Source organism: Thalia democratica, chromosome 9, assembly GCF_965202585.1.
Source record: "Thalia democratica chromosome 9, ktThaDemo2.hap1.1, whole genome shotgun sequence".
In the NCBI taxonomy this organism is placed as follows: domain Eukaryota; kingdom Metazoa; phylum Chordata; class Thaliacea; order Salpida; family Salpidae; genus Thalia; species Thalia democratica.
This window is the reverse complement of record NC_139173.1, coordinates 7,591,970-7,714,613: the sequence shown is the minus strand read 5'-3', so window position 1 is coordinate 7,714,613 and position 122,644 is coordinate 7,591,970. Positions and strand designations below refer to the sequence as shown.

The following is a 122,644-nucleotide window of genomic DNA, read 5'->3' as shown; positions in this document are numbered from 1 at the left end:
CTCTAGGTAAATTGATTATTTTATTAAAAGTTTTTTCATTTAAACTTGGCTAGTTAAAATTATTGTCTAACTCGAAGCTTTTTTTTTTAATTAGGATATGCAACTGTTGCTGCAGTTGCATTTATATAAATTTTTAAAGTTTAGTAGTCATCAACTAAGTTGTTTCGGATGCTGTTGTTGCTTCGTGCAGTGAAGTTCATTGTTTACTATGAGTTCTTAGTTATAAATAACAAACCTGTTTAAAATATCGGAAGGTGTCTGATATGCACGAAGGGTCACTTTTTCAATAATGACATTTTTGCACGAAAACACTTTTGCACGGCGTTAATTTCGCATGAGGGATCATTTTAGCACTAAGACACACTTTGCACGAGTTAAAAGATATTTAATTAATTTATTTTATAAACTTATATATATATTTTTTTATTATCATTATTACCCCTTACCCTTGGTCGTTTTTTTTTTTTTCTTATTTTTTAATTTTCTAATCTATTTTTTAATTAATCATTTTTTTCTATCACTGTTACCCCTTATCCTCGGTCGAAAATTTTTGTTTTTTATTTTTTGGTTTTTTTTATTATTTTATGTTTCTAATTTTTTTTTATGTTATATTTTATTTTCACCTCACTGTTACCCTTTACCATCGACCTGAAACTTTTTTTCTATTAGTTTTTATAATAATCTTTCTTTTTTTTCTTGTTTTTTAAATTTCTTTTTTACTCTCGTGCCAAAATCATCATTCTGCAAAAGTGTCTTCGTGTTTATTTGACCCGTTCCCTTTAATTAAAGTACCCTTTGAACTCAAGAAAGATAAATTAGGGGTCGTGGGCCGGCTCTCAAACAAAAAAATTAGTCTGTTAGGTAAATGTTGCTTTGAAACAGTCCAAAAAAAAATTGAAGTTTCCAGCAGCAAATGTTTTGCTTGCAACTTTAGATTCAGTTCAAGGTAATACTTATAAAACCAGCATTTAAGTGCATATTTAGTTCGTATAAGTTTGCATTTTTTACAACATGAGTATTTAAAACTAATTTTCTCGCGAAAGAATTTTAGGTTAATCTAATTTGCTGACTTGAAAAGTTGCCTAATTATAATTAAAAAGAACATAGTGCTTTTTTTTCAGGCAACTTCTTAACTAGCTTGATACTTCACCAATGTTTCGTCTCAAGTAATATAAAGTTTAAAAATTAATTGTTAACTTTTATTCTTCCTTAAAACTTTATATCAATACTTGTAGATAAACTTGAAAACAAATACCTGTTTTTTTTTGTTCTACATTTATAGTCGGTTTTTTTTTATGTCTCGATATTTTCGATCAGTTTTAACCGCCTTTTACTCTAGCCAAGTTACCAAAATAAAATAACATTTAATTGAACTAATTATCATCTGATACTTAATTTTTAATAAATTTTTTATCAGTTTGTGAACAAAGGTGTTTTTAGAAGTATCTTAGCAATAAAATGAAAAACCAACAAAAAACTTTTATGGAGATGATATATATAAGTTCGATATTATCAAAACAGCCATCAAGTCAAGTTTTTTCTGATATTTTTTCTTTAAAAATGCCAAATGTTTATTTTTACCTAGTCAAGCTAGTAGTATCAATGATTAAAGATAATTCAAAGAAATAGTCAGAAAAAACTTTTTAAAAAAACTAACATTAAAACTAAGCGTGCATTGCACAGTCGTTCATTTTTTTTTACTTCGGCTGAGTAGTCAAGAGACAATCTTTTTTTAAAACTATTTCAGATTTAATATTATGATTTATAACTCAGTTTTTTTAGCTAACATTTTGAGAACTTTTAAATACTTTCAACTAGTTTTTTAACTTTGTATATGTGTTAAAATTCAAAAACTAAACGCTACTTTGTGTAATTGAAAAACTAATATTCAATTTTAGAGGTCAAATAAAATCTAATTACTCTATAGATACATTCATAAATAGCTTATTAAAGTCTGTTTCCAAAACTTTACGTTTCTGTATCTACTTTCAGTTTGGTTTGTATAATTTTATACAAAAATTTCTAATAAATACTAAGTTATATTAGTTAAGCTGGGTAAATAAAATAAGTGATAAAATACTTCTGAAACATTTTTTAACTTCTTTATTATAGTTTATTAAAGAACAAAAAATAAAACGCTAAAAGTATTGTGCACAAAGACCCTTTCGGTTATTAAGACGCTCATCACATAATCTAAAACGTCTTGTCAGTACTTAACTAAACTTTACTAAAAAATGATTAAACTACACTATTACGTATTTAGTTTCAAAATATTGAACTTAAAATGTTTGAAACCTAAAAGTTTGTTTAAGTTTTCTTGAAAACAATTTTTTTTCTGTATGAATTATTTTTTAATACTAATAAAGTTAAAGAAAATGCACACCCTTTTATGTTAGTGTTATATTAAGAAAATAAAAAATCAATACTTGTTGTAATAACCAAGTATATTGTTTCTAAATTTAATGTACAAAAACTTATTGAGTTTATTAACAATAAAGTTTTTATTCAATATTAAGTAAAATGTTTTTAATTATTTAACAAAAATAGTATATATTAGGAATTTTAACAAAAATTATCTCGAAGTTAAAATATTTAATTTGTTTTACATGCAGTATAAATTGAAACTCAAACATTTATATCAGTTTTCATTTTAAACAAAATTCTGAATAGAAAAATTGTACATGTTATGATTTTTTTTTAATTCTCAAAAATGTTGTGGTGTGTTTTTGAAATGTTTTATAAAAGGTATAATAAAAGTCAGGAAATCAAAACTTAAAGCTTAGAACTTTGCGTATGTATAGAAAGTTAAGTTTATGAAAAATAAATAGAGTACGCTTAGTAAAGATGAATAAAAACTGTTTTATATTGATAGGTATCAGTTAAAGTTTAAATTAATAGACATTTAGTTTTCTGTTTTTTACGAAAAAATTAAAACTTAATATTTTTTAGTTTCGACCTCCATTCGGTTCGCTGTGTTATTGTATTTTGTTTTTGGATAGTTTGGTTTTGGTACTAGTTTTAACTTAAAAATTTAAACATAAGTCACTCATTTTGAAAAGGTTAATTAATTAATTTCGTTTAGCGCATCCTCAGAATAATCTTGCTAAAAACTGAAAATATTATAGAGTAAATTCAGTAATAAACAATAGTTTTAAAATATATAGAAAAAAAACATTTACGTCAGAAAGTATAAAAATCTGTTTAAAAGGTTTAAATAACAATTGAATTATATTTACCTGGTTTAAAGTAAATTATACGACAAAACTGCTAAAACTAAAATATTTATGATAGTAAAATTTTTTTCCCTGAAACTAAATTAAATAAAAAGCACAGTACAAAATACGACAAAAAATGACAAAACGTATTACTAAAAACACGCTATTTATAAAGTTTTAAATTGTAAAAAGTTTTTTTTGCCAATTCTTTGCTCGTGAGTTCTAATAAATTAGTATTTTGTTTTACAAATTAGTTTATCAAGTTCTTATTTGAAATAATTTTTATTGCGATTGTTTTCTTGTTTAATAATAAAAGTTTATAATATTCATAGTTAATTTCAAAACTATAATCAATTTTACGTAATTTTGTGAGCTATAAATAATTGAACAATATAAAAAACAAAGCTTAAAAACTATTTTAACTTTAGTAAGCTTAAGTATAAGGTGTTTTGTTTATAGTAATTTTTTTTCTTAAAACATAAAACTGACGTGACGAGGCTTGGTCGAAAATGTTTGAAAAATAATTTGATTTGTTATGCAACGAGTTGACTGTTGACTCGATATTTTACCAATTACATACGGAAAGTCGTTATGATTCATCAAAACTCATTTCTAATGACCGTTTTAAGTTTTTGTATTAAAAGTAGATAAATAATAAAAATTCATTTCTAAATAAATTAACACAGTTATAACCTTTTAACTTGAACCGAAACTAATTATAAACAAGAAAAACATTGGCGAAAGTCTACAGAACTGAAGCATGGACTGGACTTTCATATGCCGTGCGACAAGCTCAAGTTTAACAAGGTTTGATCATACCAATTATTATCAGACCACAAGCTTTCGGTAGACTGAGACCGATTTCGTCCTTATTAGGACTCATCAGTCAGTCAAAACCTAAAAACCGACGGCAAGGCAAAAGACGATGCTGACGTCACTGATCAATGCCATTAAATGGTTGCTTCATGCTTGCATGTAAATATAAACCGTTTGTAGATTGAAGACCCAAGTTTTTCAGTTGTGAGTTGTGACTGATGAGTCCTAACCAGTACGAAACCGGTCTCAGTCTACCGAAAGCTTGTGGTCTGATGATCGAATTGGTATGATCAAACCTTGTAAACTGAACCTAATTATAATGTCACTAAGTTATGTGAAGTTAATACTAACCAGAGAAAAATACGCCAAATTTCACTGATGAACGTAGGGTCTGATTAAAACGTTAAGGTGTTTTCCCTAGTATTTGCTGAGTTAGCAAATTTTTTAAAGCTTTTCATTTATTTAATTTGATCTATAGTTTATCCCTTACCCATTTTACCCAAACGTTTTAAAAATTAATCAAAAAATGAATAAAACTGTCATGAAAAAAAGCTTTTTATTTTGCTGACGACTCAGCAAGTAGTAGGGGAAACACCTCGACGTTTTAACATGATTCATTAATGTATCAATCAGAAAAAGATCTGATTTTTTGCTAAAGTTTATGATAATGAACTAGAACTTAAAAATTATTTATTTTAGCAATATGAAAAATCATTCTAAAAATGTCATACTACAACTGAATGAAATAACATTAAGTTGAACATAAAATTAAAAAATGAAATATTGCCCTTCAACAAAAATATTCATATTTATGGAAGTAGTTAAAAACAAAGGAAAATATGTTTTGATCTAAAAATGTTAACACCTATATTAATAATTTTTATTATTCACTTTAACAGCACAATAGCTCATTCTTTCTGCTGCCATCATAAATTATTTACATATGAATAAAATCTTTAACCAATTTTCTAAACTTAAATAATGAAATATATAACATACTAGTAATGGAGTTATTATTATTTTTTTTAAATTTAAATTCTATTTGTAAATGCTTATTAACATATACTACAAAACCTTTTTTGGTTTTAATAAACTAAATAATGCTAAAAAGCGTGTGCCCCGATTTGTGTGTAAAACCCCTTTTTTATCCAATATTTTTCAAATAGATAGATAAATATTTAAGAAATATAAGTTATTACAATTATTAGTACAATTAATTAATTATAGTACAATTAAACCAGGGCTGCCACACACTCAGGATAACTCAAAATATGAAATGAAATAATTACTCAGACTAACTAAGACCAATCAGAAGTTTAAAAAAAGCTCAGGCTAATTTAAAAACTTTTGAAAAACTCTGGCTTTTTTTTTTGTAAACTTGAGCTAGCTTGATGTAACTCAGACTAATATTCGATCACTCTGTCTTGCTTTTTTCCTCAAAGAGTGGCGACCTATAAAAGTATAATTATTCTTATGGTAGCCACTGTTACAAATTATTGTTGCTTTCCTAACTTGTTTTGAAATATTTATTTTGTTTTTTATAATATTTGTCTTGTTAAAATTCTGGTGGTTATTGTTTTTAAAAATGTGTAAAAAAAAGTTTTTCATGTTCTCTTTTGAAATATATGTTTTTGAATAAACACAAGAAGTGTGTATATAATTCATTAAAACTTACTTTTAAGTAATAACCTTGTTAATAAAATAATTAACTATCATATAACTTATTACAGAACTTTAATATTACAAATGTCCACATAAAATTAACTACTTAATAATTATTATTTCTGAATTTTGCAAACTAAAAAAAATCATCATTTTAGGTCATTTTATTTGATAGAGTTAATCAAAAATAGAAAATCAAAATTATTCTTTTTTTAATTAAAGGCATAAAGGGGATGAAACACTTTTTCACAATTAAATCTTGTTTTATATAGTTTTTACTAAGCTACAAGATGCTTTTTACAGATTTAAAAAATTCAAAATAGTTTTTGAGATATAGCCGGTCAAAGTTGGAGGCAACAATAGTTTCCTTCTGGGAGGCGCAAACTAAAATGGCAAAAATAGATTATTTATCTAAATAATAAGTTTATTGTTTCACACATACAAGATATGAATTTTAAAACAAAGAAAATTATGATTTGAATATAAACTATTTTCACTGTTGATTGTTTTTGAATTTATTTGTTGATATAAATATGATTATACTATCATATTTAGACTATGTGAATACAGAGTTAACCACTTGGTATAAGTTTTAGACTGTAGTTGGTAATTTTAGTTTTTTCATCCTTGCGGTAATAGTTACATGATAAGTTATAAAATGTTTTTTTCTAAATAATCTTACTTAATTACCTAAAACTACAATAACTATGGTATAAGTCTGAAAATTTTTAGGTAAATTATTTGCTCATAAAGCTTTTAACACATTTTTTTTGTTTATTTCTTGTAACAAAAAACACTATGTAATCAAACAATTTCCTATAAAGATTAATATATTTTTGTTGATTTTAAAACCTGCAGTAAATATTTAGTTAGTGAAATTTTTTTTAATGGATTGAAAGTTGTAATTTATTTCAGATAATAATTTTATTTACATAAACTCATTTCATCTTATGGCTGCAATCAATTTCTCAGTGGTTGATCACAACTGATGACAACTAATAGTGATTGATACTTAACAACAAAAACATTAAAAGTATTAACAAAATTAAAACATTATGGTTATTGTATTAACAACTGGTATAAAAAAGGTTTTTGTTTGCTTTCTTTTTTAATATTTGTGTGGCCTAATGGTGTAGAGGTCCTAATGATAGCTTTGAAAACTCTTTTAGTTGAATGTTGCAAGATCAAAGCCTAGTGATTGACTTATATACTTAAAAAAGAACTGTATCTACAGTTTATTTTATTTTTCTCTCAAGTTAAATCTTTTAACTAAAACATATCAGTATCACAAATCATTTAATATGTTTCTTATTAAAAATAAATTGATATAATTAGTCATACTATGTTAAACTATTTCTAAATACAGCAATAATATTATGATAGAAGGTTGCTACACACTACTTCTACTAAATTTTCTTTTAATTTTTTATTTAAGTCTGGATTATTTGTTTTTTTGCAAAACTTAGGTTAATTTTGATATTTTTGTAATCTCAGACAATTTTTTGTAGCTTTCTAACTGTTATATCTTAATTTTTTTTTCTTGTCAAGTAATTTTGTTATAACTTGAGTATTTTGAAGAATTTAAAGCTGATTGGCCGTGTTTTTTACTATTGACTCAACATTTTTTCTTAAAATTCAGGCCAGCTCAAACTAGTTTTGTGTGTGTCAGGCAATTTTTGCCACTCAGACTGGCTTAATTGTCCCAAGCAGTGAAAACTGTCTTAAAGTAGATCATGTTATTTGTTGTAATTAATACAATACCACAATACAGCGGGCCATTTAACCTGAAATACTGAAATCACATTTACTTTTTAAATTTAGACAAAGTTAACTTGGACAAACCTGGAATATTGAACAGTTTTCACAAGAAAATTTATAAAGTTTAGATTAGATAAGGAATAACTATAATACAAAAAAATATTTAGATCAATTTATTATGGTAAAAATTAGAAAAAGCATTGCAGTATATATTCACTAATTTTATACTAATAAATATAAGTTATGCGTTGAACCATTTTCAATTAAAAAAGACAAGAAAGCTTGTACATTCAAAACTAGGTAAAAAATTGAAAATCTTGAAAGAAATTAAAAAAAAAAGTTGCCACCTTGACAAAACAACATTTTACTATTTTTTTTATCAATCTTATACAGATAATTTGCTTGAATTACTTGATTTTTCTTTTTGGTAGGTTAACTTTTTAGAATTAAATTTAAATAAAAAAATTAAAAGAGTTAACATATTTAAACAAAGTACTCATCAGCATCAGTAACTGTATTTATTATAAAAAAGCTCATTTGTTGTACTACATATTCTTGTCAGTACATTTGTTTTGTTTTTCTTTTCATTTGTTGAAAATTTATGTTTTTAAGCCAAGTACAGCTAGATGTGATACAGACAGTTAAAGTACTATTTAAAAAAAAAAATTTAGTTATATAAAGTGTTTGATTTGTGCAGAAAAAGCAAACTTAATATACAAATTTATATCTTAAGTTCTAATGACTGTTTCTATTAAGTTGTTCAGTGTTTTATAGATGGCTAATTTTTGTAGGTCCTTGGCTTTAGCTTGTACTATGTCACTTGAAATAGACTCTTTGATTAAGCGTTCTAAGAGTGTTCCTTACAAGGACCTTTTTCCTGTGGGCAACAATCGCATAGAAAACTTGAGTAAACAAGGCTTTTCGTCCGTCATTGAAGACCATGCGTCCAGAACTTATCCTCTTGTGCATAATTGCTTTGACAAACTAGTCAATAAATTCATAAACCTAATAAAGGAATACAGTTGTTATCAAGAGGTGTACAAAAGCATGAACATCCAGGACTTTGTTGACCGCTGTTTGAAGAAAAGACCCTTAGTTTTTGTGGGAAAAATTGATTTCTCAGTTTTAAAAAGTGGACTAAAATTTAGTGGACTAAAACCTAGTGGGAGTTTTGTAACAATTGGAACCAACGAAGAAATAGATCCACTTGTGCTTAAAAATCTCATTAGCTATGATGAAATGTTGTTCTCTGCTCTAGTTATGGTTTCAAGCCCAACTCTGTTTATTAACAATGGAAATAGAAACAATAGAGGTAAACTGAGTGAAAGCAATGATATTGAACAGGAAGGTGTTTATATTGGTTGTGTTGGTCCAAGACTTGAAAAACCAGACTACATGGAATGGAAACATATGGTGATTACAGAACAGCAAAACAAAAGTGAAAATGGTTATGGAAGAAATGCTGATCAAGAAAAATTACAAACCAAAGTTTTAAACATCTGGGCAGAGTTTTATGATTTACCAAACAAATGTTTTTTCACTTGGAATGAAGTAAAAGATAACTTTAACTGCAATCAAGATCAATTTGTTGCTTTTGATGGCAAATACTTTGATAAAGTTGTTTACAAAAAACGGATGCAGATGGTATTGGAACCATTCATTTTAGATGCTAATTTCAGAGGAGAAGAAAAAAATAAAGATGTGTTTTGCCATTTTGTTGGATTGGGTATGGGTGTTTGGTCACCTGATGGTCTACCAAAACATGTCCAACATAATTTGTTTGTTGATTTAGTTGTAGAGCTTATTGCAATGCACAATTTACCCAGAGTTGCAAATGTTGACTTTTCTTGGATGTCTGAATACTCAGGTAAGGTTAGAAATAATGATGTTGTGTTGTCAAGAAATGGTACTAGGTGCAAGGTTACTTTTTCAAGAAGAAACCCAGCTGATAGATTAGAAGGTGAGAACGCAGGAAAACTTGTAGTGGCAATGTATGCATGGGATGGTAATGCTTACCCAGGAAATGAATATTGGAATGGTTTTTTGGATGAATCTGGAGATCCAGCTGCTGCTTGTTGCAGTACAATTTCAGAACTTCAAAATCCAGATATTAACCTGAATGTATGTGGAAAAAAAGTTAAGTTTTATCTATGAACATTGTTGCCAAAAAACTCTATTCATAAAGCAGCAATAACAGTTAACATTATTAACTTTTTTTTATGTTTTCTTTAACTAAAAGAAAATAGCTACATTCAAAAGTTTTCTTAAAGAATGATTACTATTTTTTTATACTAATCAAATCAAAAAGTAAAAAATAAAACAGGGTTGTACATCTCCAGGCTAGATCAAAATATTTAAAAAACTTTTGTAAGCTAAGAATAGATTTATTTTTTCATTGTTAGTTTTTATGTTTTAATTCAAGCTAGTTATAGTTTTTGTTAAAAATTTTAGAATTAAAAATAAAGGTTAGTTTTTACTTTGTGGCAACTCTGATACAGTAATTAAGTTTGCAATTATAATTTAAATAATGTTTTTGTCTTAATTAGCATGTATACAACATGAATTAAAACACTACTTAATAAAGTTTCGTTTCTGTTGTAAATACTTGCTATGTAGTTTTTGTTTTCATTTGTGTCAAACACAAATACTTAGTTCTAGTTTGCGTGCTAACAATTATACTTGATTTAGACACAATGTTTTTTTACTGTGTTATGTGCTGTTGAAAATTGTTAAGTTATTTAATTACAATTTTTTAAAAGTTATTCAAAGCTATACAAACAACAGAGCTTATGTAGTGTATTTAAAAAGTGTATTTGATTTGATTAATTTCATTTAAAAAGGTTTGGTTTCATAAATAATTGCTCAGACAAACAAACTTAATCTTAGAACACTGTTTTTTAACAAATTTTTTTGTAAGTTTTCTTGTAATTTATAATTTTTGTGAAGAAAAAATAGCTTGCATTATCATGTTAATTTCTTTTAATTTGATTATTACTTTTTCAAACATATAAGCTTTCAAACAATTATGAAATTTTATACAATGAATATTATGACTTGGTTTTTTATTTATTTTTTATCTATAAAGTAAGACTTCTAAAAAGATTAATAAAATGTTTATTATTATTCTAATATCAATTTAATCCTTGAAATTACAATAACTATTGTACAGATCTGTAAAAGTGTTTATGTTTTCATTTAGTCTAAAAATTTCTCCAAATGTTAAATCTATTTTGTCTTGTTTTGAAACAGTTTAAATCGAAGTAACCATTCAGTTAGTAATTAAGTTTATTTAGAAAATTAGAAATTTGCTATTTGTTTTAGATAATTTTGTTGATATAAATTAATCTCATTATGGCTTCCAGCAGCTCCTCAATGGTCATGACTGATGAAAAAGTGAGTTAATTTTTAATACTATGATATTCTGTAAAGTTTGGTAAATTTCTAAATTGTTTCAGTGTAATACAGTAACACAAATTAAAATAAATGACAACAATAGTGTCATTTAAATTCAAGTAAAACTATTAATTAAAAAAGTAAATTTCTGAAAGTTCATAATTAAGCTTTCTCATACTTAATTTTTTTTGTGAAAATTTGAGCTAAATAAGTAGAATGTAATAAAGTTCTATTGTTAAAAATTAAAACAAACTTAATTTTTTAAACATATACATATAAATATACACTACCTACCACAAAATAATAATCTATCCTAACAAATTTAGGGAATAAAAACTCTCTAATAAATCTATAATATTTAGAAGCTTTCATTACTAGACTTTAAAATTTTTATAGCCTGCTAGTTTGGTTGTTTGTAAAACTTAGCTGTTAATTTTCTAATACTTTTCCTATTTTAGACCTTACCTTTTTATGTTGTATAAGTAAATAAAATCAAGTAAAAGACTTTCTTCCATAGTAAACCAAAAAAAGGTTAATTGTCACTAAGAAACTTAATTAAAAACTTGGTCATATAGAGTCTGAGTGTATGTAACCAATTGTTTTCTTTTACCATTGATAGATTAAAAAAGGCATTTAATTAAGCGTAGGTTGAAAAAATAAACAAATTTTAGGTTATATTGCTACCAAGTTTTAAATTTGTTTTTAATTTTTCTTCATTCTATGGTTAGAAGTTATGTTTCAACACTAAGCAGTTTACTTTGAAAAAGAGGTTTACATTATTTTTTTTACTTTAAAGTGTTTTTAAACGAACTTATTAAAAATAAAAAAAAAATATGCAAAACTCAACAGCAGCTAAATTTTGATTTAGTCTTGAAAAAGTAAGTTTAACTTTTTATTGTGATCAAAAGTCCACTTATTTTTTATTTATTTCGTAGCTACTCTGATTAATCTTTATATTGATAGTATGTACGTTATTTTTTATTAGTTGTGTTTATCACTGTTGGCTTATACACTGTTTTTAAAAGCATTAGGAACTGATTTTATCACATTAGAAAATATTTTTAAAGTTTTTTTATAACTTAATGCTTTATTATAAAATTATGAACTGGTTTAATTTATTTATAATGCTAAGTAAGCTTCAGCTAACTTGTTAAAAGTTTTTATCCCCTTTAGTTTTTATTTTTTAATAAAACTTATTGAAAACAGTCACACTTAAAAAATTACTTCCTTTACGAACAAATAGTAGCTAAGTAATAAGAAAAGTTTTTTTTACAGCTGTATTCTATTCAGCTATTTACAATCGATTAAAAATATAAAGCTTCTTTTATTTATAAACATTATTCTGCTATCAACAATAATGTGTTTATCACTGAATATTAGTTTAACTGAAAATATTTTAAATCATGTTTCTGGTAAGCTGCTTAAACAATCAAATCAAAACAATCTCTTTTATCAAACATCGTTTTGAAACGTTAAAAAAAATTATTTGAAAACAAAGATGTTTATTTACTTCCGACCATTCCTGCGTTTTTTTGATTTCAATAAAAAGAAATTGTGTAAATTAAAAATAAATTTACAGTAATGCAGTGTAACAAGCTTAATGACATTTCACTGCCTCGCCAAAAGAAGTCCTTCCAGTTTTATTTGCTTTTCGCCTTTTTTCCATCGCAAAGCCACGTTATAACGCTCTTCTATAAGAAAGGCTGTAAATCATTAAGCTACAGCAGAGTAGTATAAGCGGTCGGTTGTATTGCTTTTATTGTTGAGCAACGCCACACGAGTAAACAGGATAAACTGGTTTTGCACATTCAACTTTTTTTTTATAATTGTAGGGATAATACGTTTTAAGTCAGTTTAGTCTTGTGTTAAGTGTGTGGCTTTTCGATACTATGTTTAAGTTTTTTTTTGTTTGTTTTAGTAGACCATTGAAGTGCTTTGTAAGCAACTTTATACAATAGTTTTATGTTATAAGTTTAGTTGACTTGTAAGTATACTTTTTCAGAATCTTTTATAAACCTCAATTTTATTCTTTCTGTTATTGTTTTCCGTACTATCTTAAAAAAGTAAGTTTTGTTAAATTTATTTAATATTATTTTATTTTAGCTAAAGTGTTTTATACTTGTATATTTTAACACAAAGTTTTGCTTTTGATAATAACAAAATAAAAATTTATAAGTAAAGAACAATTTTTTTTACTAGTAAAATTGTTGTTGTAGTTTAAACACAATAAAACAAATCCTACCGAACTATGTTGAATATAAACAGCTTACAAAGTAAAATTAGTTTAATTTTTGAACTTGAAAAGTTGTGATAAAATATTTTTTTTCAATAAACACAAAAAAAAAAATCAACTAAAACAAAACGAGCAAAGTCACACAAATTTTTAACAAATGTGTGAGCAAGCCATTCAAAGGCGTGCCTCCAAAATTTGATCAAAGTTTGAAAAGAAACTGCTTGTTTGTCGCCCCTTGTGCAAACACACTTTGTAATGTGACTTGTGCAACTTTTTGTATGCAACTTATATTGTGACGTTTATGTAATATTTCATGCAACAGCCACCAATGTCGTCCAACATCACCTACCAGCAGTCCCACGTGTCCAGGGACAAACGTGGACAGGTCATGGGCAAGAAAGGGGGGTTCAGGGGATGCACCGTGTGGTTCACCGGTAAATTGTTTTATATAATATTTGCTCCGACTGCAAAATTTGAGCTAGCAGTTTTTGATGAACTAAATTTTGATCAATTTTTTTTCTACTTTCAAAAAATCAACTTGTAACCGATATAACCTGCAACTTATTGAAATTGCTAACTTGAGTACTCACAAATGATTTTAACTTGAATTTTCAAGGTTTGTCCGGCGCTGGTAAAAGTACCTTGTCAATGAAGATGGAGGAATACTTATGCTCGAAAGGAATTCCTTCGTACAGTTTGGATGGTGACAACATTCGACACGGTTTGAATAAGGTATGTTTTATATTTACGATAAGTTGCTTGGCAGTGATAGTTCTAAATAGTTTTAATTCAAATTATCTTTGATTTCAGATTAACTCAATTTTTCAAATAGCTCATCGCAAAAGTTTTGAAGTTTATAGGTTTTTTATTTGTAGATATTTTTTATTAAAAAGATAACTTAAGTTTAAATAATGTTGAAAAATGTTAATTTGATCAAAAATGATAAAAATCATATTTTTTTTCGATGAAATATAAAATTGTTTCATGCCTTTACAATAAAGTTTTATATGTACTTATTTATATCTATGAACAAAGAAAAGATATTTTTAGTTAAGTTGCCTTTACTTAAAAAAGTAGTAAAACCAATGAAGCATGAAATTGTGCGTTCACAAAGCAGCGTGTTCACTGAAGCGCGTTATTTTTTGCAGGATTTGGGATTTTCTCCCAACGACAGGGAGGAAAACATCAGGAGGATCGGAGAAGTTGCCAAACTGTTCGCCGACGCCGGAGTCGTCTGCCTCGTGTCATTCATTTCTCCATACAGAAAGGTTGGTTTTCTGCATTAGAAAAATGTTTGTGCTAATTGAAAAAAACTTTTTCAGCTTTGAAACACTTTTTTATTGTTAAACAAAACAGTACTTAATCTTTTAATAGTTTTTTAAGCTCAAATTAAGTGTTCTTACCAAATGTTAAGAAATTTTTGTCAGCTTAAATTTTTAATTGAAACAAAATAACAATTGTTTTTTTAATGTTTTTTCAACTACAGCTTTTCATGCGTACCATGCAGATAACACATTTTTTTACACAATTAATTCCGTTTGGCATAATTTTTGCGTGTGATTTTAATTTTTCAATAATTTAACTTTCTCGCAATTGTGACGTAATTATGCCTCACTTGAAAGGACCGGCTGAGCGCGAGGAGGGTGCACAAGAAGTCCAACCTGCCCTTCATCGAGGTCTTCGTCGACACGCCGCTGGGGGTGTGCGAGGGGCGTGACGTCAAGGGTTTGTACCGGAAGGCGAGAAAGGGGGAAATCAAGGGTAAGTCCCGTCACTGAATGTAATTTTTAATGAGCACGATCAGGGAGAACACCTACTGCGAGAAATAATTTAAATTTGAACAAGCTTGAAATTGTTTGTTTTTAAATGAAGTTTGAGTTGATGGTTTAAGTTTGTTTTAATGTACAAGATCAAGGCTGCGATTTGGTTGTTGGCTAAGTTTTGTGCGTTTTGGCAAATCAGTAGTTTTTTTGGTGGCCTTTTTTAGTTTCAGATTTGAATGTTGAGGTTAATCAGCAGTTTTGGTCGAAAAAAAAAAAAAAAAAATTTCTAAAAGCGTTTGTGTTGCAATTTCTATTTTGTTGTTTAATTAACAAAAACTGTTGTTTTGTTTTACTGTTCGTTTTTATTTGTATCATGTGTACACATTTAAAGTATTATTATTTGAATTATAAGTGTTAGAATAATAATAAATACGTAAGTATAAATGTATTTTATTTTGAAAACAACAGCTAGGTTTATCTTTACTCTATTTAAGGTCTTTAGTTGGATTAATTGCAGTTTTTTAAAGATAATTTTCAAATTGTTCAAAGACAAACAAGACGTTCGAGTTATAATAAATAAGTTTAAAAGCACTTAGATAGTAAGAAGTTATTAGAAAAAAGATTCACACTGTTGTGTTTTGTTTACTTTATAATTATATTATTTTGTTTAAAAATCTAAATATTTAGATGTTTGTTTGTCAAACTAAAACATTTGAATTAAATAAAATTAAAATTGATACTATAAATGATGCTAAAAGAGAACATACTAAAACTAATTTAGTAAAAGCACGTACAATCACTGCAATTTCGTTATTTTAATAAGTGATACGTGTTCAAATATTTTTACAAGTTTCTAGAACGTTTACTACAACCTCTTGTGGTGTTGTTAATTTAAACATAGCATATTAATTTTTTTTTTAGTTACAAGTATTTCAAAACACTTAAGTTCTTTTTTACACAGTTTACTTCAACTCAAGTTTATGGCAAGTATTTTCTATTAAAAAAAAACTAAGTGAGTCGAGTTAAATTTTACAATGGGTTTGAAATATGTTACATTTTTGTCAAAAAAAACTTAGTAATTGATAATTTTCGCACAATTTAGCAGTTTTTTCAGCTAATTTCCTTAAATAGCTTGAAGAGTGTCTGCGTGTTTTGTTAATTATATAATTACGTTTTGAGTTCTAACCTTTTCTAACAAAAAGAGTTAATAAAATTTGCTGTTTCATCTTAAATGTTTATCTATATTTGGTATCAATAAACCTATCTAAAAGTTTCTATTATTTTTTATACATATACTCAGTTTGTTTCTTTTTTTGTTTTGGTTTATATTACGATGCCACGCTTTAATTACCACTCTTGCCTAATTGAACCAATCAACAACTTGCAATTCGAGCAATCAGCCAATCAAACGGAAGCACCAACGAACCACCCAATCAAAGCGCGTTATTTCACACAGGACAGGGCCGGAGCTCGGCAGTGCCACGAAGCGGCCAACCTGCCGTTTTACGAGGTCTTCGTCGACACCCCAATCAAAGAGTGCGAACGTCGCGACGTCAAGGGTCTTTACAAGAAGGCCAGGGCGGGAACCATCAAAGGTTTTGAAACAATTAAAATTTTTGAAAATTGTTGAAAAAATAAAACAAGTTGAAAGAAATGTTCACGTGCGAAATTGAGCGAAGTCTGTTTATGCTGTTTGTAGGAACTGAGTAGTTTTGCTGCATACAGTGTTTTGTCATAAGTTTTAAAGTTTTTTTTGAATTCATTGATGCTAAGTTTACGTGGATTAAATTTGTTTGTGTGATCATTTATTTCTACCTGTTGAATATTGTTTTTTAAATGGATTTATTTTTTTTAAACTGGATTGTTTAAACGTTTATTTAACGATCAGTTCATGGAGACTTTTTCGAAAAGTATGCTTTTGTATCTTGTGATTGTTAGCTTTGATAAGTAGTTATTTTGTTGCAGCAAAACTTCTTACAGCTTTTAGTTTATTTAGATTTGCATCAAATTGAAAACTCGTAGCAAGTTATGACAGTTATAAAATAGGTTTGGCTGGAATGATTTTTGAAAACTTCTTCTTTTAGTTTGTGATTGATGATTAAACAAATTAAAAAATTGTATCAGTATTTTTCATAACTTCCTTTGTAAAACTTCCTTTATAACTTGCCATGTACTAATTATTATTTTTTGAATAAAATATATTTTATCTCATTTCACACGAACTAACTATGATGCAGTTTAAATACGTGCATAATAGTATATTTTAGTTCTTAATATAGCCATAATAAATCATAATTTCAAACGAAATTGTCAATCACTAATCATTAGGCAAGTAAAATAAATGTAAGTTTTTTAAAGCATTTAAAAGACAGTGACCTGTTAGTACAAACAAAAGTTGCATTGTTTGGTAATTCTCAAGTGCGTTTTTGAACCACTATAAAGTTTGTTTTCATAAATTAAGTATGCACTCGGTATATCGCTTTCTTTTGTGAGTGAGTTTTGTGACACTTGCTTTTTAGAGTGTTATTCTCCTGTAGTTGTTAACATTTTGTTTGGTTTTTGTTGTATAATTAAATTTTACTATTTAATATTTGTATTTTCTTTAATGTCCACATAAAATATTAAAAGTTTCTTTAATGTCGAAAGCAGCGATTTTAACCTGGTGTAAATTTACCCTTGGGAATAATAAATTTAAAAGGTGTAAATTTTCTTTATTACATGTCATAAAAATTTATGTTTATTTTAAAAGTAAGTTTTTAAATTTAATTTTTTTTAAGTTGAATAAAGTCTTAAAATTATGATTTTTCGTATAAATTAGCTTAAAGTTCAAAAAATCGGTTTTTTCCTTTGTATTAAAAACTATTTTGTATATTTGAGGTAAATTTGGTTATAATCTTTCAAAAAGGAGTAAAGTATGAAAAAAAGACTAAGAACTGCTGGTCTAAAGTGTGAAAACTAAAATATAAAAGAGTTTGCGACCCAATTGTTTTCTGTTTTTCAAAATGTAAAATGCTATAATTGATTAAAATGTCTTGTAATCAATATGAACTAATAAAATTGCCTGCAGCCAAAACTGAACGTCAAGTAAAATAACTGTAAAAATTTATTCAAATATCTAAGCAAACAACGACTGCTTTTTGTGAGCTGTTTTAAGTTATACTACCGTTTGTTTTTGAACAACCAAGGAGATTTGTTATTACGCAACTTGTTTATTTGCAAAATGGGGCGAGTAGTGATATAATTATTTATTAACTAGGTAGGTTATTTTTATCACCTGTAAACATTTAAAGTCATCTCATTGATTTGCTGATAAAAATAATTCAGGTTTCATGATAAATTTTACTACAAGCAGACTTAAAATGCTCGTTGGTCATTTAATTTTTAACTGTATTTGTAGGTTTTGTTAGCTGGTTTGTTTCTTTACTAGATTTTTACATATTGTTACTGATAAAAAGCATAAAAAAACATTGTGTTTAATAACAAATAATGAATAGATAAAAGTCACTAAAAACTATTTTTGCTAAAATATTAAAGCTATTGTATTAAGAGTTTTAAATAGATAAATGTATACTTATTTTAAGTTATAAATATCAATTCTGTAAATAACTGATATTAAAATAAAACTTACTATAATTTTTAGCCTTTTGAAAACATAGAAATGAAAAATATTTATTAAATTTGTATTTCTAAATTTTAAAATGGGTATACGTTTTGAAAATAAATCTGATTGCCATTTGCTGTTAGTATTTTACACATGTCTGTATTTTTATATACATATTTCAAAATCTATTTTATCAAACAATTTTAAATAATTCCAAAGGGTTCACCGGCATCGATTCGCCTTACGAGCCGCCAGAGAACCCAGAAGTTGTTGTGAAAACAGCAGAGTACGAAGTGAGCGAGTGCATGATGCAAGTTGTCAAGGAGCTCATGGAGAGGGTATGTGTTTTGTTATATATTTATATATTGTTTTTATATTATGAAATTAAACTCAACTTTGATTGTCATTAAGACATCGGTTTTGGGCGTTTAAGTATAAATTTGGATTTAAAAATAACACAATCACTCAATAGAGTAGTCTTTAGGTTTTGATAACTGTTTTGATATTTATTGCTTGCAGTCAAAGTTCTACATGAAAAAATTCTAAAACATTAGTTTTATGAAAAATGAATTATAAAAGTTATATGTCGCGTTGGACTTTTGTCAAAGTTAAGAATATTTTGAAAAAATATTTTTCATTTTTTGGTAATTAGGTTTCCATTTAAAAAATGATTACTTATTAGAAAATAAGTTCCAATTTACATCACATTATTTTCTCTTATTTTAATTGTTTACTTTTAACTTCAATATTAAGCTGTTTTTATTTTGCTAACTTAATTAAGCTAAAAATAAATGTTTATTGCAAACTTAATAAATAGTAATTACTAAAACTTTTTATACAAAAAACATGTTATTGTTACCGTACCCAAATTTAAAATAAACTATTTAAGTAGACTTATTTATATTTAAATATTTATCTAACAATAAATGTTTCTAACTGGACAAAAAGTTATAGTGCTCAAACACAGACAGTGAACGGAAATATTAACACTTTTAACATTTAAATTGTGTTGTGTTTAATATGCCTTCTAATTAGTTTTTGAAGTTTTTGTATTAGTTTGATTTTGTTGTAAATGCATTAGTTTAATTGAATTTTATCCTGATACTTAAAAATACTTATTATTATTTGTCATTACTAGTTACTACTAATTATAGATCTGTATATGTAGTGTGACCGTGGTTTGTTTAATTTTACCTGAAGATATTCCAGGGTTGCCACTCGGTCAGGAAAAGTCAGGAGAAATTTAAAAGAATGACAAAAGTCAGGAAAAGTCAGGAAAAATGGGGGGTTTTGAAGAAAAGTCAGGAATGTCAGGAAATTTGATTAAAAAAAAAAAAATTGTCAATTTAAATATACAAAATTCCTTGTTTTCCAAAGCCTTCAAATGGTAAAAATTAATTAAAAGTCCTTTAAAGTCAGAAAAAAATTCCAAAATTTCCCTAGAAATTTACAAAAATATTTAATTTTGTTTCCAATGCCTTCACCTGGTTTAAATTAGTAGAATATATTTTATAAAACTTTTTAAAAGTTCCTTATATGTCGTTTGTTTATCTAGATACATTTATGCTAGGAAATGCTAAAAATTTGTGTCTTTTTTCAGACAAGCTGTGTTTATAAGGTAATACAAGTATTTTGCTGATAGAGCTGTTTATTACAAACATCAATCATACACAGATGGTTTAAGTGATGTACTGGAAGTTTGATGATAGAATTCAGCAAAAAACTGTTGTTTAAACCTGTATTAAAATTAGATTGAAAGCTTTATATAGTTTCAAGTGTTAGATTATGTATATTAGAATAAGTTTAATTTAAGAGCTTGATTTAGAAAAGTCAGGAAAATTTTGGTAAAAAGTCAGGAAAAGTCAGGAAACTTTTCTCAGCTTGATCAGTGGCAACCATGATATTCACTTAAGCAGTGAAAATTAGTTGTACTAAATAATCACAACTGAACAGTTGAATACCTGTGTTGTTAATACTTAGTAATAATTTTAGTAGAATTTAACCATTTAACTATAATATATAATTTTAACTAAAGTTATTTTTAAACCAGGACGTGTTTATCAAAAACTATTTTTGACAGAAACATGTTTATTTTTGTAAAATAATAAACATTTTTATTGCGAAATGAATAGACCCACTGTCAATTTAGCATACAGCCAAATACCCAAGCTCTTATAAGAAATAACCACTTAATTTTTCCTAGTACTTAATACACACATAATACGCAGGATATTCTCCCGTACGAGAGCACCATGCCAGTCAGGGAACTTTTCGTTCAACTTGATGAAACTGAAAAACTTCGTCAGAAAGCAAACTCTCTTGAGTCTCTCGACATTACAAAGGTTAACTTACAAAAAATAAATTTGTTGGTTTTCCTCACTAATATGATTACCGTAAATGTTTATTTTAAACTTATGAAATTAGTATTCTATATAAATTTTAAACTTTTCCACCTTGCTTTTGACATTTTAAAGGTGTTTTTCGTGATTAACTTCTGCTAATTGCGTTTCAACGTTTTGATAAAACATGATTTACATCTGGTATATATCAGAACTAAAGTTTTTTGTATAAGACGTTATTATAAACTTAACATGTCAAATTTCACCAACAAAAAACTTCCCGGTTAATTAAGAAAATAAAGCTTAAAAAAGTTTAAATGAAGTATTAAGTTCAACTTTTTATTTCCTCTATTTTATCTAATATCAAAATAAATGACAAAAAAAAACTTAGTAACTTTAGTGTAGTATTTTGTGTTTAAAAAAATAAAAACATATATGATAATTTATCCTTGAAATTAAGGTTTTTATTACATTTATTTAAAATAGTTTTAGTTAAGTTTTAATTATAAAACTTCCTTTAATTTTTTATTAACCCACAAAAAAATTAAATTCATTTTTCAAATAAAAATTTTGCTGTTGTAAAGTAACAAATATTATGTAATATATAATAATGTAAAAAAAAAATTAAATAGGTATGATTTTTTTAAAAATTATTTTTTAAAAGCAATTTTTTAAATTTCTTCTTTATATTAGCCAGTTGGACGCCGAGAAAGTTTAGATTTGTAAAAATAAACAAATAAAATTCTTCCAGTTGGACGCTCAGTGGTTGCAGACGCTTTCCGAGGGATGGGCCACCCCACTGAGGGGGTTCATGAGGGAGCGTGAGTTCCTGCAGTGCCAGCATTTCGGATGTCTCCTTGACAACGGGGACGTCGTCAACCAGTCAGTACCCATAGTGCTGCCCGTGCACACCGAGATGAAGGAAAAACTTGAAGTTTGTTTTATTATTTAAATTGCATATTTTATTATTTTATGGAAGTATATTGACTTCAAAATGGCTTAATTAGGCAATTTTTTGGGCTTATTGTTTAAGTAGTTGTATAAAAATATTTTTATTAGCTGAAGTTTAATTATGTAATTTTCGATTTTATAAAAAAAAGCTATTATGTATTTCAAATTATAAGAAAGAGGTAGTAAAACAGTGTTTTATTGTTTATGAAAACTTTGGTTTTCAATATATCTTCATTAAATTTAATGACAATCAGCTTAAATTAAATTGGTGTTGCACTAAGTACGTGATTAGTCAAATTCAAGGGTATAATATTAAAATAAATTTAATGACAAAGTTTTTATTAATTAAAATAAAAGCAACTTGTTTGTTTGTTCTGTGTAAATATTTGTTATTAAATAAATTTACAAGAGTGAACTACCTCATGTTTATTATCTAATTTTATAATATAAAACTAATTTAGTTTGTTAATATTTGTTAATTATTATGTAATTGCAAATTTACCAGAGTTGAACTACCTTATGTTTACTATAACATTTTTGATTTACAATTAATTTAAATATAAATTATTCAACAAAAATATCAGATAAAACAATTACATGTTGTACTTAATATAAAAACTTTTAGTATAATAAGCATCTAATTAAAATGTATGTTTTAACTTGATAAATAATATAGATAATAATTTTAAAGTTAAACAATTATGAACTTTTATTTTTTGTTTTATAAGTAAACTCCACTTATTATTGAAAAGTACCAGACAACTTCTGTATAATGTATTCTAAATTCATTTACAAATTATCTTTTTGAAAAGCTCGAAAAAAGTCTACTAAATTAATATTACCTTCATCAATTTAAACGATACAAACACGTACAGGGTCAAATGGCGATCTCATTGAAGTACGAAGGAAAGATCTTGGCAATTCTGAACAACCCGGAGTTTTACAAGCACCACAAGGAAGAGAGGTGTAGCAGACAGTGGGGCACTGCTGAGAAGGGGCACCCTTACATCAAGGTAACTTGTTATGACGTCATAATTAGTTGTAAAATCTAAAAAAATGCTGTAGCTAGAGCAAATAACCAACTAGTTATCTGATTATTTAGTGACCTTTTGAAACATTTATGTCAAGTTTTCAAAATAGTATTTAAGTTAACGTTAGTCGTACTGTAAAAGCTGTTTGTATATAACAATAAACATTTGTTTAATGAAATATTTTGTAATCTTTTTGACATTTTCGTGTATTTCTCAAAAAATATGACTTTTGATTAAATAATCAAAGTAAAACTATAAAAACCATTTGCAGAATGTAATTTTTACCATTTATTATATAAATGGTTATATACAATAATAACCATATTATGTTGTTATAGATGGTTTGGGAAGGCGGTGATTGGCTGTGTGGTGGTGAAATCGAAGTTTTGGAAAGAATCAAGTGGAATGACGGTCTTGATGATTTCAGGTAACTTTAATATGATGTTAATAATTATTATTTAGGACTTCATTGTGTACCAACAAAGAACCAAATAAAAAAGGATCCAAAAATTTCTCTCAAATCAAATTTATTCAAAATGCTTAAATAGTTTTTTATAAGAAGGTGCAAATTTAATTGTAACTTCGACTAAACATATATGAGTTGATTCCTAACTTTTGTCTGCACCTAATCTAATTTCAATTAAACTTTCATGACAAAACTGACTCATAACAAAGTAAGATCTTTCAAACTTGATTAAATCCATGTACAAGTATTTACATACAATCAGAATGACGCCACTCGAGTTGAGATCGAAGTTCAAGGAGATGGGAGCCGACGCGGTATTCGCCTTCCAGCTGAGGAACCCGGTGCACAACGGTCACGCTCTGCTGATGCAGGACACAAGAAGGAAGCTGATCGAGCAAGGAATGAAGAACCCCGTCCTCCTGCTGCACCCGCTCGGTTCGTTTGAACAGTTTGCAGTTTTTGTTTTAAAAAATTAGTTTATATCTGCTAAAAGATATTGAAACAACACAGCTAGGTGGATATTTTTGTTTAATATTTCTTTGTTTGAAATAAAGAGTCTTTTAGAATGATGCAGTTAAGTTGATCATCCTCATATAAATATCATATGGTAGAATGAATTTTTTTTAAAGCACATAAATTTTTATTTATCTGTTATTTTAACGCTTCAACGAGTAGAGTATTTGACAGATGAAATTTATGTAATCAGGTAAAGTTTTAGCCGTTCAAATAGAATTTAGATTAGAATTAGCGTCGTTTATGGTCTATAAAATATGTTAATTGATTCTAAATTATTTGTTTATGAAAATATAAATTGTTATTTAGCTTGTAAATAAATTAAATTTCAAAAAATGAACATTTGCTGTGTTTGAATACTAAGGTTTTACTTGGATAAATATTTAACAGTAGAGTTAATAACCTGCTTATTATTATTAGTAAATTCTTGATTTGAGAAAATTGTTTGAACTTTGTTTGAGTTAGCTTCGAGCTTTATTTGCATTAGTTTTGTCCTTGAAAAACTTTAGTACACTTATTTTTGAAAAACAAACAAAACCATTAAAGTTAATTGTGTTCTCATAAAGTTTTTTAGTGCAGTAAAACAAAAATAAACTAGTTTATTATAATGTTTTAAGTTTCATTATTTTGAACTATGAAACATACTGGAATGTATATTAGTAGAAATGTTCAACAAAAACTAGTGCAATTTTGAGTCGAGTTCTTTTGCCTGTTAAGCTACTTAGTTGTTGCATCTACGCTTTTACCCAGTAGCTATTTACAGTTTTGTTTGTATTCAAAAATTCCCTTAAATAACTTCTGTTTGCATTGATTGCAACATATGTACTAGTTTAACAAGATACTATTTGTTAAAAACAAAGTTAGAGATTAAGATTCTTTGAAATTTTAGCTCTACTTTTACTCTACATTTATTTTTTTATTAAAAACAAAAAACATGGTGCTCTATTGCATCAATATTTTTATGCACTAATTTCAGTAAAGTTAAACATTTTTAAAAATGTATCATTTATTTTATTACAAATACTTAATGTGATTAACAAATCAACTTAATAAACGTATTTTCACTGCGTAAAGTTTAATCCGCAGTGATTGATCCAAAATAATGGCATCTCTATTTATCACAACATGTTAATATTTCTGTACAACTTTCTTACTTCACACTGGCCTTTTCAAACTAGTTTTCTTCTCATTTAGGACTTTTATTTGATTGGAGAGTAATGTTTGTCTTAGAATATTTGTTATCACTAAACGAAACAAGAAATATATAAGGATGTAATAAGTCGTGGACGTTTAAATTTAAAATTTTAACAGTTTACTTAACTTTTTTTCAATTATTTTCTGTAATTCTTATCAGTTATAATTTAAGACACTTAAAGTTTTTAACAATTGTATAAATAATATTTTAACGTAAAAAAGTGAAGTTTGAAGCAACTGCTTTAACTTGAGGCTGACTAAAAATGAGTTTCTTATACTAAAGCTACCATATGTAATGTATTATTTTAGCTTATTGCTATTAAATGATTCATTTGATGTGTCAATGCTCTGTAGGAACAGTTTCCTGTAAACTACGCTTTTTATAAGTGCTGCTGATAAGGCATTATACAATGTAAACAAAACAAAATTGAATTAATAAACAATAATAAGATTAAAACTACAGTTGGTGAAATTAATTTAAGCATTAAAGTAAAGATCAAAAGTAACTTTCTTTTTAACTAAATTTACCATACATTAATTTAAAAATATTAGTTACTAAGTATAAAAAATGCTGTTGTTCTTGTTACAAAACATTAGTTTACGCACTTTTTTATTTGAAATATGGAAAATGTGTAAATTTTAAAGTATACTGATCAAAATACAAATTACTTACCATTTTAAAACAACAAATTTTAAATTTTTAATCATGCGGTCAAAAAGTTTAAATTGATTTCCATCAAACCAAAAAGCCAATCAAGTTTATGAAGTTGATATGTTTATACGAGGAATTTTCACTGTTACATTTCCAGTAGATCAGCTTCTCTACATGCTTGAATGCAGACACGTTTTTCTATAGCGAATTTTTCACCGCACCTTTACATAAGTCGATTGAAAAGTTTCTTTTACGTGCAAACATTTAACTCAATAGAAGTGCGTATTAAGTTTTTTATAAAAGAATTTTTGAGAAAAAATTATTTAAAAAGAATGTAACGTTAATAAGCGGCTACGTTTAAACACTGCGTGAAGAAAATTATACATGTTTCTTATCAGAAAAGAAATCTATGTAAAATCAAACACGTATTTACTGATAATGATGTGATGTTTTATACGCTTTAATTATCAAAATTTTTAAACGAAAACGTGTCTGTAAGTTGATAACTAACAATTAAACAATAAAATTTTTTTTTTAAACAATAAAACTTTCAAAATTTAAACGTTTTAGAATTTAAATGCTACATTATGTTATAAATGTTATCATTATAAAAATATTATGTATTAAGAAATGAGTTCTATTAAAAACAGAGTTGCCAAAATCCTGGAATTCTGGCAAAATCTGGAGTTTGAAAATTTAGGCTAAAAATTCTTGAAAACCCGGAATTTGAGAAAAAAAAATACGTGGAATTTTGAACAAAAATCACTAGAAAACCTGGAAAAATCTTAAATTTCACACAATATTTACATGTTAAGTAGTAAATTTTCAATTTGACACAAAAAATCTATCATGTAGATATTTTTTTTGTAATCATCAAAATTTATTATTATAAAAAACTCATTTAAAGTAGCTTAACAGTATCATTTCAATCTAGTTATACTACTTAACACAGTATATGACCTTAAACTTAAATTTAAACTAAAAATAGACCCAAAAACGTGTACTTTTGAAAACCTGGAATAAATTTCTCAAAAAAATTGGCTACCCTCTAAAAAGGTGATGTAGAAAAAATATATTGTTTTTTACTATTATTGTATAAATAAATTTAATGATAAAGCTGGTTCAAATTAAATATCACATTTCTGTAGTACATTAATAAATGCCATGCGTTTTTTAACGAACTAAATGTCTTGTTAAATAAGTTTATTCTATATTTTTACTTAAATTCACGTTGAAAACCCTATATAATTTCTTCAGGCGGATGGACAAAGGCTGACGATGTCCCATTAGCCACCAGGATCAAGCAGCACGAAGCAGTTTTGGACGAGGGGGTTTTGGACAGAAAATCCACCGTGGTCGCAATTTTCCCCAGCCCCATGATGTACGCAGGACCAACTGAGGTTTGAGAAATTATTCAAACTTTTTATGTTCTATTTTTAATTATAACTTTATAACTCATAACAAAAACTTTATACATAACATTAAATATGAAATATCTAAAATCTTTTTTTCAGTATTTTTTAAAATTCATATTTTTGTTTTATTTTGCTTGAAATAACAGTTTAACAAAAAACTGCAACAGGTACAATGGCACGCCAAGGCTCGCCTGTCAACCGGGGCCAACTACTACATCGTGGGCCGCGACCCCGCCGGAATGGGCCACCCCACTGAGAAGCGCGACTTGTACGACCACACCCACGGACGTAAGGTGCTGACCATGGCGCCCGGACTGGGCCAGTTTTCCATCGTCCCCTTCAGAGTGGCCGCTTACGACAAGAAGCAGAAGAAAATGGACTTTTACGATCCATCCAGGCACGAGGAATTCGACTTCATATCGGGAACCAGGTATGAACCTGTTGATCCTATATAGTGTTTGCTGAATTTAGTTAATGATTTGTTTAGCTTTACTAAAAATTTTTTTTTCTCTAAACTTACTAACTTAATCTAATATCAAATCTTTATTGTAATCTCAGCTATAATTTTTAAATCTGTATTTTTAATAAAAGTTTAAATACCTTTTCCAACTAATTTAACTTCATACTTTTAAAGTAGTTAAAATACTCAGCATTTTATCACTCTCTGTGTTGACTTTTTTATTAATTGATACTAAACAAGTTATTAAATACAGGATGCGCAAACACGCGAGGGAAGGAGAACCGTTACCTGAGGGTTTCATGGCACCCAAGGCATGGAACGTGCTGGTCGACTACTACCAGTCCGTTAACAAGTCCGCATAAAAAATTCGTCAGATTTTGCTTGGTTCCGCAGTTTAAAAGCATAAGTAAAATGTGTAACTGCAAAATATTCGAGAAGAAAGTTGAAATTTATTTAGGTTTATTTACGTATTTAATATAAGTTAATGCTTTTAGTTTTAAAATAACTTTCCAATCACCTTATTAGTATATATTTATTCGCCTTATCTGGCTCTTACTAAATAATTTAGAGCTTTTCTTATTTTTCACTTTTCTTTTAAACTGTTCAGTTTCTGTACATAAGTTTCAAGTTCAAGTTTTTCATATTCAATTTTTTTTCTAATGAAGCAGTTGATTTCCGAACCATTTTATATTTTAAAATCTTAAACATTTAATTCAATTTTATTTTAAACGTTTTTTTATATTTTAAAACCAACTATTTTAAACGTTTTTCCAGTATTTTAAAGTTTTGTTCAAGTTTATCGTTTTAAGATTAAAACATTTATAACGAAAGTGTGGTTGTTATTTACTAAATTAAATATTTTTCAATATATTTCACAATTTAATTGTGGTAAACACCATACATTTAACATCAAAACAAATAAGTTCTTGATTATATATAATTTTAAAGATAAATTTAAAGTTGTGTAAGACTGACAACGTCTCATAAAATTTCAAATGTGATATTATCTATGTGGATCTGTACGCTTTAAAATGCGGCTATACCAGTTTTACTTCAATTTCCTTATATATGCCCGAGGGTTGAAAATTGTGAAATGAAAATTATAAAAATCACCACAAAAGTCACGTTTACGATAGTGGTTTGATTGGTAAACCCACAAGTCATTGTTACTAGTATTTATTTAAAACTGACTTGGTAAAAATGCAAATTCATTGTAAGTGTTAGCACACGAGCCTTGCTGTTTGTCAAGTATGACATTTGTATGTTTGTTAAAAGATAATAAACGATGGTTTAAAAATCTACCAGTTTATTGCAACATTTTGCTCATTTCGGACAACCGTCCTTCATCAGTGAACTTTAAAACTAGTAGAACTAAACACATTCATGCAACAAAAATAGATAAAAGTTATAAATTAATTTGAGCAAAATATTGCAATAAACTGGTAGATTTTTAAACCATCGTTTATTTATTTTTTGTAACTACTGACGCAGGGAAAAAAATCACTAGTAAAAACAATTGACTTGAGTCCTGGACCGATTTGCGAATTATTTATAAATCTATGTTTATTAAAAAAATAATGTGGTTGTGGATTAAAAAATGTAGTTTGATTATTATAAAATTATAAGTTTTTTGCCACACTAACAGGTAAGATGACTTGCAAAAATAAAGCCAATCAAATTATAAGATCTGTTAGTATATTCTTTTGTTAAAACTGGTTGTGATTGAGTTGTAATAAGTAACTGTAGTTTAAAGAAGTAGGTTAAGGCGGTCCAACATTTATGAAAGCTATAATAATGTATTATAAGTTAACTAAATTTTCAAAAAAATAAATGAAAGAAAAATTTAGAAAAAAATAAGCATACTTTTATGCATTTTAAGAATAGCTGGTTTGTTTTTTAAAGCTACAAGGAAAATTAGATCAGGGGTCGGCAGTAATCCCCGACCAAATTTCGAAAACAAAAACCTTAACGGCCCCAAGTTTAATTGCCAAGTGATTTTTTTTTTGCTTAATCTTTTCAAGGCTCAGAATATCTGGTGTAAGATTCAAAAATTTTCAGCGGGACAAATATATAATAATCGGGATAAATTGTAAAATAATAGTATAATAAAAAGGATTATATTGTACAATACATAGATTGCTTAGTTTGTTTTCAAAGTACAGAATATAATGTACCACCTTCTAACATATCAACATATATAAAATTAATAAGTGCATTTATATATAAAAGCTACTAAAATTTAAGCCTCACGACTTAAGACAGCTCACAAAAAACATGAAATTAAAATTCTTCTCAAATATTAAAATTGTTTTTATTTAATTGTTCCAAAAAAGCTTTTTGTACTGTATGAAGTAATTGAGCGTAAATATACAATTTATACCACTTAAAATATTTTTGACTAAAAGTCTTCATATGTTTTTAAACTAAAAAGTTAGAAGCAAGTTATGACAAAGAACTTCAAAATATATATTAGCATAGATGAAGCCTTTTTAAAGTTTCAACAAATTAGGAAAGCTATGAGAGTATAAATTATAATAATGGTCACAAAAGCATTTTAACTTAATTTAATGAATTTTAATTTGTGCTTTTAGTTCTAATTTTTATTTTACATAATTTAAAACTATGTTTAGAACTTACGTACTTGATTTCTATAATAGGTTATTAATTTTTAAAATAGTTATTATTTTATATACTAGCTTTAGTCTTTTTATAGGGTTAATTTTTTTAAACTAATTTGATTATAACTTTATTGCCAAATTTTTTGTTACATAACAACTATAATTTTAGCTTTATAAAACTAAAAAAAACAAACATTATTTAAACCAGTCCGATGCTCTAAAGAACAAAATAAAGCATCCATTATCTAACTTCAGAACTATAATTTAAGATAATATAAAGTTAAACTTCTTTTTTTTTTACCATCCTATGTTTTATATCGTGAAAATGTTTTAGAAAATTACAACTAATATTCGTGTTTCTATTTGAGAAAGAAAATTTGAGATCAGTATAAATGTTTTAAACTTCCTCTACTAAAACGTAGTTTTAAGAATTTAAGTTACATAGATGTGTTACATAACATTATTCTTAGCATACCTATTTGAATGCCTAGATAAAAAATTTCAAATTAGTTAATTTAATACTTTGTGACATGTTAATTAATGGTTAAAAAAAAAACTTCAAAGATGTTATAGAAATTGCAAGCTTAATGTAAGTTTTATGTTATTAAATAGATGCGTTTTAAAAATTTTAAAGTATAAATACTCTAACTAAAGTAACTAGGTGTTATAGATACAAATAAATTACAATACCCAGAAGTAATATATTTTGGTGTATTTAATTCAATTTACGCTACAAGTAAACTGAAACGAATAAAAGTAATACATAGAAAAAATACAACATGAAATAAAATGTAATTTATCCGAAATAAAATGATTTTTTTTGGAACGAAGAACTTTTAAAATAATAACAAAGTAAACAAACTAAGGAAATTTACAAGGACTAACAACTATGTTTTTAGAACGTGTTACTTTCCAGTTATTCTATACAGAAACGCATGTATTTTTCATGCTCCTTGCTATTTCTTTTATACAAAGAGTCCAGGTATAGGTTTACTCATTCTGGTTCAGATCACACCAGGAGCTATTGATCTACTTGTCGTTGGTGACATTCCAATTGCAGGACTGAATGTGTTACCATTTCTACACGAAGGATCAGTTTCAAACGTGGAATAATTGTTTTCATTTACAGTTTTCATTGATTTCACTTCAGATGAAGCTGCTTCTTTTGATTTGAAAGTTTGATTATGTGGTACATAAAATTTTCTGTTATCATTATTTAACAGGCACTCAAAAGAAGGTTTTGTACTTTCAAAAGCTTGAAAATAGTTTTGTTTTGTTTGAGGTTGAGAGCAGAATGGAAACAGATCTTTTACTTGATTGTTAATCGATGATGGTGACAACTTAGGAGTTCGTAATTTTCTGTTTAAACGAGGAAACACTTGTGAACTGTTAATTTTAGGAGCTGGATTTCTAAACATTACATCATCAAACTTTGAACTTTCATTTCTTAAATTGATTCCTCTGTGATGTTTTTGATGAATTGTATCTCTTCTTTCTCGTTTCTGATAATTTTTACTCGTACTTTTCTTGTGGTATCTCACGTTGTGAGCTTGCAGATCCAAATTTGTTTCAAAAGCATTTTTTGACTTATCATCCTTGCAGCTTTCATTTTCACATACAAAATGGTTTTCTTTAAAGTGTCTGCGCATCTTTTCATAATCTTGGAAACAAAATTCAACTGTTTCAACGTCATTTATTTGGTCGCAAATGTGACAAAAGAAGTGATCTTTACGCATGTGCTGGTGTAAACGGTCTTTGTTGTAAAATCGTTGCTTACAAAGCTGGCACTGAGGGTGTCCCTTATAGGTGTATTTTTACCTTCACTTTCACATTTGTGCGTACTTAGCTCCTATTAGTGTAATAAATGAACTCACTAAAAAACTGATGATCATGAGTTAGACACAAGCCACAGTAATAAAGTTTGTGTTGTCCTACCATGTGTTGTTTGGTTTGCCACACCGTTTCGTCAGGTGGCCTGTCAATGCAAATTGGACAGCTTGGAGCTAACACTTCATAAAATATTTCTTTTAACTTTTTAGAAGTAAAATAGTAAGCAGCTTCTTTATAATTGAACTCTTTAAATAGCGCTGTGTTTGTTAATCTAGAAAATGGTTCAAGCTGTTCGGATATTATCACATTACCAAGCTTAACTGTGCAGGTAGGACATTTATAATCTTTAGAAAGTACACGCATCTTTATTGAACATTTCATACAAACTGTGTGATTGCATTTAGAAATGGCATAATGCTGTATTTCATCTCTGCATATAATACAAAATTTTATCAGAATCATCTAATACAAGCTGATCTTGTTTTAAGCTTTTATCTTTACTTTTGACACTACCACACTTTTCTTCAAACGCTAGTTCACTTTCTTGGTTGTTGCGTGGGTGATTAGCAACACTTCCACAGTTATCAGTTGTTTCAGATTTATTTTGATTAGTGGTTTCTCTGTAACCAGCTGTTTTGTCTGATGCTCTGCTTGAGGCTTTACTGCTAGTCAAGTTTGATTCCAAACTGTAAATCTTGTACAGTATCCAAAGTAGCAAAATAAAGTGAACAGCAAAACAAAGATAAATAGTCATTTTATAACTTTTGTAACTAAAAGTTTTAAGTTTTATTAGTACAAAAGTAGTTATTATTTTAGTATGTAAAATAAAAAACTTTCTTTAGTTTAGAAATATACCAATATAACAAATTATCAACTATTTTACTACAAAAATTGTGTACTTTTAGATATGTATTATTTTTTTTAATCAAAAATTCAGTTTTAAAGCGTTAGTGAATTTAAGTTTAAATAGTCATACAAAACTTAAACAGTTTTCGTGAAGATTAATTTAAATACTCTTTAAATAGTATAGTTAAAATTTTACTAGTTTGTCACTATATTTTGCTATCCAGAGTTCTTATAAAGGAGATTTATTAATTTTAGTAATAAAATAACATTAAGATCGTACTTATATTAATGTAATTTTGCATAATGAAAATTGAGACTACCTTTTTTTATAAAAAAAATGGTAAGGTATATAATGTTGTATATTGACTGTAAAAAAGTTTTATTTTACTTCTATACAATAGAATGTTTATTGACTAATCTATTTGATTTTGCAAAAAAAAATTTCTTGTAAGACAATTTATTTATGACTTCAAATACTTTAAAGACTTGTTTTCAAAACAATTTTCAGTCAAAAAGAGATCATAAGTTAGTAGTGAACTTACGTAAGGTCTTATTTAATTAGAAGAATTTTAATTTGTTGTTTACCAGCTTATAGCAGCTCATTTAATCAGTTATTTATCTTAAGTTGGATAATTTTGTTAAAATTTAAATGAAAAATTAATTTCAAAAAACATTTTTTAAATCATTAATAACAAAATTTTAAGACTAAACCTGTCTTATAAAAATTAGTCTTAATATAACTCAAGACTAACTTTGTTTATTATTTTGGCACACGGTTAAATTTTTTAAGAGAAATAATTGAAATATTTTATAAGCAAGTATTACTTACAATTGCAACCACTTTTTGAAATGGCTTATTTGATGGAACTTATTTAAGTTAATTACTTTTATGTAGATGTGCTTAGATGCTTAGACAAAAGAGCTATCCATCTATAAATAATGTATTGCTGCAAAATAAAAGCTGGTTTAATTGGTTTTGCATACAAAAACACATTGTCATGATTGCATATAACACAATATGACTTTATATTAATGTTTTATGTCATGATGAAGGTAAATATAAACTTTTAAGTACCAACATTTTAAGAATTTAAGTAAGAACTGTAATTTTTTTACAAAAAATTATACAAAACTCTGCTAGGTAAGTTATATTTTGAATTAGAGCTTAATTATTTATGGTACAGTTAGTAAATAACTGTACGAAAAATGTTTTGAGTATTTTAAAATTTACTAACAGTTTAAACCACATACACTAACGCTTTTTTAGTATTTTCTCTTAAAACATACAAGGAAAAGTATAACTGTTGTCAAACTATTTAAAAAGCAACTAGTTTTATATAAACTTTATCTAAGATACAATGATAATGTAAATATCGTTACCATATGTACGTAAATAAATACTTATTATTTTTTACAACAGAAGCTACTTTGTTTATAATTAATTTTTTAATATTTGAACTATTTTTTACTATGTATGACATTTTACTCTAAGCATCTAAACAAATTTATTTTTTATTTCAGCAACAAATAAAAGTTTAGACTTTATTTATTACACACCTATTAAATGAAAAGTTCTATTTACTAAACAAAAATATGTGTTTACTGTTAAAGTGTTAAATTATTAATTTGTGTAATTATTTAGGTAATATTGTATAACAACTGTTTATGTTACCAAGTGTCTAATTCCTTTATTTAATAGTTTTAACTACTATTTATTACTAAGATAATACTAGCTATTTTTAGTAAAAATTTCTTCCTTTCCTTTTTTTTAAATTCAATATAAAAACTTAAAAAAACCTCCTTGTTTAGACCATTTCCTAGCACTAGAATCTGTAGTAAGTATTATAAAAATAGAAAGACCCAAATATTATACAAAGTATTTTTATAGTAAACAAAAAGTATATCTTTAACAGCTAACTTAGTGCTTACAGTATTTTAATAAGAAATTAATCATTTAAACTTACTTAATACTGCAATTAAATAATAAATATATAGCTTTTCATATCATAATATAGTTTAAGTCTATCTACTAATACTTATTGATTTACTCCATTTTCAGAATTTATAATACTCATAACATTAAACAACTATTGTATCGACTATAAATGTATATCAATAATGCTTATATTACCAATATTTCTTCTATTATTTTCATGAAATACTTTTTTTTATAGAACTCCATGGAATTGTATTAATTTGTTTAAGACAGAGAAGCATTAGTAGTTTAATAAAAAAGTAGTACTGTGAAAATTGTTATTAACAAATGTTTTTTCTAAAATTAAACTATAAGCAAACTAATTGAAAGCACATTAACCTCTTGCGAATCTACGCACTTTAGTTAAGTTAAGCATTTTAGAATTCTCATGAATACAAAAAAATAGTTGAAAGTTTTTTATTGTACAAATTTAAGTTGTTGTACGTATTGAGTTTGAAATATATGTATATTTTATACCTTTTGATATAAAACTAATTTTGATTGTTGGCTAAATCTCGTTTATTTACGCAAAATGAGTAGATTCGCGAGAGGTTACTGTAATTATAATGTATATTAATTTTACATAGTTTTAGTTTACAAATGTTGACTAAGAAGCTCCAACAATAGCACTATCATAAGATGAAAAAGTTGTATAATACAACTTTAAGTATTTACTATTTTTATTAAATAATATTAAAAGTTTAAAATAATTTTTATAAGAAAAAACTTTGTAAGTCATTAAACTATTCAACTTAAAAGTATATTGAATACATATTTTTCTTCTAAACAGCTTTAGTAATCAATTTAAAAAAAAAGTAATTTGTTTTCAAAGCTGTATGAATATGGAATGATGTGTTTTGTATCCAATTTTAATAATCATTGTTATCAATAGCTTAGCGTAAAAAACAATATTTTTCTTTTTCCTAAATAAACAAAAAGTTTATCGATTTTAATATACTGAGAGTTTAACAAAATGTTTTATTATCTGTAACAATACAGCTTAAAAGATTCTTTAAGAGAGTTACTAAATACTTTTTTTAAGTGTTTGAACAACAAATTTTATGTTTTTATCTATCTATCTAAATTGCTCGCTTTTATGTTTCTATTGAAAAGTATAAGCCTAAAAGATCGAGATGAATGAAAGTAGACATACAACTCGAGGTCGAAGTCACAAAAAAGTTTTCATCCATAACCTTTGATAACTGAAGACATTTTATAAACTTCATAGCTTAATTTTACACCATATATAAATATTTACAATTTACTTATTTTTAAGCGAACTTTAATACATTTTCCAGTAGTTATAGCTAAAAAGTTTTAGTAGTTTTTGTTCTACATTACAGTATCTTTAACTTTTTTAAACTTCTTGCCAGACTGTAAAACTAAATGTAACTTAATTTCTAACACGTTTTTTATTTAACAAAATTAATGTATACCTTAAAACTATGCAGCTATTTTTTCAGTGTAAACTAAGTATTTTTTTAAAGCTTATTGTATTTCACTTTTTAAGAAGTTTTTGAATTTACCAAAAAAAACAAACCAAAAAGTATTGCATTGTATAGTAAATTTTTAACTTAAATTTTAGTAATGACAACCAAAAAGTCTTTAAAAAAATATTTTTACTAATTGTTATAAATTTTAATCTTAGAAATTAAGTTTTTATCAAAAATCATATTTCAAAGTCATGGAGTAAGGCTTTACAGTATAAAAATAAAATATATAAATCATATCTAAAATTCATAAAAAATTATAATTTAACACGTGATAAAATAATGATGAGAATGATTTTCGATTAAATTGCACAATATAATAAATAAACAGTGAAAAAATATTCATATCATAAACGAAGGAGCTTTAGTATTTAGTTTGAAGTCTTTATCGAGAACACTGTCCGCTAAGCTAGAAGCTCTCAATCGCAAATTTTCTTTCCTTTTTGATACCTTAAAGATTTGTTAGCTAGAGTTAGACTTAACACAGCTTTAAAAACCAATAACATAGTCGTTTTATATCAAACTATGTCGGGTTAGGTTTAATTTTAGTAGTAAGCAGTAAGGTTAAAAAAAACGAATTATTTATAACATTTTGCGAATGAGGTACAAATAATGATACAGCAGTACATTGATAACATCTAAACCCCTACCCCTAACCCATTTTAACCAAAATTTTAAATATAAAACCTAAACACCCTTGCTTCATATTACACATACATATAATAATTAAATCGCAAAAAAAAAGCCATTAACATTTTTAATAAACATGAGTAAAATTTTAGCTAATCAGAAGCACCTAAATTTTCAGCTGACAGAACTATAATTTAGATTTTTTTAATCTAAAATATATAAAATTACACTTGATTTTTTGCACTCGGTACAAACAAGCATAACTTTTAAAGGCTATATTCTTAAATTATAATTAGTCTGAAATTTAAGACAGTTAAAAATCAATTAAATAAACAACTTTACTATTTATCTCAAATAAAGTTCTAACATTTATTTTTTGAAATCTCCTGGCCCTACTTTCAAATATGAGACTGTCCTTCCCGCTTTTCGAGTTTTTGCTGTTGAACTGGCTTCTGTTAGTTTCGTGTTCTCTCATGTTGGGGAAAACACCTTCCATGTCTTTCAAGCAGCTTTCATGGTACTGTTTTCCATCGCTGGAAAATTTATTATACTTTTATTGAACCTAATAAATTGGTAGTTTTTGCTGTGTTGTAATTGAATAAAACTTACTTTTTGAATATATACTTTTGTTTTTTAAAGGATCTAACTATTAAAATGAAAAACTTTAATGAAAAAACCATACTGAAACAAAATGATAAAACATAAATTTAATAAAACATAAGGGAGTATCAAAGAAAATTTACAATAAAACTTAACCTTACCCGATACGTATTGTTCTATTAAGATGGTTTTTATACTTATTCAAATAAAACAGTGCTTTCCAGTAAAAAAAAACTTTACGGATAAAACTTGCTTAACTAAAACAATCTCACCTGAAAACGACAATGTTATCGTTTTGATCTCTGAAAAGAAGTTGTTTTCCACATAGAGGGCAGTATAGAGCAGTAGAAGATAATCCGTGGGTTATGGAGGTCCGCAATTGGCTCAATTGCTGGTACTGGTCTCTACGTGTTGTGTTTGTTTTATATATAAACTTTCTTTAAAAAAAGAAAAAATTCAAGTTGATACAACAAATTTTAAATTAGTGTTAACTATAATACAATGACATTATCACCTTGTATATGGCTGTTTGAAATAAACAAAATTCTGTACATTTAAAACTATACATATTTTAAAACAATTTAAGCATGACAAAAACTAAAAAAAAATTAATAGATAAAGTTGCTGGCTTTGTCTTAATAACCAAAAAAGTACATGATAAAGTTTTAGTTTTTTCAAATTTCGTTAAAGTAAGCTAGTGAAAATTATTTAAAATGGAACAGTTAAAAATTTATAAAAGTAAAATTATTTTCAAACTTTGACATCAAGTTAAGTGTGGTGCTCATGAGTGTTTTTTCGTATTGGTAATTATCTAGCATTCCCATCAATAAACTTTTTATTTCACCAAATTCTCCACATTTGTAACTGGGATCCTGTAGATAATTTAAATAAAAAACTTCATTTCAAAGGTATCAAGTAGTTTTGTGATACTGTACCTAGAAATAAATGAATTACGAAAAATACTTTCAAATTATGTTTAAATACAACTAATTTCAATTAACAAAAAGAGTTTTAAGCTTAAAGTTTACAGCTAAAAGTTGTTTATTGTTCTTTATGATATAGTAAGACAATTATATTCTATCAAAAAACTAATAAACTTATACGGATTTTATAAGTACTCTTTATAGTTTTGTTGTCCTCATATATGAATATTTTATTTTTGATACATGAACTAATTTCAAGTAATAGTTCATTTCAAACATACTTGTACAATTTTCTGCAGAACTACAGACAGGTTTATGTGACCCGTCATTCTGTTCAGAACTTTCTTCGGTATTCCCCTGCAAAAGCGCGCGAAATCATCGTCACGCTTCGTCAGTTCCTCGTTTTGAGGTTTTAACACGAAATCGAGCAACGAAAACCAAAGTTTCTGCCAAAATAGTATTGTCTACGTTTGTATTTCAACTTTTCGTTTTTCAAGAAAAAAAAAGTAAACATTGCACGTTCAAACAATACAATGGAAATACTTTGTTTTGGATTTTACAAGTACATTATCTTTAACCTCTCTTTGCTTTTCGTCTAGACTTTTAGAACTTCTTTGGCATAGAAGTACTACGGAGTCGACTGTTTCGTTTATGACATCATAATTAACTTCTTGCTCTTATGAAAAAAAGGATAGGTGTTCATCACTTTTAATTAGAAAAGAAACTTTAAATACTATAAACAGTAGCAAAAATATTTTAAGTTCAACTATTTTTAAAAGAGATAATGTGTAATACAGCAGTGGTCTTAACCGTAGTTTAAATCTGTGCACCCAAAGCTCAAAAATGATTAAGATTCAAGCTCAGACTATGCCAAGTTTTTTTAATCCTCACCATGAACGCTAGGACATCTGGTGTAAGTTTCAAAATAAATTCCGTGCACCCAAAAATAAACTTTGCACATACCGTTAAGACCACTGTACTAAAGCTTATATTTAAAAAATCTTAAAATCTCAAAAAAAAAATCAAATTACCGTTTTCAATTTTGGTGAGAATATTTTGATAATCGTCGCTTGCAACTTTCATCAAAATGTTGAAAGCAGAATTGAATTCTCCAGATTGTTCCAGTAAATAAACGGAAGCGTCAACTATCTTGTACTTGTATACAAGCTGTAATTAAAAAATTCTGAAATATATCATGAGTGCATAAAAATTATTTTAGATTTATCAACAAATAAATAGAAATTATTAATAAGAACTTAAATTTATTTTTCTCAAAGACAATATGTGTAGAAAAGGTTAAAAGCAATGTTTGGCTCACATCTGAAATAAAAACTTCACGATGGTCATAAGCTTTAGGTATAAATTTTTTATTACAATAAAATTATTCACGTCAAACACTTAAGGCATTCTAATACATAATTAGTAAAACTATTTACATCAAGAGCCTGTTTAGTGCGGATAACTTTGCAATCTCGTACGAAATTTAAAACATTTTCTCTATCATATCTGCACATAAGATCGAGGTATTGTTCGCATAATCGAGCATCGTTCGGATAACTTGCTTGTTCACTAGTTTCCTCGTCATTGTTTGAACCTTTGATAAATATACACATAAAACAAATAATAACTTTAAGTAAAAGTATCAATAATCATCTATTCATTTGTAGTCTAATAAATTTATATCAGTGTTTAATATAAGCAAAAATAAACTTTAATTCACTAAAGTAGTTTATGCTAGCTACAATAATCTTTATTTTAAAATTAAATTACTTGTAGAATAAATGTGTATTTGTTTACCATAGATAGTGAATTTAAGTTGTATATACAATTTGTTGCTTTCCTGTTACTAAATAAAATAGATAAATTAAATAAATAACATATATTTAATCATCAAGTAGCAAAATTACCAAAGTAAGATGATTCCATGGACATAGGTAGAAAACTGTCGTTTGATTTTTCCTCATTTTTGTTGAAAATTCCTCTTAAAAACTTGTACAATAGCGGTGGATCAACCTAAATAATCAAGAGTCTAATTATAAGTTGTTAGTTTAATGGTGCTGATAGAAAATTTATTTTTAAATACAACTTGTCTAACATATTTTTACTATTAACTATATTTGATTATTATTAAAGAAAAATGTTTAAAATTTGTTTGTTAAATTATTTGGTTTAAAAGCTTTGACTGAAAAATTAAATAGCTCTTTACAAGTAAAATAAACTTTTTATTTAAACTACCTAAGTTATATTAATTTAAACTCATTTTAAAACTAACCTCTAGCTTTATAACAATGTCTTGAATGTTTTCATTCAACAAATTTGTCAATAGGGATGCAGATTTTGACGAATCCAGTTCTATTAAACCCTAAAATTTATTGAAAATATTGAAAAGTTTTTAGTACGCATATTCTTAAATTAAAAATTCACTAAGCGTTTTATCGCCAAGAAAAAAAATACATAGAGTTTTTAGATATTTTACAATTTTGTTTTAACCATATACTATAGAACAAAATAAAATAACTTTAAGTTGTTAAAAAAACAAATAAAACAATTTAATTTTTAAACACCTCCGACATTTTCTAAAGAATTTAACTCAAATATATTTCAACATTAGTAAGAATATTCGTAAATAAATATAAATTATGCACAGTCGTAAAAGTTGTAAAAAAATAAGATCAAATACAGGTTTTATGTAGAATTTTTTATAGTGTTAGCTTAACATAAAATTTAATCTATTTTAGGAAAAACTGAGACATTTTTCTCTTTTCTTTAGGTTTATACAAAACCTTTAACACAGTATTATGTAATATGTAACATTTTTATGGTTTTGTATATAACACATTTCATACGTGATTACACCTGTTATTATGTTTTTTAAATAATTTCATTTAAACTAAAAATTCTACAGTCACGATAAACACAAACAAAGTTAAACTTTTAAAAGATTAAATATTTACTATTAGTTTCAGTATTTTAACTTCCTGTATATATCATTCGCATAATATTTTATCATAAAACACCAGTACCATCTACAATTTCACACTGATATAGATGCTAATGAAATTTAAGAATCTGATTATTATTTCATGTAACTAAAAACATAAAAAATTGACAACATACCTTGACATTTTCCACAACAGTAGATTTAACTGCACTTTTTTCTTGCGGAGTTATTGTTGAATCGGATAAAACTTGTACAATGTACTCAAATGGATCACTCTGTTGTAAAACAGCTTAACTTATTATAACTTTGTATGATGCTGTTAGATTAGCACCACACTATGTTACTAGAAAAATTGCTGTCTTTTTCTTACAAACTGTAATTAGCTTAGTACTAGATATAATATAAGATTGTGTAAACTATATGAAAGTAATTATTTTTTGTAATCAAAAAAATATCTATAAAAAACTAAATACAATTTAGAACTAAAAAAAAGCATAATGAGTTATTATAAATATAAATTTAGCGCATACCATGTTTACAAAATATTTTATAAACATGCAAAGCTTTAAACAATATCAAAACAACTACTAACATCAGCTGAGTGATCATTGAGGCAGGCGACAAACACAAGCGGATAATTTCTCTTCATGGTGTGCAGTATCTTGAGCACTCGGTGGAATCCAACTCTCTCACTCATTTGTATCAGTTTGCCTTCGAATTCTTCATCGTTAACGTCAACCACACCCGCCTCTATCAACTCGATCAGCGCCTGTTAAGTTTTGAGAATAAATTCATAAGCCCAGTGTGTAGCTGTGTATTTAAATTATTTTGCTCTGGGCAAAAATGTTGTTTTTAATTTTCAATTAGAAAATAGTTTTTCAATTATACAATAGTTGTATTCATGTTTTATAATTTAAAAATAATTGATACTACTTTCTTTTACTTTTTGTCTTTTTATCCATGTAGTTAGAAGGGACTTAATCATTCATAGTATTTAATTTATGCTTAATAAATGAAAGTTCAACAAAAAAAAATTCCAATAGTTTTATTAAGATGATGCTCAGTTATTTCGAAAATCGGAGAACTACTGCGATTGAAAACGGGCAATATAAATTATATAAAACTTTTGCCTTAACAAAAAACTGTTAAACATCTCAACTTATTGTTAAGGAGAATAATATTACTTTCAATATTTTAAAATTTTATTTTCAAAACAATTTTTCAAATAATACTTTTGTTTTTAATTTAATTATTTTTACTTTTAATCACACTTGTTTAACAGTTTTAATCTAAGCTAAGCCTGTCTTCTTACATCTTTACCATATTTTTTCCAGATTTTATTATTAACTGATGATATCGTCTTTTTGAGTGAAACATTGTTATAAAAATTAAATCTTAAAGGATTGCGAGTTAAATATAAAATATAAATTTAACTCTAATCTAAAATTTATTTGAATGAAAGTTTAAAAAATTAGAAAACTACTGCTTTAGCAGAATTTTAATTGTATTTATTTCTTAACTTTTAAAAACCACGCAAGCATATAAGGTTATATTTTAGCAAAACCCACAAACCTGCTGTTTCTCCTCATGGGCGGTGACACTAGCACCTGAGCTAGTGGTGAGAAATTCGATAATCTGCTGACGCAGCATATTTGTCAGCACTAGGGGGCGTTGCATACGAGCCGATTGCCTCGCCAGAAAAGTGAAGAGAAAACCAACTTCATCCGGCTGTGAAAAAATGCTTAAGTAAATTTAAAATAGCTTAACAAAATAAATTGAATCATTTTATTTCATTAAAATTGCTTACTAAATAAATATTTTGATAACTTAAGATGAACTCAATTGCTTTTCAGCAGGTTATTTGTAAGTTTATGTCTAGTTTCTTTTTTGTACTTAAATAAAGTTTGTCGTTACATCTCTTTGTTGGTGTACAAACTTTTTTATGTTTTTTTCTAAGTTAGGTTTGTTATTGTTTAGTAAGTGCAGTATTTTTAAGTTCAATTACTGTAATTGTAAATTCAAACTACAAACTTTGAATCCGTGATTTTCCAACATAACATGCAGAAGAATATCGACCAAGCACTGAATTCTGTTATTCTCCTCATTTGTAAAGTACTCGCTACTAAAATTCTGTTGAGAAATAAATATTTTAATATAATTTCAGAATTGAAAGTTTTTGAAAACGAAATATTATTATTTGACCAAAAACTTTATACTTAATGAATTTTTTTTAGAATAAAAACAATCATTGTACAAAAACAGCTTTGCTTATATAAAAAGAAAAGTAATAAATAAATACCATTGAAAGAACGTTAAGAAATTCCCTGGTTGAAAAGTGAAGTAGAATTGATAAAACTGGGTAAGTCCCTTCTAGTTGTTTGTCTTTCAAGTTGGCTGATGTCATGCATTGAAACATCTAAGAAAAAATTTCAGTTGAAAATGTAAACAAAAACATATAAGAAGAAAACTTTTAGACCAATATCAAAGAACTTAATTGTTACAATTCTAATGTATAATGTTTTCAACAACTAATATTTTAGTAAATATTTTCGTTTCGTTGAAACCTTAAAAAAGGATTTATAAAAACTTCAGCAAATACTGATGAATAAAACAAAATATATTATAATAAAATAAAAATCGACAAATAAACTATTATCATGTACAACTGTAATACTACTGTTTAAGTAAAACTTTGCAACAATAACAACTAACTTGATCTTTCACAAAAAGAGCTTGATCTTCATCAAGAGTTCCGGTCGGATAACTGATCCCTGCCAGACAGTGGCTTATGTATACCAACAATTTGTTTCCAAGCGAAGTCATTTTGTCTGAAATGAAATAAATTAGTAAGTATTATTTAAAGCAATACCATAGATGCAGTTGTTTTCAAAAAATCTAATTATTAAACCATTAATCATATTTTTTATCATTGTAGTAATTCTTAATATTTCATAACAAAAGGTTTTTTTAAACGTTTGTTTTTTAAATAAGTCAAAAAACTATACTAAGTATTAAAAAATAACAATAGTGATAATTAATAAATGAATACTTATGTACATTTCGGCTTTTAAATTATCAGTTTTACCTAATAGGTGATCGTTAAAAAAAATGTTTATTATAAACCTAACGTTAAACAGAATAATGATCTTAACTGCATATATCATTTTTACAATTATCTTTCTAATGTTCAACAAATATTAAAACGTCTCATAAACTTAGGGAAATGCTGCAATAAAACCAACCACTTAATAAGTCTTCAGACTTCAGTGCACTTTGTAGCATGTTTAATAATTCAATGAAAGGAGAAATGAAATCGTTCATACCCCTGCTGTGAATACTGAATATTGCGTCATAAAGACCGTGCGCCCAGCACATATGCATCACCTGTTATTAAATATTGGTTGATTTTAATTACTTATACAAGTATGTTTAAATTTAGTTTGATAAAAATCGGTGTTGATGATCTTTATTCGTGAAAGTATTTACACAGGTTTTGCATTCAGAAACTAAACTTTTTTTTGAATATATAAGTAGATCAAAAATTGTTTGAAACTATAAATAAAGTAGTCGGATTTAAAGTAAATTTACAGAATATACAAATTACAGAAGGACACATTAATCTCTTGGTTAATAGCTAATCAAACTTTAGTTTTTAGAGTCAAAGTTTTCTTTCTATGTTCTAACTTAAAATAGTTTTTTGTTTATCAACACCTAAAGCACGAGGCAACTAAAACTATAAAAGTAAGATTAATGGTTTTAAGTGGCACACGAATAAAATAGTTAATTAATTAAAATGCTTTTAAATAAAATGTTGAAGTAAAAATTTCGTTTATAATCGTATAATACCTACTTAAACAAATAACATCCTTGCAATAAAAAAAATGATTATCTTTCTTTAGGTAAAAAAAAAATAACTTATACTTTTTGATGTACGGACTTTAATAATAATTGTTAAATTTACTTCAAAAAACTGAAAATTATTTATTTGAATACGTTGACAATGAAAAAAATAACAACTAACTTGATTCAAATCAAGATCGGCCACATTTAGATGTAATAAACATTTTTCGATATATTTCAGCATGTCTAAAAAATGGGTTAAGACTAAATTAAGGTAACTTTATTTACTTTATCATACCTTTTTATTTTTTGAACACAGATTTTTTTTTTACAAAATTAATAAACAACAAACAAAGCTATAATAAACCATAGGAACTTTCTTAAAACTAAATGCAATTTGAAGACACTTTTAGCTGACACAAGTTTTTTTTTTATACTTTAAATGTAACTTGTCTATTATAAGAAATGATTAACAATATTGTAACGAACAATTATTTTAAATACTCATAAAAATTGTCAAAATACTTTTAGCTTGGTAGTGTTCAATGAAGTCCTTGACAACTTCAGGGTTGATTGATTTCAAGCTGTCGTTCATGATGTAAGGTTCGAGACACTCGAGAAATGCTCCGTGCGCTATAAAATCATCTCGGAACCTCTCGTATATACTAATAAATTTTAATTAAATTTTGTAAACATAGCTAAATGTGTGTTTCAAATTAGTTAATTAGATTAAAATTATTTTTTAAATCTAGAGTGGTGTTTGTTACTGTTTTATATAATATCTAAAAATCTAACTAGCTTAATTGTATACATTTCACAAACTAACGTAGTAAACAAAAGGTCGACTTTGTTAATTAGCAAGCAATTATCAACACAAACGGGAACAACATTTCTGTAGAAGTCTATCAAAACCTGTTTTAATAAAATATCCAAACTATCAATATTTAATATATCATTTGAATACTTAAAACAGTTCTATAATATAAGATAGATGTTACTTATTTATTGAAGTAAATATTTTATTTTGTATAAACAAATTAGTTTTGTTATACAAACATATAAAGCTGAAGCTATACTTTTCTGAAACATTTTATAAATGTACTGTAAATACTTAATAACAAACTAACTTGTAATTTACCGCTATCTGGACAGAGAGAAGTCATTGAAAGGTTTACAAATTCCACGAGAACTTTCAAAATCTAAATGTATACAAGTTGTTTGAATAAATCAACATACATATTACAAGATACTCCTTTACCATTAAAAAATATAATTACTTACCAGCTCTGAAACTTCGTTTTTTCTTTCCTCTTGGTTTTTAGGTAAACCTAAAAAGTATAGTTTAAGACTTTACTTTAGTTGTACATTAAGTAAAAGAAAAAAAAAACAGTTAGAAGAAAAAGTAAAACATTTGAGGTTATTAACAAACCTAATGATTAATAACAAACATTTTTAAATACTAATTAAAGTTTTAATTTTTATAGAAACAGCTAAAACTTCCCTAATTCAATTTAATGTTCTATTAACACTCAACCTAGCACTTATTTAATTCAGTTAAGTAGTTAATCATCAACTACTAACCCAGCACGGCCTTGGCAGTACCGTTGTAGAAACTGATGGCGGTCTCAAGTGCGAACTCGTGAGATATGGTGAGTGCGAACTCAACCCTCTCCTTCCACGTGTTAAGTACGCACTGGTACACGTTCTGCGTACCTAGCAGGTAGATGGTACCAACGTTTCCCACTATTGAGTGGTAGCACGCTCTTTCGCCTATTGTTGCCTGGTTGTAAACAAATTCATAGTTTTTTTTATTGTTTAAAACATTGTTTTTATTTAAAAGTAACACAAGAAGATACTGTAATTTATTATAAATAAAGTTCTATAAAAAAGTTCTAAGCTACTGAAGATAAAAAAAAACATTATTAAAGCCTTTATACTTGAAGTTTAGATTGTGTTCTTAATAAACGTAGAAAAAAATAAAAACTTATACTTAAATGAATTTTTTTTTGTAATTACAAAGAACAACCTTTTAACACTTTTCCAAACAAAATGCAGATTTTTTTTATTTGTTTTAATGGTTATCACAAAGAAAACTTTATACAGAGAACTTTAAGTAACGTAAATTGTAACATTTGAACTTAATAAAAATTTATATCGTGCGATTATTAATGTATTTTTATTTATACTTATGAGGCACAAATAAATTTGTATGGTTAAGTGAAAAACACTTAATCAAAGCACTTTATACTGCATATAAAACTTTGGTCTATATTTGAAAAATATTCCAAAATAGTTTGAAAAAGAATATGGTTGTTTGTTTTTATAGCATTTGTGTAGAAAATAACCAAAAAAAAAATTACTAAATTTATGTTTCTTAAAAACAACATCTAAAACCATCAGATTTTGAAAACTAAAATGTTTCATTACAAGTATAACTGTATTTAATCCACACAATCACATACCAGCGCGGGACTGACATTGCCGCCGGTCATGATGGACTTGAAAGTGGCGTTGTTGTACATCAACTTGACGTGGTCCAGTTGCCTCACGTCCACGTCCTGCTGCGTGTCCACGTCCACCAGGTGGAGCTGTTCGCGCGTGTCGACCGTCACTATGGTGCGAGTGTTCATCCACTGTTGGTGTGTTTGGTGCATGCAGACTTACATTGGAAAATATCAAGGATATCATTTTTAAATAACGTAGACAACAAGTTTAAAGGTTTAAAATTTAAATATAACAAACTATGTTTTACACATAGTACTAGAACAGGGGTCAGCAGCCTTTTGTAGCTCGCGGGCCGCACTATTTTGAATAAGATCTACGAGGGCCGCATTTATTTAAATAAAGTTCTACTAATCAGTAGAAAAATATTATTTTACATTAAAAATATGATAAATTAAGCAATAGTAGAATATTAGTAAAGAGTATTTATTGAATTAAGAGCTTAGCTGTAAGTTTTTATAACAAAAATTAAATTATTATTGTTTTAAAATTATAAATTTTAGGCTGAAAAGGAGCTCGCGGGCCGCATTTGGCCCGCGGGCCGCAGTTTGCCGATCCCTGTACTAGAATATACTTATAGTTTTATAGTATGTCTATCCGATGAGTAAATTTTTTTATGTATAAAATGAAACACTAAAAAATCACATAACTAATTGTTCAAACTAACTGCAAAATTTATTATTTTGTAAGTGAGATTCATTGTTCTCAAATGAATAAACTTCAACTCTTCTAAACCGATGCACTTTACCTGTTTGTTAAGTCTTTAAGTCTATATAGAAAAAAATATATACAGTATTTGTGATTCTACATATGCATATTTTAAATATGTTTATGCATATTTTAAATAAAATTTGATGAAATTTAAAGATTTAAATAATTAGGTGGTTACAGTATTTTAACTGCTTTATAAACCGTATAAAACAAAAAATGCTTATTAAAACAATATATAGATTATGTAGTTTCTAATTAACAACTAGGATATCTGCATAAAAATTTTTATTTAAAAAGTTATTATACCTATAATTTCGACTAAATAAAAAATATTAGAAAGGTCTAATTTTGTTATTTTATGAGTATAGAGTATTAATATTTACTAGTTTTCATCAAACTGTATAATATAAAAACAAACGTGGAAGAAATAAATGACATCTCCCCTTGAAAACATTAATATGGGGTCGAAACTGGTTTTTCCATCATAACTGAACTGAGACATTTTCCATGCTATGAGAGGTGCTGAACTTGGATTCATCTGTATAAATATTAAGATATAAATTTATTTAATTTACTTAATTTATACATAAAAAAATCTAAATGATCTGATTAGACTAAGAGACTATTTTAATTTTACTGAAATAGATTCACAACTGCTTTTATTAGTTATGGTTTTTAAAAGTATTCTAACTATGTAAGATTACTTTAGTCTTTGGAAAGAAAAGTTTTGAAAACTACATAAAGTTTACAAAGAACAGAACAGTAAAGTTTTTGCTTTAAAGATTTACGTTGTTTACCTTAAATTTAATTTAAAACAAGCTTTACAAGTAGAAGAAAAATAAAATACCTTTAGATTGTGTAGAAAAACAACTTGATTTTTCGGCCTTAATGCAACCACAAATACCTGTGAAACTTTTAAAATAAATTGATTTTATAGGTATAGTTTAATACTAAGTATTAATGATGATAGTTTAACTAAAACTTATTATTGCTTTTATCTGCAAAGTAGAAAAATATAAAACATTACTTTCTAACAAAACAGGAAATTTTTTGAATAGACTTTTAGTAAACAATAAATAGTATATTGTGTAAAAAATTATTTTTACATTGTTTATTTCAACAATAATAATGGGCTGAATATTCTACACATGTGTCGCTGATTGGCTGATCTATTTTCATAGAGATAAAGCTATCCAACCGTAAATTTTGATGCTATTTATCATATTTTGGAACCACCAGTTGTTACAAGTTAGCAAAAGACTAAGTTTAAAATTCATAAGTCTGTTCTCAAATATTAAACCTTACTAGTTTCAGAAATTTGTATACAACTTAACTGTAATACATCTGTAGGATGAGAAAAAATTATTAAATAATAATTTAACTTGGAATTATTTATTTTTACTGCTAATATAAGGTTATGAGTGGTGGGGTTCATTATTTTGGTTTAAAAATTCACAGTATTTACCTAGGATGAAGTTGCACCAATGTCAAGCTGAAATTATATTGAATTTAATGTCTTTCTAACCATTATTTTAGGCTAAAAATCAATGTTTTATGCTAACTATGTTTAGCCTGAAATATACTTTGTTTTAACAAGATTTAAATACATAGTGAGAATAAAATTTATTTATGACAAACTAAAGTATTCGATTGATTATGTTTTACCATATCATAATCAATATAAAAAATTTAAAAGATTTAATTGCTTTATATTGTTTAATAAAAGCAATTATAAATTTAAGTTTTATTAATTTATGATATATAACTCAGTTTATGTACTTATAAATATAAGTTTTTAGCCAAAAATTATAGTTAAGAATACATCAAATACAATATAATTTCAGTTAGATATTGGTGCAACATCATACTAGATAATTATCAAATTCACGTTGGCTTTTATGTAATAAAATATGTATAGGATTGCCACACACTAATGAGCTAAGAGAAATTTCAAATAATAGAAAATCTCAGGGAAACTCACGAAAATTTTAATTTTTTTAAACTCTGGGAAACTCAAAGCAGTTTTAAGATTTTTAAGAAAACCTCAGGAAAATTTTTAAAATAGTTTATTATAAGTATTTAAGGATTTGAAAAAAACTCTGGCAAGGTTAAGGTTACTCACAGAAGATTTTATGACTCAAGGAGTGGCAAACAAGTATATATTAGGATTTAATTTATATTATTTCTTGAAGTATTAGCTTATAATATTTACAGTTATAGTTAGTTTTAATTAAGTTTAGGTTAAATGTATAAAATAAAGCTCATAGGGTAAATTAGGCCTCTGATTGTTTTTATAACTTTGTTTTGGATCTAAAACATTGTTTGAACAACAGATATCTAATTTGCCACAAGAACTTTTTTTAAGGGTATAGGGGGTTAAAGGCCAATCACTTCCATGTTTTTGCTTATTTATATAACTATGATTCTTCCTTTAAATAAGCATAAGGAAATTACAGTTGAGGCCAGGGGGTTACATCCATGTAAGATACTCACTAAATTTTTAAAACATATATGTTTTATATTTAAGAATCTTATAATATATCTATATCAAAGAAAATATATATATCTTTAAGAAGTACGCATCCCTGTAAGGTACGCACAAATTTTTCAAAACATTTATCTATTACATTCAAAGAGTATCTTTAAGAAGTATGCATCCGTGTAAGGTAAGAATAAACTTAGGGCATAGGGGGGTTAAAACACTTTTTTTAGAAATAAATATTAGTTAAAGGTTAAATAAAGGTCATTTATTCATTAAGAAAAAGTGTAACCCCCTGTAAAAATAAATTAAGGGGCATAGGGGAGGTAAAACACTTTTTTCGTAATGTGATCTTGTTTTGTATAGTTTTTAATAAGCTACAAGTTGCTTTTTACAGACTTAAAAAAATTCAAAACAACTTTTGAGATATAGCCGGTCAAATTCGGAGGGCAACAATAGGTTCCATATGGGAGGCACAACTAAAACAGCAAATTACTAGAATTCACTAAAGATATATCTCCTAGCATTTTTGAAACTACTATCACAAATTTTTAGGAAATGTTCCTCGCAATATTTGAAAATACTGGTGCAAGGAATTATTAAAGTTATTAAAAATATATATACAAAAAATAAAACAATTTTTTTTTGTTATTTTTTGTTATAGAATTTTTATTTCTTTTTTGCAAAAGACTTTTCTAAACATTGGAAGGAACATTTCCTAAAAATTTAAGGTAGTTAACTCTAAAAACCTAGGAGAGTATATATTCTTAGTGATTTCTAGTTACTTGCTGTTTTAGTCGTGCCTACCATAAAGAACCTATTGTTGCCTCCGACTTTGACCGGCTATATCTCAAGGATTGATTTGAATTTTTAAAATCTTTAAATATCATCTTGTAGCTCAGTAAAAACTATATAAAATAAGATCACATTCTAAAAAAAGTGTTTTAACCCCCCTATGCCGTTAAACTTATCCTTATCTTACACGGATGCGTACTTCTTAAAGATACTCTTTGAATGTAAAAGATAAACAATAATTGGCTTTTTATTTATTTTATATAATTAAATGTGGTTACTTACATAATTATATAAATAAATAAAAATATGGAAGTGGTGGCTTTGAACCCTAACACAGGTGTTTCTGAGCAAAAGTATACGACCTTAACCACTCGTCCATGTTGCCTGTGGTATTTCAGCACATTTTGCGTTTATTAATTTATAAATTTTAACAATTTTTCAAAAGTTTTTGCATTGAAATTTATTCATAAATACTAATTCAATAAAAATATGATAACATAATTAATTATGTACCCATTTTGTTAACATAACAAACAACTAAATTAGTATTTAAATTAATTTAATTATTATATTTAATCAAGTATAATACTTTCTATTTAATAAAATACAAAACAACAAAACAAAAATTATACGTAATACACACAACAATTTAATACATAAAACAAACAAGATAATTGACTTACTTAAACTAAATAAAAGTAATAGTTACTTTAATTTAAACTGTTATGCCTAAGTATAAGCTTAATATTTTAACCTACAATTAATAAAATCCTACGCCTACCCCTTACACTCATTTTATTTCTAAACTATATAGATCTCATAAAATTTACTGCTTTATTAAACTAACTCTTAATTATTTTTAGAGCTTTGTTTTTCAATAATTTTAAAACTTTTTCGACTATACTTTTATGTTTATTTTTGCCAATAAACTATTTTAAGTTTATATCAAAAACTTGCTTGAATTTTTTTTTTACTATTTTTTGTTTATATGTGATAAAAATCTCGAATCAAGATGTTTTGTAAGCGTTTTGTGTTATTTTTTATTTAAAATTTTGTTTTCTCTGAGTGTTTTCAATGAAAACAGCTTAAATACAAATGAAAAATGTTGTTTTAAAGAACAAAGAATTAAAAAAATTCATTACTAAACGGGTTATCAACCAATAAGAATTTAAAATAAAGTTTTTGATTGTACGAACCTTGATTTAATTCCTTTGGTAAACCTGTTTTGACAATATATTTAATATTCTGTCATTTATGTATTAAGGGTTATAAGTAGAATTCAAAATGATTTTAAAGTGTATTCTTGTCTCTTAAAACGTAAAATTTTATTTATACTTAATTTTTCTATAAAATTCTCATCAAACCATCTTTTAATAATATTTTGATATTTACATACAAAAAATTGATCTATATATGACGTTTAAACGACGTTTTATTGTTTATTTTATATACAAAATGTACTAAATACCATTGTTTTTATTGAAACTGATTAAGTTATAACGCTTTTAGGTTTTCTTATTTTTTTCTGAGTTTTAACATAAAAATTTAATCACTATTGATGATTTTTTATTTTTTACCCAAAAGTACGTTTCTTTTAATTGTTTATTTTAAAATTCACGTAAATTTGGTTTTTTATAGGTAATTATTAGAAAATTTATTAATACTTAGTAGTTTATAAAACCACTAATTAAATTATTAAAAACTAACTGTTTTATGTTATATTACTTAAACTAATTATTTTTCAAGTTAACTTAGTACATCTAAGTTAACAATATTTTATTAACAATATGTTTGCTTTTTTAATGTTATTGCATCATTTTGTACCTGGTTTCGTAATAATTTAAAAAATTTAAAACTTTTTTATGCTCTTTAGCGCTACAAATTTTAAACAAATCAGCGACGCATTGGTGGAATATTCAGCAGATAATAATAAAAACAATGTACCTAACTTGAAAAATAAACACTAGTAGCAAAATACCTCAATTTAAAACACTGAAACAAACAAAAAAAATAACAAACTTTAGTGAGAGTTGCCATGGCAATCATGTGCCGGTTCCTCACCCCGTGGTCGGCTATTAGTTTATGCAAATGAAGGGGCTCCACCGTACAAACTTCCCCTTTGCTGAAAATTACATATTTACCACTTTGTTCGTATAAAAAAATTATAAATTAACACAAATAAAAAAATTATATGAAATTAGCTACCTAAAATATTATTTAAATAATATTTTTTAAACTTGACACAGTATTGCAATTAAAATTTCAAAACAACTAATAAACGTCAATAAATTTAGAAAGTTTAAGTAATAAGCTATTTTATTTAAACTTAAAGTTTAAGAACTTAAAGCATGTATACAAAAATTGCTACATTGTTAAGAGTTATAAACAAAACTTAATAAAAGTATTAATAAAATAAACAAAAGTACCTTCCAGAAAACAAGCACCTTGATTCACAGGAACGAACTCCCATAACTCTCCTGTAAAAACAGTTATATATAATATTTTTTTAAATGTTTATTAAGTACGATAGCAATATTTTAAAAATTTCATCAAACTGTGTTTTGATCAAAGAAAGGTCATTAATATCAATCAAATCAATACTTTTTATATTTTTTATAAAATGTTTATTTAGTATATGTAGAAGTTGACCAAAACACAAAATAAGATTTTTCAAATTCGATTATTTGATTTAACTATATAATAGAAATACTAAACATAGTCAAAATTAAAAAGCTTCTAAAACTTTGTTAAATTAAAAGCTAATAAACAATATAATTCCTAATATTTGAAAAAAAACTAAAACTTAAATCAAGGGTTATAATCAAAAGTAAAAAAAGGTCAAAAAAAGTTAAATTCTTAGTCCAACTTAAAAATAAAAAATGGAGTAGTTAGTCAGCATTGACAAATACAATATGATTTTTTAGGATTTTTGCAACTTTAAAATCATTCAAACAAAATGTGCTTACTTGAAATTCATCTCATAAACAGATCCTCCGCTGTCATTAGCAACCGCGAGTGTCAGATCGTCAGTAAACTGTTGAAAACACTCAACGTTATATTATTGTTAAACTATTATGCTATTAATTATAACGTAACATAACAATATTTTATTAGTGTTTTCTGAAAATTTAATGATTTTTAAAAGTAAAATTTTCTTAATTTTTTTAAAAGTTAACCTAGTAAACAAAGTTCAAAACATTTACAAACACAACCTTATGGCTACTGTGTTAAACATACTATATTTAACTTACTATTGTGTAGGTAAAGTAATGAACTCTCTGTGTAGCAAGCGCGAAAAGACAATTTCAAAATGACAAAAAGTTTTGATTGCAGTTTTCCAAAACAAAAAGTCATAATTAATAGTAAAACCACATACATAACTACTGTGTGTTGAAAAAAGTTTATAATCACCCATCATAAAGTGCAAGTTTTATATCAGTACACACGACAGTTTTTTAGTTGAATTTGCTCAGTCCGTATAATTTACTTGCATTAAAAAAGTTGAATATTATGTTGTGTCAGTAATAATTTGGATGTTCCTTAGCTATTCAAAGTGAAAAAACTTCAGTAAATTTTTGCCATAAGTGCTGATTTTGAACTGTACAGTTGAGACCAGCTGTATGCACTGAGCTGCATTCGTTATAGTTAATGAACAGTTTATTGTGCAGGTTAGTGAAATAAGGTTGTTTTTTGTATTTGTGTTTTTTTGTGCAGTAAGTACTAATTTTTTTCTTTTCTAAACTCAAACATTTTCTATAAAAATAATTTGATAAAATGAGCTTTAACAACCTAAGTTTTCACTTTAATCTAGCTGGGTTTTGATTTATAAAGTATATTTACACTAAAATCTTATTTGTATATAAATATAATTTTTTTATATTCAAATAAGATTTTAATATAAGTACTGATGAGCTCATTGAGCGAAACTTTGTTTATTGATTAAGATTTTGAAAAAATAAGTTTTACATAATAACTTAATTGTAAATGTATATTATTTTAGTACTTTAGTAGAGTTATTTTACATATATATTAATTTTGAATAAGTTAATTAATTCATTTTCCTCTAGAAGTAGAGATTACTTTTTGTTGTTTTTTGAAACATTAAAACGTATAATACTAAGTTATTGTAAACTAAATCCACTTTCTCACCCAGTAACTAAGTAAACTTATATATTACAGATAAAACCTTGCCCCAACTTAAGTATTTAAAAACTCTATCCAAGACGCTCAGTCCGCCTGATGGCTAGCAATCGCAAAGTAGTAATTCTTACAAGTTTCAACATATTAATAAAATATTAAAAAGCTTTTTGATCAACTCATTTAAACAAATAAAACTGCTCTTATTAAATGTTAACAATCGTAATTTTTATTAGTTGCCATACGGCTTACTAAATGCTAACTGTATTTTTATATTTTACTTCCTATAGTTGATACATTTAAATATACTAAATCACAAATTAAGTTTAAAACAAAAATCACCAACTTTTACATGTAATACACAAGTTCCAGGTGTAGTAGCATCATTTATCGATCTCAACAATTTTCCATTCGTTATATCGTACATTTGTATCTGAAATATTAAAAATATTATATACTGATACAAATTTGTAAAATTAAAATATAAAGTAGTTTGTTATTTGGAGTTTAGCTTATGTTTTAAGATCAATAAAATTTCAAAAAACTAATAATTTGAAATATTAGTGTTTAACTATTAAACAAATTAAATATAAAAACTTTTAAGAGAAAACTCTGCTAAAACTTGTTAATTATAAAAATAAAAACAACTTAATAAACTAATAAGTTTTATACTTTTTAGGGTCATTCAGTTTGCAGCATTAAAAAAAATTATAATGAAATGTTAAACGAAGTTGATTAGGAATAAAAAAAACAAATTAAAATAATTTTTATAGTTCTAATATACAATAATTTAAATGGTATTAGCACTAGGAGACAAACAAGTTGATAGTAATAAAAACGTATGTTATTTTATTTTTAGTTTATTTTTAAAATGGTGTTTCGCTCAAAGTTCTCGTCAGTTTAACAGATTAACTTCTTCGATTGAAACGCTGATTATAAAACAAATTTTAGAAAAAATTAACATATAATTATACTCTTTCTTTGAAGATGAAAACTCTTATTGGTGATTAATCAAAAAAAAGTCATAAAAATTGTAGTAATCAAAAAAATCTTCACAAACCTTTCCCCTATTGTATCCAATCAACATCCGGGTCACATCAGTGTTGAAATCCATCGCGCTCACCCCTCCTAGCTTTTCGCATGTTTGGGGATTTCCCAGCTTCATTTGCATATTCTGCTCAGAATCTGTTGGGAGTTTAATTAAAAATTCCAAGTTTAACTTAGGTAGGCTATAAAACAACGGTAAGATATCTAACATCTAATCACAAAATAATAAAGTCAGTTTTTTTTTGGCTTTGTTTCCACTTTTTTTTACTTAACAAAAGACACAAGCTATACATTTTTCTTCAAATTTAGATAAGTAGTGTAACTGTTTCTGATAAATCAACTGTATTATTTTGAGATACAAATTTATTAAAATTTAAACCCAACTAAATTATATTTTATAAGAACTTTACTGATAGCCTTGTGCTTAAATGATATTACTCATTAAAACTTTCCACAGTAAAATAATAGCAACAAACCGAATATAAGAACATATCCCCATGTTGTTCCAATGGCTATTTTCGTTGAGACTGCCTGTTTATATTTATTTAAATTTTTAATAGTGATCATTAAAAATATTTAAACCATTTTTTTTACTTCTGACTTTTCAATAGCAATGTGCTTGTTGTTACGTTGTACAAGATTATAAACTGAATCATTTATAAAGTTTGTAAAACTGAAGTATTAACCCTTTTAGTATTAAATAAAAAAGAAGTATAAGTGTATAAAGATTGTAAACTTAAAATAGTTTGAAATATTTATTTTCGAAATGCACCGGATAAATTCTAAATCATTTGAATAAACTTAGTATTTAGTTTTTTTTTTTTGAATTACAGGAAATACAAACACAAAATTAGTACAGTTATCTAATTATTGCACATAATACTTTTGTACTTTTTATCGTTTAAGTTTTAAGTATGTTAAATGATTAAAACCTACTTATAAATGACGTAAATGTTCTTATACTACTTTCTAAAATAATGTTTTAGTGCCACTAAACTCCACAACACGGCATTAAACAAACAAACACATTAGAGCAAACACAATTTTATTTTTCGTGTACAAATCTTGTTTAAATATATTTTTTGTAAAAGAAAATTCAAAACTACATTTAAATTTTACTTAAACAAAACTCCTAAACAAGAAAACTTAAAAACCACTTTCAAACCTTTAAATTGTATAAGTTATATATTTTATATACTTATTTGATATTAAATTTACAAATTTAACCAATTGGATACACCAAATACCATTAATAACTTATACAAATACAACCGATTGGAAACACCAAATACCATTAAAAACTTATACAAATACAACCAATTGGAAACACCAAATACCATCAACAACTTATACGAATACAACCAATCATACCATTACTGTGGGGTTTCCCGCGTTGAGCTTGTTAAGTTCCGTTTTGAGGTTTTCAGACAAAATGGTCATTCTGTTGAGCGAAACTACTGAACCGTGAACTGTTCTCGACCCCCTTTCAGACCTTAAATTAATATTTTCTAACATAAAAAGTTGTGTATACTTCACATAAATAAACTTGCACTTAAAATCAAAATAAATTTCATTTAAAGTACTTTCATTACTTTATTGTACAGCATAAATATAACGTTTTTGCTTAAATCGATTTGGATTATTAAAAAAAAAAAGATGATAGTCTTTATTCTACGTTTAAAAATTAACTAGTAGCCAAAGCTGTCTTCAACAAAACTGAAATGTCTTTGAATTAATACAGTAAGCATAAATACTGCAACATACTACCATCAAAAAAAAATAGTACTGAATACCATTAAATTAAAGTGTAACAGCGGTTTCTCGCGACTGTGTCTGCCTGATGAGTTCTAGTAAGAACTATACTAGTCGAAGACTGTTTCAGAAAGTATTGTTGATGGTTGTATGGTACAATAAAGTGATTAATGATTATTGTTAAAAAATTAAAATACTTAAAGTAAGTTTCAGGGTTGCCAAATGTTTTTGGCAAATTTTCTCCAGGTTTTCAAAATTTCTTACAGGTTTTTAAAATTACACGTTTTATTATTAGTTTAAAATTAAGTTTAAAGTAAAAAAACTGTATTAAATAGTATAATGACATTGAAAAGATATCTTAAAGATTATTTAAATATGTTTTTTTATAATTTTTTTTTTATGAGGACAAACTTTTTATATATATGATAGATTTTTAGTGTCAAGTCGAAATTTTACTACTTAACATGTAAATATTGTTCGAAATTCCAGGTTTTTAAGCGCAAATTTTTAAACTCCAGGTTTTTCCAGGATTCCAGATTTTTTGGCAACCCTGAATTTTACAAAAACATGCAACAGAATAAGTTTTACACTTTAAATAATCACAAACATAGTCAATGAGTTAAATACAAAACTAAGTATAAATTTTACACGTCAATCTTTATAATTTACAGTAAAAAGCATTAAATTCAAGACTTTGTGATACTTTAGTTAGACTTAAAACTTTAAAACACAAAATTAATAATCACAACTGATCTTTTTAAGTTTAAAGATTAAATAATTGACTTCAAAACAATACTAGTAAAATTTATTGCTCCAAAATTTTTAAATGAAGTTAAAAATTAAATTTGCAACTACTTTTTTTTTCTACAACTTATCAGTTAAATACAAAAATGTGTAACTTTATCAATCCTATTTACGAAGTATTTATAAATCTTATTAATATTAATACAGGTATTCTTTTTTGACAACTAAACGCAAACATTTAATTTAAAAGAAATCTTAATTTTTAGTTTTAAATACATTTGTTTAGCCTTTGCTTACAAAAATCAAAATTTTTTGTACAACTGCCTATTGAAAAACTATATAGTATATTGTTTTTTTTATTAGTAAACAATAACACAAACAAAAATAAAGACTGCCAATTTTTAATACAAATTGTTATCTAAAGTTGCTATCAAACAAATGAAAAATAAGCTTTAAAGTATATAAAAAAAACTCTAACCTATTCATTGGACTCTCAACACTGGTAATTGAAGTTGTTTCCCAGTTTTTTAGTGCTTCTAGTTCTGGTGGTTTGTATTCATTCGACCCTTTAGAAGACCCTATTATTTTATTTTATTTTAAGTTAACTTTTAAAAACCTAAACAACAAAAAAATATACCTGATTGTTTCTAAATACTTAGTCTTTTGTTTTAATTTTTAATAAAAATTAATTTCTGAAATTAACTAAATAATCTAACAAAGACTTCTTCTATTTTCTTTTATTGCTAACAAACAGACTATTAAAAGTAAACTATAAATTATTGTAAACAAAATGTTTTTCACATCATAAAAAATACTTTAAGCAAACATGATAAAAACTTGGTTGTTAAAATAAATTTGGACAACTCAAGTATGTTTCAAAGGGACAAGGAACTGACCTGGTACGCTCAGTGAGGCAACTGTTGACACATCACTCGCTCCTTGCACATCCAGTTCCAGATTCAAGTCATTGTCCGGCTTTGATAATTTTTTTTTTTTTTGATTTGAATGAAAGTTGTAAATGACAAAATAAATAAATAAATGTAAGTTTTACTTGTACTATAAAGACCATAACTGCTACTTGCAACTATTTAAAAACTAAAACTAAATAAAAATAAAACTAATATCCTTTTTTTACATATAGTTTAACAATTTCTACTTAACGTTAGATTTTTTCTTAGAATAAGAGTCAGATAAATAAAATTTAAAGTAACTTACTACAATTTTAAAAATGTTAGTGTTATATTTAAAAATAATCAATTAATTAAAAAAAAGTAATAATAAATAGGTTTTTAAATTATTTTATAATCTTTTCTTTTTAGACATGCTACTCGTTTTAGAGTTTTGGTTTTAATAAAAAACTTTTACTTTAATTTTTTTCGATAGTTTTTTTAAGCTTTATAAAATTTTAGTAGTTTCAACCATATCTACTTAAATAAAAACAGACAGACAGATTTTTTACTAACCTGTAATAAAGGGTGTCAACAAGTCACATAAAAAAACAATAAACTACAATTTAAAAATTAAAAACTTTGAAAACATAACTTATGTATGTTTTAGTAACCTTTGTATCTATTAAATTTTAGTACTTTTTTACTAACTACATAAAATGTTTTAAATAAAGTTTATTAAACAAGCACTAATATATTGATTTAAATAAAAGTAAGATTTAATTACAAATTTATCAAAAAACTATAAAACTTATTTGAAAAAAAAATGTACATGGTAAAATTTTACATTAACTTTAATATAAACACATAAAAAAAATTTATGTTTATGAAGTTTTTTTAACTTAAATTTCTTATACACCTGCCAGTTATAAAAATTTCTACTTTTTTATAAGTTTCATAAGCTTTAATAAACAATAACTTTAAGGATATCATTAAAGAGATACTACAAATTTCAATAGCTATTGTTAAACATAGGAAAAGAGTAAAAAAGTAACAAAAAGTTTTGTTTAAAATACCATAGCTTTAAAAGTATTTGCTTTATTTTATTTTCAAAACATTACTATAAAAGGTATAAAGACTGTAAGCAATAACGTTTATTGATAAGAAATACTTGAAAGATAACTTTTTAAACTATCATAGTTGTGAACAATAAAAATAGGGTATAATAATAATTAAGTGAAAAACTTTGTAGTAACTATTGTTTTCTTTTAAATGACCAGATTTTAATAAAACTGAATAAAAATTAGATAATTAAAAACACACATACTTCAAGAAAGAAGACCACTTATGCTACAATGTTGTTTGTAAGATAAAACACATTAATTAGTCTACTAATTTAAATTATAACTTTTAGATTTTTAAAAACTTTTTAAACTACCCTGATTAAACTAAAGGACTTGAAGTAAAAATTAACATTTTATGTTATGATTTTTTGAAAACTAACAAAAAGATCTCAACTTCTAGAGGAGAAATTATATTTATTTAAATTGAGTTTGCATTAACAGGTCTTGAAAGAATTAAACAAAAGTAATAACAAACACTATAAGTTCAAAAGCAATATTGAACTGTCTTAATCTTAACTTATTTTTAAATATGTTTAATTAAGTTTTATAAATAGCTTGAACAAGCTTCTAATCTCACAATAGTTAAGCATACAACACTATACATTTTCAAGCAACTGTGAAAAACTAATCAGAACTTTTTAAGCTATTAATCTCAAATTTTCAGCAATTTTTTTAGAAAAATAAAATAGTATTGCAACATGTTTAATAAATACAGATATTTATGACCAGTTTATAAGAAAAAAAAGCATTTTACTCAAAAATGTATAAAGTACATATGTTTGTAAGAGTTGTATATTATTAAGTTAAGATTGTACTGAGAAAGTTTGAGTATGTTAGCTTTAAAACAGTTGGAGAAAATATACTTTTAATGAAATAGTTCTTTTACACATTTATACTTAAGTTCATTTTCAAAAGGTGCATGACTATTCGAATTCTGACATTTTTTTTCAAGTTTAAAGAGCTACAGCTCAAAAAGTTATTTATTAAAAAAAAAAAACATTGTACGTGTAATTAATATTTACTAACAATTTTTTTTATTAGTAAAACTCAAATATCTTTTGAGGTTTGAGTAAAAATTTAAAATATAGTAGTTTTCTAAATTACTTTCTAGTATATACTTTTTTCTCAGTTTTTTTTTACTGTCATAATCTTAATATTTAGATATACACCCGTTTTTTTTTAATATACATTACTTTTTGGGCTATGGTCTCTTAAAGATCTTTTAAATTATATGAATTGTTTTATTGTCATTTATAAATTTTCTATTTACCTGTCTAACTTTGTAGCTTTGGCTCTTAAAATCTAATTTATATTTTAAGAAATAGATTTGATCGACTGCTAGCAAAGTTAAATATCTTTAAAATGAGATCAACTTGTAAAAATAGTACCTCCTTAACAATTTATTCCAACAAGAAGCACAAAAAATTCCTTTACAGTAATTTTTTGATTTTAATTAAATTTATTTTAACTATTTTGTTCAAGGGCATAGGAGATCCACCTTGATTTTTATACGTTGATCTTATTTTGTAGAGTTTTATCTGAGCTATCAGACATTTTTAAATGCTTAAAAAAGTTCAAAGTAACTTTTGAGATATATGCGATGAAATATAAGCAATGAAATGTATTATATTCTTACCTCTGCAAGGATACTTTCAAGAGTTTGGAGATTTATTTCTGGAATTCCAAACTCATCATCATCAATCTGTCAGATAAAATCAAAATTAATATACTTGATAATTTAGCTTAACTTCATAAAGATAGGGCAATAACATTTAAAAAAGAAAAAATAAAACACAATAAAAAAAGAGTTAAAGAGTAAAACAAAAGTTTATTCAAGGCTTTATGTAAAAAGTAACAGCATATAATCTACTGAACATAAACTTCCTATTCTTCATTAAAAAAATTTTGATATACAATTTTATTGTAAAAAACAATCTGTATAAATTTGAAATATTTTTTTATTTATTATATGTATTTTACAAAGCAGTTATAAAAGCATTATTTGTTGTTTTAATAAACATAGACAAATTTAAAACTATTTTTTATATTAAAATATCATTATAAAATATAATATAGATGAAAAAATAACACCAGTTAGCAAACTAAAATAGAAAGATGGTTGATTGAATAAAAATAAAGCTTAAAGTAAAAATATTTAGTCTGTGGTAGCTATCCGAACTTAATAAATACTTTAAATTTTAAAACCAATTATGTATTTATACTAAAAATGACTGTATAGTAGAACAACATTAAACAATTATTTAAAAATTCTAATACCTTTTTAGACACTTATCATAAACAGTAACAGTAAATGTAGTAAACTTATTGGAGAATTATTTGATTAAAATATAACACTAAATTTTTAGAAAAAAAGTGTCTTAAACTGTGTCTGAAAACATGGCTAACATAAAAAAAAGTTTTAAGTATATTTATCTTAATCAACAAAAGTATTAAATTTAATAAATAACAATCTTACCGAAGGTTCTTCATCTAAAATTCCAGATTCATCCATATTGAAAGTTAATTAATTTTAGTCTATTTTAAGGATTAAAATAATTAATTATTTAACTTACTTATAGAGCTTTTTATGTAAAGCTTCAAATACAGCGATATTATCTAAAACCCTTGGTATTTTTCAATCAAATATGTTTCACTTTAAAGTTTTGTGCTTTAAAGTTTGATAAACATATCAACATTAGTATTAACAGTAAAACTTCAGCAGAAAAAAAATTACAATTTCAAAATAGAATGAACAAGTAATTTGAAATATAAATTTAAGGTAGAAATTATTGTTAAAAAAAAATGAAACATTTATAAAAAATTTATAAAATGGTTATAAAAAAGCAAACAATGAATGATTTTAAGAGTAGATTTTTCAGTGTTTGTAAACACAGTTACTATACTACAAACTCAGGCTGACTCAGGATAGTAGTTTTTTTTTACCAGATAAAATCAGACTGGAGAAATATAAGTGTATTTTTAATTTAAAGTTGGAACAGTTAACATATTTTTACTACATAATTAAGGTCGATAAAAAGTGAACAGGTACATAACTGTACATTCAACAACATTTCTGCAAAGTTTGAACTGTATTTATAAAGAATTGTACAAATTTGTACAGGGAAAAAACCACTATCTGACTCGAAATAGTTTAAACTTTTGTAAAAGCTCAGGCTGGCCTAGGCTAGTTTTGATACCTTTACTAAAAATCTATTTTTTTTTTAGACATGACATTTTTTTTTATTTAAATTTCCATTAATTTTTTTACTTTTTTTTGTGATTTTAGATATTCAAGCTTGATTAACTTTTTTTTTTAATCTGACATTTATTAATTTGTTATTTCAGTTTTCAAAAAAACTCAGACTAGTTTTTGGTCACTAATGCTGAATTTGTTGCCTGTAAGAGTGGCAACTCTGGACAAAGCAAATGATGTGTAGCTCATGGGTGCTTGACTACTCAAACTCTAAAAAAATTAAAGCCGTTTCTTTTTTCTTTTTTTTAATAAAAAAAATAGGTAGGTTTAATTAAATCTTATGGACTCTCTTATGTTTTTACAAAATGTTATATATCTTTGGAAATGTGGCTAAAATAAGTATTAACTTTTTCTTTGTAATTTGTAAATTTAAATTAATAAAAAAATAATTTTGTTTAAACTAAATTCTTTTTGTTGAAAAGGTTCTTTGTGAAGAATTTAGTGATGTGGTATTATAAATTAGTATACAATACAACAATAAACATATGTTTGTATGTACTTTTTATAGTAATGGCTTTGTAAAAATCATACTTTGATTTATTTTAGTTTATCTTAGGTTTTATTTTTAGGGAAAGAACCAATGTAGAAAAAGTTTAATTAAAACGATTATTGAACTTTACCACATGAAACACGACGACCATCAGTCCATCACTAACAATCGAGACAACCTACAACCAGTTTAGTCTTTATTAAGACACTTTCGGCAAACATAGTCGCGAGAATCCGCTGTTGAGATCTAGCCAAAAAGGCTTTTGTGTTAATGAATGTTTAATTATAAATGAATAAGATATTATTAACTTCAACTTTTTTTAGTTTCAATTTGTGTAAAAGTTTGTTTTTTAAAAACCTTATGCTTATTTTAACATCTTAAAACAAAAGGCTTAATATTATAACTAAAATCATTTGTTTAGTTATAGTTTAAAATCAACACTAAAACATGTAAAATGTATAGTACTAATAAATTTAAACAAAATATACTTTATTGTGCGTGTAACTGTTAAAAATTCAAAAGTTATTACTTTAAAATATTTTACGTATCTCACGTGAAAAAAATAATAATAGAACTTTTACAAGGTAACTTACTTTGTCCCTTTAGAAAAAAGTGTTTTATACTAATTTTGAAAACTGTTTTGTATTTAACTTATGTCTTTACTTGATGATTTTTAGATAGTTTGTGTAATGGGCACTAGTTTAAAAAATCGTTAGAATTGTTTTTTATTAGTAATCCTACATACTTTAAAAGGTAATTGAAAAAAAAAATTGTAAAACAAACATCTAATGAAACTTTATTCAATTTACTTTGCACACCAGTTGAAATAAGATTTTGAAAATTAGAATTTCAAGCACTAAATAGCTTTTAACTTAAACACCTTTATCAGTTCTCCTTCTAAATAGTAAAATTATTTCAAAGCATGTGAAAAACAAAAGCTCTATGTTTGCTAGTCGACTTTAAAGGTTTTTTCTAAGAAATAAAATTAAAATTAAGTTTAAATGTAATCTTTGTATTATTTTAAGGAACCTTAATTTTATTACATCTCCTTAAGTAATAAAGTTATAATATTGTTGACAATAACGTTGACATTAAAAATATTACTAGTGTTTGGTTTTCAAAAATAAACTATAAATAAACATTTTGTATTTTTTTTTTATTATTCTTCTTGACTCGATTGACATTTATTATTTGTATATGTTTTGTAAAAATATTTGCTTACTTCTCATTAAAATAATGAACCGAATGAAGTAGAAGGTAATTAAAGCTTAAAACATTTTAAAGTATAAACTTGTAAGCATTTCTTTGAAAAAAGTTATTAAAAAACAATAGATATTATTAGTTTTAAAGCTTAAAAATAAATTATTTTTAGTAAAAAGTTAAAAATTATTTACCAGTCGCCTACTTATAAAGAACTTCTTTACCAAAATTTAAAATTCACATCAACATGTCATCATTGAATTGTAAGTAAACATTAACATCTGTTTTCATAAAAGGTTAAAACTAAAATACTATCTTTTAGTAAAAACTTTTTGAATAATACTGTCTAATTATTTACTACTTGATAACTTAATTATTAAGTAATTAGGTTTGATTTGGTTTTACAAACTCTATAGCGACTTTTTCTATTGCTCTTAAAATTAATTTTGAGAGAAGTTGAGAATTGCCTTAGGCCGTAATGAAATTTCTTCATTGTTGTTAGGCTGGTTTGAATAATGCACTTTGAATTTTAACTTCAGTTGTAAATTGCAAACACAGTGATGTCTAATTATGAAAATAAACAATGTTTACATTATTAAACTGATATTTTTTCTCTGTACTGTATTTGTCTTGGTGTTAGTCTTTTGTTACAATAGAAAAACGAGTTTTTTATCTAAGTAGGTTAAACATTGTTTAGTTTTTTAGTTTGAATATTTTTTTAACTAATGTTATTGGAAATCTTTAATTACAAACTTTCTTTGTTATACATAAAACTATAATTTAATGAAAAGTAGTAAATATTGACACTATAACTAATTTTTAGATGTTTTTATTTGTATCTGTTTACAAATATTATTATATATTTATTTTAGTTTTGTTTCTTAAACTATAAACTCCTTAGAATAAAAGTTATATAAAGTTCTAAAGTTAGACTAAGCATGTTTTTACGTAATATTTTTGCAATCTAAAAATCCAAAAGTTTGCTTTTTCCTTTAAATAAATAACGACTAAATTATTTAACAGGGTTTTATATGAAGAGAGCCCAGAAAAATTTGTTGATGATGTAATCAATGTAAAGTTAGCAATTGTGACTTGTTGTAACAATGAAAAACAGAAAATTAATAAAAACAGTGAAGAAGTTTATTTGTTTATATTAACACAATAATTACTACATCTTAGTTTGTATAAATTTTAAAACAGATTTTAAACATAGTTACTGTTTGACTTTATTTAAGTATAAAAAAATAAACATTAGTAAACTAAAAGCACTAACTTTTAAATTATCCATTTTGTTAATTATTTTTTTACTATTAGCCTATTACAGAAAATCAAACTTTATAACATTTTAGCATAATAATTAATTGATAAAAACATATTCATATTTATATTCTATGAGTTAATAAGACTACTTAAAAGTTTTACAAAGCTGTTACTAAAACCAATATGTAATTTCAATTACAAATACTTATATATTCTTAAAACTAATTTTCATGTTTACAGGTATTGACACTCATAAAAAGTATTTTGCTGTTCAGTAAGGCAAACATAACCTTGAACTTGTATACTGATTCACAAGAAATCATTAAAAATGTCAATAAAAAGGTAAACGCATTTATTCAATTTTCTTTACAACTTCCCTTATAGTTTTTAATGACATTTAAAGCTTTATTTTAAACATTAAAAAATATTGCATTTTTTAAAATTTCTTATGCTTTAGCTAGTATCTTGGAACTTGATATCTAAAGGAACTTTACACTTGAAAGCTCATCCAGTAGAATACCCCAATGTAACGAACACAAGTTTGACAAATGAGAATATTACAATTGAACTAAGAGAAATGTTTGCACCATGTGCGTCTTTCAGACTTTTTTTACCAGTAAGTTTTCCAAATATTTTAAACATATGCTTAGAATTAATAAATTGTTTATTAAAACAATATTTAATGTAAGTTACTCTAATACAGTCGTTTCCAAAGTGGGACAAGTGGCCCCCTTAGGGGCCATGAGTTCTTAAATTGAAACTTACACTAAATATTCTGGATTTAATGAAGAGCGTAAACAGGTCTTAGGCGTTTTAATGGTAGTTTTGAAGCTTATTTTAGATATTATAAAAACATTTTAAGAAATTTAGGGGGCCTAGGCTGTAAAATGGGAAGCCACGAGGCCATAATTTGAAACTTACACTAGATATTCTGGAGTTGATGATTTACAAAAAATAGTCTTAAACGTTTTTAATGGTAGATTTTTGCAAAACATTGTTGGAGGGGGCCATAGCCTTTTTAATTTCTTTAAGGTGAGCCTTTTTGAAAAAATATTGAGAAACCCTGCTCCAAAACATTAAATTAAGTTTTGTGTATCTTTAAAATAAAAACAATATTTTGATTAATATTTTACTCTTAAGGTCATTTCTAATGAGGAGTCTCTAATTTATCTGGATACAGACGTAATTTTCATGGGACCGGTAGAAGAACTGTGGAAAGAGTTCGAACTGTTTTCTCCCAACAAGACAACGGGGTTGTCAAAAAGAGTTGGTTGGAACTTCAGAGTTCCTGATGACAGTCACAAGTTCATCAAATCGCCTGACGATGGAAGTAAAATACAAATTAATAGTGGGGCTAGTTTAATTTTTCCAAACTCTATCTATAGTCTTTTAGTAGGTTAAAGCATAACTATTTTGTATGTATTGTAATAAACTATAATATAAAGCTTTACTCGGAGCTTGTATTATGTATTGTTTTGTTTTTTAATATAAATATAAGTGTTAATTTACTTTTCAGGTTGTTTTAATGAACATTACGAGAATGCGAAGTTCTTACTATAAGTTTTCAGCAGAAACAAGTAAACTTTTAAACTGGAATACAGAATTTGTTGTGCAAATGTACAATAAGTACAAAGATGACGATTTCAATGACCAAATTCTTTTAAACATTGTTTTTCATTTCAATACAAGTAAATGTTGTTAAACGTTTATTTTTGCATAAGCTTTTTAAACTTTAAATCTATAGATTTTTTAACACCATTAGCTATCTAAATTTCCTAACTTTTGTCATTTTTGATATTTAAAGGGTTTTGTAAACAAATATAGTTTTTCTAGTTGTAAATACTTTCTGATAATGCTATTAACTATATTTTTGTTCAAAGGCGCCTGAAATATATTTTTAAGTTAATACTTAATGAAATAGTTGTATTATTAAAAGTATTATTGCTAATTCATGTTCTTATCTTTTTTTAATAAGCTGTTATAGTTTGTTGTAGTTAGTAAAATAACTCATTTATGTCTGTATAAAACTTTTGTTTAAGCAATTTGTGCTAAGATGATAAAATTGCCGTTTATCTAAACTTAATTTTTGTTTTACTTCTGAGTAAAATAATAATCTAAACCTCCAAAATCGTATGCAATATGACTCAATATGATACTCATTACAAATATTATTTTAAAAAAGTAAAAATACTAAACGTGTTTAAAGTTTTAGCTTTTTTTTAAAATAATGTTACTTTCACTTAAGCCTCTGTATAAAGTCTATAACTTTTTATTTTGTTTAAAAAAAGTTTTTAGCCGTAACTTGTATAAATTATATGTTAACTTAATGTGAATCAGAAGTTGTTCGTGTGCTAAAAAACTTTTACAGCAGTTTTTCTCTAAGTGTGAGTATATATAATTTTTACTATTATGTAAAAAAAAACTTAGTTGTACAAGTTCGAAAACTAGTATTTCGTATATATTGGTTTATTATTAAAAATAGTTTTGATAGTTTTTTACCAGCTTAGTACTCTTTTTGAAAGAAAAATTAAACAAAACAACACTAGTTATACTGATAAAGAATATGTGCTAAAGTTTCTTCTTAACATATATTTTCAGTAATTTATTATGCATAGATTTTAAAAGTTTTTAAAACTACTGCTTAAGAACAATTTAAGTGCGAAACTTGTGTAAAATCAAATATTCCCCTAAAATGAAACAGATCGCTTATACTTGCTACCTTGCATGTTCAACTACCAGCACAAGTTCTGCTTCGACAACTCTGTTGGGCGAAAGTGTAGTATAGCTGAAGAAAAAGGAGCTTTTGTCATTCACGGTAGCGCGAACAGCTTCCATAACAACTACGTCACTCCTTTCAAAAGTTTATATAACTCGCTACAAGAGGTTTTTTTTTTTATAGCTTTCAGTATTTAGTTATTCTTTTTTTTTTACATAAATACTGTTATTTAACGTTTATACTCTAAATATAATTTAAATAATTTTATCTATTTGAACCCAAATTGAAACCTCTAAGTGTTACATTTAATTCCAAAAGTGTACTATAAGTAGTTAGAATTTTTTGTGATATTGAATTTGTTATTTGTTTCACTACTACTTTACGTAATAATATTTCAACAAACAGTTTTTGCTCGGTTCGGACGTGTACAAGTACTTACTGAGGCCTCTACAGCGACGCTTAGCAGATGAAAAATTAAACTCGCATTGCGGTGGTTCAACTTACGTGTTTATGAAAAGACTTGTAGATTTTGTTAATACAAACAGTTGAGTTTGTAGCTTTTCCGCTTGAATAATTTTCTAATGAAATAATTACTTTGCTTAAAACAATCTTAATGTTTTATGTGTTACCTTAAAAGCTTTTGAAAGTAAAACATTAAAAAAATTAAACTTAATACTATTAAGGCAATAGCTTTTAGTTAAGACAAATGACTGTTTTAACTTTATTTTAAAAAGGTAATAGAATATATTTATATACTTTTTATATAAACTTATAAATCTAAAGATCAAGTATCTAATTGAAATGTTTAGTGTTTTTTTACTATTATCACTGTTAGAACTTGTTTTTTGTTGTTCGCTGTATAAATTTCTGAACTTTAAAAAAAACCTTATTATGAAAAAATAGAAAATAAGTTTGTTTTTGTCTTAATATTACTTTTTACTACTGCTCGATATGAAAGTACAGACATGTTTAACATTTTAAAGTACTAAGAAGATTAATTTAATCAGCAAAAAAACAACTATTAATCAGATACTAAATTTATTTAAAGAAAAAGTAAAATATGTTTTATATATCATATGTTGTAACTTTATAAAACTCGTCTTCTATGATTCTTTCTCTTTTAATTAAATGATTAGGACACTTTCTTGCTTCTTTTATCAAACTTTCGTTTATGCTGAAATTAGGACAAAAATATTTGTTTTCATTCTCAATTTCTGAGTTCTCTAATTCTAAAAACTCAAAGTTTTCTCTTCTTTGACCAGCTACTATATCTGAAAAAAAAACAGTATCTTTTTAAAGGTATGATTCATTATAATTAAAACAACAGCTGTTTAATCAATTAAATAGTGATCTATTTTTGTCATATTTTTTCTTAAGTTTTAAACTTAACAATTAAAAATAATTACTCTTGGTCTGAAAATTATACGAAAAGCTTTAAAGACGTTTATTTAACAACAGAAATAATAATATTAAACTTTAAATTTTACAAAAATATAATTTAGTCAGTTAAGCTTAATTTTTAAAACATATAGCCAAACAACTGGCGTTCTCTAAATATCTTTAAAGTGTTCCTTTCCTTTGATAAAAAAAAAAATTTACAACTTATTAAGATAAAAATATTAGAAAAATTATTTTAGAATATTTATCAAAAGTTAATGCGAATAAAATGGAACTATTAATAAATTAAATTTGATAAAAAGGATCTATCCAAAACATCAGTTATAATCCTATTTTCAATAATTTATAGCTAAGATGTTTAGTAGCTGCTCTTTTTTTTTTGCTTTTTAGTCACACAAACGATGAACTTTTACTTTCTTTCACTAAAATGTTATATTTACTACAAAACTAAATCTAATTATTTAATTGATTTTTTCTTAATTTACCAGTTTTGTTATTATAGTTTCTTCCATATCTGTTGCTACAATAGTTTCGGTAATCGTATGCTTCATCATTGTCACGACAAAATTCTTGATTGGTTAAATCTTCTTTTTCGAAATGATCTTTAAACACCGCTTTGGTTTTCAAGGCAACGGAATGAATGCTTTTGATTGGCCAAGCCGAAGGGCGAAGGCATGAAAGTTTATTTTGGGAAACTTCTGAAACAAAGTTTTCTAAAAATGTACCAATTCTTAAAAAGTAGTTAAAAATTTTTCATCAAAAGTTGCTTAAATGAAAAAAAAGTTCTAAACTTTACAACATGTGACTAAAGACTTACTTTTATTGTTCAAATGTGATTTTTTGTTTACATTATAATTGTTTTTTATTTTTCTTCTCGGCAACGGAGTTGGTGCAAACTTGTTTCTTACAAAAGTACAATTCGTTTGATCCGTATCAGAATTACTGCTGAAAGTAAAAATAGATAAAGTCTACCCATTGACATATCTGAAACACTGTTTTTATTTTCAAAATTTTATATTAATTTTCTTTAGTTGATTTTCATTAACTCAAAAGCTTTGTTCAACTTTTATTGTTTTAACAAAAAACGATTATTTGCAAATTTATTACAAAATACATAAAAAACAGATGAAAAATATATATTACTTAATTATTATTTATTAAACTTATTGGTAATATAAAGCTTCTTTTACAACAGTAGCTTTCAAACTCCCCAAACTATAAAAATAAAACCAAAAAAATCACAATATTGTTTAAACTAATGCTTTATTCCCGGGTACAGACTACTCTGATTAAAACATACAATTGTTATTACTTTTGTTTACTTCAGTTTAAAAAGTTTAGTTAAAATAACAGTTCAAAATTTGTAAAAAAAAAATTAGTACATATAAATAAATTCGACAACAAAGCCTTTCATTGTGTTTTTTCATTAAGAAATTAAAAACAGTCTAGTGAGTTAGTTTTGTAGCATAGTTTTCTAATGGGTGAAATTATGATAAAGTAGTAAATAACGTACAAAAAAAAACTAACTTTTTTTCGTCACAAAACTTTTTTCTAACAGAGCTTAAATTTAGCTTTCGATCAAAACCGTTTAAAAAGTTGTCATAATCTGTAAAAGAAGAACATTTTTTGTTTATAACTTCTTTTCTTTTTGACCTGCCTCTTTTTTTAGCTTTAAGCATTATTTTTTGCTTGGGTTTATATTCACTTTCGCTATCACTGCTACTATAGTTATAATTAAGTTTACTTTCTTTAACGTTTTCGAAGCACTTTTGATTTTCTCTTTTCTTTTCTTCAAAATTTTTATTAAACTTAAGCCTATCCATTACGTACACTATTTTTTCCATAATACTATCGCTAGACGAAACGTTTTTACAGAGTTCGTGTCCTTTTTTCAGAATTGGATACTTTGAAGCAAAGTAATTCGGTTCATGTTTATCGTTTGTTTTGAAGCTGTTAAGTTTGAATTTGATTTTTTTTAACTCTTTTTTACTAAGTAGTAAAAATTCTGGCTTTTTTGCGATATCGACAACTAAAGCTCCTTGCAAACCAAAATTTTCTGAGCTTTCTGAACTTTTACTTGTAATATTAAAGTCACCGCTACCGAATTCGACGTTTTTATATTGAAACCTGCAAGTATACTTTGACTTATTTTCTACCAGATTGTCACACAATACTACTCCAACGCCTTTGTTTTGTTTCAAGTAGTTTAACACTTCATGGTAAATGGTTGATCCGTTTAAAATATCTGATATAAATGATGTTTTATCTTTGTACCCAAACTTTTCTATTGGTATTTCAAACAGATTTTCGTTTTCAAAAATGATCTTTTTGTCTAACATTTTTTAGTAACTATTTCTACACGATATAGTTGCTTTTAAAAGATAAATAATACTTCTGTTATGAAACTTAGTAAATACGTCATTTACATAATTTTTGATAAAAAAAAATTGAATTATAAAAGTAAATATGTTGAAAATTTTCTTAGAAAATGTTATTTGCGGGCCACACTATATTTAAAAACTCTTTCACAGGCTGCAGCTACTTAGAATAATTATAATAATCAATAAAGGTCTATTATTTTTTAAACAAAAATTTGAAAAGTATGCAGTAATAATTCATTAATTAAATATTAATTATTAAATTAAATACCTAACTGTAGAATTTAATCACAAAAAACTTTGTTTAAGTATTTTTTAGCTAAAGAGTATATCGAAGTTCGCAGTTGCCGACCCTTACTTATAACAATTTTCGAAGAAGTGTTAACAATTACATTTACTTTTACAAATAAAGTAAGATAAATCCAAGCGAGAAAAAAAGTTGTATAGATTATAAGTACAAAAACAACTTTGTTAAATATAAAATGTAAAGAACTTCTCAAGTGACTTTGATTTTATACTACATTAAACAAAAAAAGATTGTAATTAATCCAAAACTGCGCTTTTTATTCACATTTATTTATGTATAGCCAAGATCACAAATTAGTTATTCACTTAAATGATCTGCATTGTATTTGTTAATAAACAATATCATATACTTGTTGTAAGGTATATACTTAATTTGGAATAAAAAAATATTTTCATAATAATAAATCGTTAAGTAAGGTATCATTGGTAAAAAATAAACATAGCTTTGTTTTAGTCTAAAGAGCTGTACTATAACGAAAAAATGGTTACTTTCATAAATATGAGCAAAGTATGATTACTGTATACTTCTATCTCCTTATCTGGGTCGACCAAGGACTGGTATCTTTACCACATCTTTTACACGTATTTAAATTAACTGCAGACATTACCATAATTTTGAAATGTCAGTAACCTTTTTTAAGTTAGTAGAGTTACAGAACAAATACGTTTTTTTTAAGAGTGTGGTTGATATTAGAAATAACCATTTAAACTTTTTTTTGCTAATAACTAATTGACTAAGCTGTTGTTAAAAACATGAAAAGTATATATTTTTAATCTTTATTTCATTTGGGTTTTTAGTTTTATGGCTTAATACTAAAATAGATAGCATCGGCTAACTTTAAATTTAAACTTTATCAAATAAAAGTGAGTTATCTTGAAAACTTGCAAGGTTTTAAATTATATATTACAGTCACTTCCTTTAATTTCAAAAAACCAAGTGGAAATAAACTGTCAAAAATGTTAGGTAAAAATATAATGCGAAATATTACAAACAACTATAAAAGGTTTTTTTAAAGTACTTTTTGAGAAAAAAAAATTTTGTAGTAAAAAGCGTACATTCTTTTTATAATTTTAAACTATATCGTTTTTTCAAACTTACTTTAACATTTGTATTACAAATAACAGTTTAAATTGTAAAAAACTATGTTATAATTTTCTTTTAGTTTTTAAGTTTGCTTATTTTCAACTTATTTGGAGAGGTTCTTTTATGCTTAAGGCTGAACATAAAAGGAAATGAAATGTTTACTAACATTTATTTTAAAGTATAAGTAAGTGTTCCAAACGTTAATTTCTCTAAAGGTTTCTTGTGATGTTCGTGCGTAATTGTTGTTCGATTCTTCGTCATTTAAGGCGCTTGTATCAAGGCGGTGTGCAAAATTGTGCAACACCAACTAACGCACATCCGCAGAGTAAACTCAAAACTTCCTTGTTTCTTGCCATGTACAAATACATCTGCAATCAATTCAATATCAACAGTCGAGTAAAACGTTTGTAGATGAAAAAACATAAAAGCTTTTGTTGTCTAGTTTTATCGTTTAGTTTACAACTTTTTCGGAGAATAAGTATTCAAAACATTTTTGACACTTAAACTTAATGTTCTAAAAGTTTGCAACGCCTTTAGCTTTTATAGATTATGTTTTTATAAAAAGATAAACTACTTTGTAACTATTATTTATTATTTTTATTGAACCAAAGTTATACTAAATAGAAACTTATTAAAGTTTTTAATTATAAACAACTTATAAGTAGCACAGACGTAAGTAAAATAGTTTAAAGTAAACTATATTGTATTTTGTTTGTATGATATTTTGATCTTACTAAAAATTGATTAAAAATTAAAATTGACTGTATTTATAAAACCATATACCACTTTTAGGTATTAAAATTATAGTTGATTTGAAGACTATCAATACCAATCAAAGATGATAAAACTGTTTTGCATCGGTAAGTTTATTTATTTATTTAAATATTAGTAATAACTAGTGTGTTTAATATTTTTAACACCTAACATAATTGTTATTTTAATTTTAGTGTTTTAATTTTTAATATTTTTTTTCACAGCCTGCTTTCTATTGATGAACATCTCACAAATTCGAGCAAATGAGAACGTGAACTGCACGGCTGTCAATTTAAATCCTGAAAACTTTCCACTATCATTTGTCAACCTTTGCACTGATGGTATTTTGACATTTGTAACATTTTATTATAAAACAGTAAACTTGAATTAATCTTTTTCTACAAGATTGTTTGTGTAACTCTAATAAAGTAAACAATTAATCTTTAGTCTTTAAGCTGAAATTTAGAATAAGGATTTTTAAATAAAAATACCTGAATTATATTTTTAGAATCAGTGTTTTTAACGTTTTTGCAAAACATAAGCTGCTGACAAACTTTTCAGCTGGTAGAAATTAATTTAGTTTCAAACTAGAATTTTTTAATTCAAAATATATTTTTCAAGGAAATTAGTTTTGTTCTGAACATAATAGAAAAAACTTTCGTAGAAACAAATTTCAATTAGATCAAACAGACGAGGACAAACATTCAACCATGATGTCAAGAATGACGTCAAAGATGAGGAGTTTTGACATGTGTCCTCCTTTCAAGTGCGAAGAGACCTGCCTGTTTGGATTCAAAAACGACAAATTTGGATGCTCATTGTGCGAATGCGTCGAAGAGGGAAAAGAAGGTTCGTTTTATATTATCAGATTTTTTATAAAATTCATATTATTTTAAAACTTCACTACTATACACTCTATATTCAACGTTTCAAAAAAGTTGCGATATCGTCTTTTGGAAAATATTTTGGCTATCAGGGGCAAACAATAGAAGTTTAATTAACTAATAGAGGGTGGCGATTGTTTTGAAATTTCTGCCAAGTAAAAAGATTTGAAATTAGTTTTGTAAACTCTATACTGGTTGTTTTACAAACCTGACAAAGCAAATACAACCAACAAAAAAAATTCTCTTACAACTTCAACTAACCGCCAGGTGTGTTCGAGGGAGACATCAGTGTGGTGGGAGACATGAGGATTTACATGAACGCCAACCTGGAGGGGGGAAGGGGGGTGAAGCAGAGCAGGGGCGCCACCAGGACACTGCCCCTGTGGAAGATGTACAAAAGTGGAAGCAACTACATCGTCCCTTACGTAGTCAGCAGCAGCATCGGTATTTATATAAAGTTTAATTGAAATTATAAAAGTAAACATTTTTACTACTAACTCTAATAATTTCTTATATGCTACTGCTGTACATATTTGAAGCTAAAAACTAAGGAAGTAAGCATTAGAGTTATAGAATATATATAAATTTGTATTTAAGCACAGCTTTTAAGTAACTCATGTTTTAAAAATACTTTGTTAAGAAATAAATTAACTTAAGTTTTCACAAACTTCATAGGTTCATCGGGCAGGAGGGCGATAGAGGCGGCGAAGGCGGATTTCCAGAAATATTCCTGCATCAGGTTGCAACCACGTAGCAACCAGAACAGGTACATAAACTTCTACAGGGGCGGAGGGTGCTCGTCACCAGTGGGCGCTGTTGCAACCCGGCAGGACGTTAGTTTGTATCAAAACTGTTTTATTGTGAGTGTATAAAGTTATTTAAATTAAGTTAGACCATTTATGCCATGGTAGAAAATTTTTAAAAAGCTGAGACGACAGTATTTTAATTAGACAAGTATGAACATTGATGATAAAAAAATTACAAATATGCATTTAATTAATGCTTTTTGTTGACAAACCCATGAATTTTTCTTTAGTTTAGTTTTAACAACATAAATTCAAAAATTATATTTTTAGTTCAATATTTTTTAATTTATTCAATAATAACACAAAGGTTTCCCTCGCCACTGGTTGCTGGTACAAGGGTACAGTCATCCACGAGGTCCTTCACTCATTAGGTTTCTGGCACGAACAAAGTAGACCCGACAGAGACAACCACGTCAGAATCAACTATCAGAACATTTCACCAAGTACTTTATATGAGTTTATCTGTAACTTAACTTTTTTGAAGCATTTTTCTATTCATTTTTTGTATGTTTCAACTAATAAACAAGATAGTTTTGGGAAAATTGAAAAAAAATTAACTGACATTTAGTTTTTACCCAGCATACTTAGTTTTAACTTTTTACCTAACTAAAATTTTACAGAAACTGATTTATTTGACACACATAACTAACTTTAAATATCAAACATAAACAATTTATCGAAAATTTCTGGAAATAATTTTACATTGCTTTACTACTCTCTACTTGGTAAACTTTTTCAAAAGTTAACTTAACATACTTATCAGAAAGAACTTTATTTTGTTGATTTAAGTATTTTAGTAAGTAAGTAATTCACAAAGTTGACAAAAAAGCTTTTTCAAAATCAAACTTCAACTGTAACTCGCAGGCGTGAGGTACAACTTCAACAAGTTTTCTACGTCACAAGTAGACTCTAGGGGGAGTCCCTACGACGTGGGATCAATCATGCATTACAACGGTTACGATTTTTCAAGCAACGGCGGTGCCACCATCACCGATCTGAGGGGTAACGCGATCCGCGCCCAGGTGTGAAAGTTTTCAAGTTCAATTAAACTTACTTATTATTCAAAACAAAAACTTTGTCCTGGAAAAGACGTTAAAAGGTATCCGTGGTGTGCGATCCGATAACCGAAAGGTTCTTAATTATAAAATAAAATTTTTGTACAGTTCCGAACAAAAAAAAATCTAAAAATGTTCTAATTGTAAGGAAAGTAAGTTGATTTAAGTTGTGGTTGCAAGTATTTTTTGTACGCTAGTTACACTTTGGTCACTATACAACATGCAATAAGGTATAAAAAATACTTTTAAAAAGTTATTTAAAAGTTAAATTATTTTACACACAGAAAAAAAGTAAAAAGTGCTTTAAAAAAAGCTTTAAAGCAAAAAGTATTCGGTTTGTACAAAAATACTTTTTAAAAGCTTTTTTTTTTCAGAGAAACGGTTTTTCAACTGAGGACTTGAAGCAATTGAACGCGCTCTACCCGTGCAGTACCACAGGAGGGGGAGGAACAGGTACTGGCACAGGAACTGGAACAGGAGGTTCATGCACGGATTCCAACGAAAACTGTAAGTACTGGGCGAGCGCTGGGGAGTGCACCAAGAACCCGGGGTGGATGCTGGAAAATTGCAAGAAGAGTTGCGACAATTGCAAGGGTTTGTTTGTATTTATAAAAGAATTTATTGATAAACTTTTTTTTTAATTTTATCTTTGTTTTAACACCGACAACCGTTTGAAGTAAAAAAAAGAAGTAAATTGTTATAAAGAAATAATAAAGTGCTAGTTTTCTTTCACTCATTGTTTTATGAAAAAAAAGCTCGTTAACTCAAAACAATGCCATTGTAGAAAAAAATTAATTGAGTAAAAAATACCAATCAAGTATAATGAACAGGAACATCTACAAACTGCAAAGATGAAAATGACAGTTGCTCCGGGTGGTCAGGATATGGTTACTGCAAGGGAAGGTATGAAGCTTATATGAGCAAATACTGTAAGAAGAGCTGCAAACTTTGCTAAAGTGCTTAAAAATATGATAAAGTTTAAAGTTTCAATCGCTTTAATAAAACTGAGCTCGTAAATAATTGGATAGTTTTTTACTTGTAGTATACTTTGTTAGTTATACGTTTTTTTACGAAATCGATGATCATTTATTGCCAAAATTTAAAATATTTAGTTTGTTACAAGTTATAAACAACTAAAAACATTAAAACAAAAAAATACTTACGATTTGTTTTTCAATTGGTTTGATTAAAGTTTTCATTTTGCAGTTTTAAACGACTTTAAATAAAAACATACTGAACTATTTAACTTAAATTATCAATAATTATCGAAAAAGAATGAATAAGAAACAAATTTACTTACAAAATTAATTAAAGATTTAATACATTATTACTTTTTTATCGTAAAGTAATTTATTGAAAGTAATCAGTTCAGGTGATTTAATTTGTTGTTTCTCAGAGTGTGCACCACTGCGCAAAGAAATTTACGTGAATATAAAACTTTATATGGAAACATAATTTAGTTATATATTTAACAATTATAGTTTTTCGTGTTGAACTCTGTATGAATATACTTTACAATTTTTTTATTAAAAAAAAGTACCTTATAGTGTAATTATGTTTCTTCAGTAAGAAATATATACCATCCGTAAGATTTAAATCTTTGTAGACATTAAGGAACTTATAGATTGAAACTGCTGATTAAAAGTATTTAATTAACGACAAAAATAAAAGACTTATTCAATAAAACTTTTTCTGTTAATATAAAGTTGTAATTTTATACAATTTAGCAAATAAAATTGTCGAAGGGTATCGTTAAAATTTTAGCTTTTAATACTTTATGGGCAACGAATGGCTTGCGGTCCTGATCTAGCTAGCGACGTGGTTTAAAACTACTTGTGTAAAATTATTAAGAACTTTTGTATCAAATATTGTATAACGAGCTTTTAATTAGATTTTTTAATACACAGTAGTGATTATTCAATATTTTTCAATGCAACTTTGTTTATGAAGAATTTTTGTAATGATATAGTAAAGTATAATAATAGAACGACCCGCAAAACTTTTTATTAAGAAGACAAAACCCCGGTATGTTTTTCCTGATCAATCAAAAATAATCTAAAAAGTAACCCAACAATAGCTTACAAAAAGACCTTTTTTGCTAAGATCCAGTGCTTCACTAAGTTTTTAATTTAATGCTAGTAAAAGTCATAAATTAGTAATAATTTGCAAATAAGATTTTCTATACTTTTATAATTTGATAGATTTTTTATATAAAACGAGTAATAGTCTTTTAATTTAATAGGTTTTGCAAAAATATGAAAACTAATAAAAAATTATACTATCTTGTAATATAGATGACTCACTAGTTTTACTACGCTTTTAAAAGTTAATAAAACAGATAAAATTTTTGTTTGTTACAGACATAAAATAATGCTCATACTTTATCTACTTTAAACAGTGTTACTCAAGTTTCATCATGTTTTATACACTTGGCCGGAAAGTACGAAAAGTATAAACACGTATAAAATTTTACTTAATAAGAACTTATAAAACGATTTGTTTTACATTTTTATTAAAATATAAATAAAATTGATTTAGTTTTAAAATAAAACAATGTAAAAACTTAAATTGATAAAACAACAACATTTAATCAGCTATTCTCTCTAGACGACTGAATTATCAAAACACGTTTTCTTTTGTTAGTTTTTTAATTTTTAAAACTTAAATAAAAACATTTTTCACCAACAGGATCAATTTAATACAAACAGTGTTTTTATTAAATACCAATTATTTGTCTTTTTACTCATTCTACTATTCATAATTTTCATTGTTTAATTGCAACTACTTATCTAATTGCATACAAGTATTAAAGAGTAGCTTATCACTCATTTCTAATTTTATAAAAGTTTATGGTTATTCTAAAATACCAACAATTAGAATAAAACACAAAACTTACGAATGGTTTACGTATCAAAAGACTCACGTGACAGATCAAAGGAAAGTCAAAATACCTTTTAACTTGTTTAGAAAACAATTCACATTAAAATGTATACACTTGTACACCTACATTTCAAATTCGTAAGTTTTTTTTTTGTTTTTAAAAATTTTCAAATGTATGCTCTTGTTTTTTGCCTTTATGAAAGTTTAAAATTAATACCCCAAATTTGTATCTTAGAGTAGCTTTGTATTTATTAACACAATTTACACTTTATTACTAAAAAGTTTGTGAAACATTTTCAGCTAACTATTCAAAGAAACGTTGTACTATCATTTTTTGAGTAACAGTAGTAGAAGAATTCTATCAGTTTATTTTTATAACATCAGTGCTTACAATACTAATCTAGAAAGTTATTATATGTTTTTATATAACTAAAACTAATTAAAACTTATAAAAGGTTAAACAAATTTTTGAATACAGTTTGTAATGTATCACTTATTGTTTGGTAGTAGATTAAATGCTGAAGGATGTAAACAAATAAAAGTTTGTTCAAAAACCTTGAATCAACTGTATTTGTAGAGACTGATAGTTGTAAAATACTTGAGAACTTTTAATAACCTAAGGTATTTGTTTGGTGTATGTACAGTTGTTATGGTTTTTTAATATCAAAAAACAAGTGCTTAATTAAAGTAAATTATTTTTTGAATGATTTCTTCTAAACTTAAAATTATGTTAATAAAATTTCATTTAACTCAAAAGTGTTTACTATAATGTAAACTATTATACACGTGTATCATGTATTTTTCAATATACTTTGGTGAGTATATCATAAAATCTAATAGTGTAAGGTGAACATTTTTATAAACTTAACAATTATTAATCTTTTTAAAAAGTAAACAATTTTAGTTTTATTTATTTTCTTTTTTATTCAGCAGTATAATTCTTATAATCAACTACAATTATAGTTGCCATGAATGAGCGCTTGAAGGAACCTAGCTCAGTGAGTGTTTTTGTTTGCAGTGCTTGTTTTAATATATAGGGTACTCACTAACAATTTGCAAAAATAAAAATGAACATGTACCTTAAAATCTGTAAATTAATTTGTTCTCAACCACTATATTTAAGTAAGTAAATTTTAACTGTAATAAAATGTTAAGAAACAAATGATCAAATAAATCAACTTTATAATTAAAACAGCTTATCTTTACTTAAACCGAATTAAAGTAAAATCAGAAATAAAAAATCTGTGATACATTGAGGAACAAATGATGACGAGCTAAGTGAAAATAGTTCCAAAATTAATAAACAAACTACAGTGAAATTAACCTGGTTTTCTTTCATCAACAGTTATGGGTTGAAATGCCACAAGCTAAAGTGGATAGCGCTTTCGGTGCAGCTAACCCTGGATGGCGGGCTTTTCGAAGGGAATTTAAATCTAAACCCCAATACTTATACTACAACCCAGACTTTACTAGGAAATACAAGTTGGTTGCAAATGTGATATCTAGTCCAACTGATTAGTTTATTTACTTGTAATGTTTTTATAGCTGTTTTATTACATCTAGTTCATTTGTAAACAAGTATGATGACAACATTACAAACTATTTATTTTAGTGAACAAGTATAACAAAAATTAACTGCAACATTTAGACAATTAAAATTATTTAGTTTACCTGGTGTAGTCAAAGACTGACAAATTTTTAAACATGTAAGGTATCAAGCTGACGAAAGTTGTTCTGAGATACCACATCAACTATAGTCATATCGTACAGTTCCCTTTCTCTTGTTCATCGATAAAACTAATCTTGGTCTAATTTAAGTTTAGAATAATTTGTAACGGCATAAATCACGGACAGTTCATACAATCAGAACTTAGTCATGCACTATTCCAAAATATAAGTGTTGTCAAACTGGTATTTGTTTAAATGTACAACTATTTACAGGTCTAGGTTAGCAGTGATACGCAAGTATGGAATTGAACGGTTGAATGACTACTCGAACGATCTCGTTCGAAAACCTAAGGCTTCTCCCGAAGAAAACCAGCAAGTTGTCAGCAGTGACTCAGAAAATGAAAATAACGAAGAAGAAGATGATGTTGGTGATGCTGCAGTAGAAGAATATGATGATGCTGGTGATGCTGCAGTAGAAGAATATGATGATGCTGGTGATGCTGCAGTAGAAGAATATGATGATGCTGGTGATGCTGCAGTAGAAGAATATGATGATGCTGGTGATGCTGCAGTAGAAGAATATGATGATGCTGGTGATGCTGCAGTAGAAGAATATGATGATGCTGGTGATGCTGCAGTAGAAGAATATGATGATGCTGGTGATGCTGCAGTAGAAGAATATGAATATGCTGGTGATGCTGCAGTAGAAGAATATGATGATGCTGGTGATGCTGCAGTAGAAGAATATGATGTCGGTGATGCCGAAGAAGAAGATGATGTTTGTGATGCTCGAGTTCAAGATGATGTTGGTGATGCTGCAGTAGAAGAATATGATGATGCTGGTGATGCTGCAGTAGAAGAATATGATGATGCTGGTGATGCTGCAGTAGAAGAATATGATGATGCTGGTGATGCTGCAGTAGAAGAATATGATGATGCTGGTGATGCTGCAGTAGAAGAATATGAATATGCTGGTGATGCTGCAGTAGAAGAATATGATGATGCTGGTGATGCTGCAGTAGAAGAATATGATGTCGGTGATGCCGAAGAAGAAGATGATGTTTGTGATGCTCGAGTTCAAGATGATGTTGGTGATGCTGCAGTAGAAGAATATGATGATGCTGGTGATGCTGCAGTAGAAGAATATGATGATGCTGGTGATGCTGCAGTAGAAGAATATGATGATGCTGGTGATGCTGCAGTAGAAGAATATGAATATGCTGGTGATGCTGCAGTAGAAGAATATGATGATGCTGGTGATGCTGCAGTAGAAGAATATGATGATGCTGGTGATGCTGCAGTAGAAGAATATGATGATGCTGGTGATGCTGCAGTAGAAGAATATGATGATGCTGGTGATGCTGCAGTAGAAGAATATGATGATGCTGGTGATGCTGCAGTAGAAGAATATGATGATGCTGGTGATGCTGCAGTAGAAGAATATGATGATGCTGGTGATGCTGCAGTAGAAGAATATGATGATGCTGGTGATGCTGCAGTAGAAGAATATGAATATGTTGGTGATGCTGCAGTAGAAGAATATGATGATGTTGGTGATGCTGCAGTAGAAGAATATGATGTCGGTGATGCCGAAGAAGAAGATGATGTTTGTGATGCTCGAGTTCAAGATGATGTTGGTGATGCTGCAGTAGAAGAATATGATGAAGAAGAAGATGATGTTGGTGATGTCGAAGAAGAAGATGATGTTGGTGATGTCGAAGAAGAAGATGATGTTTGTGATGTCGAAGAAGAAGATGATGATGGTGATGTCGAAGAAGAATATGATGTTGGTGATGCTGGAGTTGAAGATGATGAGTCAGCCAGCAGCAGCGATCCAAGGAGTAGCGCTGATGGTGGTTTGAAGGCAGGAGATCATCGTTCCGTTGATGAAACTGGTCAAGCAACTGTGGAAAACTCTAAAGCAAAGTTAAAACAGTTAATTTATTTTTATTGATAGATTATTAAAGTAACAAGTATATATTTTTTATAAATAAATGAGTTAAAGTGAATTCCATAAGCATTTAGTAAAAGTATACTTTTTATGTTAAAATTATTTTAATATTTGCATCTGTTAAGCGTAAAAATAATTTAAAATACTAGTTATAAAAATTACATTTAGTTTATTTAATACTTAATGCACAAAGCTATTATAGTCGGTGACATTACGTAAAAGACTTTTTTTTGTACTTGTTTTGTTTAATAATAATAATGATAGTAATGAAAACTAGTAACATTTTACTCCATTAAAAACAAGATCATAAATTATTCCTGTTTATTAAACGTTTTTAAATATGTCATTAGTTAAAATAAGTTATAATATATCAAGTTCTGAAAGGTTTTGTAAACTTTCTGTTTTGATTTGCATATTATATTTTCCAGAAACTGCACACAAACCACAGTAATGGAACCAAACAGTTCGTTTCCAACTAAAACAGTCAGGTGTTTGATGGAAACTTCGTGGACCGATCAGATTGAACCGGATGCTGTAATCGTAATGGCAAGATCAGCTGTAAGTTTATTAAAATATATTATAAAAACCTTTAAATGTTTTTGTTGACAATAAGTTTTTTTTTTCATTATCTAAGAGCAATATATTTATATTATATTATTATACAATGAACCTTACCGCACGATTTATTACTAAAATTTGTTACTTACCTTTTAAATATACTTTTGTTCTGCTAACGTTTTTGAGTACGTGGTAAATGTTTTCACTTAGTAAACTTTAATTAAGTATTTTATTATAAATGGTTTTGAAAGTTTAAATACTTTGGATTAGAATTTCATCACATATTCAGAAGAAAGTTAGTTTTATAACCCTTAGGATGCCTTTAAAAATATTCGTTATAGTTAAAAAGGTATTTTTTATTGATTTTTACAGGAGATGTTTACAAAATACTTAGCGACTAGAGTGTATGAAAACAAGAAGACGGAAGGTGAAATTAAATACAGCGATGTTGCCGACCTAGTTGCTCAATACGATATCTTTGAAGATTTCAGAGGTTGTTTAATTTATATTATTACTTTAATGGATTGAATTTTAGTTTTAGTTCACTTTATCAAGTTTTGTAACAAAATTTTTTATATATTTTTAGGTTAAAACTATACTAAAAGTATAGTTTTTGTCAATTTCTATATATATATCATTAGTATTATACAATAATTAAAATTTCTATAAAAGAGAAAAAGATCATGTTATTTAAAACGTAAACATATTTTAACAGTTTTATTAAGAAAGTTAATAAAATCTTTATTAATAAATTTTTCAAATAGCTATATACTTAAATTGCTTTTTATCGTTTTTATATTTTTTTTAAATAATACTTTAGTTGATGTCTGTTTGAACTTTTTATTTACACCTGTTGTTTAACATTAATAGCCACTCAAACAACTGATTTTTTTTTTCTTTATGAATAATCTAAATATAATTTATTAAGAAAAGTTGTTTTAAATAAAACCAGAACATATGTTTCATAAAAACAAATTGTCTTTAATCTTCAGCTGGCTCAATTTTAGATAAATAGCACTTTGCGAAACAAAAATGCAAAAATCATTAAAAAAAAGGTACTATGACGTGTATCTTTGTTTGAAAAGTGCTGTTTATTTTAAATTGAACCAGCTGAAGATTAAAGAAAATTTGTCTTTATGAAACATAGGTTTTGTTTTTTTTTATTGATTTTTCTAAACTAATTACCCTTCAAGTGAGCTTAGTGGAAAGTGTGAAGTTCACTTAACCGCATCATTTTCTATATATGTATATACTATTAAATCATTGGCACAATACTTTTTGAGTAAACGAAAAGAACTTCCTTTTTATGACCTGTATATAGCAATACACTCAATTTAAATTATGAACATCTATAAATAAGTGAGACAGCTTACTACTATAAATTATTTATGTTTTTGAACAATACGTGAACAGTATACGTGCCTAAGAAGATAACAGTGAGAGAATGGAAGAGAAAGATGGAGGAGGAGAGAATCAGAAGCGTGAGAAGCGACCTCTCATCTTCCTCCGATGGCAGCGCAGACGAGGACTGATCATGTTGACAATTGTTGAGTTTTTTTTTTAGTTTTTGACTGAACTGAAGTCTAACTGTCTGAGTTCGTTTAAAAAAAGTTTTAATTTGTTATGTTTGAAAGGTAGTAAAGTTTCCAAGTGAGTCATTTTTAACTAATAGCTTTTGTTGTATTACGTGTTTGTTTATGTTAGATTTATCATTAAGTAAAATTTTTTATAAATAAATAATATTAAAAAGAACAATAAAAAACTCAATTGTTTTAGGTAGATAAGGGCCTGTTCAAAAAAACTAAATCTTATAACCACTTTTTACATCATCATTGTCCGCTTTTTTATAGTTAAATTAGTTTCAATCTAAATACCTCATACAAAAATTGAAAAACATTTTTATAATTTTTTATAAAGCTGATTAACAATTGGTTTTAACGTAGTGAAGCCAAAGATATTTTTTTTTGTTGACTCATACTTGTTAGGCTGTTCCTAACTCACACAATTAACATTACTGTAAACTTGGAAGAATATTTGTTATACTCTAAAACGCAGATAAGCAAAAATGAAGATATTAAAGCCAGATTAGAAGATAAATATCACAGTTTATATATGTTTAATTTTTTGTTTTAGAATTTGAAGTATTTTTAGTTCACTTCATTTTGAACTATGACTTATTGAAGAGAAAAATATTTCATTTTTTATTTTGTTGTTTACGAATTTTTAACTAAACCATATAAAAACTTAGTTGATTATTTTCGCTAAATTTTTTCTTATTCATTAACCTGTTTTAATGAAGTTAACAGCTTAAAAACGTTTATAGAACTTCAGTCTATTTTTATTCAACTAATAGAAGAAAGTACTTTTTTTTCTCACTACAACAGTTATCATTTTTAAAATGTTTTTTATTTTATTTTTTATAATTTGTTAATGAAACAATACTTAGTTTTTATTAAACTTATTAAAAAAATTATTTACGATCAATAAGCTTCAACTATTTTGTAAAACCAATTTTTAATCTTAACTTCTCTTTATGAAACTGGTTATGTTAGTATCATAAGAACTATATTTTTTCACTTTAACAAAAACTTAAAGTTTTAGTTTGAAGCTGACCGCAGTGCTCAACGTTTTAAGTAAAAATTGCATCTGACGAAAATTAAATTGCTCAATTTAAATTAAAAAAAAAGTATTTTAACATTAAAAACCAAATCCACTTAATCTAGAATAAGTTTCAATTAAGACGTCAATTAAGAGTATGTTATAGCCGTTTCTTCACTTTAAGTATTTTTCTTAAAAGTATTTTAAAGCAAAGTAATTTATAATTTTTACACTCCAAATGTGAGAAAATTTATAAAATGCTTATACAGAAAAAGTATGGCAAACAATTACACAACTAAATTTAATTAGCTTTAGAACACCTTCCATCGCTAATATCAATTGCAAGCGACTTCACCGCACTCCATGCATCAGTTACTGCGTTGGGGATTTCCCTAAAAAATTTTTAAGTTGTTCTTTTGTATTTACTTTGAATATGTTTTTAAGTTATAAACTTAACTAGTTTTTTACACTTAATCGTTTGGTTAATGTTTAGACTTTAATTATTCGTTGAGTTACCTTTAAGGCAAAAACTACCTTTGATTTTCTAGACATTTTCAAAATAAAAAGTTTAGAAAACTTCTAAGTATTTCTTTAATAGATTATTTTTCTAATAAAGTATTAAAAAGTGTTTTAAGCTACTAATATGATCTTAGTCTAAGATTTTTTATACTGTGATTTAAGCTGTTTTTGTTATGTTCAAATATTTGATAAAAGAATTAAAATAAAATAAACACATTTAAAAAATATTCAGTTGTTTTAATATAGTAATTCTATATAACCAAAATCAAGTTTCTTACTCTTCACGCAGAGAAAAATGATTGTTTCCTGGCAGTTCTACAACAAAACTGCAAATTATCTTTTTTTCAATAAAAAAATAATCAGCTGCCGTCCCAGAAGCTTTATCTGTCAGCATAAATTACACATTTAAAAAATTAAAAGCAATGTTAATATCAACAAAAACTGTTAACTATTTTATTCACAATAGAATAAAACCACAGAAACTAAAAAAATACCTTAACTTAAAATATTTAAACAATGTTTTTTATAAAACATTTTAATATTATTTTCTGTATAATGTTTTCCTAAATGTTAAACAAAGTGTTTTAATTTTACTTTTCTTATAAGTTTAACTATGTATTCTAAAGTTAAAGAACTATAACTATAAAAAAAAGCTTTTCTAATGATTATTGTAAACAAGGTAGAAAAAAAAACTGCAAAGTATAAAAGTTTTAAGTAGAGTTCTGTTTTAAAATACTAATACTATTAAAAAAATCTTTATAAGTATATTACATGGAATTGAAATATAACTATAGTTATACTTTGAGTAGTTAGACTTTTAGTAAAATTCAAACTCAAAAATTATAAGTTTTATTGGTCTGTAATTCTTAAAATTTCAATAATTATAATAACCATGAAAAATTGCTTACAGCAATCGTGTAAGATTTAAAACATTTTTATAACTTATTACTAACATAAAATTTTTCCTGATTTTCCAACTCTGTAATGGTGGTTATCACATTGTTCTATCATTGTTGCCATGTTTTCTGCTGCTTTGTTCTGTTAGTAAGAAACACAATGTACAATGTTTAAAGTATCTTCCAAAAATAAAAGAGAACAGTCCCAAGTTGTTTCAAAACTTACTTTTTTTAAATAAAAAAAAATAAAAACAGTTAACAATTGATATTGGGCTAATTTTACTAAAAAAAAAAACGATTGATAATAAACTAATAAATACTAATAAACTAATTTTAAATAAATTACAAAGATGTTATACATAATAAAAACTAACTTTAAAAAATTAAAATATGTATATTTGAAACGTACAAAAAACTAACAATAGTTTGTTCGTGTTCTGTTTTATTGTTGGTGTACGACAGAGGTGTCAATATAAGCTTTCCGTAAGAATGAAAATCTATAAAACCTTTCACATTTTCCAGCTTGTCAATGTAGTCGACTAGTGCTCTGGTGCAGTTCTGTAAATAGGATTAATTAGTACTGTCAATTGGTGTCAAATATTTGCTTAAAAAAGAACTAACTTCCGATAGTGGTGTGTCGCCTCTGTACAGATATTTATCACATTTGTCTTTTTTAGAAGATAAGTCTAAAAAATGAGTTGCGTTTTTTTACAGATCGAAAGTTTATTTATTACAGGTTTATCTTTTTTATAAAATGTTTTATTTTTAGTTATGATTTTAGTAACTTTATAATATCTTATACAGTCCATTTTTAACAAACTTTTGTTTGGAGGTTTTATTCGTACTTTGTCATAAAAGAAAACTAAATATATTATTATGCTACTTCAATAAAAAAAAGACTCAGAATAAATTTCATCAACTTATTAAAAAACACATTTATGCGTATAAGACAGCCAGTTAAGCTTAATAATATTAACAAAACAAACAAACTAGTTTTTAAGTAATTTTAACTTTAACTAATAATTTATTTGTTTTAAACAAGCAAACAATGCAAACAAACGCGTGTTCCACGCTGTCGGAAAATTTCTGTTAGGGTCGGCCCCAACGCACTTTCCCCACCTGGTGTCGCTGTTGGTGCGCGTTCCCCTCCACATCCTGTCCTGATTGTAAATTATTTTAATACAAATGATAGTTTTACGGTGAAAAAAAGCTTTTGCTTGGAACACAAAAAGCTGCTAACTGCGCTAGTACTCCTCGAATTTAATTGGCATAAACTTGATTTTAGATTCCGGAAATAAACTATTTATTATATTTCGTTTGCAACGTAATATTGTTTAAATTCGAGCTTTAATCTAAAAAAAAACTTAAAAAACATTTGACTTAATCACTTTAAAGTTGTTAATTTTAAGAAGATTTATGAGAAAATCTGAGCTGCGTAATTTTTTCATAATGTCCTAAAAACTACCAAATCAGAAACTAAAACTGTCATAATATGATCAACTAATAAGAATAAATATTTTTTTGTTTTATTTGTTTTTTTCTGTTCTAGTAGTTTTTAAGCCAAGAAAAAAGGTAGTGCGATATCACTTTTTTCACTACCGTTTGAACAACTCATAAGGATTTGTTTGTATAAGAAGACTAATCAAATAATAAAAACTTTTTCCCAACTGAACACGTATCCATCTGGGTTCATCACTGGAAGAACGGTGAATGAAATTTTTTCAAACTTTTCTCGAAGTTGGTGGTTTCCGGTGGTGAAAACTTCCACTAACTAAAAGTTAAAAAGTTTAAAAATTGTTTATAGTTTTAATTTATAAAGCTTGATAAATATTTAACTTTTTTTATAATTCCGACGCACGACACAGGACCAATCCATTCTCTGGAGTGCACCCCGCAATTTATGAACAGCTTTTTATATTTTTCATTGAAATTTACCTTAGAAACAACTCGGTTGTTTACTAATTATTTTTTTATAGATTTTTCTTCATTTAATTTAAGTTAAATAAAAGTCTAAGAAAGTAGTTTTTTTTTTTTTGAATTTTAAATTGTGTTCATTACAAAAACTATAAATTTTAGATATCAATATATAACTAGTATTAACAATAACTTTTTTACAAAACAGTAAAACGTTTGTTAAAAAAATTACACAAATGAAAACTAGTTTAAACGTATTTTGATATATAGCTCAAATTATTATCTAAACTTTGTATGAACAATGTTAATAATGAAGATAGTTTTTTAAAAAGCTATTAAAGTATACTTATTTAAGTAATTAAATTTTATTAACAATATTTTAACACATAAAATACTACTTTATATTAATTACTTTCGTATAAAGGTAAAAACAAACAACTGACGAAAAAAATAAAAGTTTAGTCTTAACTTTCTTATAATTATATTTATTTTAATTAAATTTCAGGATTTTTCAGTTTATAATGCACAAGAATTTTTTTATGTAATCTGGATGAGTACAGCTTGCAACAATATAGCTTACTGTAATGGCGTTTATTTTTCTATTTTCATAAGAATATCCTAAAATCTCCTCCTTCAAAAGTTCACTGTTTTCAGTCACTACACTATTCATCCATTCTTGAATCTAAAATATTCCTAATTATGTATTTGTTTTTGACACTCTTATTAAAAATATTACCTGATTAAAGTTCATAAAACCTTCTTTTTGATTAATTACAGAACTTTTTTTGTTGTGATTGTTACCACGAATTATTGTTTCTATTCTTCTCTTCATTCTTGAGAGGAAGCTTTGGCGTTTTTCCATATCTATTAGATCTTGTACATTATTGGCGGTTTCTATGTAACTGACTCTAAAATTTATGGAGTAAAAAATAAAGTAGTATAAAAGTTTTATAATTCAAAATGAATTTCGTTGAAGTAAATTACTTTATTTGAAAATTAAAATAGTAAACGGTATATATTCAAGATATTTAAGTTAAATTTTTTAAGTTAAACTTAGTAATATTAAACTTACTTATTCAAAAGTCTTGATCTAAGTGCCTAAAATCATACCTTAAGTTTATGTTATATATAGTTGATTAGCTTAAAAGTTTAATTACAAACAACTTAAAAATTACATATCACATGTATATTAACTTTAAATTTGTCCAACTTCTCAAAAACACAGTCTAACTAAAGCATAAAGATTAGCATACATGAAGTTTCAAAGTCAAGTTCAAAAACTTTAGGTTAAATAAAATAAGATTTAGTTTAACACATTTTATAAAAACAAAAACATACAATAAGACAACAAATATACTTTTGTTTAGTTTTTGACAGCATTTTTTTTCGGTAAATTCGGTAAGAAAATTAAATTATAAAAGAAATGCGAATTTCAAAAAATCAACACAACTATGATACATAAACTACTAAATATAAAAATACTTTAAATACATTATCGAAAATACTTCAATATTTGTTAACATAAAACAGTTTTAACGAAATATTAAATAAGTTTCAAGTTTTTATTTCTTATGTTCAGAACATAGAACAACTGCTAAAAAAATTTTTTATAAAAAACTTGCAAATATGCACCTTGGAGTTGGTTTTTTCAAGATTTCTAAACAAACAATTTCGAAAAAATATTGTTCAGACATTCAACAAACCTGTTTGCTTCAAAATAGTTTTGTACCTTGATGTAATCAGGTCCAGCTACCATAAAGGTCGGTGGATTAATGGACAGTTCGTCCAACTGTGTAAAGTTTATTGGTATAAGTTATTCTATCATTTATAAACAAGTATTTGTTAAGTTGTAAACTGTAGTGATTGACAAAACGTACTATTTTTATTTCCTGAAGACATACTTTTATGTTTGACTTAATATTTGAAATAATAATTTTTATAAAAAACAACTTAAGATAGTAATGAAATGACTATTAAAACAGGTACTTATTATTAAGTTTTCTTAGAACTAATATGAAAAATATATTAATACTTACTTTGTTTAAACAATTTAAGTTAGAAATAAAAATGTTGATACTGCACAACACAGAAAATAACTACACATTCTGTTAAAAGAACATAAGTATTTGTAATAGCTAGAAATACCAGTTTTATTTTTAATGATTGTGCTTTAAATAGTAACATAATTTTATTTTATCAATTTTAACAAGTAACCTGAGGAAAACTGCTCAGTAATTTTGCATAACAGTCACTTGTGCAGTTTTCAGCTTGAAAAATTTTGTACCTGCAAAAAATTATTTTGTTGAGTTTATTGTAACTCTATGGAAATTTTTATTACCATAAACTTTTAGCGTAGAATTAGTTGAAACGATATTTTAAGTTAAGTGCTTACCTAATTTAATCTGCAAAACGAAAAAAGCAAAAACATTGTTATGGTGAAAATACTTTTAAAACGAAAAGAAAACAAATTTATTTGAATTTAATTGAAAAACTATACTAACAATATTTTATACAAGAGCAATTTAGCGTTTTTATTACAACTTTGTATTTAAAAGCTTAGCTTATAAGAGTCTTATAAAAACTTGTCAAATAAAAAAGATGCAAAAATATGTTTAACCCTCTATAACTTTCTTCTTTACTAGTTAATTCACACGTTGCGAATATGACAGAAACTGATAAAAGTTTAAGTATTCTATACCTAAGTTTATACATTAACATCTGTTGAATTAAAAAAATTTATTAATTAAAGTGAGCTTTAATTAAAATTTGTATAAACCTTACAATAACGTTCTGACAAAATAGTAATAGGCTTGCTATCAGAAAAAATTTGCTATTCGTGCCGTGGTAAAAATATTATTCATTAAAAAAATACACAACATTGAAAACAAAAACGATAACAGTAATGCAACAAAACGGTAAATAAAAATTATTTTCCTTATTAAACAACTTTTAACAATTTATGTCTTTTACTAAACTTAAATAATACGTAAAATTGTTTATAACTTATATCTGCTTACAAGGTTTAGGTCTTGACATTAAGCTTTGAAATTTTAGTACGTTTTTGATTTTATTATAATATCTTAGTAATAGCAAATATAAAATACAAACTATAAACTACTTCTTAAAGTTGTTAGTCTATCGATTGTTTAATATTTTGTTGTGTTGCGGTATAATCGTTCTACTAAAGATATACGAATAAATAATGTTTCTTCCAAGTAATCATTTACTATAAAACACCTTTTAAACTTTTTCTTTTTTTTTTCGAAAGTTTATAAAAAAACTACAATTGTTAATAGAATTCTTTCTTTAACCTAAAAATCAGTAAATAAAAACACAAAGTACTGTAGAAAATCTTATAAAAAAATTGTTAAATATTTTTCTGATTTTTCAATAAAATGAAAAAGCAAATAGATTTTCTAATTTAATTTTGTTGCATGTGTGTTTTTTTTTTGTTTCGAACTTCCGTAACAAACAACTATGACTAACAGTTTGAGTTACATAGAACAAAATTTATATAACTTATGTAAAAGTTAATTACTAAAAGATACAATCATTTAACAGTCTCACCGTTTTAAATTATTTTCATTTATTATTTACTAGTAATTTATCGCAGTTAATCTTTTAACATAATCAAACAATTTTTTGTAAGACTTAAATTGTACATTATCAGTTTTAGCTTGTTGTTTTTTTGACTTAACTATTTATTATCAGTATTTACAAACTTAGTTTTCGTTTTGTTAGAAACCATAAAAAAATCTCATTTTAGAGATATTTCGCACATTTGTGTAAATGTATATTTAAGTACGCTGAACACTTTTACTTAATTGTGCTTTCATTGTTTTATTCCAAGGAATTTATTTCGTTAGGATCTTTTTTAACAAAAATACTAGCATTATAATCTTTTAATAGTTCTAAATTAAAAAACATATACTTTACACTTTATAAACTATGCAAATATAGAGATAAGAAAACTAATAGCCACATTTTGTCCTAGACATGATACGTTAAAAGGTATCCATAGTGTGCAACTCGATAACCGAAAGGTTCTTCAGACACCAGACCCTAAGACCAAATGTTTTTAGCGTTTTTTTTTGTCATTCATTAAAACAATGAAACAATAACAATATAATTAAATATCTAAAATAAAAAGCGTTTAAATGATGTATAAAAAGCTAGCTAAAAACTAAAATTTAACAAGATTTTATTGAGTTATAAATAAAAATCTCACTCATTTTGTTATAGTTTACTTAGTGACAAAAAAAGACGCTCAAAATATTTGGTCCTAGGACCTGGTGCACAAAAAAACCTTTCGGTTATTGATTGCTACCATTTTCTTACCATTTAAAATTTACAACTTAAATAATTCCATTCCAGCATTTCAAAAGCTTTTTTCCAAGAGATCTGGACAGTAGAATAAGTTAATTATCATTTCTAACCCGCGATCATTTCTAACCCGACCAGTAAAACTTTGTTTAATTTTAAATTGTTTTGGTCAGCTAATGTTTTGAAATAAAGTCTCATAAAGTTTTTCTTAAATTAAAATTTAGTTTACTTTGTCTCAAATAAAACTTATGTTTGATAGTTTGCTAAAAGCATACTTTTAATTTTATTAACTTATTATAACCTCAATCTATACTCATTGTTTTTACGTTTTTCTTCTTATTAATCTGCTTAAATGGTACTTTTTTAATTATCTTAAAAGATTTACTGAACTGTTGATATTTTTCAAATTTCTGCTTTGTGGAATTTCAATGTAAGATATTAAAGCTATTTTTAGTTATATTTTTTCGTTACTTTCGAAGCAAAAATATTTTAATGCAAGTAAACCTATGCAAATGTAATTTTTAGATACAAAAATCTTCAAATTACTGTCTACAAGCTACGCCTGTAAGTCTAGCGCAAACTTTGTATAGATTTTTAATAATTTATTAAAATTTTAGTTTCCAATTTCATCTAAAAAACTTACAAAAATAGATTTACAACTTGCACAGACCTACTTAGATAATGGAATATAAATAAACGTTATGTAAATGTACTTAAATAATTTCGTTTTATTTAGTGAATGATCGAAATTTTTAGATATAACCTAGCTATTAATGATTTAAAAAATAGTTATGTTATGTCATCTAACTAACTGTAAAAGCATGTTATGTATTTCTGCTGACCATCTTGCTTAAAATCTGATAACTCAGTCATCTATGTTCATGCGTTCTCTTTTCAATGCTCTAACACAAATATTAAAACAGGATTACAATATGCTAACATGGACTGAAATCGTCAGTGCCAGTCTTTAACCTAGTTGTTAGTTGCATAATCATTGTTTTTAGTTCCTTCTTTTTACCAGAACTTAAATCGGAAACGATGGTCGCCTAATGTTTGAGTCCATTTGATCTAGTCTAATTTTATGACAAGAATCAGCTGTTTGCGTTGCCTCAACCTTAAAATAAGAATGATTTGTCAACATAGAACATAACTCTTGAAGTCTGCTCCAAAAAGATTTTTAGATTGTTTTTTGCTGTAACTACTCACTAAATCTTCTACAGCTTGTTGATGCCTGCATACAGTTGTGAATAAAAAAGGTTGGTTTTCTACTTATTATCAATAAATTTTAAATGGTCATTACTGTTCTAAATTTATTTGAGTGTTAAATGAAAACAGAGAACTATAATTTATTATACGTTTTGTTTTCCACATTAAAATTTTTAACTTGTATTTATTTTCGAACTTCAATATTGTCTAGACTTAACAAAAAAACTTATGGCAATAGCACCAATTGCATTAGGCATGAAGCTAGAAGCTGCAAAACAATTTAAAATGTACTTATAAGTTTAAGTTTAGTACACAAAATTGCTGGTTGTATAATCACTGTGTTACATTTTAATTTTTTGTTGTAAAACGTTTCTAAGTAACCTGACCAGCTTATTTTCAGGTCGTCGAAATGTTAATTTTCAAATGAATTTCTCAACCTTAAAAAACTGTTTTGTAAACAATATTGACAGACAATGCAACATGTATAGGCAGAAAAGAGCTTTTTATTGAAATTAAAAACTACATTAGATGAGACTGTTCGTATCTAGCAATCAGTACAATAGACTACCGCTTAAGTACGCACTTTTTTTGGTACGCACCCCGCCTTAAGTACGCACTTATCAAGAAAGACAAAATCGAGATTGGATTCTCATTTCAGCATTGAAAATCTTAAGAAGTTCCCTCATATTATCACGGGAGACATATGTTGGCTTTGGCGGTGCAACTTTACCTTTATCCTTAGACTTGTTCCATAGAGTCATTTCTGACGCTTTCCATCCATTTTTCTAGTTTTAACTTTTATTCAAAAAGTTTCAGAATATCTGCAAAAGAAAGGCTTATTTCAATGTGACATAATATAAAACTAGTTAACCACAAAAACTAGTTACAAAATTTATAAAGTCAAAATAAACATATAAAAAGAAACAACAACAAAAAATTAAAGTTAAAAAAAGTTAATGAGCATCTTATCATTGTGCACTTATACTATAAATGTTTCTACTGGTATAAATTTTCTTACAAAAAACGGTCCTGAAACGTTTTTCTCTCAAATAAAAAAAACCAAACACTTTTTAGCTAATAAAAAAATTATAATAAATGTATTATTAATTATTTAGAAACTTTTTATAGAAAAAATAAATCATTTTAAAATCTATTAAAAAATTTTGTAGATTAGAATTAGGTGTTAACTGTTACTTAAAATAAAAAGACTTGTTTATTTGGCTTAATTATTTGGTGGCTAGTTGTGAGAAAGAAAACAAACAACTAAAATTCATATTGTACTATGTTGTCAAAAAGTACGCACTACCCGTGCTGAGTACACACTTTTTGGTCGCGTTCAATTTGCGTACTTAAGCGGTAGTCTACTGTATTTAATTTATAGCCTGTAGAAATTCGCTATAGAATTAATGATGATTAAATGTAGTCAATTAATCTTGACGTTTTTTTATACAAAGCCTTCAAAATATTTTTAAAACAGTGACTTATGGTAAATTTTCAAAATTTCTTTCAGGTTTTTAAAGGTCTATTTTTAGATTAAACTTAAGTTTAAGGTAAGAAACTGTGTTAAATAGTAAAAAACATTGAAAGGAGACTACTTAAGTACTTATATGAGTTTTATAATAGAAAAATTTTTCTTTGATGACAAAAAAAAAATTATCGATATGATAGACATTTTGTGCTATATCAAAATTCTACCAAACATGTTAAAATTATTAAAAATTCCAAGTTTTTCTGTGATTTCTGTTTAAAATTTATAGTATTTTTCAAGGTTTTTTTGCCTAAATTGTCAAATTCCAAGTAAAAAGGGCAACCCTGTTAAAATCAGTAAAAATTTAACAAAAAAACACCCCTAATTTTTTTTTTTAGTTAAAATTGTGTTGAATGAAAAATTTTTCCCTTAACTTATTATTTATAGTTTGATTGGCTATTTGTTGAAGTTTAATCTATGTTCAGGTTATTTATAAGCTACCACAGCCAAGTTAAAAATAACAGTTACATTTGTTTAGCTAAAGAATATTCTTTTGTTATTATTTGTGATTATATTATAACATTTATAAAGTATCTAAAGCAGTGGTTCCCAACCTTTTTGATGCCCCGCACCCCTAAAGTCTCTTAATTTGATCTCGCACCCCTAACACTATATGCTATAATTATCTATTAATAATTTGATTATAAAATCATTTTGTTCATTAATTAATAATTTTTTTTTTAATATTTATCATAGTGTACTATATTAACAGAAATAAAATTTAAAAACATAACAAACTATATTCGAACAAGTTTTATCTATTTTTTATAAGGTAGAAAACATCTCTAGAACTCACTCTTCCCTCTGCAACGATAAACGTTTTCTGAAGCTAAGCAAGTGAGTTTAGAGCTCATCACTTGTAATTGTACTTGCTCATTTTTAAACTAACTAAAAAAAATTACTTTTCAATTAAACGAAAAAAAAAACAAATCTATCTTTCTAAAAAAACTTTTTTTTTTTCAATTAACATTAACAAAAAACTAAACTAATCTTATACATTTAATAAAAAAATCCTAAATGGCAGGTCGCTATACTCACAAGGTATTTAACAAGTTATTAAAATTTCATTCATGCAATATTATTTTGAAAAGATTAAGAACTTAATTTTAAATCTACTCTAAAGTTAATGACTTTTTTGTTTGTATTTATTGCACAAAACTTTCTGAAAACGTGGTATTGTGTTGCTGATGGCAATTTGTATGTTTGCCTGTGCATTCAAGCGGTTTTTTGGTTTAGTTTTTGTTGAAAAAAGATTATAAATTTAGACTTAACAAGTAAGTCGTTGCGAATGGAATGAGAGTACTTAGTGCTTTTTCACCTAATTTTGGAAACATATTCATTGAACAACACTAGTATTGTTCAAAGTTTTGCTTTTAAATTGCATTTTGAGAAAACGGTTCATGCATAATTCAATAAGTTTTATCTTTTAACGATTCATCATTGGACATGTGATTCAAATTAAAAGAATATGGATTTATCATCCATTCTTCAGAAATTCCCAGTTCTCCTTTTTTAAAATATCCGTCAAATGACTTGGATAGTATTTTCAAATGGTTCATAATTTCTGCACGCACACTTGGTACTAAACACTCATCTTCATCAGTCACTTCTTCGAGTAATGTAAAGTTTGATAAATTGCCTCTTTCAACTCGTCGACACCAGAGATTTAACTTTTTTTAAATAAAATTAATTTATTCAGAAAATTAGCGCCAACTTTTTTTATAACAAAATGTACTTTTTAATTTTGTAAACTTTATCAAAGATTGAAAATCTCCTTATTTATCATACACAAAAGGAAAAGCCATCTCGCACCCCCTGGAATACTGTCTCGCACCCCCAAGGGGTGCGAGCACCCCTGGTTGGGAACCCCTGATCTAAAGTATACTTTCAAAATTTTACGCATGTAAACCGTAATTTGAAGCAGTAAAGAAACTTATAACTATTTATTAAACATCGAAATAGAAAACAATATCACTATAATCACAAAAACACACATCAACGCTATTTCCGCAGCATAGCAACGTTATTAGATACAGTAGTCTTCTCATACTTCTGCCAGATTGTTGCTTGTTGTTCAACCGAACCTAGGTTTTTCTGCTTTATCAACGGCTAGAACTAAACACGCTCCTTCACTCGCTGATTTCAATACAGTTATCTGTTGAAATAAATTGAATTAATTAAGTTCTTGTAGCTGTCTATCTAATTACATAGTTTGTACAAATCAAGAATTCTGGTAATAAGTAATAAAGGATAACTGGTAGTTCTTTTTAAGGTTAGTTAAGTTTATTATCATTATCCAATTATGACAAAAGTTAAATTGTTAAAAAGTTTATTACTTAACAATTGTTTCACGCTAGTGCGATGATCACAAGTAAAAGTAAACAAACTAATAAGTTGCAACGGACAAACATTTTATATAGTTTTAGATAAGTAATTAGTTGATTAGGTGATTAGTTAACTAATTGAATTTTAGTAATAATCAGCAAGATAAATTATAATTAACGTAAATACAATCATAACAAAAATCAAACGATAAAAACAAAACTATATAATGAAAACAAAGGTAGATTAAACTTAAATCTAGCAAATTAAGACTTTAATGCTAGATTTAAGTTTAATCTACCTTTGTTTTCATTATATAGTTTTGTTTTTATCGTTTGATTTTTGTTATGATTGTATTTACGTTAATTATAATTTATCTTGCTGATTATTACTAAAATTCAATTAGTTAACTAATCACCTAATCAACTAATTACTTATCTAAAACTATATAAAATGTTTGTCCGTTGCAACTTATTAGTTTGTTTACTTTTACTTGTGATCATCGCACTAGCGTGAAACAATTGTTAAGTAATAAACTTTTTAACAATTTAACTTTTGTCATAATTGTATAAAGGCTCCTTAATTGTGAAGCTCTTTAAAAATTTATTGTTAAAACAACCTTAATATATTATCATTATCATTGTAACTTGAGTATACTTTTTATAAAAATCAATTTTAATCTGAAACGTCTTTTTTATCTTACTTATTTGTTATGACTTGTAAACTTTAAAACTAGCAAGCTTAGTTGCAAGATTTTTATCAGCTCATAACCTCATTTTATATAACATTGTGTATTGTTTATTGAATATACATGTGCGAGTTCAAAAATTCTGAAATGTCTGCTAGCAATTAACTAAAAATAACATATTTAATCTTTATACTCTCAACTAGTATTTCAAAAACCTAAAAGTTTATTCTCCAATAACAAGAGCGATATGATTTAGAAAAGAATATTTAAAAATGCTATTTAACTAAAATAAAGTATAGTCGTAAGCAAATCGACATACTTTAATTAACAATTTGTTTCATAAGTTTAATTAATTTTAACTAATATAATAAACACTTAATTATTTTATGTTTGAAAAATTAATTTCACTAATAATAAATGGTTGTATATATTCAATTATGTAGATTTTTTTTTAATGTTTTTACCTAAAAACAATAAAAAATATGTTTGAAATCTCTATATATAATGATTTCAAATCTTTTAGTAATAGTTGTAGTATCATGGGTTAATTTTTTTAAACATATCTCATAAGGCAACTTAATCTTGTTTAAGACTTTTATTGGAAGTTTTTTTTTTTTTAATATAGTTACAGATTTAATTAAATTAATTATTATTCAGTTTTGAGTACAACTAAAAGAATACATGAACTTGTTATAAATTAACTACTTTCCTAATATATTTTTCAATGGTTGAAACAATACTTGTATATTTTGTGCTAAACTTAAATAATAGATTATATTTTTTTAGAATTAATAACAATTTCTCACCTTAACAAAGAATATTCCCACACGCAAGCATTGTAATTATCGCACAAATTTTCATTGTTTATATCAACTTCAAACCTAACAAATGTTTATAATTGAAATTTATACGTTAATAATTACAGAATGAATAGCAAGCTTTATTCAACAAGTAGCGTACTAACAAGGTACAATGTAATTTTAAATGAAAAAAATTGCTTAACAGAGAATGTAAATAAACAAAAACTGTTTAAGTTTAGTTGAATGCTTAAATGCAGATATGAACAAAAACTTTATAAATTATTAAGTTTAACAACTGTAAAACAGAGTGAGAATTCTTTTAATTAAAATAAATAAGACTTGGATAAATAAATAAAACTTATTAACTTTGTTGTTGTAAAATGTAAGTATTATTATTTACTTTTAGAAAAGATACTATTTATAACTATACATTTTTAAATTAATATTGAAACAATAATACTACTGATTGTAATTTTTAATAAACACTCACTTAAAAAGAAAAAAAACTTCTTGAGCGAATTTCTTTAATTTTTGACTTCTGAAAATCTAAATTTAGATTTTATACTCCCTACCAATTTTTTTTAAGAAATACTTTTTTTAATATTTCAGCTACTATGAAGTTTGTGTCTTAAAATTATTGATAAAAAAGTTTCAAGAAAACGAGAAGAAAAGAATATAATAATTAAACTTAAACTTATATTTTATTTTTGTTTTTAAAAAATCTTTGTTTATATCAAATAAACATTTTATACAAAATTGCAGAAACACTAATCAAAAATATGTTGAAGAGTATGATAGTGTAATGTTAGGCTATTTTTCTTAAAAGGCCAAAATAGTCATAAAAACTCTAGGAACGCTAAAACATGTCTTCAGTTGGAGTTTTGGAGATTTTGGGAGAGTGTGTTGCCAAAGTTAAGTTTTTTTAGTTTTCTCTGCAAGAAAGAATTTTTAGTAAATAAAGCAACTGTTAGTCCTTATTTATTTTCTGCTTACATTTCATCATTTTATTATTTGCAACCTCATAGTTATTTTGTTTGATAATAAATTTAGTAGTTTTATTGTTGTATATATTTTATTAGTGATTTTCAGTACTATTTTAGTGATAATTAAGGTTTAAGTTTTCTATATTTATAAAAGTTGGGCCATTTAGTAGTTTTATAGTTGTGTATAATCTATTATTGATTTTTAGTGACATTTAAGGTTAAAGTTTCTGTAGTTATTAAATAAAATTAAGTTCTATTTAAAATATTGATATTTATATTTCTGTTCTTATTGATATTCTTGTATTCATATTCGTCACATATTGATATTCATATTTTATATTTAATTGATATTTGTATATATTATTTACTTCTTATATGTACTTGAATATGAGTAAGAGACACTGTACTCGTAGTCAAGAGAAGGGTACTGGCCAGAGCCATGCAACTATTAGAAGTGACTCTGAGGCAGTACCTGTTCCTCATTTAAATACTACGTTGAAGTCGATCAATTCAGATAAGGATGTGGAGGTCTTTTCTAAGCCTTTTTACTCCGTAAGAAGTCATAGTTGGTATGATCTAATCAAAAGTCGGTGGTGGGACTCAAAACACTATTACGGGCTATCATTGGGTCGGTTGTTAGAGACGAATGATTGGAAGATGAATAGATTAAAACAGTTCATTAATGACCAGAAAGAGCGTCACTCGAATCTTTACCTATGCAATACTATTGGAGATCGTTCTGGCATATTTCTCGTTAGAGGGTTGGTTGATGATGATCTAATAGTTTCGTCTGAGGATAGGTCATTCGCCGTTAGGTTCACTCTAAGAAATTTGGATCTGAATAATAAAGGAAGGGTTAGACCTGGGATTGTAGTGGCAATATTTAGAAATGAAGTTACATTAGCTCCTAACTATAATGCTTCTCGAGCAGACATAGTTACTAATAGCCTCTTCTGTTTGTGGGACAATAAGCGCAACGACAATTTTGTTAACTTTAAGCGTAGTTTTGGTGGAATAGGTTACGGTCAGAGATCTGAGTGGATTGAGATTGACGCTTCGCGTAGCTTGGTTGACATACGTAGTGTGAAGAACATAAGTAAAATAAAGGTTAATCAGCGAAGATTGTGCGATTTGTTGGATTGCAATTTGAGGGGCGAAGATGTGAAAGTACTACAGTTTAAGGCCAACACATTAGATCGGGGAAGTTTACATAAGGTCAGCGCCATAAAGGGAGATGTTGTTAAGTTGCCTATCATTGCAAAACACACTGATAGGAGGAATGGGTTGGTAACAGTTTTGGTCGACAATTCTGTCAGTCTGATTTATGAGGGTTACCTCGATTATGTAGTCGAGTCAGACAATCGTAGATTTATAGTTCAGGATTTAAGTCATGGTTCAAGGTTAGATGAGAAGGTCCTTCCCCCTACTGTCATACACATTCAAGATGATCAGAGTGTAGCTTCGCTGGCCGCAGAGATGTTATTGATGGGTGAGTGGCTAGGTTTTGATATATTGCCGGATAAGGAAGGTGGCATGCTAGTAACTGGCAAGTTGCTGGATTCCGCTTCTTCGGTGATTAACCATAACGGAAGAAGAATTATATTAGATAAAGTCAACTGGAAAGTTAAGCGAACTACAGACCTGGGGCTCGCGGGCGCGGGGGACAGTAGGAGGTGGACTGATGAGGATCGTCTTTTACTTAAGAAGAAAGAGTTTTTAAGGCACTTGGACAGATCGGATTGTGATGGCGAACTTGCCATGTTAGAGGACGAGTGGCATAAGGGTCAATTAATTCTAAACTTCAGACGAAAAAAGAGAATCAATCTGATGATGATTGATTGTTTGCTAAAAGATTATGACATCTTTATCAATTATAAGACTGCAGGTGATTTGTGTTACGCCTTAGCTGCTTACGATTTCGTTATGGATAATAATTGTAGGAAATTAAAACATAAAAGAAAAATAGCCTAACATTACAATAGCACTATGTAGGGAATTTAATCTTTCGAATACTAAGGAACTAACTTTTATCATTAGTGATAGTGAAACAGTTAGTTCTTTATTATTCGAGAAATTAAATTACCTACATAGTGCTATTATGTTCACCAAAGAAACTTAGGAAAATAATCAAATACCTTTTTTGGATGTTTCAATTGAAAGAAAAGATGATAAAATTATCACATAAGTATCCAGAAATCCTTCGTTCCCAGGTCAACATCTAAATTTTCAATCTTATTGTAGCAAGAGATGAAAAATAGGTTAAACTAAACCCTTATTTCACAGAGCTATTATAATTTGTTTTCCAGAAGTTTTTAAGATTGAACTTAATATTATAAAAGAAATGCTATCCTAATTTTTTGATTGATAAAGTTTCTAAAACTGAAATAAAGAAATTAAACTACATAAAACCTTATGGTCCTGAGAAATGTCCAGTTATTTTCATTTTGCCTTATGCAGGTGAAAATCGACTAAGATTGAAAGAAACATCGAGAAATTGACGGAAAAAGTTTATCATGCTGCTAAACTTAAGTTATTTTTTCAACTAGTTCTGTTTTAAGTCCTAAACCTTATACCCAACAAACATTAAGGTTGCGTGGTTTACGCGTTTGAATGCTATTGCTCAAACAGTTATATTGGTAATACATCTACACACCTTGAAACCAGAATTAAAGAGCACATTCCAAAAAGTGTAAGACAACATATCAAAAATCAGCCAAAGACGGTTAGTATAGCAACTTCAAATGAATTGAATAGATCTTCAACATTAAAAAATGTAGTTAAAAATCCAATTTGTTGTAAAAGTCAAAGTGAAAAGAAATTTAAATATTAAGAAGTTTCAACAATATTTTGACCTGGTAAAAATTAAAGCCTTTTACAGTCATTAAAATCAACTTAAATAGTGTAAGCTGAAAGGTTTTAAATTTGTTTAGTTGATTAGCTGCTCCATGTCAATGACTGTACAGTCAAAACTTTTCTTAGAATAAATTTAAGTACTGCTAGTGCTAGAAACACTTGGCAGAAAAAAAAAAAAAAAATTTATTCTGGAAACTGATGAAAAAATAAAATAAGATAAGACAAATATTTTTGAATTAAAGATAGGTGAGTACCAAAATCTATGTACCACAAAATCTTACTTATGATTTTGATATTACGACTGTAACAAGTTATATAATTTAGAATCCAGTACATTTGAAGAGGGATTCTGTACACTTTTGAAGAAATTCATTCATAAAAAAATTAAACAACCACAGTGACCTTTTGTTTGCAAACAATTGATGCAAAATTCTTAATTCTTAACAAAAAAACAGTGCGTTTCTTTAGAGAAGATGCTAAATGTAAAATTCCAGGTTAGTAAGAAGTAAAACATAAATATAAACTTTAGTTAGTTAAAAAGTTTAGGTTGTAAAGCAAAAGATGCTGTTTAGTTAAGATTTTTCACTAAAAACGATAAGGTTTTGTAACAACTAATAACTTCCTTTTGTACAAACGGCATAACCAATTTAAGTGGAATTTTTTTTTAATGTTATACCAAGACAACCAGGGCAAAACAAAATGTTTAAGATAACTTTGATGGCATGTTTAACGCTACATGAAGTTAATGTTGAAAGTTAAAAAAAGTGAGTGTGTTAAGAAGTATATATGTAATTTATACATATGATATTCAAAGTTATTTGAAGTATACGCTACATAGTAAGTTCCATGTTAGTAAGAAGTAAAACTTTATTGACAGCTTTTGTTTTCACAACTGATAATATGATCTTATTTAATAAATAGGTTGTTTTGCAAAATAAAAATTGTTTACTAAAAGCTTTTAAAAAATGATCTTTACAAAATAACTTTCTTTCGTACAAACGAAATTACTCATTTAAAAGGAAAGTGTTCGAAAAGCTAAATAAATACAAGTTTGCTGTGTACATGTGTACCGAGAAAGTACGAGATTGTAAATTTTTCTATAAATGCAATTATTATTTTAATTGTATACAATAGGTTTGGAACCATTAGCAATTCAGTTAAAAACAAGCCTCTTTTTTGACGCAACAGGGAGTGTGATCAAAAAACCAGCTGAAGTTCCAAGTTAAACTTGATTTAATAACAAATTATCAAAATTGTTTGGTAACGATTGAAGTTTTAAATATACAAGTTTTCCAAAACAACTAAGTTACTAGAGTAGTTATAGTTTTAGAATTCAAAGCGTTGAGTTAAACAAAACAAGCTTAAACATCACAGGTAATATTTTTTATTATGCATTGTACTTGGTGGTCATGGCAGAGGTGAGCCTACTCTTTCAGTCGCAGAAATGATTTAAATTCACAGAAAACAATTGATGTGCAAGCATTTCTGTTAAACTGGTATTATCGGTTTAAAAAGTTCAGTAGAGTTCCTATATGGAAAATCTGAGTAAATTTTTTTTTATCCATTTTTACACACTATTTCGAGTGTATTTAATAATGAAACCTTGCACAGCTACATCACAAGGTAAGTATGAAATGTATTACATATCGTGTATCAATTTAAAACGTAAATAAATAGGTATAACAAGAAGGAAGTGAACAATAAAAAAAAACTATCATACCTATTTGATTTTAAAACATCATGAAAGCAGTGACGAACCATATCAACAAAGCTACTAATAACAAGACTGCTAAAAGGTTTCACGGTCATGTGTTTGCTTCAATGGTAAGTTTTAAAAGCTAGTTACATAACGTACTTTTTAAAAAGAAATTTTTGGTTCAACTGTGATGATTTAGACCAAATAATAGTAACCTTTCACAATTTGTGCGCACTCTGCTTGTGTGAAAAATCTAGCGACCACTCAACTAGAGCAGAAATTTATTTAAAATCAATAGCTTTTCAAGATGGAAAAGCCAAAGACATCCTTAAAAATTAAGGTGATATTATTCAGGCCAAGGATGCTGAAGATAGCTATGCTTCTGATGAAAGTTTTAAGCACTCAGTCTATGGGAAAAAAAAATTTGTAAGTGTATCTTTAAGTTTGTACAAAAGATAAATTAAAATCGTTTGTACTTCAAGTATTTTCCAAAAATGTGAGAAACTACCACAAGGAACAGGAAGTGCAAATATTTTTTATACACCTAAGCTACCAAAGTACCTTATATCATACTATATGGGTTTAGCTCCTTTTTGGAATGGTCGAGGATTGAAGGGGTGCAAAAAACTAAGGGCCACAAACGCATCTGCAAAAACTGGATGAGGGTAATAAAAAACGAAATTTTGTCAGATACGTACGACAATAATTATAGAAAAAAAAGTTTAAGTCTTGCAGAATTTATTGTAGAAATGCATTCAAGCGTAACGTCAAGGTAAAAGCTATATAAGCTAACTTTTGTTAGCTTATAAATAGTATCATGCAGATATCTTATAATCAGTTAACGGGTCATGCAGATACTGAGCCATCAGTATCTGCTGACTTCAATGACTTCAATAAATTTAAAGTAATAACTGATTAAAAAGACATAACAGTGGTTAATCCTTAAAGAGTAAGGTTTTAAGTAGTACTCAGCTGTAAATTCGAAATGAGGAATATTAGCATCACTGGTCCAGCACCAATTCAGAACTCTTCAGTAATCAGGAACCTGATCGCTCATTTATATTCTCTTTCTTGGAATTGAGAATTGACGGAGATGTCTGAATTGGACAGAGAAGGTCTCAAAATTGGATCGATCAAAATTGGGATGAACAAAGCTAATCTCATGAACGTCGAATTTCTTGATGTAGGAATCGAGGTTACCAAGGAAGCGTTGTACAACCATTTGAGCGTGATGATTAAGTCAGTCGATTCGGAGGAGGACGTTGAAGTCTTTTCGAAGCCTTTTTATTCTATGAGCAGTCACGGCTGGTACGATTTGATTAATGATAGATGGTGGGACCTAAAGCAATATTATGGACTGTCATTAGGTTGCATGATGACCGCTGATGACTGGAGAGTAGGGAGGTTAAACCAGTTTATTATTGACCAAGAAGAGCGCAAATCGAATCTGTATCTATGTAACATCGTTGGGAATCATTTTGGCGTTTTTCTAGTAAGAGGAAGGGTCGATAATAATTTGATTGTTTCATCAGAAGACAGGACATTCGCATGGACGTTCACTCTGACTGATCTGGATCTAAGTAACCAGGGGAGGATTAGACCTGGAATTGTAGTGGCTATTTTTAAGAATAGAGTCACTCTTGCCCCAAATTACAATACCTCTCGAGCGAAGATAGTTACCAGCAATCTTTTTTGCTTATGGGACTCTAAGCGTAACGATGACTTTGTCGAGTTCAAGTGTAGTTTTGGGGGGGTTGGTTATGGTCAAAGGTCAGAATGGATTGAAATTAATGGATCACACAATGTGGTTGGCGTACGCAGGGCGAAAAATAGGAATAAGACAAAAATCAATCAGCGAAGGTTATGTGATCTATTAGACTGTAATCTGAGGGGTGATGATTTGAAGGTTTTACAGTTTAGGGCGAATGCATTAGATCGAGGTAGTCTTCACAAGGTTAGCGCTATCAAAGGAGATGTCGTCAAATTGCCTATTATTGCAAAGAATACGGACAGAAGGAATGGTTTAGTAACGGTTTTAGTTGATAATTCCGTCAGTTTGATTCATGAGGGCTATCTTGACTATGTAGTTGAATCTGATATGGGTAGGTTTCTAGTTCAGGACTTGAGTCACGGCTCGAGATTGGACAAGAAGGTGGTTCCTCACGACGTCATAAGTATTCAAGAAGATCAAACCTTGGCCTCTTTGGCTGCAGAGATGCTATTGATGGGTGAGTGGCTGGGCTTTGACATGCTACCAGATAAGAGTGGTGGATTGTTAATGACTGGTAGATTATTAGATTCAGCTTCTTCAGTAATTAGTCATAATGGGAAAAGGATCATATTAGATAGAGAGAATTGGAAGGTTAAGCAGACTACGGACTTTAAGTCAGCAGGTGCTGGAGATGGGGTGAGGTGCACTGAGGACGACCGCCTTCTGCTAAAGAAGAAGGAGTTCTTGAGGCGTTTGGGGAGGTCAGATTGTAATAATGAACTCGATATGTTGAGGGAGGAGTGGCATAAGGGTCAGATGATCCTAGATTTCAGGCGGAAGAAAAAGATTAATTTAATGATAATTGAATGGTTGTTAAAGGATTATGAAATCTTTCTCCCTTATAGGGCTGTAGGCGAATTGTGTTATGCACTGGCTGCCTATGATTTCGTAATGGAAAACCGTTCCAGGAAGCGAAAGCATCAGAAGATGATGCTTCATATGCCCACTCCGAAACGTCATCTATTCACTAAGGTGATTGATAAGATCGAGTTTAGGTACCGCATGTCCTCCTAATTATGCATGGATGTATTTATTTTCCTGGATGCTTTTGATTCCCTGTTCATTTTTTCAATTCTTCTTTCTGTTGTTTTTACTGTTTTCATATTTTTCTAACGCCTTGTTTCGCCGTATTCTTTTCTTTATTAAAAAATTAAAAAGAGATAGTTAATGACTCGAATAAAAATTTAAAAACTGAAAACTAAATAAAAATCTAGACATTCCTTAAAAAAGTTTCGTATTTTTGCCTTATTTTTGTTCATTCATATTTTTCGGTTTACTTTTTTCTCGGACATGTCCGCATTCGGGTTGGTCCTGTACATATTCTTTTCGAACATCGTTGTCATTTCATCGCCCATATTTTATTCTACGGTTACAAGATTATACTCTAAAATATATTTTTAGATCTTCCTTGTGATAAAAATTAACTTAAATTATAACTGAGGTAAAAAACTATTAATAGTAAAGTAAAAATGTAAATCTTAAACTAAAAACATTCATTAGATCTCAGAAAAACTCATGAAACATGCATGAAACAATATTGTCATTTTTTCAACTAAAAGACAAACACTGGAGACTGTTTGTAAGTAAAAATAGATTTGTACAAATATTAATAAACAGTTTTTAAATGTAATGAACTTTTTTTTTCAGTATTTAAACGCTAAAAAAATCTACATTTTGGACCCCTTTATAATCTGATCAACTTACAAATACAAAAAAAAAGTCTCCATCTAACTGATTAAAATCTCCAGGCTGGATGCAACAGTGTTAAAGATAAGAAAAACTAACTTTGTCAGGAGATGGTATTAAATCAGATGATGAAGACCTGGTAAAGGCATACATTGCTAGCAAAAATGACCAACTACACAGCAATAATGAGGATGCAAACAATTTTATCGTACTTTATAATGTTTCTATAAAGCATGTTTATATTTTAAATTACACTGATAAAATATGAATTGGATAAATCATAGCTGGTTGTATTGTAGAAATCAATTTTTTGTTATAGTATTTGAATCTATCAACTATAGTAGTTTGAGACTTGAATCATTACCATGTTCGATAAACATAAAAATATGTTTTTTATTGGTTTTATTTATGTATCATTTTTAATAACAAAAATAAAGGCTGGATACAGCTTTTAGTCTACTCACGAATACTCACCAGTTAATGCAGATGAAAAAGAGAATCAGATATCTTTACCAGTTACTGCAGAAGAATGGAAGCTAGTTTATAATGAAAATAACAAGTATTTAGAAAGTAAAAAAAAATTCAAAATGTCTGAGATAGGTTGCACAGATGTAAGTGGTTTATTTTCACTTTTTATTAATCACACTTAAAAACTATAATTGATGTATTAGATGTTAACTCATTTGACTTTATTAACTTATTTTTAATACAGGTCATACGCAAAAAAATACACGGCAAAAAAAAGCAATGCCATATACCTAAAAGTTGAAAATACAAATTTTTGGTGAAAACTAAGTCTTTCTGGCTAAACTTAAGCTGCACGGTCGAAGAGTGTAACGTTAGTTGGACAGGTACAATGAATACAGATAAGATTGAGTTGAAAAGAACTGGAGAACCAAATTGTCATAACGCCAAAAAATAGAAGAACTAAAATTGGTCGTAGTGATAGCGGTATTTGTTCTAACTTTAGAAATAGTTGATAAGATCAGATTGTTTCATAATTTTCTAAAATTTATTAAAATAATTGTATTATTTAGCCATACAATTTATGTAGTTGATGGATTTGTTAGAAATAAGTTAATCTAATAACTTTAGTTTCAAGTTTTTTTTTATTTAAAGGATTTCATAAGTCAAAAGGAAAGAAGCTGAGTTTGAGAAACACACCTTGCCTTGTAGTTAGCGATATGATATCTGCCCACACAGACAAGTAAAACTACAAGGCATGGATGTCTCATATAGCAAGGGAATACAAAAAAGTTATAGGAGGTAATATAAATAAACATTATTTCGTGAGTAGTATAAAATAAAGATATATAAAATATTCAATACTTTAGGTGAACTGTTCAAAAGATTGGAGTCAGATTGCAGTTTCCCAACATTAATGCAGCAACAGAAGAATTCAATAGTACTGATCTTATAACCTATTTACAAATGGTATACGCTGGATTTACCAGCGAACGTTAGTTAATTTTTCAATAAATTCTTTTATTCAATAGAATAATAAAGTTGTAATAAATTGTAATACTAACTCTAATTTCTAAACTTTATTTCAGAAAAATAGCATAAAAATTGTTTGACAACATGATACGTAGTACAATTCATCTATGCGGATGTCATATGATGCATTCGTTTAAACGTTGGTGTACATACAACAAAATTAAAGAGGAATTAAAAAAATTGTTGACGATTGCCTGCTGTAGAATGCTAACATCTAAAAAATATGAAAGAGTGCAATGTATTTTCTACAATCTTTGTACAGTACTCAAATTAAGATTAAAAGGTTTACTACTACAGCCTTAAAATTAAATTATAAACCAGATCTACATACTTTTATATTTATACAGATAATACAGTAAATTAAAAATATTGTAGTTTAACTAAAACAAACTTTATAGCAAAAATTATTTTCAGAAAAAAGTAAGATATTCTAAAGATTATGTTTATTTACTATTTCTCTGTGTAAATTAAAGAATATACTCATTTTACAACTACAACAAATTTTTCATGTAAATTAGATTTGACTCTCTTTCCAAGTTAACTGATGTAACAAAAAATTATGAATGTACAGATAAGCACATTGGAAACTTAGCTTCGTTGGCACTCTTAGGAAAAGTAAATACTATTGAAATTTTCAATAATTTCATCTATTCTATTTTTTTCAATAACAAGTTGTGAAAGACCTTTTTATTACAGTTAAAACATTTTGAAGGCTTTTTATACCTTAAACTATGTTTTATTTATTATGGCAATAGCTTTGCCACGCAGTAAACACTTTATCATTTTACAGATAAGCATCAGGACTCATTTGAGTCAACCTTATAAATAAAGTATAGAAGAACACAATAAGGAAGTTAAAAAAAGAAGAAGGTATTAAGCACCATTCTTGACGCAATACTTCTATGTAGTCGTCTACAGCTTTCATTAAAAGGTCATGATGAATCAAATGAATGAGCCAATCCAGGAGTATTTAGAAGCTTGCTGGAATTACTTCAACTATGGATAAAGATATGCAAAAGAGAGCAATTAAGATGCACAGCAATACAATTCAAGATGATTTGTTATCAAGCTGTTTAAATGTTTATAAAAATTTGATCGTTAATGACTAGCTACCTAGAATCTGAAGATCCTTTTTTAGGTAAAACCGGGTTAGTAAGGTTGCAATTTCATCAATAAATTATTATTTAATTTGGCTCTCTGTTTCAAGATTGAGCACTATTACTCATTTGGTTTCCAAATTGTACTATACAGAATGAAATACTTGAAAGTGTTCTTCAAATTTATAAAAACAAAATTTATGCTCAAGTCAGTGAAGCACCTTTCATAGCTATAATTGCTGATGATACCACAGACATTTCTGTCCAAAATCAATTATCATTAATCATCATATATATACAAAACTGCTAAGTTGTATAAAACATTTTTTGGGATTTTTCCAGCTAGACAGAGACAATGCTGATGGAATAGCAAATGTTACTTTGACAGAGCTAGAAAAATTTTTTAAAGGAGATAAAAAGAAAGTAGTTGCGCAGACTTATGATGGTGCTTCAGTCATGCAGGAAAGGATTGGAGGGGTGTATGTAAAAGTAAAGCAAGTATATTAAAATGCTTACCATGTTCACAAACTTTTTTTGCAAAATTAAACCAAATTCCTCCTTTTTTATTTTAAAAGTCCCCAGAAAAAACAGTGCTGTATATAATTATTTCAACGTTAAGTATATATTCTTTCTGCAAGCAAAACCAGGTGGATCTATATTCAAAATCTGTTCTCAGAGTTTCAATCAATAAACAGCAATTATACTTACAAGATTTGATTTTGTTATAGATAACCCAGACCGTTTTGGTACTTCCACAATAGCCGCAGCAGAAAACTGCATAAAGACTTTGATGCAAATAATAATAATTTTAATTTTTGGCTGAATTTGGATTCAGAAATTATACCTGCAGTTAAAATTCTGTACTATGCCATGCAATGCACAGACTTAACTGTTCATAAGGTTGAACAGCATTTGGAAACTTTTCAAACTGCAGTCAATAATATAAGAAGTTCAAGAAGAACAGATTACGTTAAAAAAGCCTTTATTCAGCAAAAGAAGTCTGTATTTGTGTCAGCTTCAATATTACTCAATATTACTGAAAGATTTAAGTTTTTAGGGCATTTAAGAATTTCAGTTATTGTTGGCTAATTATTAAACTGTACTTTCTTTAAATCCTTTTTTTCTTTAGAACTTATAGAAGTAGTGAAGAAGTGTTATGCTGTAGTTGAATGTAAACAGTTAAAAAGAGAACTAAAAACATTTTATACACGTAAAGAATTGCATCAGGATGGTTTAGTGAAAATACTGTTATATTTTTAAGTACATAACCTGACTAAAACAATTAAAGAAACTGCAAGGATTATTAGCATTTTATAACAATACCCATGTGCAGAAGTAGTGAAGCTGATTTTATATATAATTTCTTCTGATAGTTTTTGTGAAACTATAAAACTTCTATAAATTCTAATAACTATACCTATGTGTTCAACTAAAACTGAAAGGACATATTCATCTTTAAGAGAATAAAAACGTATTTATGAAATACCATAGGTCAGTCTAGATTAAACTCCTTAAGTGTAATTTCTATTGGTAGGGATTTAATTAAAAACTGTACTAGTTTTAAAAAGGAAGTGAGGGAAAATTATTAGTTTATAAATGGCTCTGTTGTAATATATTTCTTGTAAAGATAAAACAGGTTGCTTTGAAAAGACCTTCTACTAAAAAATATTAAGGTTTTCATAATAACTTCATATTGTACAAATTACATAATCAGTAATCAGTAAACTGTAAGACTTTCAAAAAATGATCTAATACAACCAAGGCAAATAAAATCTTAAATAAAACTTTGATGGCACGTTTAACGCCACATAAAGTTAAAATTGAAGGTTGTAATAAGTGAATATCAAAATCTAGTTTTTAATTTATACATATCACATAACGTTAATATATTATACTGTTAGGTGTACATTATGTGAGCAAACATGAAACATAGAATTATGAGAACACAATTGCTGAAGCCGTGCTAAGAAAATGGTTTCCCAACACAGAAAACACTGATTAAAGAACACAAATTAAAGAACGGTTTTCTGAATTGGTAAACGTTAAAAACGTTTTTGAAGTAAGTAAGGAAGGAAAAACATAAATGAACCCTTTGTTAATTTAATTTCAATAAAAAAATTAATAATTTTCCATTGATTTTATCTGTATAATAGTTCTTCTTTGTTTAAGAAAAATTAAAGCTACTGTTTAAATAACTTAAACTTTTTTAAATTTACATATAAATATTTTAGATACAGCCAGCTTAACTATTGACCTTTTCAATTGCAGCTTGTACACCAGTAAAAATACGATTAACCAATACTTTTAATAATTAAAACCTATTTATTTGTGTTTCTTACTTATAGAAAAGTGAGTACTTAAGTCCAAGTTATATTCAAAAAAACTGACTTCTGAAGTCAAGGTCACTACTGTAGAAAAATTTGTTGCTTTAGCCAACATAACAGAACAAGCTTTTAATTAATTAGTTTTATAAAAAATTTAAATTAAATATTTTTTTATAGATCTTTATTAAGTGTTGTTCTTAAACTTATCATATAAATATTTAAATTTAGTTTTTGATTCTGAAGTTCTTTAAAGAAATTGTTTATAACAAAAAGTCAACCTTGTGATCTTCTACTTGGATACAATCATTGCAAGAAACCTGAAAAAAATAAAAAACAGAAGAAAAGAAACAAAAAACAGCGGTTGTTCAGAGTAGATGCTACATGTAGAGTTCCAGATTGAAATGAAGTAAAACTTTATTGAAAGCTTTTGTTTTAACAATGTGTTACTTATTAAACATTTTCTAATTTTTTAGGTTATTTTGCAAAATATTATACTTGTTAAAAGCTTGTACTGACAAAGATGACGTTTATCAACTCCATAAAACACCATTAATGACCTTTATCAGGTGTTGTTCTTAATTCCAGACGTTTAGTAAAATCTGATGAGCTTAAGGTAGGAGGATATGCTTGGGAGATAAAGAAGGATGGTAAACTTGAAAGTTTTGTTGAAAAATTGTTTTGCAAAAAAATTAATTCATACAAATTGGATGAGACTTGTGGACGGTGCTCGAAACGAAGCAGTACAACATCGCATTGCGTTCCAATACAACCATCAGGTTCACTACAGAGCATTCAGAAATATCAACTAAGAAGGTGAACTGTTGTATGGAGCAGAAGGTGGCAAACATAAAAACATTTCAGTTCTCAAGTATCTCAGTCAGGGCAAATTGCTCACACATTCTCAAGTACTAGCTATGCTACCATTTTGTAACTTATTTTCGAAAAACTAATTTAGAAAATGTTTTGAAATTTATTTATATTCCTATGGAAATTTATATTCCTGCGGATTTTATAAGTTAAGCTCACAGTGTCCAACACGTGCAGTCTTGGCTGAATGTTTTTTTTTTTTAATTAATACAGTAAGTTACAACTCAATTTTTCAGGTTACTAAACTTATGAAGAATTGAAATATTAACTTATTAATATTTCGGTAAACTATACCAAAAATATTCGGAAAATTACGATAGGACCAATCCTGGGTGTGTTTTTTTTTTCGATAAAAACAGCTAAGTCCTTTAAACTATGTTGAGAAAAAAGAAGAACGCAAACTACAAATTTATAAATCATAACTGCTTTTGGCATATCATAAAAACAAATCTTAATTAAAAATTTCAATTTAATCAGCTTAAACAAGTTAAAAACTTTTACAGTTTTGTTTTGCACAAACTATAAAATGTGTTTGTTTGGAGAATGAGCTGCATTAAGACCTTAAGGATTGAAGGGCACAGGGAGCGCAATTTTTCCTCAGTAAATTCTTTGTTTCCACAAAATAGAGCCATCAGACTTACTACCGATATGGATCAGCAGCAAATACTGCTCGATTGCAGTTTTCCCGAGTAAGGCGGTGCTGTTGTAGACAAGCATGCTGATTTTAACAATTTAGACCACACATTTGATATGTAGGAGTTGTTGCAAAGCCGGATATTCAGCAAGTTGGATGTATTACAGTTCGTTGTTGTTGTTGTTGGATTCAGAACTCAGAAGAAGAAGAGGTCTAAACAACATATCTTATGCTTACCTATAAGCAAGTTATTGAAAGTTGGAAGTCTACAGACAAATCTGATTGAAAACATTGGTTGTACAGCATTTCAGATTTAAACAATAATTGCAGAAGACTCTAGCTTTTTAAACTAAGATGGTAAAAGAGTTAAATTCTAAACAAATAAAAGCTATAAAGAAAATCCAACTGATGGTAATCTGGAGTCATTTTTATATAATACCTGATATGAAAATATTAATTTAATTTAGTTGTTTTTAGAATATTTTAAGTGGAAAGAAACACAAAATAACAAGTGTACAAAACACAATATTGATAAGTTGTAATTCACTAATTATTGAAAAATTACAATATTTAAACAAAGTCAAACAAAGTAATGTTTACAAACAAATGCAACAAAGACCATGTGTTCTTTAAATGTGTCTGGGGTGCATAGGACGGGGCATATAAATATAAGATTTGTTTAGTTTTTACATAACAAACGGATTTTTTTCAAAAATATATAGTTAATAAAGTATTTAAAGTTTATCAACTACAATGCCAAAAGACAAAGTAAAATTTGTAGGTTCTAGATTCTGTCATGCATGGTTGGATAATCAACTGTACAAATCTTGGTTGCAGGAAGACAAAACTGACAGTACTAAGTTTTATTGCAAAATGTGCAAACAAAGTATCAATTTGTCTAATATGGGGGCTGCGGCTATTAGAAGCCACGTAGTAAGTAAAAATAATAAGTTACTAACAACTCATAAAAGTGTCACAGACATCCGTAGTTGCTTTACACCTGAACCTTCTACTAGTGGTGGTATTTGTAGTAGTACCTCTGGCTTATCTGGTGTTCTCCATGATACAAGGTCTGCTGATATTTTATGGGCACTAGAAATGGTCCAAAGCTACTTTTCTGGAAATAGTTGTGGCAACAAGTTTTTACTGTTTCAAAAAATGTTACCCTGATAGCACTATTGCTAAAAATGCTTCAATGCAAAGGACAATATTTGCTTATGCAGTAAATTTTGGTCTAGCACCATTCTTCTTTTCAGAGCTTTTGGAAAATGTAAAAAAGTCTCCTTTTTTTTTGCAAGTTCATTTGATGAAAGTCTCGATGATCAGATTGAAAAAATTCAGATGGATTTTATTAGAAGATTCTGGAATGAATCTACAAAAACAGTTGAAACCAGATATTTTGGACCAGAGTTTTTGAAATATAGCAATGCAAAGGATTTAAAGCAATCTTTTGATTAAGCTTTATATGATCTTGACGTCAAAAAAAAAGTACAGATCTCAATGGACGGTCCAAGCGTTAATTGAGCTTTGTTCAAAAAGTTTAAGAAAAATGAAAGCTTAACAACTTACTACAACCTATTAGTATTGGCAGCTATCCTCTGCACATAGTTCATGAAGCTTTTTAAGATGGCTCTAAACAAACTCTACAGAAGATTAAAAAACTTTTAAGCCATGTTTATAATTTTTTCAAACAAGCACCAGCACAAAAGACATTTTTTGCTTAAAAAACAAGAGTCATTATTTACCAAAAGAGCATTTGAAAGCATTTGGACACCAAGAGTTGATTAAAATCCTAGCCAAAATTGGTATCCCAAGAAAACACTAATTCTAATTGAAGACCTATACACCAAGAATAAAGCAGAGCTTCAAAATGGTGACCTTATCAAACTGCAAAGAGGAGTTCTTCAAGGAGACCCCTCTACCCACTCCTGTTCAACCTGATGCTGGACGAGGCCCTGCACTCCATCAGAAATCAAGGAGAAGTTTCCTTTGGAAAGACAAGAATTGGCCATATTGCGTTTGCAGACAACCTAGTAATTTTTGCCAATAACAACTCACAAATGAACCAAAAAATCAAAATCCTTGCAGAAAAATTACAGTCTAGGTCTTCAAATAAAGGCAGAAAAGAAGTGCAGTATGCCACCTTGTCTTTTTAAGAAGCAAATACACCATCAACAATATGGCAGAACCATGCATCATCAATGACGTTGAAATCCCTCAGATGGAACGCATGTCTAATTCCAAACATCTCGGTGCCATAATCAACACAGCAGGAGACAAAATTTCCCTAATCAGCATAGAAGACTTGGAAAGTAAACTCAAAAAAATCAGCTGGTGCCCATTGATGTCACAACAAAAATTTGAGGTTATCAGGGAAATCCTCACAGCAAAAATGCTTCACCACTTTGAATTCACAGACGCCACCAAAGACTTGATGATAAAATTTGACGGCCTCTTTAACAGATGCGTGCGGAAATGGCTTTGCCTTCCGCACAACTGTCCCAACATCCTAATCAACAGATCTGTCAAAAAATGAGGTTGGGAATTCCAAATATAAACAAAACCATTTGAGGTCGCAGACTGGACAGGTACCTTAGGTTTAAAGACAAGGATGGTTACAAGACAGCCCATACGACGGAGACGCTCAAGTCAAGGAACTGAAAAACACCATGAAACATCCAAATTATATCGAGCTTGATGAAAAAAAGAATTTCTCAAAATGATTGATGGAAAAAAAATCACTGGAAGTGTCCAGAGTACAAGTGCAAATGGATCCTGAACCACTTAAATGGATAAAACCATTTCACTACCAAACACTAATTAGAACCCAAGCTAACCTTCTAGAAACCCCTGCTAAAACAAACAGAAAAACAATAACCCAGAAATGAAAAAATGCACCATCTGCAAAAACAAAATTGCAAACTTAAACCACATCATCGCAGAATGCTCAAAATCAAAGTCACTCAGAACGGTAAGACACAACAACATCTGCACAAAAATTGTAATAAAACTCCACTGGATGAAAAACATCACAAACATCAAGCTGGAGCAGACAATTTACTCGACTAACAACCAATCTAAAAAACCAGACATCATATTCCAGTTTCTAAACACAGGGATAATCAATTCAATACCAAAAACAATCCTCATGGACCCCACAATTATCTCCATTAATAAAGACCTGGACAAAGCTCACGACAAAAAAAATTGACAAATACAATATACCACTTGTAAACAAGTGGATAGAAAAACACTACATCATTCAGACGGATGTAGATTTTATGGGAGTCGCGTTAGACTGGACAGATGCTTGGTCCCCAAAGAGCCATAGAATGATTCTAAAGCTTGGGTTTGACAAATCCTTTTTGGAAGCCATTTTCATGGAGACTAACTATAAGTCACACTCCATATTTTGAAGCTAGAAAAAACTACACGACGAAGAGTTGCTGAAAAACAAGAAACCTACACCCAAATAACATACCTGTCAACATATGTCCCAAATGTAACGTTACAAATCTTAAAAAAGGAAAAAAAAGCTAAGATACAGGCTCAATCAGGAGATAGAATTCAGAAGATACAGGAGATAATATTGTTGTTCCTAGAGCAAAGGTCTTGCTGAGGAACGCGGAACCCTAAAGCACAACAAACAGGGGTGTGGGTTGCAGAGCGGAAGAGCTGCCAGTGGAAACAGTGCTAAAGGGTTGTACTGGGGGGTTGTACACCACTTTGACAGTTTGTTGTAATAAACACAAGTCTTTTTTTTTTGAAAATTGCTAAAATTAGATGAAACTGAGAATTTTTTAACTAATAGTCCAATTTTTTGCATATAAAAATAAGTAAAAATAAATGTAAATATCAAATGCCATTGTGACACCAAAAAAATATAAATCTTGTTTATAAGTTTTTTACGATAAAAAAAAATCAAGGCTAATAATGAAACTAAGCATTAAACTGTTTATAAATTTTTTTTTGCTCAGACTCAGATAAAAGAATATTTTTTGATCCAAGCAAAACATTACTACAGTCCTTGGCAGTCTTTTTGTCCCACCTCACAAAAAAAAAACAATTCAATATCATGCTTAGTTTTTTGAGCACATAAAATATGTTTCAAGGTGAAACTAAATGAAGAAATAAATAACATTAAAAGTATTTTTGGCTCCTTAGGTTACCCTTCAGAAGCTATCAGAAAAACAATTAATAGGACTACATCAAAACTTGTCAGCTCTACGTAACATGGCCCAAATAAATGTTCAGTCTATTTAAGACTTCCATATTTAGGAAATGAAGCTAGGCTTTTGAAAAACCAAATTAGAGAAACTGAAAATAAAATAATAAACCGTAAATTTAAGAATAACTCATTCCATTAGAAAATCCCTTAATGGGATTGTTAAAGATCTCACTCCTGATCCAGATAGATGCAACTAATTTATAAGTACAAATGCCACTGTGATAGTGTGTATATTGGGAGA

At 27.1% G+C, this 122,644-nt stretch overlaps 6 protein-coding genes and 1 pseudogene across 9 annotated transcripts; 4 read left to right on the top strand and 3 right to left on the bottom strand.

Annotated features, from left to right (window-relative positions):
* The first annotated feature begins 8,246 nt into the window (after positions 1 to 8,246).
* Positions 8,247 to 9,792, top strand: LOC145844216 (ADP-ribosylarginine hydrolase CG3568-like). The gene has a single exon (XM_082951589.1). The coding sequence runs from the start codon at positions 8,265 to 8,267 to the stop codon at positions 9,603 to 9,605; it is 1,341 nt and encodes a 446-aa protein (XP_082807715.1). The 5' UTR covers positions 8,247 to 8,264; the 3' UTR covers positions 9,606 to 9,792.
* Positions 9,793 to 10,770: 978 nt separating this feature from the next.
* LOC145844607 (bifunctional 3'-phosphoadenosine 5'-phosphosulfate synthase 1-like) lies at positions 10,771 to 28,282 on the top strand. 2 transcript variants are annotated; one of them, XM_082952003.1, is made up of 14 exons: positions 10,771 to 10,844; positions 13,400 to 13,511; positions 13,694 to 13,809; positions 14,226 to 14,345; positions 14,700 to 14,838; positions 18,661 to 18,779; positions 20,670 to 20,783; positions 21,532 to 21,714; positions 22,607 to 22,744; positions 23,101 to 23,189; positions 23,491 to 23,663; positions 26,845 to 26,987; positions 27,170 to 27,432; positions 27,716 to 28,282. In XM_082952003.1, the coding sequence occupies exons 1-14, from the start codon at positions 10,803 to 10,805 to the stop codon at positions 27,822 to 27,824; spliced, it is 1,860 nt and encodes a 619-aa protein (XP_082808129.1). In that variant the 5' UTR covers positions 10,771 to 10,802; the 3' UTR covers positions 27,825 to 28,282. The 2 variants fall into 2 exon arrangements, with proteins under 2 accessions (XP_082808129.1, XP_082808131.1); XM_082952005.1 differs by lacking the exon at positions 10,771 to 10,844 and adding an exon at positions 12,851 to 12,907.
* An 8,144-nt stretch (positions 28,283 to 36,426) lies between these two features.
* Positions 36,427 to 63,870, bottom strand: LOC145843783 (vacuolar protein sorting-associated protein 8 homolog). The gene is made up of 38 exons (XM_082951009.1): positions 63,810 to 63,870; positions 62,970 to 63,035; positions 60,219 to 60,297; positions 59,801 to 59,900; positions 58,198 to 58,318; positions 57,303 to 57,357; positions 56,840 to 56,964; positions 56,126 to 56,212; positions 54,609 to 54,676; positions 54,069 to 54,119; positions 53,662 to 53,764; positions 49,216 to 49,272; positions 48,787 to 48,906; positions 48,325 to 48,405; positions 47,618 to 47,788; positions 46,737 to 46,935; positions 46,437 to 46,483; positions 46,283 to 46,354; positions 45,982 to 46,067; positions 45,681 to 45,820; positions 45,337 to 45,401; positions 44,558 to 44,699; positions 44,028 to 44,143; positions 43,615 to 43,731; positions 43,347 to 43,445; positions 42,888 to 43,043; positions 41,908 to 42,084; positions 41,492 to 41,590; positions 40,647 to 40,736; positions 40,282 to 40,387; positions 39,811 to 39,968; positions 39,406 to 39,541; positions 38,953 to 39,050; positions 38,656 to 38,820; positions 38,208 to 38,323; positions 37,724 to 37,855; positions 37,219 to 37,384; positions 36,427 to 36,671 (listed from the first exon to the last, which is right to left on the bottom strand). Exons 1-38 carry the CDS (start codon positions 63,843 to 63,845, stop codon positions 36,564 to 36,566), a joined length of 4,110 nt encoding a protein of 1,369 aa, XP_082807135.1. The 5' UTR covers positions 63,846 to 63,870; the 3' UTR covers positions 36,427 to 36,563.
* A 2,922-nt stretch (positions 63,871 to 66,792) lies between these two features.
* Positions 66,793 to 71,016, top strand: LOC145844349 (glucoside xylosyltransferase 1-like). 2 transcript variants are annotated; one of them, XM_082951744.1, is made up of 8 exons: positions 66,793 to 66,911; positions 67,300 to 67,414; positions 67,777 to 67,878; positions 67,994 to 68,152; positions 68,677 to 68,889; positions 69,053 to 69,224; positions 70,238 to 70,419; positions 70,658 to 71,016. In XM_082951744.1, exons 1-8 carry the CDS (start codon positions 66,847 to 66,849, stop codon positions 70,799 to 70,801), a joined length of 1,152 nt encoding a protein of 383 aa, XP_082807870.1. In that variant the 5' UTR covers positions 66,793 to 66,846; the 3' UTR covers positions 70,802 to 71,016. The 2 variants fall into 2 exon arrangements, with proteins under 2 accessions (XP_082807870.1, XP_082807869.1); XM_082951743.1 differs by having other exon boundaries at positions 66,823 to 66,953.
* Positions 71,017 to 76,121: 5,105 nt separating this feature from the next.
* On the top strand, positions 76,122 to 80,162 carry LOC145843897 (high choriolytic enzyme 1-like). Of its 2 annotated transcripts, none has more exons than XM_082951161.1 (9): positions 76,122 to 76,278; positions 76,396 to 76,512; positions 76,862 to 77,020; positions 77,323 to 77,499; positions 77,731 to 77,888; positions 78,169 to 78,304; positions 78,726 to 78,883; positions 79,291 to 79,510; positions 79,747 to 80,162. In XM_082951161.1, the coding sequence occupies exons 1-9, from the start codon at positions 76,257 to 76,259 to the stop codon at positions 79,869 to 79,871; spliced, it is 1,272 nt and encodes a 423-aa protein (XP_082807287.1). In that variant the 5' UTR covers positions 76,122 to 76,256; the 3' UTR covers positions 79,872 to 80,162. The 2 variants fall into 2 exon arrangements, with proteins under 2 accessions (XP_082807287.1, XP_082807286.1); XM_082951160.1 differs by having other exon boundaries at positions 76,853 to 77,020; positions 79,747 to 80,152.
* A 3,623-nt stretch (positions 80,163 to 83,785) lies between these two features.
* On the bottom strand, positions 83,786 to 85,627 carry LOC145844380 (uncharacterized; annotated as a pseudogene).
* Positions 85,628 to 88,872: 3,245 nt separating this feature from the next.
* LOC145844378 (carboxypeptidase B-like) lies at positions 88,873 to 103,790 on the bottom strand. The gene is made up of 13 exons (XM_082951774.1): positions 103,786 to 103,790; positions 102,774 to 102,848; positions 94,115 to 94,184; positions 93,604 to 93,689; positions 92,637 to 92,808; positions 92,481 to 92,582; positions 91,644 to 91,757; positions 91,047 to 91,146; positions 90,608 to 90,672; positions 90,407 to 90,544; positions 90,044 to 90,128; positions 89,369 to 89,474; positions 88,873 to 88,963 (listed from the first exon to the last, which is right to left on the bottom strand). Exons 1-13 carry the CDS (start codon positions 103,788 to 103,790, stop codon positions 88,873 to 88,875), a joined length of 1,209 nt encoding a protein of 402 aa, XP_082807900.1.
* Positions 103,791 to 122,644: the final 18,854 nt, after the last annotated feature.

Excerpts from the sequence above, each read along its gene's own strand:
- LOC145844216 (XM_082951589.1), top strand. The coding sequence starts at position 8,265 with ATGTCACTTGAAATAGACTCTTTGATTAAGCGTTCTAAGAGTGTTCCT.
- LOC145844607 (XM_082952003.1), top strand. The coding sequence starts at position 10,803 with ATGGCTTCCAGCAGCTCCTCAATGGTCATGACTGATGAAAAA. Across the intron at positions 10,845-13,399 it reads TGGTCATGACTGATGAAAAA|CCACCAATGTCGTCCAACAT; the intron begins GTGAGTTAATTT and ends TTCATGCAACAG. Across the intron at positions 21,715-22,606 it reads AGATGAAGGAAAAACTTGAA|GGTCAAATGGCGATCTCATT; the intron begins GTTTGTTTTATT and ends AAACACGTACAG.
- LOC145843783 (XM_082951009.1), bottom strand. The coding sequence starts at position 63,845 with ATGGATGAATCTGGAATTTTAGATGAAGAACCTTCG. Across the intron at positions 48,907-49,215 it reads TTTTTCTACACAATCTAAAG|ATGAATCCAAGTTCAGCACC; the intron begins GTATTTTATTTT and ends ATATTTATACAG. Across the intron at positions 43,044-43,346 it reads TGGAAAATCACGGATTCAAA|CCGGATGAAGTTGGTTTTCT; the intron begins GTTTGTAGTTTG and ends ATTTTTTCACAG.
- LOC145844349 (XM_082951743.1), top strand. The coding sequence starts at position 66,847 with ATGAAAATAAACAATGTTTACATTATTAAACTGATATTTTTTCTCTGT. Across the intron at positions 67,879-67,993 it reads TTAAAAATGTCAATAAAAAG|CTAGTATCTTGGAACTTGAT; the intron begins GTAAACGCATTT and ends CTTATGCTTTAG. Across the intron at positions 69,225-70,237 it reads TGTTTTTCATTTCAATACAA|ATCGCTTATACTTGCTACCT; the intron begins GTAAATGTTGTT and ends AAAATGAAACAG.
- LOC145843897 (XM_082951160.1), top strand. The coding sequence starts at position 76,257 with ATGATAAAACTGTTTTGCATCG. Across the intron at positions 77,500-77,730 it reads CGTAGTCAGCAGCAGCATCG|GTTCATCGGGCAGGAGGGCG; the intron begins GTATTTATATAA and ends CAAACTTCATAG. Across the intron at positions 78,305-78,725 it reads CTATCAGAACATTTCACCAA|GCGTGAGGTACAACTTCAAC; the intron begins GTACTTTATATG and ends TGTAACTCGCAG.
- LOC145844378 (XM_082951774.1), bottom strand. Across the intron at positions 90,129-90,406 it reads CAGAACACGAACAAACTATT|AACAAAGCAGCAGAAAACAT; the intron begins GTTAGTTTTTTG and ends TCTTACTAACAG. Across the intron at positions 89,475-90,043 it reads AAAATCAGGAAAAATTTTAT|ATAAAGCTTCTGGGACGGCA; the intron begins GTTAGTAATAAG and ends TTATGCTGACAG.